The sequence below is a fragment of the Hippocampus bargibanti genome, linkage group LG04 (genome assembly GCF_051943395.1).
Source record: "Hippocampus bargibanti isolate YZ-2025 linkage group LG04, ASM5194339v1, whole genome shotgun sequence".
NCBI classification, from domain to species: Eukaryota; Metazoa; Chordata; class Actinopteri; order Syngnathiformes; family Syngnathidae; genus Hippocampus; species Hippocampus bargibanti.
This window is the reverse complement of record NC_142737.1, coordinates 28,224,777-28,346,672: the sequence shown is the minus strand read 5'-3', so window position 1 is coordinate 28,346,672 and position 121,896 is coordinate 28,224,777. Positions and strand designations below refer to the sequence as shown.

General features: G+C 41.3%; 6 protein-coding genes and 1 long non-coding RNA gene across 15 annotated transcripts in view; 4 read left to right on the top strand and 3 right to left on the bottom strand.

The window, feature by feature from the left end:
- Positions 1 to 1,208: 1,208 nt before the first annotated feature.
- zfr (zinc finger RNA binding protein) lies at positions 1,209 to 33,580 on the top strand. 3 transcript variants are annotated; one of them, XM_088995010.1, is made up of 20 exons: positions 1,209 to 1,316; positions 1,466 to 1,547; positions 5,912 to 6,194; positions 7,428 to 7,569; positions 7,914 to 8,132; positions 8,488 to 8,723; positions 10,266 to 10,472; positions 11,782 to 12,085; positions 13,310 to 13,491; positions 14,981 to 15,100; positions 17,541 to 17,686; positions 20,751 to 20,916; positions 23,220 to 23,437; positions 23,627 to 23,777; positions 24,456 to 24,597; positions 26,535 to 26,632; positions 27,326 to 27,421; positions 29,666 to 29,777; positions 31,324 to 31,421; positions 32,612 to 33,580. In XM_088995010.1, the coding sequence occupies exons 1-20, from the start codon at positions 1,280 to 1,282 to the stop codon at positions 32,792 to 32,794; spliced, it is 3,222 nt and encodes a 1,073-aa protein (XP_088851136.1). In that variant the 5' UTR covers positions 1,209 to 1,279; the 3' UTR covers positions 32,795 to 33,580. The 3 variants fall into 3 exon arrangements, 2 of the variants coding, with proteins under 2 accessions (XP_088851136.1, XP_088851135.1); XM_088995009.1 differs by having other exon boundaries at positions 23,217 to 23,437; XR_016114768.1 differs by lacking the exons at positions 26,535 to 26,632; positions 31,324 to 31,421; positions 32,612 to 33,580 and having other exon boundaries at positions 23,217 to 23,437; positions 29,666 to 29,709.
- Positions 33,581 to 35,122: 1,542 nt separating this feature from the next.
- Positions 35,123 to 55,847, bottom strand: fam151b (family with sequence similarity 151 member B). Of its 5 annotated transcripts, XM_088995003.1 has the most exons (7): positions 55,772 to 55,847; positions 55,487 to 55,671; positions 54,827 to 54,986; positions 54,524 to 54,741; positions 54,338 to 54,370; positions 52,896 to 53,031; positions 35,123 to 35,505 (listed from the first exon to the last, which is right to left on the bottom strand). In XM_088995003.1, exons 2-7 carry the CDS (start codon positions 55,602 to 55,604, stop codon positions 35,328 to 35,330), a joined length of 843 nt encoding a protein of 280 aa, XP_088851129.1. In that variant the 5' UTR covers positions 55,605 to 55,671; positions 55,772 to 55,847; the 3' UTR covers positions 35,123 to 35,327. The 5 variants fall into 5 exon arrangements, with proteins under 5 accessions (XP_088851129.1, XP_088851130.1, XP_088851133.1 ...); XM_088995007.1 differs by lacking the exons at positions 35,123 to 35,505; positions 55,772 to 55,847 and adding an exon at positions 35,515 to 35,749 and having other exon boundaries at positions 55,487 to 55,756; XM_088995006.1 differs by lacking the exons at positions 35,123 to 35,505; positions 55,772 to 55,847 and adding an exon at positions 44,270 to 47,337 and having other exon boundaries at positions 55,487 to 55,754.
- ankrd34bb (ankyrin repeat domain 34Bb) lies at positions 36,922 to 43,984 on the top strand. Its single transcript, XM_088995002.1, has 3 exons — positions 36,922 to 37,807; positions 41,756 to 42,041; positions 42,118 to 43,984. Exons 2-3 carry the CDS (start codon positions 41,839 to 41,841, stop codon positions 43,439 to 43,441), a joined length of 1,527 nt encoding a protein of 508 aa, XP_088851128.1. The 5' UTR covers positions 36,922 to 37,807; positions 41,756 to 41,838; the 3' UTR covers positions 43,442 to 43,984.
- Positions 55,848 to 58,450: 2,603 nt separating the features above from the next.
- Positions 58,451 to 59,041, top strand: LOC148899619 (perforin-1-like). The gene has a single exon (XM_088995001.1). The coding sequence runs from the start codon at positions 58,475 to 58,477 to the stop codon at positions 58,871 to 58,873; it is 399 nt and encodes a 132-aa protein (XP_088851127.1). The 5' UTR covers positions 58,451 to 58,474; the 3' UTR covers positions 58,874 to 59,041.
- Positions 59,042 to 62,042: 3,001 nt separating this feature from the next.
- On the bottom strand, positions 62,043 to 87,178 carry LOC148899618 (uncharacterized). The gene is made up of 11 exons (XM_088995000.1): positions 87,160 to 87,178; positions 75,401 to 75,537; positions 70,999 to 71,184; positions 68,123 to 68,297; positions 67,715 to 67,894; positions 66,669 to 66,791; positions 65,804 to 65,928; positions 65,703 to 65,733; positions 65,527 to 65,629; positions 65,066 to 65,153; positions 62,043 to 64,991 (listed from the first exon to the last, which is right to left on the bottom strand). The coding sequence occupies exons 2-11, from the start codon at positions 75,533 to 75,535 to the stop codon at positions 63,015 to 63,017; spliced, it is 3,123 nt and encodes a 1,040-aa protein (XP_088851126.1). The 5' UTR covers positions 75,536 to 75,537; positions 87,160 to 87,178; the 3' UTR covers positions 62,043 to 63,014.
- A 3,477-nt stretch (positions 87,179 to 90,655) lies between these two features.
- Positions 90,656 to 108,045, top strand: LOC148899617 (uncharacterized). Its single transcript, XR_016114871.1, has 3 exons — positions 90,656 to 90,737; positions 106,292 to 106,397; positions 107,821 to 108,045. It is a non-coding gene; the product is annotated as an uncharacterized LOC148899617 (long non-coding RNA).
- Positions 108,046 to 115,027: 6,982 nt separating this feature from the next.
- Positions 115,028 to 121,896, bottom strand: part of gcnt4a (glucosaminyl (N-acetyl) transferase 4a) — a 12,583-nt gene continuing 5,714 nt past the window's right edge. Inside the window, exons 2-3 of one of the 3 annotated variants that reach the window (XM_088994998.1) lie at positions 117,032 to 117,084; positions 115,032 to 116,536 (exon numbers count right to left, since the gene is read on the bottom strand). In XM_088994998.1, coding sequence (XP_088851124.1) covers positions 115,246 to 116,535 — 1,290 coding nt within the window. In that variant the 5' untranslated portion in view covers position 116,536; positions 117,032 to 117,084 and the 3' untranslated portion in view covers positions 115,032 to 115,245. Of the gene's footprint in view, positions 116,537 to 117,031; positions 117,085 to 120,994; positions 121,418 to 121,896 lie in introns of those variants that run through there. The other 2 variants (XM_088994999.1, XR_016114767.1) reach the window with 2 other exon arrangements.

Below are 121,896 nucleotides of genomic sequence, written 5' to 3'. Positions count from 1 at the left end.
GTGTTAATAATTTAATAATTTCACACGTGCCACTTTTCAGTATTGTATTTGTATTAAAAAAAAAACGTTTTGATGTAACCATGTATCTGAGCAGTGTTGGACATAAACCATCAGTCCCAAAAAACACTATCAATGGGGGAAACATTTGTAAAATTAGAAAAACTGAAAATTAAGAAAAAGACTGATCACATTCCCGTGTGTGTGTGCGCGTGTGCATGCGTGTGTACGTGCGCGCGCGTGTGCGTGTGCGCGTGTGTACGTGTTAAGATCTGCGACACACATAGAACGTGTGTGTTTGCAAATATTTGGCCAAATATAAGGCCGAATTTTCTAAATTAATTCTGCCACATTTTCATGTTTGTCACTGATTTTGTTGAGGTCACTAACGGCACTTTCCTGATAGTGTTCCCTAAAACCAATATCAATGTGTACATGAAGCTGGGAGGCTTTTTTTCTTTTCTGTTCTTTATTTTTTTATCAAATGGCAGGCAAGCAAAACTAGTAAAAGAAACAAACAACACTGAAAACAACACAGAACAAAGTCAATCAAAACACTGGCTTTGAATAGCCCGTGGAGCTTCTTGAAGTAAATCAGAGGTGCGTCTCAACATTTTTTTCTGCATAGTCAACATTTTGTAAACAGTTGGCAACATACATTAAGTGATACATAATCGTGTAACAGATAATACCTAATCGCCCAGGAAATAAGAGTTCCTGACAGATAACCATTATACAAAAGAAAAAGAAAAAGAGGAGAAAAGTCAAAAGAGAAGAAAGAAGAGAGATAAAAAGAGCGGGGGGATTGCCAGGGGTTTTAACATTTCATCGAGTCTGCTCAACATTGTGAAATTGACAGAAAGGAGAGAAAGTGGGGACACCAGATGATTTGGCAAGCACAAAATCATATGCCATATTTCATCAACAAATCATGTGTTTTTATAGCGTTTGGATCGGCAGATGGCTGAATTATTTTCTGATATACTAGTTTCATTTCATTTTGAAATATTACAAATAGGGGTTTCCTACCACAAAACTTGGATTATGAATGTGATGTTTGGCAAGAAAACGAATAAATTAATAATAAAATAGTTATCGTTGATCTTGTTGTAATATCCAAACTGCATGTCTTTGTAGTGAAATGTACTCTGTTCGGTATGAGTGTCTGTCCGTCCGCTCGACTATGTTGGCTTCCGCGCAGGCGCTAAAACGCCATTTCCGTGTGCGACATGTAATATACATACGCTGACCTGCTCGATCGTCGATAGAACGTACGAAACCAATGATTCCTATATGTCCTGTTGTATCCTTCACCTATGGTACGTGTCACGACAGCATTTGTGTTTTCTGCTAGCGACGCTGTATCCACAGCATCGACATAACAAGTTCATTCTTCGTCGGAGCTCTCCGTGTAGCTTTTTGCTAGCAGTTAGCTTAGCGTAACCCTGTGTATGTCTGTCGTCCGCAGTGCCCAGCCGGCTTGGTGAAGATGCCAAAATGGCTACCGGCAATTACTTTGGATTCACTCATGGCGCTGCCGCACAGTATAGGTAAGGTGATCGCCTCTCTTTGGGTGCTCTTATCATCGAGGAGGTCGTCGCACACTGCGTGTGACGATCTATTTTACTCTATAGCTGAAAGCTTTCTGCTGCTGCCATTGTTCATGCCGGGGGGAGGTGAGAGTATCCCCCGGCTCCAGTCGGATGTGAACAGGCATTCAGAGGAATTCGTCCAGTGCACGAACGATACACGGATGGTCGGCATATTGTTTCCCGTTGCGGGTTGTGACAATTTATACAACTAGGCGATGTACACTACCAGATTTTCAATATGAAGAGCTGTGACAACAAAGCTGGGCAACCAGGTTAAACAATGCTACTTTCAACCCAAAGTAAACGATCAACATGCGACATGACACTTCTGTGAAAACGACATTTCCAGACTTACCTGAAACCAAAGGTCATTAAGGAGTGAGTAAGTTTTCATCTCACAAACCATTTCCATAGCTATGAATGTAATCCTAGTTTGCTGTCACGACACCTATGAAAAATGTGCACCATTTTGAAATTTTAATAATAATACATTTCATTTTAAGCGCCTTTCAAAGCTCTCAAGGACAAGCATAGGTACTATAATAAACAACATACAATCCCAAATAGAATACAATAAATATAATACAATTATTAATAGAAACAAGAGAAAGAGCTACACAGAAAATGCGATTTTAAATAGGCGGGTTTTGATATGGGATTTGACGGTGGGAAGACTGTCGCTGTTACGAATGTTGGGAGGAAGTGAGTTCCAGAATACAGTAGCTACATGCATCCTCATCAAAGGTCCATCATCACAAAGGTAAAGAAAATATAATATATTAGCAATTCAGTTTAATTCATTGGTACAGCGTCATATTTTGTGTATTACAGGATATCAGGTTGTAGTAAGCTTTGATCCATCAGAGAAACTTTGATTGACTTCAACATCTATGAATCCGGGCACCTCCAAACAATAAAATGTCAATACAAGTGGTCATTTTAGTAGTATTTAGTTAGCACAGTGAATTTTCCAAATTACTCTCAGATGATTGCATTACCATCTTAATTTAAAAAGGCTTGGTAAGTTGGTTCCAGAGAAGAGAGAAATGTTTATTTGTTACATGTATTTTTGCAAATCAAACCTCTGAAGATGGAGGACACTGATTCACGGTGGCTACGCCTTGAAGGGAAAAGCCGAAAGGAAAAGAAGAAGATTTTTGCATTTTTAGATATTTTCATTGTCTTAATGCACTCTTCTTGTATAGTTTTTGGCTCCACTTTTTAAACTGTACTAAATATTTTCAGGTAAACAATTAACCGCCACAGCCATCAACTTCAATTTGATTTGCTCCATTATGAACGTGTCCGTATCCCTGGCACTTCCTGCAAAGTTGAATGTAGTAATAACTTACATGTTTTTAATATTAATTTGTCCATACATTTAAGAATTCAAGCTGTAAGATAATTATGGATATTTTGCGGAAGCAGACAGATCCCGACTACAATTAGTGATTAGGTGAAAATTAGTTGTATTCCTATCATCCCAGCCCATAGTGACAAAATATTTCATTTGTTGTTTTGTTTTGCACAATTTCTGAAGCCAGCTTGCGAAATCATGATTGTACTGTCGTAAAAGTTTGGCCAAAACAAACATGTGAATCAAACCTCTGAAGATGGAGGACACTGATTCGCTGTGGCGACCCCTTGAACGGAAAAGCTGAAAGAAGAAGAAGAGTGACGAACGGATTTAATTTAAAACAGATTGTTATCTTACAGACAGTGTATTGTAGTGACGCCTCTGACGAAGGCGGAAGTAGACACCGAAACATTTCAGGTATTTGAACACCGACAATACACTGTCTGTAAGATAAGAATCTGTTTTAAATTAGATATCAAGTAGACAGGACGAAGTTAATACAACTATAACTGACTAACGGAGTTGAGGGTGGGAGTCACGTTTGTTCTTCCTAAGGAATAAGAAATGTTGGGTTGTTTATCACCTTATAACACTGAATTTATCATTGGTTTATTCTTCAGACACACCTTTTGTTGTATTCATGTTGTTTTTAAAACAAGGTTCTCTGTCAGGGATCAAAAACGGCGTCTATGTGCATACAATGTCATATTTGGTTATGGATTGTTCATTCAACTCTTGGCAAAGAGTACAGTTTTGTCACTTGATAAAACGGTGACACAGGGTCAAGTCAATGTTATTTATTTATCACTTAATCCCAAAACACTCTCAAAAGGACTTTACAAGCTCACAGTTGACAAATATTAACGACATCCCACGATCTTAAACCCCTGAAGGGAAAGGGGTAAAACAAAAAACTAACAAAGAAAACCTCAAAATTAGAAACTTTGATGAAAGATTGCCTATTCCGGGATGGCCAGGATGCCGAATGGGCAACATTTTAGACATAGTGGTGCTTTCCAACTGTTAGTTACAATAATGTAAAGTCCATGTAATAAGATGAACCACTGCAGAAAGAGGTTGGCTCTCCTCAAACACTGACAAATTTTAATGAAGAAATCTTTAGAGCCAGGGTGTCAAACTAATTTTTTTGCCGCGGGCCATATTGTAGTTACGGTTTCCCCTCCACGTCTTGCATATAGAGCGCTCAATAAATTAATGAACTATTTTTTTATATGTGAAGTCAAAGATAATGACTGTTACTGTGGTTTACCTGGGACAATTTGAAATTTTGGTTTGGACTATAGCAAGCATCATGGATTTTTTTAAAGTTCGATTTGCTTTCACAGGCCTAATGAAATGATGTGGTGGGCCAGATTTGGCCCCCGGCCCCTGCCTATGACACAATTATTTTAGAGTAATGCTTCCATCTGGGTGGTCCACCTCAGATCTTTTACAGGTAGCCAGTGCGGAGTCCGAGCTGCAACACCCAATAAGGTTATCTTCACTGTAGCCCACTCTACAAGGAGGGGCAAGGACAAACTGAAGACGCGGCACATGTATAAGCATGTATCAGTTCAACTAAATGCACAGTATACAAATCAGTCGAGGCTCCTTAGTTCTTGATCTTCTTCTTTTCCTTTCGGATTTTCCCTTCAAGGGTTTGCCACAGCGAAACAGTGTCCTCCGTCTTCAGAGGTATGATTCACATGTTTGTTTTGGCTAAGCTTTTATCTCGAATGCCCTTCCTGACACAACCCTCTGTATTTATCCGGGCTTGGGACCGGCATAAGATGAAACTGGTGTGTGTCCCCTTGTGGCTACAGAACAAGCAATGAACTTAAGAAAGATGATGTTCAGTAAAAGGCTCCCAAACACAAAATGGTCATCGACACCGCAACGTACAAAAAAGCAAAACTATACTCATCATTTGATGATAATGCATTTGCCTCCTTGATCCATCTTTGGAGTTTATCGGTTCCTGATGTCATGACTTTCCCTTTTTCCCAGTCCATAATATGATTACATCACCTGCAGTGGTCCGTTCTGTTTGATTTCTTGTGCTAATTTCGTCTTCGAGAGTAATGTCCTGTCATTTATTTTTTCTTTTTATTCTGTATGATGTCCGTTTTTTGTGGGTGCAGAATGTTGATTTCTGTGGAATTTCATTGATTATTTTGCATTTCTTGCCCAGTGTTGTGGTGTCTTTTGGCTGCACATATTGTGGTCACTGTGATTAGTTGGTAAGTAATTGAGAGTATACCTCGCCTACTGTGCAGACTGCTGAGCAAGGCTGCGGCCCTTTTGTGGCCCTCATGAAGATAGGTGGATTTCTGATATGGTTTCCTCCAGTATGCCTTTGATGCTTTTCATGATGTGTTGAATCGGTACTTTAATTTGTCTGACATCTGGAATTGTTATTTTCTGAATTTGTTTTTTCTTTTCTTTTGGGGGGGGGGGGGGGGGGGTTTGTCTGTCTTAATGTTTTCCTTTGCTGGTGGCCCATTTGGTGTATTGGCACAGTGTGGGAGCCTGTTGTATTTGGTTTACTTTCTCCTGTTTATCCTGTTCTGATGTTGGCTCGTCAAATGGCCTGACTACTGAGCATTTGTATGCCATGGGATGTGCTGACGTACAGAGGAGGTACTGTCAGTATGTGCGGACCTCTAGTAGATTGTGATTTTTATGCTGCAGTCTTCGGTGTGGTGAATGTGTAGGCCCAGAAATGCTATTGTCCGAGGTTTCTTCTTGATGCACCGTTTGAATGTACCCAGTACTGTCTATATCGTTCGACAGATGGATTACATTTCCTGGCTTGATTTCCAATATGTCATCAATGTAGGCTCTAAATGTCTCGTTTTCATGAGATGTCTTTATTGTAGATGAGAAATAATACAACTCTTATGTTTAAGATGCCATAAAATGCAACATCCTACTAAGCACTGCACTTGTGTTTTTTTCCTGCCAGTCAACAGCCTGCTGCCGGGGTAGCATACACCCATCCCACCACGGTGGCCAGTTACACAGTTCATCAAGCACCTGTGGCCGCTCACACTGTGGCAGCAGCCTACGCTCCCACAGCAGCGACCGTGGCCGTTGCTCGGCCTGCACCTGTCGCAGTGGCTGCTGCGGCTACTGCCGCAGCATATGGAGGTTACCAGCCAACCCATGCTACAGCTGATTATGGCTACACTCAGCGGCAGCCTGAAGTTCCTCCACCACCACCACCAGTCACCTCACAAAACTACCAGGTAGTTTTCAGGTTCTCGGAATGATCTTTTTTTTCATCAAATCATTCATTGGGGATGAAAAGGAGCACCGTAATAACCGGATTATCGTAATAACCGGGTATCGTACTAAACGGTACTAATTATACATAAAAAGACTAGAAATGTGCAAGGGAAATGAAAATAGTATCGTAATAAGCGGTACTATCGATATAACCGATATCGATATAACGAGACTTTACTGTAATACATTTAATTTATAAGCGGCTTTCAAAACTCAATGTAACTTAACCGTCACAGGTTAAGTTTTTTTCCTGTGGGTGAGCAGCGGCAGCCACACGTGCCAGCCAGTGACGTGAGGTTCATGGCTGGTGAGGCACTGACGTCATCAATGACGTCACCGCTCGTCTCTACTTAGTATTTGAACGGTAAATTCAGCGATTTTGAAAAAAATCCTAAAACGGTGAAGTTAAATGGACAAGAACTTTAAAGTACAAATCACTAAATACATCTAGCTGTTTAATTTATTATTTCATTTGATATTTCCATGACAGCTTTCCATGATGACAGGTGAGGCACTGCCTCACCTGCCTCCACTGACTGCACGTCACTGGTGCCAGCATTCACTCAACCCGGGAGTAACTCACATAGATAGCCAGCGAATATATAGCTAATAGCTAGCGAATAGATAGCTAATAGCTAGCGAATAGATAGCGAATAGACAGCTAATAGCTCGCGAATAGACAGCTAATAGCTAGCGAATATATAGCTAATAGATACAGTAGCTAGCTAAATAGCTAGATAGCCAGCTAGGTTTTGAGTCGTTCACTTCTGCCATGAAAACATGGCAGTCACTTCCCACATATAATGCAGAAAAAGAAAAGTGCATATCAAGTTAAATGTGTGTATCTTCTGAACATTTGTAATCAAAATAAAATAAATGGACAACAAAAATATAATTGTCAATGTAGGATAACAAAGTACAAAAACATTACAGCTATGAATGAAAAGCAATGTGCATGTAAAGTTAATTTTTCTTTTCTCCCAATGAAAGGTCAAGTGAGAGTTACGTCAGGGTCAATCCAACCGTAACTCATTTTCTTTAGTCAAATGAAAGAATGAATGTGGTGATTATTTTCTGTTGTTCAGGTTTTATTCTTTAGGTTAGAATGCACTGCTGTGTGGGGACGTTTGTATTGAAGAGTGCCGGATTCCTTAGATAAACAGGAATGTGGCTGACATTGGTTACATTTTCAGGACTCCTACTCATATGTCCGGTCCACCGCTTCTGCAGTGGCATACGACAGCAAACAGTACTACCAGCAGCCAACTGCAACTGCAGTGGTGGCGGCTGCTGCTCAGCCACAACCGACTGTCGCAGAGTCCTACTATCAAACAGGTGTGAAGAAATGCTCTTGAATAATCAATACGTTGTTAGCTGTCAGTAGGTTCATTGAACTTGATTACAAAATAGATTCCATATCACTGTTATCTCATTTTATTCTGCTATTGAACATCGCTTAATTATTCAACCTCATAATTGATTGTAAAGTAAATTGCTTTGTGTAATTTACTTGTCTTTTTCTACATGACATCATCAAAACGTGAGTATGTAACGTTGTAACCAACCCGAACATTTATAATGTTGCACCTTAGGCATGATGAACACATCTGATATACAAATGTTAGACGTTTCAATCGGCATGATAATCAGGCCAATATCTACTTTTTTTGATTTACCAGCCCCCAAAACAGGTTATACTCAGGGGGTGACATCATACACCCAGACCCAGCAAACTCGTCAGGTGACTGTGATAAAGCCAGCTGCACCCAGTCCTGCTACGTCTTCTTTCTCCATCTACCCTGTGACCTCCACTGTCCAGCCTGTAGCTGCTGCCGCTTCTGTGGTCCCGTCATATTCCCAGAGTCCAACTTACAGCACAAATGCTGTCACCTACTCTGGTAAGTGTCGGTTTCCGGGCATTTGTTATGCCACATCACAAGAAGGTAGCTGCTGCGATGCTGTAAACGCAATTTTGTTAATAGCTCAGAAAGACAAAGACATTAGTTAAGATCACAATTCATCAACATTTACAGTTTGTAATAGGTTATTTCAATGTTGCAGCGTTTTTACAGTTCCATTTTAGTGGGATAAATGCACATCTCGTGCCATTTCGATGAAAGAGTTTGGCACTCTATCAGGCTTTCTACTGTGTTCAGTGCACCCCTCCCTTTCCTAATCCAAGAAAAGACATCCATCAACGAAATTATGGAATGATCGCAATGAAACCTTGCAAAATATGTGTTTATTTTGTAGGAACCTCATATACAGGCTATGAAGCAGCGGTGTATTCAGCAGCATCAAGTTATTACCAGCAGCAGCAACAACAGAAACAGGCGGCTGCAGCTGTGGCAGCATCTGCAGCGTGGACTGGAAACACTTTTACAAAGAACTCTCCCTTTCAGAATAAGCAACTACGGCCAAAACAGCCACCAAAACCTCCCCAAATTCACTATTGTGACGTTTGTAAGATCAGCTGTGCCGGCCCGCAGGTGAGTTGTAAAAGTGAATTAGCAAAAAGGTATTTTGCATACTTCTGAAGTCTGATATGGAGACAGTGGTTACATTTCTGGCGTTTACGCAGCGCTGCAAACTGCATTTCATCCCATTTGTTCATTTGTTTTCATTTTAATTGTAATACAAGGATCTATGTATCCCTGTCTAGTGATTATCTTTGTGTTTATTCCATTTGGGCAGGAGTCGGGAACCATGTTGACGAAGAGAGCCATAAAAGCAAAATGTTTGGGGCTGTTTTTCAGTGGGAGCCGTACATATATTTAATTTAAATAATCTATTTTGTGATGCCTATTTTGTAGTAGAGTGGTTAACATGTTGACTTCACAGTGCAGAGGTTGTGAGTTCAAATTCCGCTATGGCCTTCCTGTGTGGAGTTTGCATGCTCTCCTTGGGCCTGCGTAGGTTTTGTCTGGGTACTGCAATTTCCTCCCACATGCCAAAAACATGCATGGGAGGCTGATTGAACACTCAAATTTGTCCCCAGGTGTGAGTGTGAGAGCGGCTGGTTGTTTGTCTTTATATGCTCTGCTGTGTCCCCCGCCCAGTGCCCGAAGACGGCTGGGATGGGCTCCAGCAGCCCGCCCGACCCTTGAGAGGATAAAGCGGTCCGGAATTAATTCAACAAAATGTCCGTTTAATAGGCCTGTGAATGTATGCTTTAAATTAATTTTGTAATAATATTCACCATTAATGTGAATAGTTTTCAATTACTCATGATTGCTAAAAATCCAGCAAAAGTAGAGTCCGCTTTCCAATTCCATACGCGGAGTTTCTGCTCAGTAGCTTCCTTTCTGCTCTCTCACAGGATATTTTGATGGGAACGTAGCATGTGGCGTGTGACAGTGCCACTTTACATTTGACTATTTCATCAACGGTATTTTCTCATTGCAAATTTGACACAACGCAAAACCATTTCAAGGCGAATCTATCTGTCCATTTTCTGTCCATTTGTCCTGAAGTGTCTTTTTTTTCCATGGAAGGATTAGCTTTGAGCGAGTGGACCGATTTAACTTTTTCCACGGCAATAGGCAACAGAGGCCAATATTATCCAATCAAAATAGCTCCTGGAGCCAACTGCAGCCGTGAATAGTAAATGATCAGTGAAAAACTGACCAATGAATGGATTAGAGAATATTTTGTTTTATTAGCAATCTATACAGTATATGGCTCGCGAGCCATTGGTTCCTGACCCCTGCCGTGCAATCGGCTACATTTGCCATATTTTCTGACGTCACAGATCAAAATAGCAATTGAATACCGATTTGTTTGTCCATTTTCTGCACTATTTGAGGCAATTTTTTGTTTTGAATTTTATATCAAACATTTTGAATATGATTAATCAATTAAGTAACAAATCAAAAGATAAAATGTTTATTGGAGAAAAATCAGTTGTAATAAAAATGAAAATTTTCCAGCCAACCCCCAGCAAACCCCTAATTGGAACGCCTCTACAAAACTGTTTGCTCAATCAGCATGTGGTTAAAAATAGTCTTAAGTGAATACTTTTCGCATTTCAGACCTACAAAGAGCATCTGGAAGGCCAAAAACACAAGAAGAAGGAAGCAGCACTAAAGGTTTCACAGAACAGTAACAGCAGCAGCGGTAGTGGTGGTGGGTCATTGGCTCGAAGTTCTCAGAACCAACTCCGCTGCGAACTTTGTGACGTTTCCTGCACCGGTGCAGATGCTTATGCTGCCCATATTCGAGGAGCCAAACATCAGAAGGTACGGAAATCGTTATATCATTGCATTACATCCCTATGTCAATACTTATCATCAGGGATGTATTTGGGCCGCGGCCTTGTGCCATGTATGCATTTTGACAGCCACTGGCTCAACTTTGGAACTCCACTGCGCCAGCAACGGCGCAAGTCTATTACGATTAGCGCATATTTCTACATGATCTGAGCCACATATGACATACGTCTGTTAAAATAACCAAAGACACAAATTAATTTCAGCAGTAATTGACAGCTGTTCATTTTCCTTCAGCGGTTTTAACTTTCGTCGTCTGCCATCTTGCCATACCGATATAATCACCTTGCATTTGTTTTCGTGCATTCCAAAGTCGTGGTAGATTATATCTCAGGCTTTTCCGTAATGAAATATTCATTTATCCATGATGTATCATTATTATGGAGTGTTAGAACATGAATAAAACTCTATAAAAGACATTAAAAACAGGCAGCAAATAAACATTCTCGTTTTTTAAGAAACAAACGAATAGGTCTGCAGAGTTCAGTGACAATTTGTTGCAGCAAACTGCTGTTAATTATTCATATTTAGTGGATAATGGGAATGATTTCAGAGCTGTTGGCGCACATTGGAAGAAATATTGTGCTAGGTCTGTTCTCTTTGTCTCTTCCGTAATACCGTCGCACATGAAAATAGCACAGGATTGATTGTGAAGTAACTAAAGAAAATAGAAAATGTTTATTTTATGTATGAATAAATTCTTTGTCTTGAATTAAAGTTGTTGATATACTAGAAAAAAAATATATTTTAGTCAAACAATGGTTTTGCGTTTGCAATTTAGAAATATCATGCTCCAATGAATGTATTTTGATTTATTTTAATCCGTTTTGTATACTTTGGCAATATAGTTAAATCGGGCCCACAAATAGTATTAGAATTTTGCCCCCTTTTTTAATTGTACAGATGCATCCCTGTGTCATGCATTATAAGTGCCTTGCATGCTGGGTCAGAGAGGACAGTAATTTCATCTGTGCTGTATGTCATGCATATTCACATATTTGACAATAAAGCTGACTTTGACTTGACTTTGATTTTATGCAACACAGATGTTTGTTTTTGTGTGGATAGAACATGGGTGAGTTTTGTTTAGTGATAAAATGCTGTTTACCATATTATTGCTTTTTTTTTAAACTTTTTTTAAAACTAGAGAAGACTGTTGGTTTATTTTGTTTTTGGGGATTGAGATAATTACATTGATTGAAGCAGCCAACTAGTCCAAACTGGTTTGATGTTGTCTTGCTGAAATGAGTTTTTCTGAGCTTATTTTTATTTCTTAAAGGTTTTGAAGCTTCATACCAAACTTGGAAAGCCCATTCCCTCGACTGAACCCAGCATGGCGACTCAGACTTTGTCTTCAAGCACATCGGCCACAAGCAAAACCATCACTTCAACCTTGAACAGCTCCTCTGCCAGCAGTTCTGTTGGTGTGGCTGCCTCATTGTCCAGTACTCCCTACCTAAAACCTGTTAACCTGGTCAGCAGTAGCTCAAGTGGTGTCAAGAATCAATTAGCGAGCAGTTTGCCTGCTGCCAATTCTACCATACCGGGAAAGAAAGTCAACACACCTAAGATTAATTTTGTTGGTGAGTTAAAAACGAAAAAAGATAATGATGGCTGATGAAATTTTTCCATGCGAATGTAAACCCACTGCTTCCACCGCTCAACAAAATAGGGTCATACAAAAAAGGACCTGGACCTGTATACAGTACCTGAACAGGCACACAGCAATATATACTGTCCACTCTCCTTTTCGATGTCAGGACTACCGCACGCACACACAATGCCAAGGCTGTTGTACATGTATTTGTTAATTTTATGCAACAAAATCTAAGAATTTCAGTTCAAAAATTGACATGATGAACTACTACACTTTGAAGTGTTCAATATCATCAAATTTTGTAACTGTATTTTCCGCACCGGAGTTTAAGGCGCACCCCAAATGTAGGGTGTATTTTCAAACCTTATCAATTTATAAGGCACACCTTCAATGAATGAGAGAAGTTTTCCAGATATAATATATGATTATATATTTCTCAAAATATAAGGCGCACCACATTACAAGGTGATAAAGTAGAGCCTGGTATTACGGACTACTTCTACAGCAGGGGTGTCAAAGTAATTTTTTGCCGCGGGCCACATAATAGTTACGGTTTCCTCTAGGGGGGCCGTTATGAATTTGGGGAAGCCAGTAGAATATTTCATCCCCTTCAAATATTACATAGAGCACACAACAAATTAATGAATGACTAGTTTTCAAATGTGAAGTCACAACATAATGACTGTTTACGTGGGACAATTTCAAATTTTGGTTCGGACCTCAGCAAGCATCATGCCACTTAACATGCTTGATTTGCTTTCGCGGGCCGAATAAAATGATGTGGCGGGCCTGATTTGGCCCCCGGGCCTTGACTTTGACACCTGTGGTCTATAGGGAGAAATAGAGTCGTGGCTACTGATAGTAGTTTCGAGACCTGTTATAGCTCAGTACTGTATTACTTCATATACAAGGCGCACCTTTGTATGAGGCGCAGCATCTTATAAAGAAAATGAAGGCTTTTGGGAGCGCCTTCTACACCGGAAAATACGGTAATAAAAAAATGGGAAAGGGGGAATATCGAAAGATCAGTTTATTTTGAGTGTTACAAATGACGATGACCACTAATTTCGTCAAATAGTTTGTATAATCTAAAGCTCGTATAAGCAGGTACTTAAAACCACAGAGTCAGACTTGGTTACATAAGATTTGTAACTTCCAAGATTCGTGTGGTGTATGACTTTAAAATCTTATTTACATGTTTTCAATGCAGGTGGGAGTAAATTGCAAACCACGACGAAGCCTGAAGATTGCAAAGGGGAAACCCCCAAGATGGCAATGTCCTCCTCAAGCACTGTTGATGTCAAAACAGAGATTTCTGAATCTCTCTCTGCATCAACCCTGGCTGCACTGCAGAGTGATGTCCAACCTGTTGGCCATGACTATGTTGAAGAGGTTAGTTTTGTTGCAACTCTGCATGCCCAGTTAAGGCCACATTTAATCTGGAAAGATGTCCTAAAAATCTGGGGTTTTACAAATACTTAAAGGACAAACGACGTCTCCGGACAAGTTGTGTCCATAATTTGTAAAATCGCTTCAAATGACTTCCACTGAGCGTATTTTACAAAGATTCCACCGCATATAGCTATATTTTACGTTTTAAGACTGGCGCTGAATATTCCGGAAGTCTTGTTTTTGAGTCCTCACCCTACGTCACTGAAGGAACGCCCCTGACTGAGAAAGGACATATCTTGCATCACCTCAATGCATTTTGCGTTACTTTGTTTGGTCTGAAAACTTCGTGTTGATCCGTGTTGATGGCGAAATTAGAAGGAAAACACATAAATAACGCAATTTTCTGTGACACTTCACATTAGTCTTGATCCGTCAAAATGACCCAGAAGACCTTCTTTAATTGATTGCAAACATTTATACTTTCCTCTTCAGAACTATTTGAATCATATTCATAACTGGATGTGTAACAAGAAAGCATATTCTCCGAATCTGAAGCCATTGTTTTGATTCTCGAGCAAAGCAAGACGTGTTGGCATGACGTCACGAACTGGGGGCGGGACTTTCTGAAACTGCCCAATTCGCAGCTCAATTTTTTTTACAGATTTTGGACACTTTAAGTCATTTTTATTGGTGTTTTGCATTTGACTAAAAATATCAGCCTGCGTGTTTTGGGTATTTTAGATGCTATAAAACGTTTTTCTGATGTCAGTTAGGAAACAAAAAAGTGATGTCGGTTGTCTTTTAATTAAATATTTTTTTCTGTCCTATATTAAATTGTAGTTGGTCAATTTCAATTACCAAAATCATTTCCATTTGCTAAATTCTAGAATGATTCAACTCAACTGGATTTGTAGGTCACTTCACAACATCCACTGCTGATTACAATGTGGAGCAAAATTCATTCACAGCAAAGACAGTAGAAAGCACACAAAAGTGAATTTAAAAATAGTCTCATGCTGAGTCAAAAGCCAAAGAATACAAATTTAATTTAAGATGACTTTTAATGATGTGCTTGCCAAACCTGCAGTGGGAGGTTATTCCAAAGAGAGGCACGGGCAGCGACAAAGGCTTGATCCCTCTCTGAGTCTTTGCTTAGTTCTCTGTACCTCTATCAGTGTCTGGTTTGCAGACCTCACGCACCAAACAGGTGTGTAAGGTCACTTAAACTTTCCAAAGAAAAATAGGATCTTAAAAAAAAACCTAAAATATATAGGTATACCAGACTAGGAGTTATGTGCTCCCACTTAAGAGTTACGAGTCAGGAGACGAACAACAACATTCTGCACCAGCTGGAGGAGGATTGGCGGACTCCAAACTGAAGTACAAGAACAGTGTTTTCATTAAATGGCAGGAGGGAGAAAGGTGTGCCTTTTTATATTGTGTATGTAAACGTCTGGTCTCAACTTGAATATTTGAAACTGATTTGCAGGTCCGAAATGATGAAGGCAAAGTGATCCGCTTCCATTGCAAGCTCTGTGAATGTAGTTTCAATGATCCCAATGCGAAAGAAATGCACCTGAAAGGACGTAGACATCGCCTGCAATACAAGGTTTGTTTCTTCACCTTAAATTTTCATCCTTAAACCCTATAATTGTGGAAATAACATATTTATACTTAAGATCTAAGTGTGTGCTAGTTGAACTCATTACTTGGGTAAAAGAAATGTAGGTGAACGCCTTTCCTGTGTTTGGTTATATTTTGGGGACAACTTCTTTTCCTTTCGGCTTATCCCTTCAGGGGTCGCCAAAGCGAATCGATGTCCTTCATCTATCCCGGTTTTGTGCATCCTCTTCTCTCACACCAGCGACCTTCATGTCCTCTTTGACCACATCCATAAACCTCCTCTTCGGTCTTCCTCTCGGTGTCCTGCCTGGCAGTCAAAGGCTCAGCATCCTTCTCCCGATATAGTCTCTGTGTCTCCTCTGGACATGTCCAAACCATCTCAGTTGGCCTCCCTGACTTTCTCTCCAAAGCCTCTAATATGAGTTGTCCCTCTAATGTACTCTGATCCTATCCAACTTGGTCACTCCCAAAGAAAACCTCAACATCTTCAGGTCTGCTACCTCCAGCTCTGCTTCCTGTCTTTTCGTCAGTGTCACTGTCTCCAGTCCAAACATCATGGCTGGTCTCATCACTGTTTTATACACTTTTCCTTTCATCCTAGCTGAAACCCTTCTATCACAAATCACACCTGACATTTTTCTCCAGCCGCTCCAGCCTGTCTGGACACGCTCCGTTACCTCTTTTCCACACTCTCCATTACTCTGGACTGTTGACCCCAAGTACTTAAAATCCTCCACCTTCTTTATCTCTTCTCGCTGTAGCATCACTCTTGCACTTGGATCCCTCTCATTCACACATATATTCCGTCTTGCAGGGCATATCTCCACATCTTTAGTTTCTCCGCCACCTGTTCCCTGTTCTCACTACAGATCACAATGTCATCTGCAAACATCATGGTCCAAGGAGATTCTTGTCTAACACCATCGGTCAGCCTGTCCATCACCATAGCAAATAAGAAGGGTCTCAGAACGGACCCCTGGTGGAGTCCCACCTCCACCTTGAATTCCACAGTCACACCGACAGCACACCTCACACCTGTTTTACAGTCATGAAACATGTCTTGCACCGCTCTGACATACTTTTCTGTCACTCTAGACTTCCTCATGCAATACCACAGCTCTTCTATGGGCACCCTGTCGTACGCTTTCTCCAGATCTACAAAGACACAATGCAATTCCTTCTGACCTTCTCTGTACTTTTCTATCAGCATTCAACGATTCTCATATTTTTGGCTTGAGCTATTCCACATCATTTTTCAATACATCTGCTAGTATTACTGACGCCGGTTTTGCTTACTTCTTTCGAAAATGTTGTTTACTTCTTTTGAATTTAACAGCCTTGCTCGAATACACCTCCTTCACTCGCTTCCTTGTTGCTTATCAAAAGCCCCGTAACCAAGCAACTAAAATAGGAAAAAAGACAGGACAGACCATATGTACTCAAACAGTGTTAAAATGTCCTAACAAAATGGTAAACTGCTGTAAAAGGGTTTCCACAGATTATTAAACAGCATTACAAGTAATTACAGGGATTTTGTGAAAATTAAAATTTATTAAACCTGTTACCTAGAAACATTAAAAATTCAATGCAATTGATGGAAACATCTTGGGGAAGCGTGAGTGTGAGACGAGGCTGGAGGGCAGAAGCCTGTCTCTTACGTGAATAAGTTTACACCTTTTCCCTTAAAATACATCAACGGCCATCAAAACGACTGGGTCGATCCCCGTGGGTGACCTACTGTCAAGCGCTGCCGATGAGAAAGCAGGCACTCGCAGGCGGCCTCTCTGGCAGTAGATTTTTTTTTTCTTTCTCCAGTTTGGTTAGACCTTTTCTACAGTGCCTTGTTAGGGTCATCTCGCAACGTGGAAGAAAAGCAAAATACATCCGAAGGCAAGCATTGTTTGAAACCTTGTTGCATGAAGTCCATCTGACACTCAATGTGAAGCTAAAAAGCAACTTTTTATAAAGAATTTTATTTCACATTTGTCATTTGAATCTGAGGACCTTTCCCACTCATATTGTTTGCCCATTCATTCTTGACTTTGCTCAGAACACTCCCAGTTTATCAGCAATCTGGCATGCCATGCAATGGGAAATTGATGTGTGCAAAGGAACGCACAGTCATTAATTTGTCATCGCTATAGTTCCAAACATAGCGCTTACATGGCATTCACAATTTTAATGATGATTGTAGGGACATTGTTTTGGCAAATCTTGTAGTTGTTGTGAAAGCACTATATAAACAAAAATCTTGTTTCCCCTATCACAACATTGAAACGGACCATCGAAGGTACACTTTCAATGTCCCCAGGAATATTGATGAAGTTAACATTTCACATTCTGTTCTTTATGAAGTTACAAATTATATTTATGGTCCTTAATGATGCTAATATACCGCTTGTTGTTGTCTTTGTACAAACTTTCAGAAAAAAGTGAACCCAGAGCTACAGGTGGAGGTTAAGCCTAGCATAAGAGCAAGGAAAATTCAAGAAGAAAAGATGAGAAAGCAGATGCAAAAAGAGGAATACTGGCGAAGACGAGAGGAAGAGGAACATTGGAGAATGGAAATGCGGTATGCTTGCTATGATTTCTTCTCTTGAATAGCAAAAATACAGAGCGGACAGTTATACAGTGAGACCTCAACTTACAAACTTAATTGGTTCCCAGACAGAGTGTGTAAGGCGAAAAGTGTGTATCTCGAAAAAGAAATTCCCATAGGAAACCATTAACCCGTTCCCGGGTTTCCATAAAATATACTTTTCAACTAAATAAGCCTTAAAACTACACACAACCTACCTTATCCTATGTGTAATAAACGTGCTATTGTATTGTAATGAAAGAAATACACTGGACTGTATAATAAAGTCAATTTATTTACAATTATGATGGTCATTGATGGCTCTTAATTGACACCTGTTGCTTTCTGACTTGTAAGGTCTTACGAAACTGAGGCATCACATTATCATTCATCATGTTGATGATTCTTACAGCCTTTTCTGAATGGAACTGTTCAATAAAAGCCTGCACATCAACTGTTGAATGGCCTGCTTCTGCTTGTCCTCTTGAAGGCAAATCAAATTCTCTGTGTTGATGACCTCATTATGGTCAGCAACAAGCTCCTCGATGTCATCTGCATTCACTTCGAGTCCCGTAGGTGCTGGCAGAGATTTTATGACAACAAAAGGCGTGAGTCCGATGATTCCACGGACGCGGAATAAAACGCGACAAAAGAAGGCGGGCGGGGCGAATAAAATGGCACACTCGCATCTAACAATCACCTCGTGCAAAGCAAACACTTGGAGCACAAGCAAACATTTGGAGCACAAGACGTAGCAATGCACTTTCGTCGTAATCATGTCACTGGTGAGGTGACAGTGGCTCATTGAATTGAAATGAAATTGCAGAACAACAATGAAATGAAGTGTCGCGAACATAGGCCACGCCCGAGCTGTCAACTCGCATGTGACAATTTAGCGTGACTATTGACACGCTGTTCCGGTGTGTGTGAAAACACTAGCTCTGATTGGCTTACCATGACACATGACTCTACCGTTTAGCCAATCACAATCACTTCTATCGCAACTTGACAGAGGGGTGCGTTCAAGTGTAGCAACACAAAAACGTTGGTAAGTGTTTGTCACCGCTCATTCAGTTAGACAATGCTTTCCAAACAGCCTAGAGTCTTAAGAAATCGTGCGCTATTCTCGAACCTGAACGCACCCCAAGTCTTGGTTGACAAATAAACAGAGCAGAGTAGACGTGTACGGCTGGTACTTTCTTCAATTTATTCATAGTAACGCACCACATTTGAACTAAGGCTGAACACGAGCCTGTGGTGTTTATTTTCCGGTCCCATAATAGTAAAATTATCAGCAAAAAGCACCAAGTAGGCGATCGACGTGTGCATTCAATGAGAAGGGGTATGGAAAGTAGTGCCGCCGGCCGTGGTGGGTGTGTATTATGAAAATAGTACGTATTATAAGGCTTAATTTTCATAAATTTGACGTTCGTATGATGAAAAGTTCGTATTATAAGGCGTTCGTAAGTTGAGGTCTCACTGTAGTTGCATTACGTTCATCCTGTCTACTTGATATCTAATTTAAAACAGATTATTTTCTTACAGACAGTGTATTGTAGGTGTTCAAATACCTGACATGTTTCGGCGTATACTTCCGCCTTCGTCAGACACTCTGACATTGTTTGACTTAAAGGACAACCGACACCATTTTTTGGTTTCCTAACTGACATCAGAAAAGCATTTTATAGCATCTGAAATACAGAAAACACCCAGACTGATATTTTTAGTCAAATACAAAACACCAATAAAAGTGACTTATATTGTCCAAAATCTGCCGCAAATCAGCTCGAAACTGGAGATTTTCAGAAAGTCCCCCCCCCAGTTCATCACGTCACGCCAAGTCGTCTTGCCTTTCTCAAGAAACAAAACAATGGGCTCACGGAGTTCAGATTCGTAGATGATTTCTTGTTACTCATCCAGTTATGAATATGATTCAAATAGTTCTGAAGAGGAAAGCATCAATGTTTGCAATCGATTAAAGGAGTCCTCCCATATCAATTCGAGCCGTCAGTGACAGCAATGTAGCATCCCAGAAAATGCACAAGATGTCACCCAAGCTCCGTTGGAAAGGGGCCGATTTGATTGCTGGGAATTTGTGGCAGCGAATATCAAATAGTAGTCTTGGTGCAACACACAACGTTTCACCATCGCATTATTTGTTTTCCTTCTAATTTTGCCATCAACATGGATCAACACGAAGTTTTCAGACCAAACAAAGTACCGCAAAATGCATTGTGTTTTGCTTTCTCGGTCAGGGGCTTTCCAAATGTGACGTCACGTAGGGGATCGTCATCAACTCAAAAACAAGACTTCCTGAATATTCAGCGTGAGTCTTAAAACGTAAAGTATAGCTATATGCGGTGGAATCTTTGTAAAATACGCTCAGTAGAAGTCATTTGAAGTAATTATACAAATTATGGACACGACTTGTCCGGAGGCCTCGGTTGTCCTTTAAACATACATTCCATACAAAATATAGCACTGAAGCAACTTACGAACAAATTCACCTTACGATCGACCGCTCGGAACATATCTCATTCGTAAGGTGGGGAGCGTCTGTCTATTTCTTTTCCTTTCGGCTTTTCCCTTCAGGGGTCGCCGCAGCGAATCAGTGTCCTCCTAACCCGGTTTTGTGCATCCTCTTCTCTCACACCAGCTACCTTCATGTCCTCTTTGACAACATCCATAAACCTCCTCTTTGGTCTTCCTCTCGGTCTTCTTTCTGCCTGGCAGTTCAAGGCTCAACATCCTGTATACAGTAAAAATGACCAATGTCTGCCTGTTGAGGAGCCCCCAAACTATTTCAGTTCAAGGCCCAAATTAATAACAGGGTTGCTTTCCGGAAGGAAATCTTAAGGCAATACAGATGTATTAAATATCTCTCTCTTCAGACTGTGATTACGGCTAAGGTTCAGATGGCACTTCATTCAGTCGGTATGCCAGCAAAATGTACACTGACAATCCAAAACCCAAACACACTTCAGATCGGTTGTGTGTTGCTACTTTGGAAAGGCTGTGAAAAGACAAGGGTAGAAGTTCACCTGCAACTTATTTTCAGGCGATATGAAGAGGACATGTACTGGCGACGTATGGAGGAAGAACAACACCATTGGGATGAGCGCCGTTGTGGACCTGATGGGGTGTATGCACAGGGTCCACCTGGCCCTCCTGGTCTACTTGGAGTCCGACCTGGTCTCCCAGGTTTGCAGCCACAGGGTCCTCTGGTAAGGTCACGTGCATTTCCCTTTTCGATAAATAAACTCCCCGGCCGTCATTTACTGCAATGTCACGAGCTGAATCCCAAATGGCCTGCAGGTCGCCATTGGTCATGTAGCGCACTTGCCTTCCCTGGGTAACCAAAGAATAAATATCAAAAGAATTAAACTTTTATTTGCTTTAGTCATTTATTTATGTCCCGGCATGTCACTTTTTAAACTACTTCTCGTGCAGCGGTGCTAAAATAAATATAAGGTTGCAAAAACATGTATAAAAATAGATATTGAAATGGGTTGGCAATGAATTTGATTCACAATTTTTTTTTGCACGAGTCTTGCGTCCCGTTTGTACTGCTTCAGCACTGTACTTTACATGTCATGTTAACCCTTGTGACACGTGCGCATTTTGACAGCCACTGGCGCAACTTTGTAACTCCTAAGTCTTTTACGATTGGTTTATATTGCTCCATGTTCTGTGCCACATCTGATATACTTCTGTTGTGATAGCTAAAGAAATACATTTAGTTAAACAGCAATTGAAAACTTTGTTTTTTTCAGAGGTTTTAACTTTTGTTGTCTGCCGTCTTGTTTTACTGATATCTAGCCATAATCAACCTGCATTTGTTTCGATAATCGAATATTTATTTACCCATGGTGCACCGCAGTATTTACATCGAACATGGCGGTAGGTTGCAATATGGAGCGTGCGAACAGGAGTAAAACTCTAAAAGACATTAAAAACAGGCAGCATACAAACATCTCCTCGTTTTTTAACAATCAAATAAGTCTGTGGAGGGTAATGACTATTCGTTGCAGCAAACTGCCGTTAATAATTCGAATTTAGTGGATCGTGGGAATGATTCACTGATGATTGCGTAATTTTGCACCCTCGTGTGCCATTTGCTTTTTGGCGTAGTAAGTGGGTCGGATCACCCCCTGCCTTCTTACTCGCTGTGTTTTCTTTTATTTGTGAATAAACATCCTGCTTGGGTAGTATACGTCTCTGCCACCTGCTTTGGGATCACAAACATTCCACTACTTTCCGACGAGTCAGCTGCCGTCACTCTCACTCGGAACGTGACAGCTACGGATGACTCGGCTACAGGATGTTCTTTTCTCTTAAAATATCTATCCAATGACACTTGCTCTCACTCCCACAGCAACATCACTAGATTTCACAGCCTCCTTATTCTTTAATATCGTACTGATTGTAGATTTATGTTAAGCAGATTCCTTACTCACAGACAGTGTATTGTCGGTGTTCAAATACCTGACATGTTTCGGCGACTACTTCCGCCTTCGTCAGAGTGTCACGGATGTTGCTGTGACGCGCCATTTTCAGCTGGTGTTGCTATGAGGGCGTGACCTACCTGTCAGAACTGACAGGCAAGCGGACGAAGGCGGAAGTAGTCGCCGAAACATGTCAGGTATTTGAACACCGACAATACACTGTCTGTGAGTAAGGAATCTGCTTAACATTAGTTATCAAGTAGACAGGATGAATTTAGTACAATGATTGTAGATTTCTCCATGCTGTATTCCCTCTCCAGATCAGACACTCGCACACCTCCTTCATATTTTGCAATTCATAAATGCAATAGTTGTACGCACTACTTTTGTTTTGTCACTTTAAGCAGCACTTACTTTCTTTGGAGGCATGATTAGGGGCTAAAACTCTTCGTACACCTATATTAAACGCTAGAGCAAAATTCATTTGCAATGCGTTCACAGCACTGGGTCAGTTTTCTTTTGATCTGAGAGTGTGCAACCAGAATACAGTTGCACAGCTTAGAGGAAATTGGTGATTGAATGAAATATACCTTTTGTTGTTTTGCCTGGCCACACAAACTTTGCTTGTCTCAAAGCAAAAGGCAATTAGCTAGCAATGTCAAGCAATAGACTCCAGAGTCATACATAAATCTGTAAGTGATGGGCTGTACATGACAATGTATCGTGATGTACAGTTTCCACTGTTAAACAGTCTGGGTGGGGTCTCCGTTGTGATATTTCACGCTTCACCACGTGCCACAGATTTTTAATATGCGAGAGTTCCGGACTGCATGCTGGCCAGTGTAGTACCCACCTTGTTTTACCACAGAGTTTATGTGCATGCCTGATAATATTGTTGATTTGACATGCAGAATTGCATTTTTAAAATCTGATCGTTTTTACTCCACATGATCAGTGGAAAACTATATGATTGGTCTCGCTTGGAACTTGGAGCTTTGCGTTTCGCCATCAAACACATAATTGCTCTTGACTAAATTTTAAGAGATACATTTTATTGAACTCAAGATCTCTGTCCTCAGCAGCCCCTACGCCGACCCGACTCGTCAGATGACCGCTATGTCATGATCAAGCATGCTTCAATCTACCCCTCGGAGGAGGAACTGCAGTCTATCCAGAAGATTGTGTCAATCACAGAGCGTGCCCTCAAACTGGTTTCAGACATAATAACAGATGAAGACAAGGTCAAGGAAGAAGACAAAGAAAAGAAAGAACCACCAAAAGATAGGTGTGACATAGACAGGTATGCAAGCAAGTCAATTTTCAAATTGTATCCAAATTTACAGTGGGTTCAATGAACATTCCCAATTTACTTTGTAGGAAATATTTTTATCTGTAGGAAATATTTAGTACATTATTTGATTTGAATTCTGAGGAAAGTTGTCATTATTATTACTGTTTGATGTACAATCTTTGTTTCATATCAATATAGATCCCTGAAAGGTGTGATGAGGGTGGGAGTCTTGGCAAAAGGTTTGCTTCTTCGTGGCGACAAGAATGTCAACTTAGTCCTGCTCTGCTCAGAGAAGCCCACCAAGAGTCTCCTTACACGAATTGTGGAGCTGCTCCCTAAACAGCTAACAGTACTGTATTTTTAATTCCTGTTTCGTTTTATTAACAGACCACTGTAAGCCTTTCAGAGACAGTGGTTTCTACAGTGGGACAGCTTTTCGCGTTCTCAGGTTCCAGGGTGCAAAAAGGGTTATTAATTAATGTATAAGGCGCACCCAAAAGTCTTCATTTTCTTCAAAAGATGACCCTGTGCCTTATACACAGGTGCGCCTTATACGTGAAGTAATTAATATTCAGCCACAACAGATTTCGCGACTACTGTCAGTAGCCCCCGACTCCATTACCCCCCCCCCCCCCCCACCCTTTCTGTAGAAGTAGTGCGTGAAAATGCGCCATTCATTGGAGGTGCGCCTTATACACCGGAAAATACTGTAATTGGTGTCTGCTCCTCAACATCTTCAACCAAAATAATAAATTTGTTTTACCCGGAAAGTTTGAGCAACTAAAACATTTTTTGGGGCTGCTGCAACAATAATGCTGCTTTGTGACAAATTGAAGGTATTTAGTGCCCAAGTTACTTCAATCTGACTGTTTATGGGGGTACAATACATAATTGCATCATACAGTTGGTTTAAAAAATTGTTACCAAATGGGTAGCAAGTGCACGTACATGTGGTCAAAAATAACAGCCTAAAATAACATGCCTGCTTGCTGTTTTGATTCCTTTACATGTACTTGTATCTTTCCAGATAATAGCACCCGAAAAATATGATGTTCAAGGGTCTCTCGAAGAAGCAGCCATCATTCTTACATCCTGTACAGAGCCAAAGATGCAAGTGACCATCACTTTGACCTCACCTGTCATCAGAGAGGAAAATGACCGGGATGGAGGTCTGCCAAGCCATAACAACTTTTGTTATTCCTCCTGATATTCTTTGCTATTTCCAGAAGAAATCATTTCCAGTATGTTCATTTACACTGAGAGCTCTGTGCTGCTGGCATGCCACAAAAATATTTTGGGCCTTAAAGAAGCAACCTGGCAACTTGTACTTTCATGTCAGAACCATCTGGCTTCTCAAGTAAAAAATATATAGGCTATTTCTTTCAGGCTTTACTTCTACAAATATTTGTAAAACCGCAAATGGTTCAAATGATTTTTTTGAAGATATTCAAAGTATGCTGGGGGGCTAAATAGATTTTTCTTCCCCTTTGACTTGTACTCTATTGCAATTGCTGGAGAGAGATTACTTTTGGGATATAAAGCAAAAGAGGGTGCCAGCAGTATTACTCTTGAGTCTTTCTGCTCTTTAACTCTTCTCAGATGCTATCCTTTCAAGCAAAGCATGATCAGTGTTTGCATTGTGATAAATAGTTATACCCTGGAGAAATTTTGTTTCCTGTGTTGTCAGGGATTCTGGCTGTATTTTAATCATAATACATTTGAAATTTAAATGTAGGATTTTTTAAAAAATATAATTTGTTTTTGTACAGGACTCAGCAATAACAAACGTTTGTTTTTTTAATTGTAAGATATAGTCCATTGTGTCAAGCAAAGTGTCTTTATTTGTTTATTTGTTTTTTGTTTTGTTTTTTAACCAAGCATTGAAATCATCATTTGGCTCACGGCAGATCAGAATCCCCTCCACCGCAAATGAGAAGGAGAAACTCTATTTTCCACAGGAAACAAATTGTATTCTTGTGTTCTGGTGACCAGCTCACCATGCTGTCTCTTGATTCAAAGTGCTCCCCTGAGTAGATATGACATGTTTTGGATTCAAAATGTGTCTCAACACATGTAAGAGATACCTCCAGCAATGCCTGATTCACACAACGTCTTAGCACCTTAGCCATGAACTCTAATCCTGAGAAGTAGATGAAGAAATTATTTTCTTAGGGGAGTATTATTGAGGCTAAGGTATGAAGGCTTTGGTAGACTGGTTGGTTGGACCTGCGCACAGCCATTGACAGCCATTGTCTGTTGATGTCTTAATCCAGCCCAGTGATGCCTGCAGGTATGCATGCAGTGATATCCTAACCTCTTGATTGCTGGCATTGTTTTTCTCTCCTTCAGCACTCATCGCTGCTTCATTTTGGTCATTTTTCATAGTATTCATATGTTTAGCAAAATGACGTGATTTTTTTTTTTTGGGGGGGGGGGGGGGGGGGGGGGGGGGGGGGGGGGGGCTTGTTTTTGACCAAAGTAAAAAGAAAAAATTGCATTGATATTTCCCATCAGAGCTTTAAGTAGGGCCAACCAGTCCCGGAAGGATTTTTGACCAAGGTTTTCCCATACCCCTAAAATGTTGCCACACCTACCATTGCCATGCTACTTTTTATCAGGTCACTGTCTTGGCCTTTACTTTTGTCTTGACTGTACAACACCTTTTAATGGTCATCCAGATACGCCATCTTTCACTATGTTGAACTGAGGGTCTACTTGTTCTCTTGATCATTGAAGAAAAGTAAAACTTCACCAACTCTAATTACCTGATAAAATGGTAATGGCTGCAAATAGCGTCAGCCCAAAGTAGCGTGAACTCAGTTACTCGACTATGGTGGTTTCAAAATAAAGCAATCTACAATATTGAGTCCCTCCCAAAAATAAAAAATAAACTTTACATCCAGTCTCAGAGTGAAGTTACCCAGTCAATCAGATTGTTAATGGAGATGTTGTTCATAGGATTAATGTTGAAGAGGAAAAAAATGTCGGCTGCTTTGTAAAGAATCGTTGGTATGTGTGGCAATATATTTGTTATTTGCCAGCCTTGCTGACCTGGTCAAACACCCATTCCTCATCAACATTTTTGACACTTCAAATCCATTTTTAGATGTAACTACGGGTTTGGTGAAAGACCCAGCGGACGTCTTGGACAGGCAAAAAAGCCTTGACGCTCTGGCTGCTCTGCGCCACGCTAAGTGGTTCCAGGTTCGGAACATCATTTTACTTCATTATTGTAGCCTTATGAGATGCATTATTTGTTTAATTTGTTTTTATTCGTACACCTTTGATTCTTCTATTTGTGAGGAAAATATCCACTTAAAGAATTTGATTCGTGACCATTTTCTGTCCTAAATATAAATGCTGTCTAAAAATTGGCATCCCAGTTTCAATTGTAATTGCAAAGGATTCCATAAGGCTGCACTGTAATTTGCACCAAATTGTGCAGAGTTGATCTTTTATTCGATGTATGTACAAAATGGGGATTGAGAGACGTAGGAAGGCCTGATTAATTTCCTGTGATGCCACTTGCCGTGCTATATCACAGGTACATTATTCCAGACTTCCTGTGGTCCTTCAGTCTCCATTCTCTTTCAGATGAACTTTTGTATTTTGAGATACATGTCTGTGGGTTTCCTTGATCAACCTTTGGGTCAGGGTTTAGAAGATGACAAGGAAAGTCAGCCTTTCTTGTGCATCTTGCAAACTTTGAACACTTACTAACTGTTGAGGTCCAAGACTACTGGCAATGGCAGCTGATTGCAAGTTTTGATGGCTCATTAATGCCTTAAACCATACTCAAGCTTCCATTATGCACAGTAGTTGTTGGACCGCAAAGAATGAATTCTGCAACCCTGTCTTGATTTGCCATATGAATGTGTCACCTTATTATATCACAAGGCTAGAGCAAATGGATTGCAGTCGTGCGTGATTATCATTCGGATACTCCGAGACCTCTGTCAGCGAGCTCCAACCTGGTCTTCCTTCCCAGGATGGGTGAGTGTCTCCCCTTCTTCGCGTGCTGATTTCGATGACAAAACGATGTAAATCATAAAAATACTACACTGGTCTTGTCTATAGCTGTGACTAATTGGACATTTTTAAGTTTGTGGAAATTCTCTTTGGATGTACAGTAAAGTCTCGTTATATCGATATTCAAGGGAGTCCCAAAAAATATCGATATAACCGGGACTATCGATATATCCGATCCTGTTTGCATGTAATTTTCTCCGTGCGTGCATAGAAATAGTATCGATATAACCGGGACTATCGATATGTCCGATATCGATATAACGAGACTTTACTGTAATTATTTTCTCAATTTCTGCCCCACGCTTCAACCCACAATCCATTTTTTTATTTTCAAGTAGTAGTGAAACATATACATAAGAAACCACCAGATGCTATATTTCATACACATAGGAAATATACATGATGTGATTATATGCTCTTAGCTATTTAGCTATCTAGCTATGGCATTTTTTTTCTGTCTTTGTGGAGGAGGGGTCTGAGCTTGTTGATCAGAGCCTGATTGGTAAACGGGTAGATGCAAGTAGCTTGTGCATCCCACAGTCCATTGGTTCATGTCACCCCAAATTGAACAGCCAGCTTGGTACCAAAGATTTCCTTGCACCCACCTCACCGCCCCACAGCCATGCTGCCTTGGTCCGGCCTTTAGGGCCGGCCGGCCATAATATGAAAGTGGAGCTTGAAGGAAGTAGGCACTGTGGGAGGATGGGCCAGCCATGGTGGAACCTGGAGACATGAATTCACATTTGGTCATTATTATTATTTTTTTTTTAGATTTTGGATTGGATTGGATTGGATTGGATATGCCTTTATTAGTCTCACAGTGGAGAAATTTACATTTCACAGCAGCAAAGTGATGAAAGGAATGAAAGTAGAAAAACAAAATACATGAGCTGCTGGAAAGGCAGCCACTCTCTCGGCGCCGTCTTTAAGTCAAAAAAAAAAACAAAAAACAAATAACAAATAATATGACAGCATAGAGACACTATGACAAAACAAAGACACATAGAGACATTCATTCTTCAGGACTTGCTGTACCCTCTTTGTGATGACATGAAGCAGTTCTAGATGAAAGAGGAGGGATCAAAGCGTCTTTCCACCAGTGGATCAGGGACATCATGGTGGAATGTGCACGTCAACTACAAGCTAAATGTTGAAAGCAAACACGCAGCTGTAGCATCCATTGATGAAAAGAGATTGTCTCACATCTCCTGTTCCACATAAATCTGCTTCAATTCCAAGCCGCAACAGCTCCACATACGCATCGGCGCTTTGCGCTGACGCTCCTTTCTTCTTATCGCGGGTTCCTCAAGCCATGCATCCATCCAGCCGCAGACTGTCCAACAGCACTGACCTTTCGCTAAACAAAGCGGGGCTGTGAAGATGCTGCCCATTACAGGCGCAAAAAAAGCACAATGGCCCCAGTGATGTCCAGCGATGACAGTGGAATGGCACCGACATTCCTCCCATTCAAAAACAGTACTGGCATATTCATGCTGCCGAAAAGGCGCAACCGCTCAGCACAGTCTCCTCCTTGATGAATGTCGTGGTCAAAAATGCTGAAAAACAATCTGTATCCGTTCCACACGATGCACAACAACACAAAGTGACAAAAGAAAACACAAAACAAGACAAAAACAACCAAAAAAAGCAAGGCTCATAAGAGCACTTGCTGAGGCTGCCTACTCGGGCGCCATCTTGGACTTCTTTTTCACATGTATTTTTATAGACACATAGCTGCCCCTTGGAATTTCCCCAATGTGTGGTGCAATTAAAGGCGTTCTTATCTTGTCTTCTGAATAATGTGAGAAGTTGTTCTGTAGCTTGGGTATTTTCTCAGTCACCTTCTTGGACTTGATTTGGGATTGCTGCACATAAAATAAAATGCAAAAATGATTTTGCCAGTTCGCGCCATCTGAGATGGAGGAGAGAGGCGGAATTTAGTTGCCATGTTTTCAAACATCACTTTGTACTTCACACATCATATATGATGGCCACATATTAACAATTGCTGTTAAATCAATAATTTCTATAATTGAATCAAGTTTATAAGGCCTCAGTCTGATCCCACCGTAGTATAGCAGTTATCAGTTCGAAAATACAATTATTATCATTATTATTTTCTTTCTTCCTAGTTCCCTCTTTGGACCTTGTCTGTTATTAAATTAAATGTTGGGTATCTAAAACTGTAAGCTCTTCTCCCCCTTTTAGGCCATGGAGCTGCTCGTGGAAAAGGCCATCAGTAGCGCCTCTGTACCGCTTAGCCCTGGCGATGCATTGAGGCGCGTCTTTGAATGTGTTTCATCTGGGATTTTACTTTCTGGTAAGATTACAAGATTTTATTTCTTTTAATTTCCTCGTCTCACCCCTCGGGGGCTGTCCGTCCCTTATTTAGCTCGGGTCCTTTACCAGAAGCCAGAAAGCTTGAGGGTTTATTCTTGTTCTCAATGTGTGATGTTGATCCTTTAGAGCAGTGGTCGGGAACCTACGGCTCGCGAGCCATATATTGCTCTTTTGATGATTGCATCTTGCTCGCCGATAATACTAAATACTTATTCTCGCCTTTTCGCTGTTCATTTTTTGTTTGGGCGGCAGTTGGTGGAAAGCGCAATTTTGATTTGATGATTCTGGCCGTCGTTGAAACAGGTAAACACCCCTTTTAAATAAGCCCGACGATTAAAAAAAAAAAGAAGATGAATAATATCGGACACGTCAGGTTGAATAAACCATAGGATTCGCCTTTGTTGATAGAAAACGTTCTGATTGCAATGAAACAATACCATTGATGAAACAGGCGAATGTCACGAGCACTTTGACAAGGCCCATGCTAACGTTAGCATCAATTTACTTCTGCGAGAGACAGCAGAAAGCAAGTGTGCAAGCTAATGAGCTGTGTGCAGGCTAGCTAGCGGTACCTTCGCCTATTGACCTGGCAAGTTGACTTTCATTCCTAGCGTTTGGCTGGATTTTTACCAATCATGAGGAACGGAAAACCATTCATGTTAATGGTGAGTAGTATCACAGTTTAAATAAGTTTAAATAATACATCAGGCAGCGCACCGACGTGATTTTTGTTTTTTGGGGTGAGATAAAGCACCTATAAGGATCTTAAAGATCCATCTTAAAGATCAGAGTATTGTCATCAAATGGTGAGTATAGTTTTGTGTTTGGGAGCCTTTTACTGAGCGAGTTGCTTGTTCTGTAGCCACAAAGGGACACAAGTCTTCCTGTGCCGTTCCCAAGCCCGGATAAATACAGAGGGTTGTGTCAGGAAGGGCATCCCACGTAAAAGCTTGGCCAAAACAAACATGCGGATCGAACCTCTGAGGATGGAGGACACTGATTTGCTGTGGCGACCGCTTGAAGGGAAAAGCCGAAAGGAAAACAACAACAACATTCTGACATTTTGTTGAAAAGTGGCCGCGCGTGCGCGTTTGCGTGCGTGCGGCTCTCACTGAAAAACATTTCTAAATATTTTACTTTTATGGCTCTCTTAGTCAAAAAGGTTCCCGGCCCCTGCTTTAGAGAGTGAGGCCCCTTCAGTGTGGACATCCTTGCCCCTCTAAGTCACAATCCGACTACATTTCTCAAGCATGAATGACATATCTATGTCACTGCTGTAGATCCTGGTTGTGTGGATCAGGGAGTCTATGTCCCTTTATGTCATTCATGTGAGGAGGTGACTGATCGTAACTCCATTTCTGAGGTGGTATCCGTAGCCTGTCTCGTTCCATCATTGTTTAACTTGTAGGGAAAAATATCTTCAAATAAATGGGTTCCCTCGAGGTCCAGCTTTTAACTTTCATCCAAAATTTTAGTATGTTACATTGATAAAGAGGCATGATTCTCTGATGTATTTATTTCAACAGGTGGGCCTGGACTGATGGATCCCTGTGAAAAGAGTGCTGTTGACACCCTGACAGCAATTGGAGAGCAGGAGAGAGAGGACATAACCCTGAGTGCCCAAGTACAAACTCTTAATTCTTCTTCTGTATATTTTTGACGTTGCAAAATGGCATGTGTAAAATGCTTGCATTTAGGGCTAAACTATGAATCGACTTCAAACCAAGAATGTAGTCCATTCTTGACTTTGTACATTCACACACACACCCACGCAATGACAAGATGTTTTAATTTTATTGAGTTTTCCCCAGAATATTCTCATTTTAAATTTGATGGGGCAAGGTGTACCACTTTGAACACCTTATTGAGCAAATAATCATCTACGGTCCGTAAAATCAAGATTCACGGAATCTGACAAAATATTTGCCGGCAAACAGCAAGGTTACAAATGAATCAAAACGCAATCCCGGAAGATGACATAAATTTACGGTACGCAGGGAAAATACCTCGGAGCGGATACACTCGCGCATCGAAGGAAGAGTCCAGGTACGGTGGCGAGTTGAGTCAATCATCCGGCGGGGTGATCGCGAACCGTATAAATGCCCCGTGTCCGTGATCAGAGAATTGACAGCAGGTGGAGAATGGCCGGAAGAGGCAGCCCCCACCCCCCGCGCTGTCAACTCGCAAGTGACAGGAGCAAAGAGATTGTTTCGGTGTTTGAACAAATCGCTTTTCGAATAGGGTCCTGGAACGAATTATGGTCGAGAACCGAGGTATCACTGTATTTGAATCATATTCATAACTGGCTGAGTAACAAGAAAGCATATTCTCCAAATCTGAACTCTCTGAAGCCATTGTTTTGATTCTGGAGCAAGGCAGTGTGTGACCAATAGTGACGTCGCAAACAGGGTGGCGGGACTTTTTGAATCTGCCCACTTCCAAGCTCATTTTGTGGCAGTTTTGGGACACTAAGGCATTTTTATCGGTGTTTTGCATTGGACTAAAAATACCAGCCTGCGTGTTTTGGGTATTTTAGATGCTATAAAAAGTTTTTCTGATGTCAGTTAGGAAACAAAAAATGCTGTTGGTTGTCCTCTAATGCTTATAATGCTTATCGTAATTCATGCATGGACACCGATGGCCAGTTCACTAATGCGGATTGCGTGCAGTCATTTTTGTTGAAGCGCAACTGTTGAAACTTCTGTCAGAATAACAAACAGGAGGGATGACATGTTAAACCATACTCAAATGTTAATTTAATTCCATGATGATTTCAACTGAAGTCCCAAATGGGTGCATGTGTCTTCTCTACAGTTTGCACTGAGGCTGTTGGCATTCCGTCACATTCATAAAGTTTTGGACATGGACCCCCTCCCACAGACGAACCCTCGTTTCGCTGTCAACAGCAGCCGCAAGCGTCGCCACGAGAACAGCGACGGGGCAGATAGCTTTGAGGGCGAAGGCAAAAAGGATAAAAAGGATTACGATACTTTGTAAGTGTCAGTTGAAACCGCTTTGAAGACAAAAGCTGTATTCACCTGTTTCAATTAAGTCCACCATCACCTCGGCGTCGTCGCTTCCCTCCAAACGTTTTCTTGTAGTTTTTTTGGTGATTAAGCGTTAGATGCGGCAGTGTATTTGCAGCCTCACTTGTAATAGAGAAACAAAAAAGTGTTTGTGTATTGGTTTTAGTTGTAGCTTCCGGCTTGCGTTCAATCTGTACGAGTTTTTTTTAACCATAAAACGCTAAATTATTACATTTTGTGATATTGTCAAGTGTCGGTGACATTGGCTTCCTTCACTATCCGTTGTTACTTTCCTCTCGCTTTTGGTGTGGTGAAAATATTTGGTTGACTCGATTGTGGAGTAGGAGGCAAGCAGTCGTCAATGCCTTCAATCAGCATTATGGTTTTGTTCCAAGATGTGATTTTTATTTTTTTGCTTACTGTGTCGCATTAATCTGGCCACTTAACGCATCTAAAATGCGGGAATGCGGGAATTGCTTGTATAATCTTAAATTGATGGAAAAAGGCTTTTAAATGTGGAAAGCATGGTTCTAATCTTAGTGCATCCTACATTGGAATTTGATTTTGTGTTTACCTTGAGGAAGTTGATCTTGCCGCCCTTTCGTCTTGGCTCGGTGCTACGCTCAATACTGGAAGTAACACAACCGCTGCTGAGGAAGGGAAAGATGCTCACATCTGTTTGACATGTTATGAACACTTGATGACATGCTCCCTGCCGTGTAATTCCCGTAGCACAATAAACTCATTTCCAGATCAATGTGTGCTTATTTTTAGAGGGACGGGGATGCTCGGTCAATTATTTTGTCGAACCAGTTTATGTGGAATTCACAACCAAATGATTCTGGATGAAGATAAAAAGTGAATGAAGGACGGTGGTTTATTTTAACTCCAGAAACGTCATCGTCTTGCGTCTCCCCCCTGCCAGGTTACTTTTACCTACAGGGCTGTGAAAACGTATTTACCCCATTCCTGATGTCTCTGTGTATTTATCACACACAAAGTTTGGAGTTTAATAGCACACTGAGACGACCCAAGGAAATACAAAATGCAGTTTGACATGCAGCATCAAATTTGGATCTGACCTCTCGGTGAATAGCTGCCCTGTGCCCTGCAACACTTGTCTGGTGTTGTGATGCCAATTGTTTGATTTTGAATATATTGCAAGAAGGTATACGTGCAGTCATATAAGCATACATATTTGAAACGGACTATTCTTTTAATGCATCTCAAGAATAGACATACCAGTAACCATTCTCTCGAAAATGGATTCTCCCTTCCGGAGCGGGGGGCAGGGGGTCCAACTGCAACTATTCTGAAGTTAAATGTCACTTTTTTTTTCAGATCACTTTTCAATAACTTTATTATTTAATTTCTCTTAAAGGACAACCGACGTCTCCGGACAAGTTGTGTCCATAATTTGTAAAAAAATGACTTCTACTGAGCGTATTTTACAAAGATTCCACCGCATATAGCTATATTTTACGTTTTAAGACTCGCGCTGAATACTCTGGAAGTCTTGTTTTTGAGTTGGTGACGAGTCAGTACGTGACGTCACTGAAGGAACGCCCCTGACCGAAAAAAGGACACATTATAGCGGTCCTTCCGTCACGTCAATGTATTTTGCTGTACTTGTTTGGTCTGAAAACCTCGTGTTGCACCAAAAAGCCGCCAGAAGAGGGCGACCAAGCTCCATGTAAGGAATTTATCATCCTGTGGAAACGGAGGTGGCCACAGGAGGTCGCCATTTTGTGCCTCTTTTCTGGTGATCGTTTCTCCCCATTGTTGCCTCAAAATGGCATGGAATAAATTCTTTAATCGATTGCAAACATTTATGCTTTCCTCTTCAGAACTATTTGAATCATATTCATAACTGGATGTGTAACAAGAAAGCATATTCTACGAATCTGAAGCCATTCTTTTTATTCTCCATCAATGCAAGACGTCTTGGCGTGACGTCACGAACTGGGGGAGGGACTTTCTGAAAATGCCCAATTTGCAGCTCAATTTTTTGCAGATTTTGGACACTTTAAGTCATTTTTATTGGTGTTTTGCATTTGAATAAAAATATCATACTGCGTATTGTTGGTATTTTAGATACTATAAAACATTTTTCTGATGTCAGTTAGGAAACAAAAAAGTGATGTCGGTTGTCCTTCAATGTCACTTTTAGTAACCACCAATAATATTTTCTGCAGAGATTGAGAGTTTTATTTTAAACCTTTTTAAGACTGAAAAAAATGAACATTTAAAGGTATCTAATAAAAAACAAGTATGCTGCAGCTCAACAGAACCCACCCACCAACTCGATAATATTGAAAGGGACAGGCTGTGGGTTTATATTCAAATTTATAGCAATGACAATTTGAGAAAAGGTGTCTTGAAACAAAAACAGGACATGCGGAAAGATTAAACCTTACATAATCAAATTACAGACTTTTTGAAGCTTTAAATTGGGACATGAAACATTTTCTGTTAATTAAGGCATTTATAATTATTGATGTGGGCTAGAACACCATCCATCCATCTTCTGCCGCTAATCCGGGGTCGGGTTGCGGGGGCAGCAGCTTCAGTAGGGAAGCCCAGACTTCCCTCTCTCCACCCACTTCTTTCAGCTCGTCCTGGCAGATCCCGAGGCGTTCCCAGGCCAGCCGGGAGACAGTCCTGGTTCGTCCCTGGGGTCTCCTGGGGCCAGACAAAGTATGAATCAAAAGATCCCTTATGAAGAAAAAGATAAATGCCCGGATGCGGGTCACTGGGGCCTCTATTTGAAGCCAGGCCTGGATATGGGGATCGTTGGCGAGCGCCTGGTGGCCGGACCTACACCCATGGGGCCCGGTCGGTCTCAGCCCGAAGAGGAAACATGGGTCCCCCTTCTCGAGGGCTCACCACCCATTGGAGGGGCCAGAGGTGTCGGGTGCATTGTGAGCTGTGCGGCAGACAAAGGTTAGAACACCTTCAAGGCAAAAACAAGTTAAAAAAAATCTGATTCTTGTCTGATTCAGAATGATATTAGGGATTTACTAACCGTACCTTTTCATTGATTTTGATTACGTATGCACACGTGACATTAAACCGGTCTAGACAGTTAAGCCCATTTGTTATCCAATGAACAACAACCCAAAGAATAACGTCAAATCTACCAACAGAGTTGCTGGGAAAAGTAAACAAGATTTTACAGTGTGAGTGCAGACCTCAAATGAATGAAATCCAGCGGTGTGATGATGAACACAGTATGTCAGCAAATGTCTGCTGGCTTCAATGGATAGAAGCAACACTGTCCACACACGTTTACAAAGTGATAAACTGATCATGGCGTAAAGACAATAATGAGCTCAAAAGGCAGCAGTGGATGGCTTCCTGAGAATCATTCAGGTGCTTTTGAACAAGGCCCCCCTCTCCTCTTTTCTTTATTGTTGCTTTGATTCATGACAAAAAGTTAGCGGATACCAGGGCAGACAACTCTGAAAAGTTGCCTGCCCGGCCATAAAGTTGCCTGTCCCGTTTTTCACAACTTGAAACACAATAAGACGACTAATCGCAAAAAAACCCATTGTTGCAAAGTATTAAGTATTAATTCAAGTATTATAATGATTTTGCTCCAGTTGTTGTTTGTTTGTCCATATACTGTTTGGCATGTTGCACAATGCAATCTTTGCGTTATGCTTTTATTAATAAAAGTAATTTAATTTCTTAGCGTCTTTCAAAACTCTAAGGACACTTTACAGTCACGGGATAATGTACGTTTACGTTTTGTAGCATCATAAATTTTGTTCACTTCTTTTGAATCTTCTGGGGCTGAGGTTCTGTGCATCGACCTCGGAAAATGATATTCAAATGCACGACCTTATAACGCTCAGGAAAGTCCGGAAGCAGGCTTCTGATTGGCTGCCATGCCAAGTATGCAAATTGCCAAATGATCTGAAACTTCCAAACCTCATGAAGAGTTCAAAATCGGACTAATTTTTTCAGATTTCGAAATCTTCGTTCAAACGTTTGTTTTATTGACAAAAGCAAATGTTTAATTTGAAAAAAAAATGTTTTTTTTTTTTTTTTTTTTTTTTTTTTTTTTTTTTTCAAAAAAGTTGTCGGCCACCCGGATGGAGATGTTTTGTGAGTTGTATGCCCTACGTAAAAGTTGCACGCACCGGGCATCTGGGCAGATGTTATTTCAGACACTGCTTTAGGTTGTAATACAGTAAAGTCTCGTTATATCGATATCGGATATATCGATAGTCCCGGTTATATCGATACTATTCCTATGCACGCACGGAGAAAATTACATGCAAACAGGGTCGGATATATCGATAGTCCCGGTTATATCGATATTTTTTCGGACTCCCTTGAATATCGATATAACGAGACTTTACGTATAAGATAAGACCAGATCAGACCAGATAAGCTTTATCTGTATCACAATGGAGACATTCTCAATTCACAGCAGCAAAGTTATGAAAGGAAGAGGAAAAAAAAGTAGATGAATCATGAATTATAGGATAACCCCCTCATTGTCAAGTCTGGATTAAACATTTTAATAAGGTATTATAAAATAAAAGATATTTTTCAAGATATTCCTTTTCTCATTTTTAACATGGGCATTTTTAACAGTCACGGTTGACGTGCTCTGCAAGTCTTGACTGAAACAAATCAGTTTGCAGCCTTGAACTTTCCTGTGACGTGAGAGGTGCCTTTTGTTTTACCTCCCAATCGTCAGTGTGAACAGCTGGAGATGGAGAGAAGTGAGTGCGCACATGCTTTACCAAAGACCAATTTCATGACTGTGTTTTGCTCACACTGCTATGTGCTGTCATTGGCTGCACGCCTCCCACTCTGTGACATATATTACGCTTGGCTGCCTCCTTTCATCGGTTGCTCCAATGCCCCAGTGGCTGCTTATCTTGCTGGATTCTCCTGAGATCTGATGCTGATAACAACCTCAACCAGTCAGAGGGAATCTGCAGTGATCGCGAACATGATGTTCATTAAGGTACGGTAGGTCCAAAGAACTTGAGGACGATTGTGTGTTACATCTATGTTGTATTTATTGTCAGTGATCACTTCATACAAGTGTATCCACTTTTTCTGCCATGAATCATCAGTGCGGATATTTCTCATCACATACGAGTGAGTAAGCCACATCATTTTACATGCTTTGCACTGCAGGTCTTTAAGAATAGACAAGGAAACTATTTATATTTGTTTCCTTAAGTGATAAAAAGTTTGGGAATGACATTTCACGATTGCCTTCCTCGATCATTAGGTATGCTGTTTGAGTCATGGGTGGATCAAGGCCTGGCGAGCCCCTTCAATGAAACGGATGGGGGCATGAATGTCATCTTACACACACGCACACACACACGCACACACGCACGCACACACGCGCACACACACACACACACACACACACACACACACACACACACACACACACACACACACACACACACACACACACACACACACACAAAAGCAGCCTGTTGGGATTCTATCGACCAGTAAAAGGCTTTGTTTTATGAGGAGATAAAATGTCATTCACAGAACCTCGCATGGGAAGGTGTATTTTTATGACAGTTTGGTAAATTTGATGAAATATTTGATGTCATGAAATATTTAATATCTTTCAAGAACCACAACAATAATTTAATTATCAATAATAGTGTCACTTCATTTCCAAAATCTGTAATTTGATTGATTTATACATGGAGACAGTTTTAAAGAATAACTTTAAAGGTATGGGTCATATTGCGGTTGACGCAATTGTCTCTCACATGTGATCAACTCCAGCGATCATGTTTTGTATGGATGACAATTTCACTTGTGTGTCTGATTGCCTGGTGACCAATTCAGGGCATGGGCAGCTTTTAGTCAGAGTCCAGTGGTGGGCCGTCAGGGCCAGCAAGGCCTTCTCTGCTGGGCTAAGATAATCAGACATCATTATCATAATTATAATAAAAGTCAATTTACATATGCACGCACGGAGAAAAACATGCAAACAGGGTCGGATAAAAAAATATTTTTTCGGAAATATCTAACGAGACTTTATATATATAATTATTCTACATACTGTTTTCTTGATGTTATATCCATTTGGTTATGCTCCTTTCAGTGTTGTAGTTTTAGGTCAGAGTTTTTAATCCAATCAGAATTCAGCTAGTTTGTGTCGCCAGGCTGTATGAAATCTGACCGACGCCTTCAGAATCAACTGTGAGGGCGTCTGTGCGCTGTACATGAACGGGCACATGTAGTTGATATACAGTTGCGATAGCCAATCAGATCACGAGTTGGCACAGTAAGGCCAGCTAGAGGGCCTCGCGTTGAACATGACGTACGCGTCCTGTGATTGGATACTCACTTTACCTCAGCCCGGAAACCCGGAAACTTTAGCAGAAAAAACAAGTATATCTACTCGCTTTTTTAACCCACAATGGCTGAAGGAGAGGACAACTCGCTGTCGCATGTAGGTAAGCCTATTCTCAAGAACAAATGAAAAAGATTTGTTTACTTTTATTTTCAACAAATAGTTTGTTTTGTGAACGCCTTGTTGTTTTTCTTATATTTAACTGACATTTTGTAATTCAGCGTAAAGTCTTGTTAAAGATTGCATATTCTTGGTGGACTTCATAAAACTTTGTGGACAAATGATTTTAAATTTCCTTTTATTTTTAAGTGTTTGCAGTATCGCGTATAGTGACGAGTTCTAATTGCTGATGCAGATTTATTGATGTGTAATTGCTCCGGAAAATAGCCTGTGTTGTAGACGATTGAGGTGATGCCACGCCCAGTACTGCGTGCGTGTGCTTTTGTAAATGATATCTCCAGCCGTTGTGTCATAAATTATGGTACAGTAAAGTCTCGTTATATCGATACGCAAGGGAATCCGATAAAATATCGATATAACCGGGACTATCGATATATCCGATCCTGTGGGGGGGGGGGGGGTGCGTAAATGCGGCATCTTTGTTATGGCATGTAATTTCATCATTGGGTTCATGGATTGCGTATCTAACATGTTTTTTGTACAGTAGTGAAGTGAAAAATAAAGTTGTGCATAAAATAAAAACGTCTTTACACTTTTTAACGACTATTTCCTTTCAAAAATGCAACCAACCAATGCTAAATCGTCAAGTTCTATTCACACGAAGTCACGAACGCCAGCATGTACAATCATATGAAAAACAGTGATTGTTGCAAACAATAAAGATATCTGGATGCAACACAATTAAATACTGTACATGGATGAAAAACTGCAACGTTTACATAACTTACGTGACGTTCGAGAGTGGCTGAATAGAATGCCGGCGCGCAGCTGTGACGTTACAACAGCTTTTTGACTGACTCAAGAAACACAAAAAGTGATGTTGGTTGCCCTTTAATGCACAGTATGGAATGTACAGTCATTTTCAAAATCATGACGCTTCAGCAGACAACACAACAAACATTGTTGCAAAAAACGCTTGCATTCATGTAACAGTACATGTACATAACACTGCAATTAGTATGTATGTAAGCTATTTAAAAAAGTCATCAATCTTCTTCTGCTTCCCATTTTTATATTTTAATATGAACACTTCCATCTTGTTTAACGTTTCTAAAAAACCGGATGCATTTTCTACGGATTCAAAGAAAGATCGCGTGTCCGCAACCCCTTGCAACGCTTTTGTTGAAGTTGCAAAAGGTGTGCATTCAGTCGCTACTTCTTCATCGTCATCAGCATCATCATCATCACGGGAATCTACTGTGGCATACTTGGCTTTGACCTCCGCTGCGATATCCGCATCTGATGAGCTTGGGAATGTCGCAATGTCTTTGTCGACTGCGACATACGATGCAATGTCGGCGACTTTTAGCTTTTCAGCCAACACTGCAAGAGGAATGTTGTCGTCATCCTCTTCGTTAGCTGCAGATGTTTCCTCACTGCACCCTGGATTTTCAAATTTGCAGTGACGGAAGCAGTTCTTGATGGTGTTTTCGGACACCGTGCTCCACGCTTTGGAAATTGCTCTGATGGCATCCAAAACAGTCCATTGTTGAAGACACACGAGCAGCCGTCTGATACACACGAGCTGCCGTCTGAAAATGGCGTCTGCTCGGGAGAGCTGCCATGTAACAAGACACGTGACCAAGTTGACCAATGGCGCGACGGATATATCGATGTAAACAACAAAAATGGCCGGCGGGAGATGAAAAGGAGCACCGTAATAACCGGATTATCGTAACAACCGGGTATCGTATTAAACGGTACTAATTATACATAAAAAGACTAGAAATGTGCAAGGGAAATGAAAATAATATCGTAATAAGCGGTACTATCGTTATAACCGATATCGATATAACGAGACTTTACTGTATTACGAGGGATATTTGTTCAAGTCGGACTAAGCAGGACTTCACTGAAGGCCTAGGTGTGAAATGCACGGACCGCCACTGTCAGAGTCAGACGTTGGCGAGGATACTTAATGCACAACCACACAACTAACCAATCATCCATTCATTTATCTTATCCTCACAATTCCTAGGAGCCTATCACACCTGGTCTTATGGTAGCAAGCGAGGGACACCCTGAACCGGTTGCTAGCCAATCGCAGGGCACATAAGGACAAACAACCATCCACGTTCGCACGCACAACTTTGGAAAATTTTGAGTGTTCAATCTGCATGTCGTGCATCTAATTGAAATGTGAGGGGCAACTGGAGTACCCGCAGAAAACCCACACAGGTCTGCGAACATGAAAATTCCACACAGGTAAGCCCCAGCTGGAATTCAACCTGTACCTCTGCACTGAGATTGACGTGCGAAAACACTGGTCCACCCGTAACCAATCATTTGGTTCTTATTTCAGGATGTAGTGAATACAAGATTAAAGTAACTACAAGTAACTTGTTACCCAGAAGATATAAAATGGAAAAAACCTTATAGCTCTTCCCCCCCCCCCAGATTTCCCTGTGCTGTGCGCACCTGTGGATGAGTGAGCGACCTGTTATTCAAGATGCAGACTGGAAATTTTAGGCAACAGGACAATGGATGAGTCAACACGGATCCGAACAGATTGCAATTCTCTGCTGAAGGCCGTCTATCTGAGTCGCCTTCGTCTCACTCGGCTCCTTCTGGAGGGAGGGGCTTACGTCAACGAGAGCAATGAAAATGGCGAGACGCCACTCATGGTGGCTTGCAGGACACGTCACTCCGATTCACAAAGTGTGCCCAGACACAAAATGGTCCAGTAAGTACTTGTTATCCGTGAAGTCCTTATTCTAAATGCACGCATTCTTGTTTAACGTTGTCTTTGAAAACAACAGATACCTCCTGGAAAACGGTGCCGATCCGAACATTCAAGATAAGAGTGGAAAAACGGCTTTGATGCATGCGTGCCTTGGACAGGATGAAACGGAAATTGTGTCCCTCCTGCTGGGAAGCGGTGCTGATGCAACTCTGGAGGACCACTCCGGCTTGTCCGCTCTCGCTTACGCCGTTAATTCAGGTGACAGGGGCATCCTCAAAATCCTCCTGGATGCGTGTAAAGCAAAAGGAAAGGAGGTCATCATCATCGCAACCAGCAAGCTACCATCAGGCCATCAGACAACAAAGCAGTACCTAAATGTCCCTCCGCCCTCTGAGCTGGACGAGCAACCACATTGCGCAGCGACCCGCCCTTCCCCGTTTGATATCCGACGACGAGGTCCTCAACCTAATCCACTAAGTGTTGTCAATGTGGACAAGCGTCTTCATCTCAAGAGATTACACTCCCAGCAATGGGTGAAAAATCAGCCTCGTCTTCTTCCGAAGGGCCACGCATCGTTGCTGGCAGAGGAGCAAGCACTGTTGCCACCGGAGGACGTCTCATCTTTAAGAGGCCTCCATCATCGGCCTCCGGCTGTATCCCGCCATCATAGCATGGAGATGAAGGATGGACTCCTGACAGCACTGGACACCTCGTCTGGGAATGACAACAAAGAACGAGGTGTCAGAGGCATGTTCTATGACAGCGCTGCAAGCGCACAGCATTCCACTTCGCACCCTAACTTGCATCAAGAAAACAATCTCCTGTTCCCCCATGAATCCGATCCCGCCGATAAAGATATATCTGACGGTCTGCGCCAGTTCAGTATTTCCAGTCTGCAAAACATTATTCATCGCCGAAACATCGGTGTGGACCATTACAGTTCAGATTCTCAGTTACTTCAGTTTAGCAACAAAGACAAAAGCTCACACCAACTGACAAAGGGTCCACCTGACAGGTCCAAGCTGACAAACAGCAGGTCATCCACTCTTTCAGGATCTAGAGAGTCTCTGGACAGTTCTGTCCAAAGACGAATCGCCACCGGTCTCGAACGAAGAGGCTCGGGGGCTCTTCTCCAGGATCACACTTTCTCCACTCGGTCAGGCTACCTCCCCCCTCTGACCCCGCACGCCCCCGTTCCAGATAGCGGCGGCAACTCTGTGACTCTGTGTCCACTAACTGCAACTAGCAAGGCACTCAATATTCTTTCCAAAGGATCGAAGCCTGTTCCGGCCCGTGCGCCCATTATCCCTCAGGTCATGAAAGCGAGTCCAATCCTTTGGAGGCGCCACTCCATTCAGAGTGAGCAGATAACGCGGCGGTCCAACTTTGAAGAAAAGTAGAACCACTGAGCTGTTTTTAGTTTGGTTTTGCAATTGCTCTGATTGGTCTTTCACTTTTCTCTAAGCTTCGGTATTCCTGGTTTTTCACCCATCCGCAGCTCTCTGGCTGGCATTTTGGCCATCTCCACGGGCCAAACCCTGCCTCAAACTGACCTTTTGTTCAAAGCCTGTCATTGTTTCACTAATCAATGCAATTGCACGCACCCGGTCAACAAAGGGCACCCGTGACCTGTCACTCAAATGTCACATTGATTTTGTTGACATAAATATGGGCGGGTTCCAACAAAGAGTAACGTCATCTTGCGTCGTGGTCCAGATGTAAATACGGACATGGAAGCGAATGGAATGTGCCAGATGAGAAAGAAAAAAGGTTGTGTGGAAAAGAAGCACAAAATGACACACATTTTTTGTTGATGTCAACGGATCACAGGTTTGATGTAGTTATTGCAAGCTCAAAGTATAAGCAACTAATTACTGTAAAGCAGACTTTTGTCTTTTTGTTAATGTTGCTGAGCTAAACAAAACACCCACCCGATAACCTCATAAACTGTCCACGGTACCTGTGTGCAATGTTTGAAACTGCTTTTGTATTGTGTCAGATCGTTAGACAATTGTGGCTGGTTAGTGTATAGTGATATGTACACTAACATTTTTTGCTCTTTGAGCTCCTGATTACTTTATTTATGTGTGTGTGTGTGTGTGTGGGGGGGTGTTCTCGTTTGTGCGACCCGGTGGGGACATAAACCTGACTGCATGCAGACCGGTGGGGACTCATTTACCCGTGGGGACCTAAAATGACGTCCCCATATAATAATAATAATAATACATTTGATTTATAAGCAAAACTGTCAAGGTCAGTTTACAGTCACTGGATCAGTTTTTCCGTAGGTGAGCAGCGGCAGCCACACGCGCCAGCGTTCACTCAACCCACAGAAAAAAATTAGCAAGACGGGCGCGGTTGAGGTATATTTTTCATGTTTGAAATTGGGTTCTCACGGGTCAAATCCTTTCCACACCTCGTCCCCACCATGTGGAAAAAAAGTGTAGGTGTGTGTGCGTGTGTGGCTGGATGGGTGGATGTACATATTCTATGTACGTACTCTATGTACGTACTGTATGTATGGATGTACGTATGTATAGATGTACGTATGTATGGATGTACGTGTGTGTATGGTAATGCCCCTCAGTATGTACAAATATATACTTGTATTCTTTTCTGACTGGAAAATAATTTTGAGCGATTGCATGTCATGCCTGATTTGATTAATCCTGCCTTCTCAAGGAAGGCCTGTGAACTGTCATACTAGTTATTCACACATCTTGAAAGACTGCCAAAATATTAGTTTTCTCATTTTAATAAGACATACTAATATTTGTCTTTCCAGTGGAAACATTTAAATATTTATCAGCTAATCTTTATGCATAACAGTATATACCACTCAGACAAAAAGTGTATTTGAAAAAAAGAACTGAATGTGTACACCACAGTGCATTGTTGTTTTTCAAAGGCATTGGCATTCGATTGACAAAAATAACTATTGTTCAAGAAGGATGATAAAACTTTCAATTACAGTAAAATATTCAAAGTTACAACTCCCATTTCCACAGTTGAGTTTTGTTTTACCATGGCAACCCAACAATTCACAAGACAAGTCTTATATGGTCATAAAACAGTCAAGTGTGTATACATCAGAATGTGATGTAATGCTGTACAGTTCAGAAATGAATGTTGAAGGTCGAGTATGTGTGTTGCCACTGGCAACCTGCTTTCCAACAATACTTGAATGATGCGAGCTTACTGAAGGGCAATTTGGATAAAAAGCTTTTCCAAAGCGAAAAGCTCTTCTACAATAATGCCAAAGCTGGATCGCAAAACATGTACACGATTGCAGTTATTAACAAGTACGGCAAGTACTCCTTTCTATAATCTGTGCAAAACCTGGAGATCGTGATATACATTTATTTCTCTTTCATCTAGAACTACTTCATGTCACAAAGAGGGTACAGCAAGAGCTGAAGGATGAATGACTGTCTTTATGTTGTCATATTTGTTATTTGGTTGTTTTTTTTACTACAAGATGGTGACGCGAGAGTGACTGCCTTTCCAGCAACTCCTGTATTTTGTTTTTGTACTTCTTTCTTTCCTTTTCTCTTTGTTTCATAACTTTGCTTCTATATTATTTACGGTCGAGTGAACGCTGGCACGAATGGCTGCCGCTGCTCACCCGCACAAAAAACAAATTTCTTATCCCGTGACTGTAAAGTGTCCTTGAGAGTTTTGAAAGGCGCTTGAAATTAAATGTATTATTATAGATATTATTATTATTATTTAAGTCATATCATCGAGCACACATACAAATTAAAATGCTGATGACTAGAATAATGCAAACAAATCAGTAGCTTTACCACATCACTTTGTTTCATTCTTCGGGCAGTAGGCAAGGGACAACCTGAACTTGTTGCTAATCAATCGCAAGACAAACACAGACAAATCACCATTCGCACTCACACTCTGACCGAGGGACAATGGGACAATTTAGAGTGTTCCATTGACCTGCCATGCATGTTTTTGGAAATTGGGGGTGAATTGGATTACCTGCACAAAACCCACACAGGCAAAGAAAGAACAATTAAGACATTCAAGGCATACTAATCAGTCGGCCACCGTTGTTGCTTGATCAAGACCCCCCCACCCCACCCAAAAAAAAAAAATATATTGATACTATTGGATCAAAAGAGTCAATGTGTGACTCACGTGTCCACAAACAAGAAGAAAGGAGAGTTGTGTTTTGAAGAGGCAACTGCACTGTTTGAATTTGTTAATTTCATTAAATCTATTTTCAATTTGTGTCAGCGACAAACAAAACATGTTAAGGTTTGTTCTTCTCAACACTCGTTTAAAAAAATAAAAACAAAATGGATGCTTTCAAAGTCACACCCAATTGGTTGACTGCCAAAGGTCCTCCAATTCAATATTTATATTTCTAAACAATGTAATGTATGATAATAAATGTTGGGTTTTGACATGACACATGTTAAGTAAAAAAAAAATACTGAGAAATTATAACAAAATATTATTGTTATTAGTGGTCTTAATTATTTTGTGAAAACAGGTGTATTATTCCTCCAATAATTCGGATACGTCAAAAAGGCCATCTTCATATCATTTTTAATAAAAACAAACTTTATTCACAGTCACTGTTAAAAGAGGGACCTTCAATTAAGTGGCAAAACAGAAACCTTTTTAGTTGATGTCTGTGAAGTATAATTTTTCAAGCAGGTCATCAAGAAAGTAGCCAAGTCATCTGTTTATATTGAAACATTGTTTGTAAATTAATACATACATGAGAAATAAAAGTATTACAGTACACATCCAAAGGTTATAGTATCGGTACACATTTTCATCCTGATTAAATGGTGAGTATAAATAGTTTTGCTTTGTTTGAATGCTGCTTTGCCGATGACCATTTTGTGTTTGGGCATCTTCATCTTTATTAAGTTCATAGAGTTGCTTGTACTGTAGCCACAAGGGGACATAAGCCATTGTCTTCTTGTGCCGGTCCCAAGCCCGGACAAATACAGAGGCTTGTGTCAGGAAGGGCATCCGACGTAAAAGCTTGGCCAAAACAAACATGCCAATCATACCGCTGAAGATGGAGGATAGTGATTCGCTGTGGCGACCCCTTGAAGGGAAAAGCCGAAAGGAAAACAAGACCCATTTTCATCTTGATTATTGATTGCTGCTATTTCATCTATCTCAAGTCTTTATCAGCTCTGTTCTGAGTGATTCTGGTAGATCATAGCAGATCCTGTTGACATCAAAACCTGTTCTGTAAGGCAGCAGGTCCTCTACTTTTAATTTATCGTTTGGCCCAGTCCACACTGTTAGAGAATACCTGCACACAACAAAAATGCATCATCATTTTGGAGACTCATTTTTCCAACTTTTGAAACTTGAAATTTCACTTGAAATTCCTCAAAAATGATGGAAGCGGGCTTCCCCACTGTTGCTCAAGTACAGTAAAGTCTTGTTATATGGATATCGGTTATATTGATAGTACTGCTTATTACGATACTATTTCTATGAACGCAAGGAGAAAATTTACATGCCGCAGGGTCGGATATATCGATAGTCCGGTTATATCGATATTTTTTCCGACTCCCGAGAATATCGATATAACGAGACTTTACTGTAATTAAGAGGGCCCAGTTATTTTACCTTTAAAAAGTCATGGTGTTTACAACAATCAGTTTTATTAATAATTTCAAAAATAAAATAAAGGCCCCAAAAGCAAAGAGGGTTGTTTTTTCGGGGCAAATATTGGAATTTGTGTGTGTGTTTTTTTTAATAGATTTGTAGTTTACTTGCTTTATTCGTTTATTTGCATGAATGTGTCCCAGCATGGAACTTTTTAACCTACTTCTCGTGCAGCAGTCTCAAAAACATGTATAAAAATGGATTACATGTCCTTTTCATATGGCCTGAAATTAAGCTGCAGGCGATATGAAGACACTCCACTGTTCTTTTAACAACTGATCTGAAATCTCTTACTTCAGATCAGCTTATAAATGAAATGTATTATTATTATTATTATTATTATTATTATTATTATTATTATTATTGAATCAAACCACTAAATTAAAAAAAAACATCATTTAGTGAAGTACAGATTTATCAGATTAAATTAGCCTTTATTAATTTCACAGTGGAGAAATGTGCATTTCATTGACATTTCCTTCAGGATCATTCCATGAATGACATGCTGAGTAATAAGTACACATTTCTAACAGTAAGCAAAGATCTTTGTGAGTATTTTCATGATTTACATGTTAAGCGCTTTGTTACAGCTTCGGCTGTTGTTAAAGCGTGATATAAATCAATATGTATTGTATTGTATTGTATTGTATTGTATTGTATTGTATTGTATTTAAATGACTTGCTTTCTGACAAACACAAAACTGCGGGCACATTATTCTAATATCAGGGTAAATCTGTGTAAGGTCTCAGTCGTGCAGGAGTTGTCCATCGATGAAAAGGTTTCTCATCTGTGCTCCTTTGAAGGTGTCGGATGCTGACTCTCTGTGTCTTTGTGTTGTCAAATTATTTATTTCGTTTTTTTTTTTTTTGTATTTTGACTTGGCGCCGCGAGAGTGGCTGCCTTTCAGCAGCTCCTGTATTTTGTTTTTCTACTTCTATCTTTCCTTTCCTGTTCCTTTCATAACTTTGCTACAGTGAAATGTAAATTTCTCCACTATGAGACGAATAAAGGTACATCCAATCCAAGACACTTTCATATGAGTTGGATTCCTGCGCCACTTCACTGGTCAAAACTAAGCCATTTCTGCACCGTGACTGATTGAATGAATCATCTCATCCTCTTATCTACATTCAGTGTTTCTACTTTGTATGGCACTACTCACATAAATCACAATAGGGGAGCGTGGTTTGAGCCACCTACACAGTCTGTAGGCCAAATAACACATTCCATTGCTGTTCCACATGTTCAATCGTTGGGTATAGTGTATTTGCCCATTTTATTTCAACACCAAAGAGGTAATATCAGTTTACAACATTGCATTGCAAAGGTGACATTTTCATCGGCATACATCAGGAATTTGAATGACCGAATGAATCATTTTTGCAGAGTGGAACGATCATGGCACACAATTTCAAGAGTATTGCAATTTGATTCTTTTTACAGCAGAATCAGTTGATTCATTTCTGGTACTTTGTTTTTGGGCACTGTCCCTACTTTTTTTTATCTTAGTCTCTGGACAAGTTTTATGTATTTTAGATGATACCCGGGAGAGGCCACGCCATGTATCTATGGCCTGCCAAAAATACATAAAGAAGGGTATTTACACACTATATTAGCTCCTTTGGTTGGTAACACAAAACATCACGTAGAGCAGAGGTCCCCAACCCCCGGGCCGCGGACCGGTACCGTGGGTCATTTGGTACGAGGCCGCGCAGAAAGAATAAATAATTTACATAATTTTCGTTTTATGATTATCTCATGTTTTATTTTGAAAAATGAAAAATTACCAAATTACATCCATCTATGACCGGGGTCGGGAACCTATGGCTCGCGAGCCAAATATGGCTCTTTTGATGATTGCATATGGCTCACCGATAAAACTAAATACATAGTCATTTTTTTCGCCGTTCATTTCCTGTTGAGGCTGCAGTTGGCGGAAAGCGCAATTTTGATTGGATGCCACTGACCTAGGTTGGTGGCGAGCGCAATTTTGATTGGATGACACTGGCCGTCATGTTGAAACAGGTAAACACCCCTTTAAATGAGCCTGACGTGTACACTTCAGCTTGAATGCACCGGAGCATTCGCTTTTGAGGAGAGAAAATGTTCTGATTCTAATTTGCAATGAAACAGTTCCATCGATGAAACAGTCCAATGTCAGTGACATTTTAACAAGCCCCATCTTAACGATAGCATCAATATACTTCTGCGAGAAGTATATTGCAGATAGCAAGTGTGGAAGCTTATGAGCCGTGTGCAGGCTAGCTAGCAGTAACTTTGCCTATAGACCCGATCGTTTGGCTGGATATTTACCAATCACGAGGAACGGAATACCATTCATGTTAGCGGTGAGTACTATCACAAAGTTATTTTAAATAATACATTCTGACATTTTGTTGGAAAGTGGCCGCGCGCGCGTGTTTGCATGTGTGTGTGTGTGTGCGCGCGACCGCGTGTGGCTCTCACTGAAAAACATCTCTAAATATTTTACTTTTATGGGTCTCTTAGTCAAAAAGGTTCCCGACCCGTGGTCTATGACTTACTCTTGACGCATGTCAGAACGCTTGTCTAGGTCACGTGATACATGCCGCTAAATTTAGCCCACCGTAAGCTAGCAAATTGAGTAAAAAAAAAAACCAAACGTCTTTGGAAAGTTTCTTTTCAAAGGGGAAAATGCCCAGTGAGGAGACGGAAGAAGAGCCTACGAAAAAAAAGGCTGTCTTTAACAGACAATACCAGGAGTCCCATTTAAAATTTGGATTTATTGCGACAGATGATTCCCACGCACCAGGGGAGTAAATGCAGAGAAACAAGCTCAGGAGTCCCACTGTTTCAGTTGTAGTGAGTTGTATTTTTCATGCGCTTTGTACTTGTTTTTGTGGTGTATCTTATTTTGAAGGCACATTTAAACATTACCATGGTGACCATAGAGCGTTAAGGGGCAGAGACGATGTTACATATGGTGTTGGCGCGATGTTACCAGGACTCTGCTAATAAAGTTGTATAAAAATGCACAATTGATTCACGTTTATTATATTAAAAAAAAAAGAAAAAACTGTTTCCATGACTCTCGTATCATTTTATTTTGTTGTATTTATCCACCGCTCCCCGAAAATATTGTCTGACATTAAACCGGTCCGTGGCGCAAAAAAGGTTGGGGACCACTGACTTAGAGAACACCACAGGGTTTGTAGAGAGTAGACCTCAAAGACCTCAAATTGGAGCCTGAGGAAACATTGGCATCTTATGATGTGACTTCTCTCTTGACATCTGTCCCAACCCCACCGGCAGTCTCAGTGGTGAGGACGAGACTGCTCGAGGATTCCTCTCTGCATGATTCCTCTCTGTTTTTCATTTGGCAGCCTATCTTTTGGAGATGCTAATTTTTGTCTTAAAGTATTTATCAGTTTGAAATAGGTCGGAATTTTGTGTTGCCATAGGACACTTTGTAGTTCTTCAGAAACGCCTGCAATGTGGGATTCTGCGACTCCTCTCCCTTCTGTATCTTCAGGATTTTAGGGTTCTTTCCATATTCTTTTCTTTTGACATTTGTTAAAAAAACACTGAGGGTAACCACAGTTTGTGAGTGGTCTCCTGACATGTTTTTACTCCTTTTCTTTACCTTCAACGCTTGTTGGTACAGTAAAGTCTCGTTATATCGATATCGGATATATCGATAGTCCCGGTTATATCAATATTTTTTCGGACTCCCTTGAATATCGATATAACGAGACTTTACTGTATTTGTTCAGCCAATGCTGGAGGGTTCTGATAACTCCTAGTTTGTGTTGTAGTAGGTGATTAGATTCAAAAAGCAGGTATTGGTCCATATGTGTGGCCTTCCTAAAGACTTCTGTTTTTAGCTCTCTGTCTGTCTCTCTTTTCTATAATTACTTTGCAGTCCAAAAAGGGTATTTGGTTCTCTTTAATTTCCATAAAACATCATGAGACAGAACAAAATAAGTAATCAGATTAGCTTCAGGGAGTAGTCCACTGCTGCCCTCAACCTTAGACCAGGGACCTATTAAAGCAGAGGTCTGGCCCCGCCACTTGTGTACATTAGGGAAATACAGTGTCTCGCAAAAGTATTCGGTTTGTCTGATTGTTGTCCTATGGACAGACTCTCCCACCTCAGCTGTAGATCTCTGCAGTTCATCCAGAATGATCATGGGCCTCTTGGCGGCATCTCTGATAAGTTTTCTCCTGTATATAAAGTATATAGGGCCAGAGCTACCAGTACAGCTTTAGGTCGCTGATGAAGCTTTTCGGATGAGGAGCAAAACGTCAGACACTTTCAAAGAAGTACAGATGACGGCTGAAGAAACCTTTTCATCGAACTCTCACATGCTCACGGCAGTTTACTAAACCATCCCAATCCCAATAACAGCCAATCAGAGGGCCGGAGAGGAGTGAGGGGGGTTCTCGAGCCTTGCCCAGCTTCGGGCAGTCGGAGGTGGACACCATGAACAGGTTACCAGCCAATCACAGGGCACTCAAATACAAACAAAACAGTGTGATATTCCCCCTCATGGTCAAAACTAAAGATTGCAGGTAGGACTTTAACTACTCGCAAATAACAGCAGAAAGTAAATGGCTAAGGCTAAATGTGTCCAAGTCTAGTGAAAAAGACAATACAATACATTATAGTACGACATTTTCTTTCATCTTTTGGTCTGCCTCAGTAATGTAATGAATTTTTAATGAAAATAGGGGATAAAAAAATCCCATGACTGTAAAGTGTCCTTGAGAGTTTTGAAAGGCGCTTAGAAATTAAATGTATTATTATTATTATATTATTATTATTATTATTATTTATCAGTATTTTTTAGATTTGATGAAAAATCAATGAGATTAATTAATTACAGACCCAATTAATTTTATCACATTTTTTGATAGCCTGACAGCACTCATTATGTACAGGTGCAAATATGGGAAACATCTACAGAAATGAAGCAATTTCATCTCTGACACAGGGACAATCATGTCAAGCAGCTAGCATTAGCACACCCTGAGGTGTGTGTTCGATGTAATACAATACCCGTCTAGTATGTCAATATATTGTCAAGTCTACTGATGGATGATGGAAGCATTAGCAAGTAATTCACAATCATTTGAAATGAAGCGCATTGTGAATAATGTCGGATTTAATAAACATGACAACAACTGATAATGAAGTGTGCGTGAGAGCCAGTCACCTGTTCGACTGTTGCAGCAGCCATGTGAGCTCAGAGACAGACTGGGCCAAAAGGGCTGCTCGTACTGGGAAAGTGACAAGGTGTTCCAGGCTTTGACATATGTCCTGCATCTCATGCACCATTTCCCAACTGTAACCTGAAAAAGATTATGTTATACAAGGGATGCCGTTAACCACCTTTTAAAAAATCAATTATCGCATCGATTATCACACCACTTTACACTCACACTTGATCACAAATGTTTAAAGGACAACCGACGTCACTTTTTTGTTTCCTAACTGACATCAGAAAAACGTTTTATAGCATCTAAAATACCCAAAACGCAGTATGATATTTTTATTCAAATGCAAAACACCAATAAAAATGACTTAAAGTGTGGAAAATCTGCAAAAAAATTCAGCTGCGAATTGGGCATTTTCAGAAAGTCCCGCCCCCAGTTCGTGACGTCACGGCAAGACGTCTTGCATTGCTGGAGAATCAAAACAATGGCTTCAGATTCGGAGAATATGCTTTCTTGTTACACATCCAGTTATGAATATGATTCAAATGGTTCTGAAGAGGAAAGCATACATGTTTGTAATCGATTAAAGAATTTAGAATTTAAAGAATTTATTCCGTGCCATTTTGAGGCAACATTGGCGGGAAATGGATCACCAAAAAAGAGGCAGAAAGTGGCGTCCAAGCTCCTGTGAGGAGTTAATCAGCCCGTTTCCACAGGCTGATAAATTCCTTCCATGGAGCTTGGTCGCCCTCTTCTGGTGGCTTTTTGGTGCAACACGAGGTTTTCAGACCAAACAAGTACAGCAAAATACATTGACGTGATGGAAGGACTGCTACAATGTGTCTTTTTTTCGGTCAGGGGCGTTCCTTCAGGGACGTCACGTACGGACTCGTCACCAACTCAAAAACAAGACTTCCTGAATATTCAGCGCGAGTCTTAAAAGGTAAAATATAGCTACATGCGGTGGAATCTTTGTAAAATACGCTCAGTAGAAGTCATTTGAAGCCATTTTACAAATTATGGACACAACTTGTCCGGAATTGTCCTTTAATGATGTATATAACAACCAATGCAAAGTTAACTTAGTTAAACTTCCGCATGCACAGAGACAAGTCTAACCGGTAACAACAATTTGGTGTTTACATATCTTCACGTGATGGCGTTAAGAGGTGGACTACATCATAAAATGCCCATTGAAGTCTCAGGTTCAAAACTCACGACCCACAATTGAGACAAATAGATAGATGTTGAATTCTTAAATTTAATTACACCCCGCCCTAGTTTTCTTTTAATTAATTTGACCTTTTTTTTAACTAATGCCAACCTTTTATTTTTGTGAGGTCATTTTGCCATGTCATTTTTTTGTCTCTGAAGCCTAATCAAAACTGTTCAAGTGCATACTTGTTCAATACTCCCCCAAAAAAACACGAAAATGACTTGCCTTTGACTGCTTGTGAGAAAGTGCAAGACAATACTGCAAGAGAGGCATCACATTGAAACATCAACAAATGTTGCTCTGGCTGTCCTCTGAAACCCTTTTTTAAAAGTTCAGGACAGGGTACATTTCGTGTGGGAGCGAAAGAGCATTGTCGTTCTCCTCCCATGTCACCCTCAAATGTACCCTCACCTGGATTAGCAATCCCTGCAGTCCACTTTGTGGTCCAGCCAAGGGAGAGTACAATGTTAGTGGGAAGAGTTTTTACAGCAGCCAGGAATGCTTGAGGCTCCAATGGTTTTGTCTGACTTCCAGGTCCTGGAAGGACATCAGCATTGATCCACACGGGAGAGGTCATTTGAATCAGCGCTTCCTTCAGCAGGGCCACAGATATAGACATCGCCTCCAGGCTGTTCGGAAGCACCAAAATGGGTTATCAATAGCAACATGTCAGATTTCACCAATGTGAAAGAACATTATCTTATTACGTTTCACCTCTTGAAGTCGAGTTTGATTCCCTTGTCATGCAACTTGACACATTCAAGCCATTCCTTCAATGTTATGTCACTGTCAGTGTCAGGAGGGTGGCCCATGATTGGCTCCTTAGGGTCATGGCCCCTTACGATTATGTCAGCCTCAATCATATGAGTGGCACCTTTGAGAACAAGGAGGTTGACAAAATAAAATTAAAAACAATATATATGTCTGTGTGTGTGAGAGAGAGACAGAGAGAGAGCGAGAGAGAGCGAGAGAAAGACAAAGACAAAGACAAACACAAAGAGAGAGAGAGAGAGAGAGAGAGAGAGAGAGAGAGAGAGAGAGAGAGAGAGAGAGAGAGAGAGAGAGAGAGAGAGAGAGAGAGAGAGAGAGAGAGAGAGAGAGAGAGAGAGAGAGAGAGAGAGAGAGAGAGAGAGAGAGAGAGAGAAAATCAACTTGCATTTCAGGTATTATTCGAATTTCTATTAAATCGTACATTTTATAGAGCTAATATGTCTTGTGTTTTCACTGTTTTCAGACACCAAATGTAGGGTGGATTGATTATAAAATGGACGTTTGAGGTGTTAAAGCAGTTACTCTGGGACATTGATTCCAACCTTATGATACAAAAGGCGAGTTTACTGTAATTCGTAAACTGAAAGCAAGCAAACGTCTCACCTTGAAGAGCCTCGGCCAGTTTGCTCCTGCTGTTCACTGCGTGTGACCATCTCACTTCAGCAGCGTCTTCCTTTGGTATTTGACTCTGAAAATACTCCACTAGCTGCTCGCACATCATTTGACATCAAATTGTACCATTAAATTAAATTCTCAGTGTTTAGGACGAAACCACTAGCTATGCAGGACTGACACGAGACATCAAAAATAAGGACATACATAAAGACAGTATTTCGTTAATACAAATGAAGGTGCTGCATAAGTTTCACTGGTAGAATAATAACTTACTGTGATATCATTTTTGCGGGTTTAATCTCTAATAATAAGCGCCCAACATCATGCGCCCCCCTTCGCACTCTCGAATGATTCAGTCCTACCGGAAAACGGAAATAGCTAAGAGACATCGAAGCGACTGAAAATCTCTATACGCCTTGTTTATTTTGTGTTTCTTTCGTGACATGCGTCACTCCGCATGTGCGGACACGAAGAGCGTTTTTGCCCAGTTTTATTTGTTTACACATATTTGATTTGTATCAATCTCCTTATTCTTATTTGGACGAGGGTGACAAAATCTTAGTAATATGTACACAATTGTATAATTTTTTTGGGAAAGATGCGAGCATAAGAGGTGTACAGCCTACCAGAAAAAGATTGATGAACAAGCGAAAAACATGGACAGGAGTTTCATTGTTATTTTTTGAGAAAGAGCATGGCTTGTATTCAATAATAAAATGTGATCTCAATCACTTTTAGTATGGGTAAATCTTATTCATAATTTTGAGATGTATTTCCTTAATTTTGAGGGAGTTGGAATAAATAGATCTTTACTTGTAAGTTGTGATGAATATTGTTTTTACTTCGTTTTGTTAGGAAATATAATTTTGGAACATATAGATGTGTGCACGTATAATTGATCCTAAGTCGATAAGGCAATTGTCATCCATCATTTGTGGCGAAGACCATATGTTCCCTTCAAACCAATCCTCGAAAAACAAAATTATTTCTGTGTAATATGTACCCATATTAGGGCGGCACAGTGTCAACTTGTTCACACGTCTGCCCCACAGTGAAGAGGTCGAGGGTTCGATTCTGGTTCCAGCCTCCCTTCCACACACATGCACACACACAGTCCACTTTTCTATTTTCTTAAATTCCATGTCCATGGCCCGGTTATGTCATGTGAAATGCTGAGAACGTCGCAGGTTGTGCTTTCTGGGAGTTTTGGAACAGTGTTATCATACCGATACGAGGCCTGCTGGCATTTAAAAAGCTCAAAGTTCTGACGGAGGTGAGAAACAAGACACCAAGAACACAGGTAAGCTGAAGGAAAGCACCTTCTCATACTGCCTACTTTTACCACTGTAACTATTGCTGTGTACCGGTACTACTTTGACTAGTGTGATTCATCTTCTTTGTGAAATAATGTATCTTGGGCCAGCCCGGTGAACCAGTGGTAAGTGTGTCAACCTCACCCAAGCTCCAGGATCCATGTGTGAAGTTTGCATATTCTCCCCATGCCTGTGTGGGTTTTGTCCGGATACGCAGGTTTCCTCCCTTAAACATGCATGGCATTGAACACTTCAGATTGTTTAGATGGATAAGTGTGAGCGCAGATGGTTGTTGGCTGGCAATCGGTTCACGGTGTACACCACCACCAAGACAGCTGGGATAGTCTCCAGCATGATTTCGATGAGGAGAAAGCAGATCAGAAAATGGATGGGATGGATGTATCTCAATAAAAAAAATTAATTGGAGAAATCAAAATCTCAAATTATATATGTATAATCTGCGCACTGAACCAAGCTTGGATAAATACAGAGGGTAGTGTCAGCGAGGGCATCCGACGTAAAAGCTAGGCCAAAACAAACATGTGAATCAAACCTCTGAATATGGAGGACACTGACTCGCTGTGGCGAGCCTGGAAGGGAAAAGCCAAAAGGAAAAGAAGAAGTCACCGAATTGAGTATTTAATCTAACCGTCAATGTGATTTGGAAATGTTCTTTTGATTATTGAGAAACGTTTCAAAGGTTTACGATTTTCTGTAGAGAGGTGTTGGTCACCGTACACCATTTCGGAGTTATTTTGCAGTTTAATTTTCAGTCAATGTGCAAAATAAATTAGTTGATATACATGCAAAAGAGTATCATTTTGACATTTTCATGTTGTGCTTTTTACACATGAATTATTAATGCACTAGTTGATGAGAAGGTTTCTTCAGCCGTCATCTGTACTTCTTTGAAGGTGTCGGACGTTTCGCTTCTTATCCAAGAGGCTTCGTCAGTGAACTAAAATGTGCTGGTAGCTTTGGCCCAATATATATCCCTACTGTCCAGACGTGGCGGTGCCAGATTCTGCTATGATTGGTGCCTGCTCTCAGGTTGGGGGGAGCAGAGGACTACTCCCTGCGGCTACACGGATTATTTCTATTGTCCTGACTGATTCCTTATATTGTCCTGCCTGAGTATGGAGTCTACGACTGGCCTGATTGCCCTATTTGCTCTGGTATCACCTCATCAGCATAACTAAGCCTATGTTGCCTAAGATGTCGGTTGTACTAACGATCCAAATTGAACCTCACCCCACCATGGCGATTTAGTGAAGAAGTTTTATGAAAATCACTTCTTTTACTCCCTTTCAAACCATCTATTTACTTTCGCAAAGATTTTAACCTCATTGTCGTCAAATGAGTGACCAATCATAGCAGAGTCTGGCACCGCCACGTCTGGACAGTAGGGGTATACATAGGGCCAAAACTACCGGCAAATTTCAGTTCGCTCACAAAGCCTCTTGGATAAGAAGCGAAACGTCCGACACCTTCAAAGAAGTGCAGATGACGGCTAAAGAAACCTTCTCATCGATGGACCACTCCTGTACGACCGAGAGCTTACACAGACAAAATGCACTAGTTAACACTTTAAAAAGGAAATATGAACTGACTCCTCCTCTCTTTCCTGCCACTAATATGTGACCCTCCATTCACCTTCACAGCCATGGCCTCAAGTCTGTCCCTCCTTCTTCTGGTGCTTTGTGCTCTGCCTGTATCTCAGGCCCAGCTCAAGGTGGTTCACTTGCATGCCAGTGGCCTCCCCGCTGACATTTTTGGGATCACAGATGGCTACGTCAAGGTGTTTTGTGGCTCCGCCGCTCTGGGCAGAACAGCGGTTCGTAAGGACACTGTTAACCCTTGGTGGGAGGAGGAGTTCTCCTATTTCAAGGCCCAGGAGGGTGACGTCTTGAGGCTTGAGGTTTATGACAGTGATTTGGTCTTTGATGACCATCTGGGAGTGTGCCAGAGACAGATCCGACCTGGGACCCATTATCATGACTGCTTCCTGAAGAAAGGTGGCACCCTTCATTACTCCTACACCCTTGAGCAAGATAAGCATTGAATCCGACAGATGGAATTCTTTTCCACAGAGGACTTCAGAAGAAAGGGCGGTGGGGATACTTGACTGTGGTCATTCATAAACCCGTGTTTACCAATGAACACAGCATATTTTGGGGTTTTCTGCGGTTGTCAATTCTGTCAAACCGAAATAAACTGGTTCAACAATCAATGACAATGACTTATCACACCATTTGATTGGGCAAACAAGACGACAGTGACAATAGCACACAATGAGCATTTCCTTCTTTGCAAAGTTGAATGAACTCAGAAATAACACTGAGAGCTTGATATCCTATTTCCGTGCTTGCAGTGTGATTTTACAGCTCCAACTTGTTGCTCCCTGCGTGCACTATAGTCGAGCTACTTTATCAGATGTGACAAATTACCAATGTGAATTACATTCAAATGACGTTTGGTTTGAAATGAGATTGATTTCAATTGAACAAATGATCATTTATTAATCCGCAATATCAAGGCATGCTATCACTGTTCTGATAAAAGGACATCAGGACTCGAAAGTACAAAAGCGCACTCTTAAAATAACACAGAGATAAACAATAAACCATGCTGACACTCACACCTAGGAACAATTTAGAGTGCCTACATGCATGTTTTTTGGAATGTGGGAGGACGCAGGGAAAATGTACGCAGGCACAGGGAGAACTTTTCAAATAACTACTGTTTTTCATTTGTTCTTATATCTTATGTCCGCGTGTGGTCTAGAAGAATTCCATGTAGATGTTGAATCGTTGTTTACACACCGATGTTCATTAAAATTTGACCCTCTAAATTCCCACTCCCAAAAAGACACCAATGTGAAAAGTTCAATTGAAACATTTAGATTACAGTCCAAACAAATACAGTAATGATTTTCTCTTTTCTTTCTTTTCTTGAACGCCAGGCCTGCTCACAGTCGTCAATACTTCTGTCATAGTGTCACTCAAATCTCAATTTCCATCTCGATATAATAATTGCAACCAGTGATGTGCAGTCAGGGGAGACAGGTGAGGCTGTGCCTCACCTGTCATCATGGAAATATCAAATGACAAAATAAATTAAACAGTTATATTTATTTACATGTTTGGATTTTTTTTTTTCAAAATCGCTGAATTTTCACATTTACCGTTCAAATACTAAGTGGAGACGAGCGGGGAGGGATCAGCCGGCTGAGCTTCACCATGGATTGCGCAATCACTATGCTAACTGTGCTGGCTTGCTCTGCAGTGAGACCGCATTGCTGTCCCTCTGCATATCGCTATAAAGTGTTCAAAAGCTTTTAGTATATGAACTAAATTTGTACAGTTTAGCTGGTGTATATAATGTACAGTCACTGTACATTATAAACACTGTAATACAGTGTTTATTTTATTTTTATCAAAACTGTGCATAGGTGAGGCACACAGTTCTCCTGCCTCATGACAGGGGGCGCTGGTGATTACAGAGATTCTTCTTGCGACTACTCGGCTGCAGAATAATAGAATTCGTGACAGCAAGCAAGAGTAAACAGTTCGCAAGTTAAGTGCAACCATCCAGTCATTTTTTCGTGTTGCTTGGCTTTATTTCCAAAATGGTGGATTACATATCTAAATTGAAAGGATTTTCTAAACTGGACTTTCAATCGAAGCAGGAGATAAGAATTAAAGGAAGACCAACACCGGACTGTATAGCTCACAAACGGTGAGGGATGAATGTAAATCTCTTGGACAGCTTCTCAGCTTTTTGGCCAAGAAGGATCTCATTGAAACTATTCCTGAAGCGACAAAGTTGCTCCAGCTCGTGCTCACTGTTCCAGCTACTACAGCATCAGTGGAGCGGTCATTCTCAGCACAAAAGACTAAAAACATAGAGTCGGAACAGGAGTGATCAATGACGACTTTCTTCACTGGCAGTGATCTCCATTGAGACAGAGAGACTTGGACTTCATTTATAAGTAAAGGTAACAGGATAATAACGTTTTTTTAAATTATTTTTTATGCTACAGTTTGTATTGTATCGTGTATACAGTATATAAAGAATGCTGACATGACATTTTAAACAAAACACGCTAACTGTTGCTCATCAAATGGTGAATAAGCTACTCTGTGGCGTTCATATGTTTGTAAATCTGACTATGATGACGTCAGTGCTCACCAGCCATGAACCTCACCGCAAGTCACTGATTGCAACACATCACAATAGTACGTACGCTGAAATTTGACGAAGATGATAGGGTGCCGTCTTTGGAACCTCAATGATATTGTGGAAAATAACAATTAAAAACCACCATCCAATCCTGCCCAAGATAAAAAGAATCCCAATTGATCTCACAGTGACCCCAACCAATTTGCTGAACGGTGTAAATGTGTCTGAAACTGTATATTGTGGTAGACACTGTGTCAGCGAAACAAAACAATGAAGAAACAATCTGATGCTTTGTTATGCTTGTTCGACTAGTGATGCCTGGCTATAGAACAAAGGAGCATGCGCAAGTCAGTCGTGTGAGGCACACGTCAATTGCCTTCTCCCTCCGACTAAGACGACAGTCCGAAGTTGTATCATTTACCGAAACTGCTTACACATATTTCCGTGCCCAAGTGGATGCTGAACATTTTTAAATCACATGTGGCCTGTAGCCTCGTAGTTTGGCATTCGATGCAACAAACGTGATAGTTGATATTTCCCGTACATTCTCGTTCACGTGTACAGTACATTGAAAGTTATGTAGGTTTTATCGTTGGGAGTTATTTTGAGTATTTCTCATGTTTTTTTTTGTGTATTGTTTTTATTATCACTTTAAAATTTTGTGAAACACTGTGGTTTTACTTGTGAAAAGTGCTATATAAATAAATCTTACTTGACACAGATAGATTAAGGTCTCTCAGGCTAAAGTTCCACCAAAACAATTCATATCGTTACAAAATGATTTTTTATTCTAATTCTTACAATAATACTAATACTAATAATACTACTAATACTACTACTACTACTACTACTACTACTAATAATAATAATAATAATAATAATGATAATACACTTCATTTATAAGCGCCTTTCAAAACTCTCAGGGTCACTTTCCAGTCACAGGATAACATTTTCTGCGGGTGAGCAGCTATTCTTGAAAATCCAGAAAATTTGCGTAATACAGTACATTTTATTTCAGAAAAAAATACTATGCATCAGAGAAAAAGAAATTTATTCATACGGGCCTTTATTCATTACTCGTATTTTGTTGGTTTTATCCCATTAAAACAATTCACTGACTAAACATATACGTACTATTCGCAACCAAAATGGCAAGTTGTTCAGATTTTAAAAATCATCGCTGATGCATTTATGCACATTTACTGGTCTGGCTTATTTTACTTGTTTTGTTGGATTTGTTGAATAGTAAACATAGAGTGTACTGTATATTGAGTTTGATTCATCACTGTGGCCCAAAAGTAAGGAAGACCTTTTGGGTATAAAAATAACAATTATTTCTTACAACTACATTAGAAAACATTGACACATATTTTTTTTCAGAAATAAAATTGGGGGCTTCAGACAAAATTCACCATTAAAACAGACATGTTAGAAATATTAGATGGGGGGGGGGGGAGAAAAAAACGGAAACATTGGTCATGTAACACCTGAGTGCATCTAGTCTAAGTCTTTATCGTCCATGATTGTTGTTGTTGTTTTCTTGTCAGTCTTTTCATTTTTCTCCATGTCACCATGATCCACCTTTTGGTCTCTTTTTTTAATTACTTTCTTTGCGCTTTGTCTTATATTTATTCAGTTGTCCGATCAATAAGGCTGTCATCAATCATTTTAGGTGTTCCCTCAATCTGGTCTTCAACTTTCTGCTGATAAGAAGCTTTCTGGTGTATCATCAGTGAACAAAATATGCATTTTGGTTTTATTATCCAGAGCTGTGATGCAAGCTCCCATGAGGTCTTAGCTTGTTTCCGATTATTATTTTTGCTTTAGTTTTATTACTGTATCACTGATGTTACTGGAATTTCTTCTCGTGTCGGCACAGAGTCATCACCTAGAACTCAGTCTTCATTAATGACAGTATGTACAATTCCTGAGCCTGGAGCTTCCTGTTTTTTTTTTGTTCTTTTTTTTCTCCTTTCACCTGTGGTCTTCCATTGATAGCCATGCAAACTTCAAATCTTTCTCTACCCTATTTGAGAATTTGTGCAAACTCGTTTAGATCTTGGTCGAGTGCTGATGGAGGCAGTCTTTCTTCTTTTCCTCAGGACTTTGGTTTCTATTGCAGGATTGGCAACCTTTTCCTCTTCTGTTGTCTTTGGATCCATTTTTTCTCGTGCAGGATCGTTCAAGCTTCCCCCCATCTCAGGAGCATCTCCGGCTGCAATCTCCCGTTCACTTGTCTTGCATTTCCCTTTTTGAACTTTTTCTTGTTCCACAACGCAGTCTTTTAATTGTGTAGTTTCCACTTGGAGATCAAAATCCTTCTCCTCAAGGCTCCCTTTCTGATCAGAGATCTGTTGATTATCCTGAATAATTGCATTGGGTTCTTCAGCTTTTCCCTCCTGACCCATCACTTGAACTTGTGTTCCCTTGTTGCACTCTTCCATAAGCTCGTCTTCCCGCTCAGTGTCAGCACCCACGGGTAAATTTGCACCATTTTTCCCTGCTGTGGTTTCCTTGTTTGTCTTCTCCTCGTTCTCATCTTCATTATCAGCAGATGTTTGAGCTTGGACTCTGTTGTCAACTAAAACCACATCAACGGCTTTCAGATCCAGTGTCTTTGACACCATTTCTACACTGTGGTGTTGTGCTGCAGCAAGTTCAGTTTCCTCCTCAAGTGGGGGGACGGGATTCTTAGCTTGAATGACATCATCTGAAGCCGCCATACACGCTGAATCGTCTTCCATTGTCGTCACCATCTCTTTGATGCTTTTCGTTGCTGTTTGTTTGCCAAACTCTGGGCTTTTTGTGACAGCCGTAGACTCTTCTTCCATCAGATTGTCACATGATTGATTGAATTCCTTGGAAGGAATGTCACATTTTTCTTCTGCGTGATGATTTTTGCTTGTGCTTGTACACCGACATCTCGTTTCAGCCTTCTTCCTTCCACTCCTAAGAACTCTTATTTCAATGACTGGCACGTCTTCCGATTCATTAATATTTTCCTCATTTAGATTTTCGGCAATCTCGTCTTTTGGTTTCACAGTATCTGTATCTGAAGTTGATTCTTGTATCCTGTTTTCCTCCGTTTCATGCTTTTCCGGCTTGAGTTCCTCCCCGAGGGAACTGGACTCATCCATTTCCTCTCTTGCTTCCATGGTCTCCTCCCTTTCTAATCCAGCACACTCTCCAGCATCTGTGGTTTTTACCACTTCCCTCACACAAAGTTGATGAGGTGTCGTTTTGAAATCCACAAGGATCACTGAGGCTTTCTGGAGCTTGGGAAGTTCAGTGCCCTCTTCCTGAGATGATTGTGTTTTCGATGTGACAGTCTGGTCTTCACTTGCCACGTCTTTTTCTCTAGCAATAGCAACTGTGTTCACATCTCGTGGCAAATGATCTGACCCTTTCCCATTATCGCCTGACATACTTAATGGCTTTTTCATTCCTTTGTTGTTTACATCTTCCTGCTCTTCCCGCCTCTCTTCTGGGTTTGCTTCAGGCATTGATTTAATTTCTTCCTTCCGTGATTTTAGAGCATCACATTTTCCCAGAGAATTTACTTCCTCGACTGGTCTTTCTATTTTGGTTTCATGAATTACCTTTTCAGGTATGACTTCACCATATGGGTTCATTTCTTCAAGACTGCAGTCGCATCTTCCTCGCGAGGGCAAAACCATTGACTCATGTTGTTCTTCATCATATCTCTTACAAAAACTCTCTTTTCCCTCAAGTGTTTCATCAATAGCCATATGATATTCTTCTCCGGCTGGGTCTTCTTGCTGAGAATCCTCTTGAAATACGATTTCTGACACAGTTCCGATTGTCATTTGAGAATCACAGCAGGTATCCATCTCAGTCTCTGTGCCTTGATGCTCCTCTGCAGCAAATGCCGGTGGGCCCTCAAGTTCTTGTGGAGTAGTGGTTATCTCCACCAATTCTTCAATGGAACTGGCAACTTCTTCTTTCATCTTTTCTAAAGTATGGGGACTAAATATTTCCTAAAACATACAGATTCACGATTAGGTCATGGTAAAAAAAATAAATACATGTTTTTACGTAACTACGCACACACCTCAGTCACCACCACATCAGACAAAGAAGAACTCCCTTCTTTCCGAGAAACATGTTTCTTTGGTGTTTCTGCTTCAATACCTTCAACTCTAACAGACACAAGAGTGTTACTTTTTAGATTGAAACATGACATTTCTTTCTGGTGACCAGTTAATCACACACAGCTCCGTATTCCTTGTTGGTAAGTTGACAGACCACTCTATACCACAGTGGGCGTTCTGGTGTAACCGACGGGGTTTCATTTGATATGGGCATAGCAGATCAGACAGTTTGGTGACTGACAGTCATCTAAAAATGCTCACTGGCCACGAAAATAGAGCCCATTGCGACAGCTGAAGAACACACTGACTGCAATTGAAATCTATGCAATCTGTATGAACCTCAGCTGTGTGTACTACCACTTTACCAAATAGCACCTAAGAAATATTTTTACATGTATTTTGTCCAGCAGTCTGTAGTTACCTGACAACTTTTTTTGTTTGGCTTTCTGCAATCTTATCAGATGTCCTCGCTTTCTTTTGGCCATTGCTTGTAGTCTGAGTTGCAACAGGCTTGTCAGTAGTGTCTGTATAGATCATCACATTAGTTCAACACATAAACATTTGCACAACACGTGGAAACATTTTATATGAGCTTACCTCTAGTAGTGCTAGACACCAACACTTCTTCCTACGGGTATAAATCATAGGTGTCTTTCTGATTGAACCACAAACAGAAATAAAATTCAAAAGAAACATACCACAATTTCAATTCTATATGCCATAGATTCTGCTTCTTTTATCTGCTCAGTGGCCATTGGCTCGTTGGCCACTCCCTTTTTTGTCTCTCTCGTGACCTTTTGTGGTGTTGCAGTAACCAAGGAATCTAAAAAAAACACAATACAATACAAAAAAGTGGTAATTATAATAAACATAAAAACACTAGGTAAATAATTAATCAAGAACAATAACACTTTATATGTATCAAACAATGCTGACAAATAAAGAATAGGACAATAAGGCACTCCAGTGTCCATTGCAAACAAATGAATACAAGATCAATTAGGAATACACTTTAGTATTGGTCAATGATGACTTATAAAAGTTGAAAGAGAGCAAGCGTCTGATGTGAGAGCATTTATCACGAAAGGGATTGTGAAAAAACTTTTTAGAGATAAGGAGCTTCGGAACTGCGTAGCTGAAACTATGCACCAAAGATGATCAATGAGTAGGAAGTTAAGTTAGGAGTAGGGAGGAAGTACTAGAGCACAGCATACATCATAGACATTATAGGAACCAATGTGGGTTGGGGACTGGGTTTTCTCAATGATTGTCATCGTGGAGGGTGGTTATTGTTGTGTTTTGACCATCTACTGTCATTGGAATGTTGGTATGTATGCTGTTGATGATGACACCCAGACAGCAATAAAGCTCCCAACCGAGAGTGAAAAACAAAATTGGTGAAGACAGATTGTAAATTATAATAAGATCAGAAGATTAGCATAGTATGCATATGGGTCAGAGGATGGGTACTTTGGTTTTATTGCAGACAAAGAATTAACGATGAGAAGTACTATAACAGAACACTACTGTACACCAGACCCTGTGGAGGCTGTTAGTTCTTACCCTTCAAATCTATGGTCTGAACCTTCTTGCTTATGTTGAACCTTTGGTTTGATCCACCCACACCCTCCACCTCCCAAAGTAGGTCTGCGTCTCCAGGGTACTGACACAGGTACTTTGCACATACTGCGAACACAAGTGACAATGCATTAACAATGTGAATTGAAACAAATGAAAATCATTGTTATCAAAGTAGAGAATTGTATAGGTTTGAAAAAAAATCTGATGCATCACATTTTACTTTCTACACCAAAAAAAAAGCAACACTTGAGACTTTCCACTATGGACTGACCAGAAAAATATTGATTCATGTTAGCATGCAACAGAGAAGCAATGATGAGGGTATGCCGTAAGTTGGTTTGACGCTCAGCCTTAAGGTTAATTTTTATTTCTATGATTGAGAGTCACAGTACGTAAAAGCCAAATGGATATTAGAGGAAGTAAGATTGACAAAATGTGTCGAGGACTTAGGATGCGATTCGAGGCATGGGACATGTGATTCGAGGCATGGGCCGCTTTCGCTTGTGGCCACGCCCAAACCCTCCGAACGCACGTGGCTCCACCCGATGCCTCGCAAGACGAGACCCCTATCCAGCATATTTTTTATGTGTTCCTCCTCCAACACACTTAATTCAAATGATCTGGATCATTATCTAGCTTTTCAGATCTGACTGATACTCACACGCCCTGCGAGAGTGAGGAGAACCAGCTGAACACAGCAGTGCATGCTTGGAAAGAGGGATAGAAGGTGAATGTGTGTGCCCTATCCATCAATGCCCTCGATGTCTGTGGTTCAAGAATTGTGTGGACTTTCAGAAAACGCTCATCATCCTTATCAAAGCCACAGATTTAATGCGGGCATGCCTGGACATTGGTGAGATCATGAAAAAAAGACCTAAGCACACATTAAATACAGGGTTTGCCATACATTCGCATAACACCTCATTCTTACTGATGAAAAATTGTGTTCCCTTCAATCATTTAAACTGCTTTTCCCTCTCTCATCTATGTAACCTCGAAAAAAAATTGGGTATGAAAGACAGACATACTTTTGTACATGGCTCTGGTGAGTGGATACCTCAATCCCACACAGCCATCTTGAAAACTCAGCACAAAGTCCTCTAGCATGTGAAGGCCAAAGCCATTACCCCGGTGACATTTTCTTACAAACAGAGAGTCCATGACAGGAAGTAGATATCTTCTTGTTGAAAAATTATGATGTAAACTTCCTAAAATGGAATAAAGCAAAATGTAAATATGTATAAACATGTTTGACTTGCATATATAATTTCAATTTGACGTTTTTTTCCCGACTTGTGCAATGAGAATGTTAAATTAATTAAATGTACGTATATGATGACAATAGTTGGAAGCTGCAGCACTTTTTTAAAAATTTGAACTTTGGTGAGCGACAATCAGTGTAAAAAACAGTTCATTCACAACACAATGAAGATCACCTGAGAGTTGTACTGAGTAGAAGCCAACAGCCTCTCCGTTACTCCAGACAATCTTTGCATAATCCTTCTCACCATGGCAGAGGAAGGGATATTCCTCTTCAGAGTTCATCTCCCTGACTCTGTAGATCACCCGATTCAAAACATACAATACTATTCTCTCTCCAAAGGTCTCCACCTAGAAGACAGACATAATCATCAACTTTATAGGACTCAGAGTGGCCCTGAGATAATTGCTGAAAATGGTAAAATATTTTCTCAACGTAGCCTTACTGTGTTGAAATTTTGTGACAATTTAAAATATGAATCACAGTTGCATATGGCCATGTTGTTAATTACATCTCATGCACAGACGTTTTTACACTAACGATAATCCAATTTTCATTTTGAAGCGAGAGCACTCGACAGCTGCCGCAGAGACATAAATATAAAGTATATACTATATTGGTGGACACTTTGCCCAATTTTGCCACTCTGTCATCTGCCCTGTCGTGAACGCTCTGAAGTGAAAGTCTGAAGGGGAAAGTTCTGGAGTAGAAGAGGGATTACGGAGCAGTTCCCATTCCATCTCGTTGATTGTCAGGACCGTTTGGACTCTTGTGTGAGGCTATTAGTCTCGCAGTGGAGAAATTTACATTTCACAGCAGCAATGTTATGAAAGGAAGATGAAAGGAATGAAAGTAGAAAAACAAAATACAGTGAGACCTCAACTTACAAACACCTTATCTTACAAACTTCAAATTTCTGAAAATCCGGCTGGCGGAGTGATCATTCGGCGGAAGCACACGACCGAACAGCACGAGAGGTTAAGTTACCAACAGTCCTTATGGAAGGTGACTCTCATAAGCCATCAACGACCATCAAAAAGGTAAATAAAACTTTATTTTACAGCACAGTTGATTTCTTTACAGTCCTAATGTAATGTGCCTCTCTTTCCAAACAGCAATTCCGTTTGACCTTTGACCTCCAACACCATTCCATCAAGCCATCAATGACCATCACAAATCTAAATAAAGTGACTTTATGATACAATGCAGTGTATTTCTTTCATTACAATACAATAGCACATTTATTATACATAGAATAAGGTATGTTGTGTGTAGTTTTAAGGCTTATTTAGTTGAAAAGTATATTTTATGGAAACCCGGGAACGGATTATTCCCATTTTAATGGTTTCCTATGGGATTTTTTTTTTTTTTCGGATACACACTTTTCGCCTTACACACTCTGTCTGGGAACCAATTAAGTTCGTAAGTTGAGGTCTCACTGTACATTAGCTGCTGGAAAGGCTGCCACTCTCGCGGCGCCATCTTGAAGTCAAACGAACTCCAAAATAATAATATGACAACACAAAGACAGAGAGTCATTCATTCTTAAGCACTTTCTGTACCCTCTTTGTGACATGAAGCTGTTCTAGATGAAAGAGGAGAGGATCAAAGTGTCCTTTTCACCAGTGGATCACGGACGTCATGGTGGAATGTGCACGTCTGCTACAAGCTAAATGTAGAAAGCACACACGAAGCTGTAGCATCCATTGACAAAAAGAGACTGTCTCACATCTCCTGTCCCACATAAATCCGCTTCGATTCCAAGCTGTGACAGTTCCACATATGCACTCTGCGCTGACTTTCTTCTCATCGCGGGCTCCTCAAGCCATGCACACATCCAGCTGCAGACTGTCCAACAACGCCGACCATTCCGCTGGACAAAGCGGAGCTGTGAAAATGCTGCCCACGACAGGTGCAAAAAAAGCACAATCGCCCCTGTGGTGTCCAGTGATTACAGTCAAATGGTACCTACATTGCTCCCATTCAAAACAGTACTGGCATATTCGTGCTGCCGAAAAGGCGCAACCGCTCAGCAGTCTTTTCAGCAATGCTGAAAAACAATCCATATCCGTTCCACATGACGCACAACAACACAAAGCGACAAAAGAAACACAAAAACAAGACAAAAACAACATAAAAAGCAAGGCTCATGAGAGCACTTGCTGATGGCTGCCTCCTCGGGGGACTTCATGATACAAAAGGACTCCAGAATGATGACCCTTTTGTTTGTTCAGTATTTCTTTCATGACATACCTCACCACCTCTTCCCCGAAGTGACTTCCCCAATCTGGTATCAAAGGTGGTTCACCTGAGCTTCTGGCCAATCAGGTCCTAGCGGCAATTGGCCATTCCCAGGTGGTTCCAATCACCTTCTCAGAGACAATTAGTGGTCGCCCGACTCTACTGTTTTGAATGTGGAGAAATGTGCACCTTTCTCCCATCCAAATGCAGAACACACGAAATTATTTAACATTTATTTTGGCATCATGACAAAGTAATATAAGTTAGAAAGTAAGTATGGTCTTATCAAAGATTCCACAAGTGATGAGTAAGAAAGTCGAGCCTTTCTGTGTGACCTTGGAGTTGGGGACCACTGAATTAAATGAGTCACAATCACGACCCCCTTAGTCCTCTGTCCTAGAAGCAGGTTGGAAGAGATTCAGAGGAATGCTACCACTGAGACGGAACCAGGTTGTTTTACGGTAGAGCCCCAAAGGACACATGCTCGATGCGGTTGCCAATCACATTACAATGGAGGCAGATGCTGTGGAGAGCACAGCAATAAGAAGAAACTACTGGTAGGCTGTTTCTTTCTGGTAAAAAAAGAAAGAGATTAACTATAGGAACACGCAAAAAGTAAAGGCAAACCAGGACGTCTGGATATATTTAAAGACACTATCAGCCAAGAAATATTTCAAACTCACAGTGCCAACTTAAAGTCAAAAGTAAATAACCCCTGACATCCACAAACACAAGGAGCTGCAATCACCGCATCTTGTACTGTGACCTTATATGAAGAGTACACAAATGATGTAGAGAGTTTGCGTTTACCTCAACAACTCCATCTCGAGCAAGGTCAGATGTCTTGAGAATATCATCGACAGTCCACCACCGGTCCAACAGATACAGAGCAGCAGCAGTAAGCGGGTCATCAGGGGAAAAGAGGGCCAAAATCCTCTTTTTGTCACAGGAACCATACAGAGGAACATAGCCTACCCTGGAAATGTCTAAACTGACCTGTAGATAGAAATGAGAATTTGTTATTAATATGTAACAAATATACAAACAATTTCCCAACATTATGACCATAATCGAACGAGACTCCATGCGGAACATGTAGAGTAAACGTATGCATTTTCATCTATTTGTTGATTTCTTTTTTCCGATCCTCTGCATTCCCTGTTCACAAAGACATCTGATTCTGTGTGAAGGACAAATCTGTATGACTTTGGTACCGTTTTGTGGCATCTTAGTGTCAATTAACAATAGTCAGTTTCGTTGTGGACTGATTTTTAGACAAAAAATGTTGAGTTTTGAGATGAGTTTTAAAGATGGGCAGCGAGGGTGTCCCCTCTGAGCTTAGTTATTGGCCTATCTAATCAGGTCTTGTCCGCAGACCCGAGGTTCCAGGCAAGTGCATAAGGGTGAAGGAGCTTATAGTGGTAAAGTGGCGAGGCCATTTAAAGATGTGAAACCATATTAAATAATTTTTAAAAGAACAAAAGAACTACTGGTGACATCATCGACGGCTCAGCCTGCGGCCAGAGCTACCGGTAGTCATTCAGGCTTTGAGTAATGTAAGGAAAGAGATGCCCATTTCACGCTAAGATCAGAGCATTGTCGTCAAATGGTGAGTATAGTTTTTGCTTTTTTGAATATTGCCGTGCCGATTACCATTTTGTGTTTGGGAGCCTTTTACTGAGCGAGTTGCTTGTTCTGTAGCCACAAAGGGACATGTCTTCTTGTGCCGGTCCCAAGCCCGGATAAATACAGAGGGTTGTGTCAGGAAGGGCATCGGACGTAAAAGCTTGGCCAAAACAAACATACAGATCAAACCTCTAAAGATGGAGGACACTGATTTGCTGTGGCGACCCCTTGAAGGGAAAAGCCGAAAGGAAAAGAAGATTCAGAGCTTTGAGTAAAAACAGCCAGTCCACTGTGTGCCTCATAACTTTCCTTATGTCAATCTCCATTTATTGTAAATTCATTCATTCATTCATATTCCAGACTGCTTTCTCCTCACAAGGGTCACAGGGGATGGTGGAGCCTTTCCCAGCAATCTTTGGGCACTAGGTGCGGGGGCACCTTGAACTGGTTGCCAGCCAATCGCATGGCACACAGAGACAAACAACCATTCGTGCTCACACTCACACCTAAGGACAATTTCGAGTGTCCAATCAGCCTGTCGTTCATGTTTTTGGAAACCGGACGACACGGAGGAAACCAATGCGGGGGCAGGGAGAACATGCAAACACACAGGGAGGCCGGAGTGGGACTCAAACTCACGACCTATGCACCATGAAGCTGGCGTGCTAACCACTCGACTACTGGGCCGCCTTAATTATAAATAGACCATATAATTTTAATGAGAATAATATTTCACAATATCATTAAAAGCAAGACGGAATATATGTGTGTGAATAAGAGGGAGAAGAGATAACGAAGGTGCAAGATTTTAAGTACAGTACTTGGGTTCAACTGTCCAGAGCAATGGAGAGTGTGGAAAAGAGATGAAGAAGCGTGTCCAGGCAGGCTGGAACGACTGGAGAAAAACGTCTGGTGTGATGTGTGATAGAAAGGTTTCAGCTAGGATGAAAGGAAAGGTGTATAAAACGGTGGTGAGACCAGCCATGATGGATGGACTGGAGTAAGTGCCACTGATGACAAGAAAGGAAGCAGAGCTGGAGGTAGCAGAGATGAAGATGTTGAGGTTGTCTTTGGGACTGACCAGGTTGGATAGGATCATTAATTAGTATATCAGAGGGACAACTCATTCTCGAGGCTTTGGAGAGGTCAGACTGAGATGGTTTGGACATGTCCAGAGGAGAGAGAGTGACTATATCGGAAGAAGGATTCTGAGCCTTAAACTGTCAGGCAGTCGACTGAGGGGAAGACCAAAGAGGAGGTTTTTGGATGTTGTCAAAGAAGACATGAAGGTAGCTGGTATGAGAGAAGAGGATGCACAAAACCGGGTTAGATGGAGGACACGGATTCGCTGTGGCGACCCCTGAAGAAAAAGCCGAAAGGAAAAGAAGAAGATCATTAAAATATTAGCAGCAGTGACGTGCAGTCAGGGGAGGCAGGTGAGGCTGTGCCTCACCTGTCATCATGGAAATATCAAATGACAAAATAAATTAAACAGTTATATTTATTTTGTGATTTGTACTTTAACATTCTTTTCCATTTAACTTCACCATTTTTGGATTTTTTTTCAAAATCGCTGAATTTTCACATTTACCGTTCAAATACTAAGTGGAGACGAGCGGTGAGGCAGCAGCCGGCTGAGCCTCACCACGGATTGCGCAATCACTATGCTAACTGTGCTGGCTTGCTCTGCAGTGAGAACGCATTGCTGTCCCTCTGCATATCACTATTAAAGTGTTCAAAAGCTTTTAGTGTATGAACTACATTTCTACAGTTTAGCTGGTGTATATAATGTAGAGTACCTGTACATTTTAAACACTGTACTAAAGTGTCTATTTTATTTTATTTTTATCAAAACTGTGTGCATAGGTGAGGCACACAGTTCTCCTGCCTCATGACAGGGGGCGCTGGTGATTAGAGATTGTTATTGCGACTCCTCGGCTGCAGAATAATAAAATTAGTGACAGCAAGCTACAGTAAACAGCAAGTTAAGTGCAACCATACATTCGTTTTTTCGTGTTGCTTGGCCTTATTTTCAGAATGGTGGATTACACATCTAAATTGAAATAATTTTCTAAACTGGACTGTCAATCGAAGCAGGAGATAAGAATTAAAGGAAGACCAACACCGGACTGTATAGCTCACAAACGGTGAGGGATGAATGTAAATCTCCTGGACAGCTTCTCAGCTTTTTGGCCAAGAAGGATTTCATTGAAACATTCCTGAAGTGACAAAGTTGCTCCAGCTCGTGCTCACTGTTCCAGCTACTCCATCATCAGTGGAGTGGTCATTCTCAGCACAAAAGACTGAAAACATATAGTCGGAACAGTACTGATCAAGGACGACTTTCTTCACTGGCAGTGATCTCCATTTTTTAAATTATTTTTTATGCTACAGTTTGTATTGTATAGTGTATACAGTATATAAAGAATGCTGAAATGACATTTTAAATAAAGCACGTTAACTGTTGCCAATCAAATGGTGAATAAGCTACTCTGTGGAGTTCATCGTCGTCGGCCTTCATCGGTCATGGCTGACCATGGATGACTGTCCCGGTGGACAGTGTGCCTGGGCGGTGTATTATGGAGAGCAACTTGTCGCCTATGCAGCTTGCTCCCCCTCTCCACCACGCTGACTGGACCAAAGGAACAGCTGAGCTGATACAATTTTGGGGTCAGTATGGTCACAGGAGCTGCCGGAAAGGGAGCGGAGTTCGCCACCAGACCGCCTTAGGTGCGCCATTACCGGATTGATTTCGGGTTTACTCCCATAGGAGCTGCCGGAAATGTGGCGGATCTCGCCACCAGACCGCCTTTGAGGCTCCGGAGAGTCGTGGATGGCGGGGTCGTCTTTACACCCCGTGTAGGTCTATAGGACCTACCCTCTGTGTCTGTGGAGTTCATATGTTTGTAAATCTGACTGTGATGACGGCAGTGCCTCACCAGCCATGAACCTCACCGCACGTCACTGCTTAACAGATAAAATCAATTAGATTTTAAGTATTAGATATTAACATTGCTTGTGTTGTCCAACTGAGCAGAATGCACAATTCTTTGTACTAAAACATAATACACTGCAATAAGTATCCCACAGTAATGTATGTTATATATATATATATATATATATATATAAACGTTAAATATCTGGAATTTCTGACACATTATGCTGAAATGGGAGACTTCCATAGGCTGCTTTGCTATGTGATTTTTGTCAGATTTTTACCCATTTGTTTATATTTCGGAAATTAAATCTTCCATCCTCTATCTGAAAATGGGCATGGACGTACAAATTGTCATCAGCTGTTACCACTCTGTTGTAAGTTAAAACGAAAAAAGAACAATAAAAACAAAGAACATGTTACATGAAAAAAACCACAGTTAAAAAAATGTAATTCAAAAATAAAAAGTATCAAACTGTGACACCAAAGTACCACAACAAATCATATGTTTGTTTTGATATTTTTATAACCTAATCACTTCCTTTCTAGGAATAACCAGAAAAGAAATAATAAAGAACAAAAAATAAAGAATTTGTTACTTGACGATTTGCATTACAGAACAGAGAGGTGAGCAACTTGTGGCTGTATAACCTTGGTGGAGTTGGCGTGAATAAGTTGTTCGGCAGAATCTGTTCTGCTGTGAAGGAGGTTGCTCAGGTATTTGTGTGCTGATGCTTCAAGCTCGGCCTGGCTGGCATTTGCCAGGAAATCCACAGGAAACTTCATATCTAGATGACAAAAAGCTCTCATCAATTGGGACACATATGGTTCAAAAGCTCTTACCAAAATAATCACATATGGGTCTGAGGTACTGTACATTAAATGTAAAGCGTAAGCACTTAAATCAAGATACAGTTTTGGGGAAGGACAATAATGGATTGTGACTTATAGGAATAACCAGAATATAAAAAATAAATAATAAAAATAATAAAAACAAAGAAAAATGTTTGTTCTGTAGCCCCAAAGGGTCCCAAGCCCGGATAATTGCAGAGGGTTGTGTCAGGAAAGGCATCCAACGTAAAAGCTTGGCCAAAACAAACATGTGAATCAAACCTCTGAAGATGGGGGACACTGATTTGCTGTGGTGACTGTCCGGTTAAAACTTCGTTTGTCTCTCCTGGTTCGCGCATTGTCTGGAGTTCACTTGATAAAAATATCAGCAAGTACAATAGATGGTGGACAAACATCTACTTTATTCTAATGAGGCAGAGAAAGCACTTCTCCTCTCGGTGGGACGAAGACATGAGCACAAAAAAAGCAAGAGAAGGCAAGAGCAAGAACGAGCTCCCGCTCCAAGTTTTTAAACATACAGAGTGGCGATCTGTTGTCCAATCAGTTGCGAACAAGTCGACCTTTCCCGTCCAATCGGTTACGAGCAATTCAGTGTTGGGCGGGTCTTAGATTGAAGTTGGAGCCGCTGCTTTTTTCCTTCCACGGCTATTGTACTAATAAGACTGATAGTTTTATTTAACTAAATTAGACTGAAATTAAACGTGCACAATTCATAATATATACTAAGCTAAACATGAAAAAACATATGTTTACTTAATATAAACATGAAATAACGTAATATGTTTACTAATGTGCATAAACACTCTATCATTCCCTCCTGTTGTACATTTAAACATCAGTTCATACATTTCCAAAAGATTTCATGCATGCACGTCATACTAATTGCACAGGGAACCATTCTAATCTCATCTATCCAACGTCTAATATTATTTAACTTACCATGGAGAAGGCGAAAAACCTCTATCACAATTTTGCTGCTGTGATATATAACCTCTCCATTTTTGAGGGTTTTTAATGAGGAAAACTCCTTCTCGGCTCTCCGTTTTCTTTTTTTGCTTTTGTTCTTTGGAGCAACCACTCTCTGGCCATGGTGTACTATCCCTAGCTACAACACTGGGTCCCCTTCACGCATTTGTTGATACAAAACCTTTGCGTAATTCACCTGGGAATTAGTTATCATATTCATTAGCATTGTTCTTAAGCATGGAATAATACAACCAATGACTAAGAAAATAAGTACAATCACAATTGCGAATGGGATAAACAGTCTGAGCAAAGTCTTATACCAAGAGCCCCCAAAGAGCCCGTCAAAGATCCACGGTTGATCAGGCCGGTGATCTTTGGCCATGGCATCTCTGAGATCCCTGACAACAGACAGAGCATCAGTCATGTTTATGGAATTCGCTTCTTCGGGTATGTACGTACAACAAGTATCACCCACCATAGCACAGACGCCCCCTTGTGGCGCGGTCAAAAGGTCCAAAACCATTCTATTTTGCAGCACCATTTGTCTAATTGCTGCAATTTCAGTGTTTTGCATTTCATCTACTTCCAAACTGGCGTTTACAAACACTTGAAACCTGTAGTCAATTGTTTCAATTCGTAGCATGTTTTTAGCTACTCCAATTTGTGGAAAAAGAGCTAACATTACCTTACTTCCCGTGCTATGGTGTTTGAATTGTTCTGGAACATCAGTTCCCCAGATCGAATCGTGGGGCTTAAACGACACTCTTCTTTTCACATGATGGTGTGCTGGACGACTGGTAATGATGAAAGTATTGTCAGTTACAGTAACAGGTGCGCACATACCGTAGGCTTTCGGAGGAATAAAAGAATATACTTTCCAACCACATAACCACCAAAGATGTGAAGATACAGGTAAAATGGTGACATTGGTGTTTAACGGTAGCACGTATAAACATCTATTCTCATCTATAAAACCTAGATTTTGACCTGTACCGTACATTGCAACGCATACTGGTAATCGCAATCCGCTCTCGGTCATAACCTGATTTTCAGTTTCCAAAATGGTATCCAAACTTGGAACAATCTCTCCTCTCGAAGCATTGCGAAGAACTGGAAAATGTTGATCAGGTTTATGCGAAGATATTAACATATACGCAGCTCGAGCCATTTTATCTCCAAATACCTTTGAATGCACTCTTTGTTGCGTTACAGAATGTGGCATAAAAGAACAAACAAAGCAATTACTTTTCCTATTTTGTTTAGCAATTAATGTAGCATAACGATACCACGTGTTTGATAACAACGGATTCCAGTCATGTTTTTCTCCTGCAAATGGTTGATATAATGCGTCCATGACATCTGAATTTTGGGCTTTTTTGTCAGGTGTTTCCATCCAGGCTGTCGGTTTGATATGCGGTTTGCGCTGGAAAGGCGATGTCACGACTGGTGTTGTCAAAGATGACAACATGCATATAGTTACAGGAAAACCAGTGTGGTGTTCACGAAAATCAGGACAGAGTCTCAAGTCCATGCATCCCGCAACCTTGTGGGTTACGATAACGAGTTGGATATCTGTCATTGTGCCAGTTCCAGTTCCTAACCAGTTCCCTTGAGTTATCTTTCTGACAATTCGTTTTGCTTCTTGGGCACAGCTATTTTGAACCCATTTTGTTTTGGGCTCAGAATGGACCACAACTGAGTCCCAACCAGTGGTCCAAGTCTTCCCTGACTTGATACGAGCGTACCAAGGACCATGAGGGTAATCACTTCCCGTTTGTCGTGCTTCGTTCCTGAGGATGTTAAGAGGAAATGAGATGATTCCTGCATCTTGTAGTGGCAAGCAGGCTACAGGATGTGCCATGCTAGGGCACTTTTCTGTCATCGTTGGTTGCAATGGTGGAGTTTGGCAGGCTGATGGAATGGGAGGCTTTACGTGCGTCATCTGGATTGCCTCCACTAATTCATACAGCAAGATGATGTGGACCAAACCCATGGCTATTGAGTGGTTTGGCTCCGTCTCACTTCCACCTGCTCCGGATCTGGTTGGTGAACGATTTTGCAGTGGCTTTGATGCACCCAGGTGGACCTCTCGGCGATTTTGATGGCAGTTGGCGTTGTTATCAGCACGGTGAATGGCCCCTCCGACTTTGGTGCAGACCTTGATCAGCGCCTTCGGGGAGCCCAGCAGCCTCTCTGTTCCTGCAAAGGGAACACAGGACTGCGGCAGTACACGTGCTGTGGACCTCTTTGTTGTTGTACAACATTTCACACAACCATTTTGCCAACAAAGCGCCTGGATCTGATTCATTCTTTTAGAATAAAATGCAACTGGTTTCAGCTTTTGTCCATGCTTTTGTAACAGGACTGAAGTCATGTATTTGTCTTTGCAGTCAACTGTTTGAACAAAAGGTTTGTCATAGTCAGGTAAAGCTAAGACGCTAATGTTTGCTATCAAATTTTTTAATTCTGTAAATGCTTTACTGCCCTCTTCGGTCCACTGAATAGAGTCTTTCAGTGCCATTTCGTCTTGGTATATAAGTGTCAATAATGGTTGGGTAACTTGTGCATAATGCGGAATCCAAGTTCTGCAATAATTGCACAGTCCCAAAAACGTCATCATCTGTTTTTTCGTCTTAGGTCGAGGAACCTGCAAAATTGTCTGTTTTCTCTTAGTTGTCAACTCTCTTCCCTTTCTTGACAAAAGATGTCCTAAGAAAACTACTTCTTGTTGACAGAACTGCAATTTATCCAAAGAAGCTTTGTTACCTGTATTCGCTAAATACTGGAACAAAGCTATTGATACAGTCTTGTTCTCATCTTCAGTCGGTGAAGCAATTAAGATGTCGTCAACATACAAAAGAATCTGAGAAGATTCAGGATGTTTAAAATCAGCAATACACGAAGACATTTCCTGTGAAAAAATTGTAGGACTATCTGTAAACCCTTGTGGTAATCTTGTATATGTATATTTTTTCCCATTAAATGTAAATCCGAACCAATGACGTGAATTTTTGTGTAATGGAATGGAGAAAAAGGCATTGCTCAAATCAATCACTGTAAACCATTTTTTGTCAGGTTTTAAACTGTTCAATAATGTGTGCGGGTCTGGCACACACGGAGCACGTGATTGTATGGATTTATTTACCTGTCGTAAATCATGCACCATTCTCCAAACTCCAGATTCCACTTTTTTAACAGGAAATATCGGTGTATTACATTCACAAGTTGGGTCTTCAATCAAAATACCAGCTTTCACCATATCCCGTATTACAGGGGTGATGCCAATAATAGCGTCCTGTTTTAATGGATATTGTTTAAGTCTTGGTCGATAAGTCGTTTTAGGCAATACTTCAACTGGTTTCGCTGTTTTAAGTAAGCCCACATCAGTTTTTCCCGATGACCAAAGGGTGGCAGGGACGTCTGGAAAGTCCTCCGCCCCTAAAGTGGCCATCAGTCATAATTCTAGTGAATCGACCTTTACTGGGTCCCCCATAGCGTCAACTACGAAGGACTCCAGAAAATTCACTTTTTTTGGGTTTATACCCTTCTTCTGTTGGTATTAAAGCTATTTGCAATTTTTGTAACAGGTCTCTCCCCAACAAATTTATAGGACACTCTCCACTCAAGACCATAGTGACCTTGTATGGACTTAGTCCCTCATCTAAAATTTTTATTGGTTTAGAAATCGGTAACAATGTCACTTTCCCATCTGCAGATACCACAGAAATTTGTTGTCGACTCGGAGTGACACCTGGAATGGTGTCTCTTAACACTGATCTGCATGCACCACTATCGCAAAGAAATTTGACATCCTTTTTCCCGATTTTTAGCCAATAATAAGGTTTTTCGTTTTCCGGTAAGGTTAAGGCAAACACATTAGTCAAATCCAAGATTTCAACTGGTTTTATTGATTCCCATTCCTCACTGTTGTGACTGTTGTCATCAGTGTTGAAATGGGGTTCCTCACGTCAATCTGAATGTTTTGTTTTATGTCCTTCACCATATCGCGTATTATATGGTGGAGGTCTGTAAGATTTCCCATGTTTCCTTTTCGGTATAGGTTTCTTTTTGCAGTGGCGAGCCATATGCCCTACACTGCCACAACTGTAGCATCGATCATTGTGCGGCATCCGTCTCTTCATCCGATCCTGGTATAACACGTTCTCCATTATGTTACCCATGGTAGATGCCATCACATGTTCCATCGGCGAATCTGCACCATTTCCCCACTTTTTTCTCACCACTTCTTGGGCGTGTATTGCCCATTCCATGAGATCAACCAACCTTCCAGTCCGGTGTTGGACATAATGTTTGCGAATGAAATCTCCAATTTCCGGCGTCAAATTCTGCAAAAATGTTTGCTTGAATTGGTTGACATATATGGAATTCTCATCAGCAGATTCAGGAATACAGCAGTGGTTTCGAAAAACATTTTCCAAGCGTCCCCGAAAAATGTTAATATCTTCCCCACGTAACTGTCTACAATTCTGAATTAAGCCAAAGTTTGGTGTTTTCTTCCATAATGTTCGGATGTTTTCACAAACCAATCTTCGTTGGGTTGACGCTTCCTCGTACGTCATATTTGTTCCCATCGATGTTTTCCCAGTGAAGTCACCTTTCACCCGATTCCAATGGTGTCCCAAGCATCTCCTGAAAACCTTAAGTGTTTCTTGTCCATTCAACTGATAAGAAGCACATAATTCCTCAAAATTCTCAGTCCAACTTTCTGCATTTTCAACAACATCACCTAGTCCTTTACACGCCTCTGCAACATCACTGTCGCCCCATGGCCGATAAACCAAGATAGTTTGATCATGTATGCTTGAAGAATTAGGATTTGCTACCTGAATCAGTGGCAAAGCGTCACAGTCGCTTCCATTATTCATTTCAATTCCATTCAACTCTTCAAACGGATACAATTGTCCAGAACAATTTGCTTTGCTCCTCGTACGCGAAGAGACACAATCAGCGGCAATCTGATTTGCCATCTCAGGTTGTAATCCTCGTATTCCTCCAGTAGGGGTCATAAGCGCTCCATTCTGCTGGTCTGCCCAACAGACATTTGGAGTCATCACCTGGGGGGCCCACGCAGGGGGGCCCACCCGCCCCACAGGGGTTGAACAAATGGCGTCCTCCCCCTTCTTCAGCTCCGCGGAGGAGGAGGGGGGTCGTGGCGCCTCGACGGGGCAGCCCCCCGCCTCTCCCCCTCGCCTCCCGTGGGGGAGCCCTGGGGATTGAAACAATGGCTGCTCTCCATTTCCTACCAACTTTTCATTGGGACGTGCAACAGACGAAGCCACAGTTTCATCGTCAGAGCTCACTTTGGAAGACATTGCAACTATCGCTTTCTCCTCTTTTTTCATCCGTTTGGCTTCCATTTCTCTCTCTCTGATTTTTGCTTGCGCAATCCAAGCTTCGCAGGCAATTATCTCGGCACGTATCTTTCCAAGAGATTTTTTCATCGCGGATGCTTCCTGAAGTTTCAACAGAAACAAAACTTCCTTCAGAGGCTGGAGTTGTAAAGAACCAGAGAACGTACTACAGTCCATCCATTTCTTGCAATAAAGTTCGCTACCTGGGAACTTTTTGGACATAAACTCTACGTCCCTATGAATTGGGGTCTTTTTAGAAAAAATAGCACCCATTTTCACGATTGCAACAACAAATTCCTTCTTTAGCTATCACAAGAAAGGAAGCACACCTCGCGATGTTGATTCAAACCCAAGAACAAAGGGCGTGATTCGCGCCAATCCTCAGCCAGGATGCGCGTTCACGCACACACACAAGGAATGCTCTTACGCACACACACACACACACCAACACACACACCAACGGCTCAAATGACTTCGCCCCCACCCTTTCTTCTCTCCGAGACAAAGAACTTTCTCTGAGCCACGATGCTAGCATAGACAAACCAAGTTAAAAATGTATTTTTGATCTTATTTCTTTCCTCTCGACTCAGTACAATAGCAGCTGCCCTAAAACACTTCCGCTCTACAGACTAAAAGCGGTCCACCACACAAACTGAATCCCAGCTATCACCACCTTGTGAACAATATTCTTTCGCTGGAAAACTTCCGATTCACATTTCGGCGTGTGGATATTGCGTGCACCTTAATATGCACTCCTCCACCGGCACACGTATTCTCATTTGGCCACCTTGCCTAACGAAAATCGCTTCACACCGGTCCGTACGTGAGTCAAGTGGAAAAGAGACTCTCTGGCCAGGAGGTCTCACAATGCATTCAAACAATGTCTGCTAGCTAGCGCGCTACTTACTTAGTGAACTTTTGAATGCTGCCGTGTAGTCCTTCAGCCAGAACGCGAGGAGCACAACTGCCACCAGAAAGTTGTGATTCCTTCTGTCTCTCGCGTGGAGGATTTTCCGCGAACAGGCTTCAGTGAAGAACGAAAAAAAACTTCGTTTCTTCCGTAGGTCGTCCCAATCAAAGCGCAGATTTGACGCGCATCTCAATGCGGGCCTCCCGTCGAAAAAATCATAAAACGGGTCAATCGCCAAGAGCTTCTTTAGCTCCCGTCTCGCTTTGACTGGTCACCCAGGTTGTGGTCCTCGAGCAAAGACTGGTTGACTTGGCACGGGTTTCTTGGCACCAATTAATGTCCGGTTAAAACTTCGTTTGTCTCTCCTGGTTCGCGCATTGTCTGGAGTTCACTTGATAAAAATATCAGCAAGTACAATAGATGGTGGACAAACATCTACTTTATTCTAATGAGGCAGAGAAAGCACTTCTCCTCTCGGTGGGACGAAGACATGAGCACAAAAAAAGCAAGAGAAGGCAAGAGCAAGAACGAGCTCCCGCTCCAAGTTTTTAAACATACAGAGTGGCGATCTGTTGTCCAATCAGTTGCGAACAAGTCGACCTTTCCCGTCCAATCGGTTACGAGCAATTCAGTGTTGGGCGGGTCTTAGATTGAAGTTGGAGCCGCTGCTTTTTTCCTTCCACGGCTATTGTACTAATAAGACTGATAGTTTTATTTAACTAAATTAGACTGAAATTAAACGTGCACAATTCATAATATATACTAAGCTAAACATGAAAAAAACATATGTTTACTTAATATAAACATGAAATAACGTAATATGTTTACTAATGTGCATAAACACTCTATCAGTGACCCATGAAGGGAAAAGCCGAAATGAAAAGAAGATCATTTAACCCATTTGCAGTCCACTTTTCTCTGTCTTCTGTTAAAGGACAACCGACACCATTTTTTTGTTTCCTAACTGACTTCAGAAAAACGTTTTATAGCATCTAAAATACCCTGATATTTTTAGTCAAATGCAAAACACCAATAAAAATGACCCAAAGTGTCCCAAAACTACTTCAAAATCTTCTTTTCCTTTCGGCTTTTCCCTTCAAGGGGTCGCCACAGCAAATTAGTGTCCCCCATCTTTAGAGGTTTGATCCGCATGTTTGTTTTGGCCAAGCTTTTACGTCGGATGCCCTTCCTGACACAACCCTCTGTATTTATCCGGGCTAGGGACCGGCACAAGAAGACATATGTCCCTTTGTGGCTACAGAACAAGCAACTCGCTACTTCAAAATGACCCTGAAAATGGCGAGTTTCAGAAGGTCCCGCTCCCTTGTTCGTGACATCACGCCAGGACGCCTTGCCTTGCTCTAAAATCAAAACAATGGCTTCATATTTGCAGAAGATGCTTTCTTGTTACTCATCCAGTTATGAATATGATTCAAATAGTTTTGAAGATGAAAGCATAAATGTTTGCAATCGATTAAAGAAGTCCTTCCGAATCAATTCGAGCCGTCAGGACTCCAATGTAGCGTCCCAGAAAATGCACAAGATGGCACCCAAGCTCTGTTGGAAATGGGCTGATTTGTCTGCTGGGAATTTGTGTCAACTAGTATTAAATAGTAGTCTTGGTGCAACACACAACGATTCACCATCGTGTTATTTATGTGTTTTCCTTCTAATTTCGCCATCAACACGGATCAACACAATGTTTTCAGATCAAACAAAGTACCCAAAATGCATTGTGTGTTACTTTCTTGGTCAGGGGCGTTCCAGACGTTACGTCACGTCTGGAATCGTCACCAACTCGAAAACAAAACTTCCTGAATATTCAGCGCGGGTCTCAAAACGTAAAATATAGCTATATGCGGTGGAATCTTTGTAAAATACATTTCATTTGAAGTGATTTTACAAATTATGGACACAACTTGTCCGGAGGCGTCCTGTCCTTTAAACTTCCACCTATGCATCACATCCATCCATCCATTTTCTGATACGCTTTATCCTCTCAACGGTATGCGGGACGTGCTGGTTGCCAGTGGCTATTCAACTGCAATGCACACACAAACAATCATCCTCTCTTAAACTCACACCAAGGGACAATTTTGATTGTTCAATCAGCCCGCCATTATACCTGTCAACGTGGGCTCATAGCTACCCTTACAAATGACGCCGGACATTATTTGAAGTGATTAAAAAAAAACGCTACCACAGGCGGGAATGCAGACAGCTTACCGAGCATGTTATGCTTTTATCGATCCTCCCGTACACAGCGATTAAAAAAAGATACGATTGAGAATTACTTTTGCTGCTTTCCCGTGACAATAGTTGTGATCGGCAGCAGCATTGTCGTTGACTACCAGCAGTTGAGACAAACTAGATTTAAGCCCAAATGGTCTTTGTAAGATCGGTTGACATTTTTTTCCCCTGTATAAAAGTTGGAGTACGCCGCATATTATTTGAAATGCTAAAAAGATCTATAATATACGGGGAGAACATGTACGTCGACAGGCATGTCAGAATCAGAAATCCTTTAATAGTCCCACAATGGGTGACATTTATGTGAAAACCGATCAGACACAAGGAGAGGTCGATGCACTGACAACTCGACTGATTTAAGTAAATGATGTCTGTCTGTAATTGTATGAATAACTTCTAATAAAATTACTCAATGTTGTTGTTTTCCTTTCGGCTTTTCCCTTCAAGGGTTCGCCACAGCAAATCAGTGTCCTCCATCTTCTGTGACGACGCTCAAGTGCAAAAAAGGCAGGACTCGAGCGACGGGGTTTGGCAAAGGGGAAGGACCCGAAATACACGATGTGACAGGCTTGGAAGGAGCAAGAGTCTTTACTGAAACATGCATCAAAAATAACAAACAGGGAAGAGTGGAGGAACTGAACAATGGCAGACCTGGTAACACGGTAGTGGTGACGGCGACATCCAAAAATACTTCGACGGAGAACGGTAGTGAGCGATAGGCAGATATAGACAGAAGGCACAATCAGTGAATGACAATCAGCTGTGGGAACCCAGGTGAATGATGATTGGAGGGGCCGTCTCCCAGGATTGGCGGAGGAGGTGACAGGAGGGGCGGGGCGCGCCCAGGATGGCTACGAGATGTGACATCTTCAGAGGTTCGATCCGCATGTTTTTTTTGGCCAAGCTTTTACGTCGGATGCCCTTCCTGCGCAAAGTAATTCATCACGTACTGTACATCCATACAACCAGGATGATGAATGTAATAGTGCTACCTATCACCATGTTTTTTTTCCAATTTAAAAACTTTAGATAGACCAATATGGACGCCTCCAGGGTACGAGTCTCAGACTGAACCAAAAGCTTCCTGGTCAAGTGCTGGTGGCCCTAATCTATGACACCAATATAAACGTATTTGCCTTCTTCCGAGGGCAATGTTGATGAATGTTGATTCCTGATACAGTAAAGTCTCGTTATATCGATATTCTCGGGAGTCTGAAAAAATATCGATATAACCGGACTATCGATATATCTGATCCTGCGGCATGTAAATTTTCTCCTTGCGTTCATAGAAATAGTATCGTAATAAGCAGTACTATCGATATAACCGATATCGATATAACGAGACTTTACTGTAATTAAACGACAACCATAATTTGTAAAATGGCTTCAAATGACTTGAAATGAAATGAGCGTATTTTAATAAGATTCCACCGCATATAGCTATATTTTACGTTTTAAGACTCACGCTGAATGTTCAGGAAGTCTTGTTTTTGAGTTGGTGACGAGCCTGTACGTGACGTCACTAAAGGAACGCCCCTGACCGAAAAAAGACACATTGTAGCATTGCTGTACTTGTTTGGTCTGAAAACCTCGCGTTGCACCAAAAAGCCACCAGAAGAGGGCGACCAAGCTCCATGGAAGGAATTTATCAGCCTGTGGAAACGGGCTGATTAAGTCTTTGCAGGAAAATAATTTTTGTTCCTTAAGTCACATCAGAAAAATGTTTCATAACATCTAAAATACCCAAAAATCTAAAATTTTTATTCAAATACAAAACACCAATAAAAATGACTTAAAGTGTCCAAAATCTGCAAAAAATTGAGCTGCGAATTGGGCATTTTCAGAAAGTCCCGCCCCCAGTTCGTGACGTCACGACAAGACATCTTTCATTGCTTGTGAATCAAAACAATGGCTTCAGATTCGGAGAATATGCTTTCTTGTTACACATCCAGTTATGAATATGATTCAAATAGTTCTGAAGAGGAAAGTATACATGTTTGCAATCGATTAAATAATTTATTTGGGCCATTTTGAGGCAACATTGGGGGAAAATCTCTCACCCAAAAAAAAGAGGCACAACATGGCGACCTCCAGTGGCCACCTCCAGTTCCACATGCTGATAAAGTCCTTATATGGTGCTTGGACGCCCTCTTCTGGCCTTCTGGCGGCTTTTGGGTGCAGCATGAGGACTCGTCACCAACTCAAAAACAAGACTTCCTGAATATTCAGCGCGAGTCTTAAAACATAAAATATAGCTATATGCGGTGGAATCTTTGTAAAATACGCTCAGTAGAAGTCATTTGAAGCCATTTTACAAATTATGGACACAACTTGTCGGTTGTCCTTTAAGCTTGACCATCGTAATTGTCCCCATACCTACTTACACACACCCAAGTTATAATTGCCAATCATCCATTTAAAACAAATAAATAGGCCATATCAACATAATTAAACACAAATTAAATAATATTCCTTCTCATAATAATAGCAATAATCGCAATTGTTAAACAAAGTATTTACATTGAACTCATTGAATATGTACATAGTCATGACTTGAACTCGATAAATAAAACTCAAACTTACATTTTCTTTCAGCTTTTCCTTTCATGGGTAGCCACAGCGAATCAGTGTCTTCTATCTAACCCTGTTTTGTGCATCTTCTTCTCTCAAACCAGCTACCTTCATGTCCTCTTTGACAACATCCATAAACCTCCTCTTGGGCCTTCCTTTTGGTCTCCTGCCTGGCAGTTCAGGGCTCAGCATCCTTCTCCCAATATATTCACACTCTCTCCTCGGCACATGTCCATACCATCTCAGTCTGGCCACTCTGACTTTTTCTCCAAAACCTCAAACATGAGTTGTCCCTCCGATATACTCATTCCTGATCCTGTCGAACCTCGTCTCTCCCAAAGAAAATCTCAACAAACTCTGATACCTCCTCCCGCTCTGTTTCCTGTCTTTACTTCAATGGCACTGTCTCCAGTCCAAACATCATGGCTGGTCTCGCCATAGTTTTATACACTTTTCCTTTCATCTCGCTGAAACACTTCTATCACACATCACACCTGACATTTTTCTCCAGCCATTCCAGCCCGCCTGGACACACTTGTTGGGGCCTATTACTTGTAAATAATTTCATGTGAGTGAATTTCTGAGATTTCCATATCACTGGCATCATTCAGGAATTCTCCAAGTGTCCAATTTCAGTAACTGCAGTAAAATAATTACTATTACAACCACAAAACAGCAACCCATTTTCAATCGTTTTTATTGGTCAAAATTTTTAAATTAATGTATTTGTACATAATAAATAAACAGCGTTTCAGGAAAACGAATGAATGAATGAATGAATGAATGAATGAACCCCCCACGAAAAAACAACAACAACAAAAAACGTGGATAGACAAATATGGACGCCAGTGCAATTCTCCCTTCCATTTGATTATTTTTAACATTCCAGCTCGCCGAGGCACGCACAGTGAATAGTGCAGGTTGAGAAATACACTCCTGGGACAAAAAAATCAAGAACTAACGTAGGGAAAGTGGTTCTGTTCACGAGGCAATCGTGTATATTGTACTGTAATTACGGAGGAACACAAAGTTCTCGCGAATAGAAAGGGGAATGAGATGCACGCGAGATGCAGTGGGTGTGTGCTCACGATGTCGCTGAGCAGCAAATGAAAAATTAATCAACTGCAGAGAACAACATACCTCACTGAGAACAAAACCACATTTAATTAATGAAAACATTTAAACCGTGTTTTAAATTAAACGTGCCCCGTTTTATTTGTTTTGACAGTGGGAAAGCCGACGCTGACATTAATCAACAAATGAATAAAAAGTCGACATACTAACTGGGTCATGAGATTAAAACTTGGTTTTCAGAACAAAATACTATTAGCCTTCAATATGAACGGATATTTGTCAAACAGAACCAGCTGCATGTCTGTTCGAAAACATTGTTCCCGGAGTCTAAGAAACAGAAGATGGGTCGGCAGTAATGCAAAGTATAAACTATACCGTAATGAGGCTGCGAAATCGTCCACAGAGCCAGACAGGCACACAAAAGTATCGGGTTTGTAATTTATACTACTTTTACCGCATTTATCGGGCGGTACGGTAGCTGTCTCGTGTAACTTGACTGACAGCTCACAAAACACAAAAATTCAGACACACAGCTTACCGTCAAGCGCCCTCCGTCTTTTAATTGTCACATAACCGAAACCGTCCAGCAGATTTAAAAGGTTTAGAAGGATCGAGCTGCTGTGGATAGGACAAAATGTGCATGCCACACTCGGGTCACCAATCCGTGGTACTCTTATGTAACACCACTTTAATCCCCTCTAGTCATGCTGATTCGACAGTCACATTGCGTATACAATACATGTATAGTATACGTCTTGTTCGTCTATGGTTTTACTGTCATTAAAGAGATCTTAATGTCACACTGTATGGTCCAATTGAATATACACATTATCAAATCATTTGAAATAATTACTTAATATTACATTATATTAGAATAGATAAACCTTTATTAGCATAGTAATGAAAGGAGGAGGGAAGGAAAAGAAGAATAAACAGAATACAGGAGCTGATGTAAAGGCGGGCACTCTTGTATATGTGTAAATGCTGTTGATACAGATTTTTCTGAAGCTGCTATTCCATGGTTAACCAGCAGACTGTGCTTTATTTTATTTGACATTCATTACGTTGATGTGTTGTCATCTCCGGTGCAGGTTTTGGTCCCGAAACTACTCGCTTCTGGAAACACTTTGTCAAATACTATGTTCAATGTAAAATCACTTCTCCGTTCATATTTCATTACAAAGACATGCTGTTTGGATATTACAACAAGACCAACGACAAATATTGTATTATTAATTTATTAGTTTTTCTTGCCAAACATCATATTCATGAATCTAAATTTTGTGGGAGGAAACCCTATTTGTAATATTTCAAAATGAAATGAAACTATATCAGAAAACATTTCAACCATCTGCCGACCCAAACGCTATCAAAACACATGATTTGTTGATGAAATATGGCATAGGATGTGCTTGCCGATTTTTCTGGTGTTCCCCCCTCTCTTTTTTGTCAATTTCACTATTTTGTGCAGGCTCAATGAAATGTCAACACCCCTGGCACCCCCCCCCCCCCCGCTCTCTCATTCTCTTCTATTTTTTTCTTCTCTCTTTTTTCTTTTTGTATAATGATTATCTGTCAGGTACTCTTATTTCCTGTGCAATCAGGTTCTGTCTTTTACGCGATTATGTCACCTAATGTATATGTTGCCAACTATTTACAAAATATTAAGTATGCAGAAAGATTTGCTGAGACACACCTCTGATTTACATCTAGAAGCTCCACGAGCTATTCAAAACCAACGGTTTTGTTTACTTGTGTTGTGTTTTGTTTGCAGTGTTGTTTGTTTGTTTCTATTACTTTGTATGTTTGCAATCCATTTGAATAAAAAAGAAAAAAAATCCGGTGCAGGTTTTACTTTCCACCCCCCCCCCTCCCCTCTTTTGTTTTGGTTTCGTTTTACTCAGAAGAAGGTGAGAACGGACATGCTTTGTTGCTGGACTGTTTGAAACAAAAAGTCGAAGATCAAATTTTGGAGCGGCAAGTAGGCAAAATTGTTTGTGGGATTTTATTGCGTAAATTATATTTAATTGATGTAAGGTGATGTAAGTGTTTATGTGAAATTAATCGCTATATTTAAATGCTTGTTTCTACGGTTTCTATGCTTGTTTCTATGCTTTGTTCAGCGGTGGTGTCGTTGGTGATTTATGATGCAAGTTGAAGGAAATAAATAGTACATTTAGTTAGCCACTGCAATACAGTTAGCAGCCACTGTATTATGTGCTGTAACGAAAAAAGAAAGAAAAAGCAAGAGCCCAATAAAAAACGGACATTTAGAATGACCTCTTCTTCTTTTCCTTTCGGCTTTTCCCTTCGAGCGGTCGCTACAGCAAATCAGTGTCCTCCATCTTTAGAGGTTTGATCCGCATGCTTGTTTTGGCCAAGCTTTTACGTCGATGGCCTTCCTGACACAACCCTCAGTATTTATCCGGGCTTGGGACCGGCACAATCATGCTAATATGTATGCTGGGACTGATCCCCAGTTAGATAAGATGACGCCATCAGCCCCCGAGGCGCAGTATCAAGAAATGATTGGGAAAAGACAACAGAATGACATCAAGGCACCTGTGGTGACGTTGGGAGACAGAATGATTATGGATTGGATTGGATTGGATTGGATTTGCCTTTATTAGTCTCACAGTGGAGAAATTTACATTTCACAGCAGCAAAGTGATGAAAGGAATGAAAGTAGAAAAACGAAATACATGAGCTGCTGGAAAAGCAGCCACTCTCGTGGCGCCGTCTTGAAGTCAAAAGAACAAAAAAAACTAAATAACAAATAATATGACAGCATAGAGACAATATGACAAAACAAAGACATAGAGAGACATTCATTCTTCAGGACTTGCTGTACCCTCTTTGTGATGACATGAAGCAGTTCTAGATGAACGAGGAGAGGATCAAAGCGTCTTTCCACCAGTGGATCAGATTATGGCCATTGTTGGTTGAAGTTTAACAGAGTCAGTGGATCTGCTGGAGTGCAGGGTGGTGTGGTGAAATGAGGGTGTTCAGTGATCATCCGGGCTGAGGGGTTTTGGATTGGTTGGAGTTTATGGAGAATTTTTTTGATTGACATCGAAAAGAAGTGAGTTACGATAGTCCATCCGGGAGGTGACAAGACTGTGGATAAAAGGATAGCAGCGGTATGAGGGGTTAGAGAGGGACGGAGACGATTGATATTACGGAGGTGGAAATATACAGACTGAGTTATATTATTTATATGGCATTTGAAAGATAGTGAGCTATCGAGAATGACACCTAGGCTCTTGACCTGAAAAAGGGAGGGGACACGGTTGAACTGTCAATGGTGAGAGAGAAACTGTTTGCTTTGTGTAGGATTGGGACGACAGGCAGGAAAAGGGAAATGGCAGACTGTGAGGATAGATATGACTTCAAGGACAACCGACGTCACTTTTATGTTTCCTGACATCAGAAAAACGTTTTATAGCATCTAATACCCAAAACACGCCGTATGATATTTTTATTCAAATGCAAAACACCAATAAAAATGACTTAAAGTGTCTAAAAAGTACTTCAATTCGAAACCGGAAGTGGCCAGTTTCAGATGGTCCCGCCCCCATGTTCGTGGTGTCACGGCAAGACGTCTTTGTCACGGTTTGCGAGGTGGTGATGGCGGGTGCGGATCCCAAAAAGCAGGCAGGAGGGAGCAGGAGGTTGTTTGACAAATTGTATTAAAATAAAGGTCAGCAGGAACAAAATGTAAAACATCAAAATCATCTGAATGAAAAAAATACAAAGTAGCAAAAGAAGACCAAAAGTAAAAGTCCGCCAAGGTTAAACAAACACATACACAATGCATGCAGCAAACAAGCAGCAAACAAACAATGAACCGGCATCGGATGGTCGTGCCGGGTGTCCTTTTAAGTGTCAATGATTAAACGACCAGCACCTGTGAGGCTGCAGGCAGGGCTGACGTCGCTACCCGCTGGTCGCCAATCTGATCGGGACGACCAGCACCTGTGCAGATGTAGGCGGGGCCGACAGCGCCCCCCGTTGGTCGCCAACCAGATCATGACAGTCTTGCCTTGCTCGAGAATCAAAACAATGGCTTCAGATTCGGAGAATATGCTTTCTTTTTACTCATCCAGTTATGAATGTGATTAAAATAGTTCTGAAGAGGAAAGCATACATGTTTGCAATCGATTAATTTATTCCGCGTCATTTTGAGGGGGGAAATGTAGCACCGAATGGGTGTCATCTGGGGGGCGGGGGGATGTAGCACCAAAAAGAGGCAGAAGAGGGCGACAAAGCTCCATGGAAAGCTCAGTGGAAACGGGCTGATTAATTCCTTGCAATTTTCAAATAGATGATCGGTGCCACACACAAGGATTCACCATCGCGTTATGTGTTTTCCTTCTAATTTCGCCATCAACACGGAACAAAGTAATGCAAAATGCATTGAGGTGATGCAAGGTATGAGGTGATGCAAGGTATTTCTCGCTGACGGGCGTTCCTTCAGTGACGTAGGGTGAGGACTCGTCACCAACTCAAAAACAAGACTACCGGAATATTCAGTGCGAGTTTTAAAACGTAAAATATAGCTACAGTTAAGTCTCGTTATATCGATATCGGTTATATTGATAATACTGCTTATTACGATACTATTTTCATTTCCCGTGCACATTTCTAGTCTTTTTATGTATAATTACTTCCGTTTAGTACGATACCCGGTTATTACGATAATCCGGTTATTACGGTGCTCCTTTTCATCTCCCGCCGGCCATTTTGGATTGGATTGGATTGGATATGCCTTTATTAGTCTCACAGTGGAGAAATTTACATTTCACAGCAGCAAAGTGATGAAAGTAGAAAAACGAAATACGTGAGCTGCTGGAAAAGCAGCCACTCTCGTGGCTCCGTCTTGAAGTCAAAAGAACAAAAAAAAACTAAATAACAAATAATATGACAGCATAGAGACAATATGACAAAACAAAGACATAGAGAGACATTCATTCTTCAGGACTTGCTGTACCCTCTTTGTGATGACATGAAGCAGTTCTAGATGAAAGAGGAGAGGATCAAAGCATCTTTCCACCAGTGGATCAGGGACATCATGGTGGAATGTGCACGTTGACTACAAGCTAAGCATTTGCTTAGCATTTTGCTGTTTATATCGATACATCGGTCGCGCCATTGGTCGACTTGGTCACGTGTCTTGGTTACGTGACCAGCTCCCGCGAGCAGACACCATTTTCATTTGCAGACGGCAGCTCGTGTGTCTTCAACAATGGCGAAACGAAAGAATTGTGATCTCTGAACGAAGCACAGGTCAATCGTGGCTGTTGAGGGGAATCCAACACGGTACTGATGATGATGAGGATGAAGAAGAACCGACTGAATGCACACCTATTGCAACACCGACAAAAGCGTTGCAAGGTGCTGCGGACATGCGATCTTTCTTTGAATCCGTAGAAAAGGCATCCGGTTTTTTAGAAACGTTAAACAAGATGGAAGTGTTTATATTAAAATATAAAAATGGGAAGCAGAAGAAGATTGATGACTTTTTTTTAAATAGCATACATAATTGCAGTGTTATGTACATGTACTGTATATGAATGCAAGCGCTTTTTGCATCAATGTTTGTTGTTTTGTCTGCTGAAGCGTGATCATTTTGAAAATGACTGTACATTCCATACTGTGCATTAAAGGACAACCAACATTTTTGTTTCTTGACTGACATCAGAAAAAGGTTTTATAGCATCTACAATACCCAAAACACGCAGTATGATAAATGCAAAACACCAATAAAAATTACTTCACGTCACGCCAAGACGTCTTGCATTGCTGGAGAATCGATGAGAAGGTTTCTTCAGCCGTCATCTGTACAAAAGTGAAGGTTTCGGACGTTTCGCCTCCTATCCAAGAGGCTTCGTCAGCGAACTAAAGTCTGACTGGTCGTATCGGCCCCATTTATATATCCCTAATGTCCAGACCTGGTGGCGCCGGACACAGCTATGAAAGGGGCCTACTCTCAGGTTGGGGGGGGGCGCGTATGAACGATCCAAATTGAACCTCACACCACCAGACCGGTTTAATGAAGGATTTTGTTGTTTTATAAGAATCGCCTCTTTTACCCCCCTTTCAAACCATCTATGTTCTTTCGCTAAGATTTTAACCTCATTGTCGTCAAATGAGTGGTTAGTAGCTTTTAGGTGCAAATGTACTGCCGATTGAGGCCCACTAGTATTATCCCTGCGATGTTGATAAAGTCTTTTTTTGAGAATTTGTTAAGTCTCCCCAATGTACTGCTCTTTACAATTTTCATTCTTACAATGTATGAAATAAACTACATTACTTTGTTTTTCATTTGGTAGCCTATCTTTTGGATGCACTAATCTTTGCCTTAACGTGTTTATCGGTTTGAAATAAGTAGGAATTTTATGTTGTCAAAGGACTCTTTGTAATTTTTCAGAAACTCCTGCAATGTACGGTACTGCTACTCCTCTCCTTTTAGAATCTTGAGAATTATTGGTTTCGTTCGCTATTCTTTCTTTCTGACCTTTGTTGAATGACCACTGAGGGTACCCACAGTTAGTGAGTGCTCTCCTGATATGTTTTGACTCCTTTTCTCTACCTTCAGTGCTAGTTGGTATTAGTTTAGCCCTATGCTGGAGGGTTCTGATAACTCCTAGTTTATGTTGTAAAGGGTGGTTAGAGTCAAAAAGTAAGTATTGGTCAGTGTGCGTAGCCTTCCTAAAGACTTCTGTTTTTAGCGCTCTGTCCTCTTTTATAATTACTTTACAATCCAAGAAGGCTAGTTGGTTCTCTTGAATGTCCTCACGAGTAAATTTAATATTGAAGTCTACAGAGTTGAGATGATCTGTGAAGGATTGAATTTCTTGTTTCTTAATTATGACAAAAGTATCGTCCACATATCTAAACCAGTGTCTAGGTTTTGTCCCTGGGAAGGATGTGAGGGCCTGTTTCTCCATCTCTTCCATGTAAAGATTAGCCACTATGGGTGAAACTGGTGAGCCCATAGCACAACCATGGATTTGTTTATAAAATTTTTCCCGAAATTGAAAATACGTAGTATTAAGGCAGATTTCTAATAATTGGCAGATGTGATTCGGTTTCAGTTTGGTTCTTTCATGCAGAGAAACATCCGCCAGCAGCCTCGTCCTCACCACTGAGACTGCTGCTGGGGTTGGGACAGATGTAAAGAGAGAAGTCACATCGTATGATGCCAAAGTTTCCTCAGGTTCCAATATGAGGTCTTTGATCCTCTCTACAAACCCTGTGGTGTTCTCTACGTGGTATTCTGTGTTACCAACCAACGGAGCTAAAATAGTTTTTAAATATTTGGCTACATTGTATGTAGAGGAGTCAATGCTACAAACAATGGGTCGGAGGGGGAACCCTTCTTTATGTATTTTTGGCAGGCCATAGATACATGGCGTGGCCTCTCCCGGGTATAATCTAAAATACATCTGTTTGTCTATATGTTTTCCTTTCTCTAGCTTTTTCATAGCTGTGTCCGGCGCCACCAGGTCTGGACATTAGGGATATATAAATGGGGCCGATACGACCAGTCAGACTTTAGTTCGCTGACGAAGCCTCTTGGATAGGAGGCGAAACGTCCGAAACCTTCACTTTTGTACAGATGACGGCTGAAGAAACCTTCTCATCGATGGACCACTCCTGTACGACTGAGAGCTTACACAGACGTATTGCTGGAGAATCCAAACAATGGCTTCAGATTCGGAGAATATGATGTCTTGTTACACATCCATTCATGGATATGATTCAAATACAGAAGAGAAAGAGTTAAGCATACATGTTTACAATCGATTAAAGATTTACTGTACTGTACTGTATACTGTATCCTATGGAGCCTGGGTGCCCTCTACTGGCGGCTTTCAGATGCAACACGGTTCTCAGACAAAACATGCATACATAATGTTCAGTAAGTTGTAAGCGTTGCAGTTTCCCTGTTGCAGTGTTACTGTATGTACATGCCCACTACTGTATATGGATGCAATCGTTTTTGCAACAATATTTAGTTTTCATTCCATACTGAATTAAAGATCCCCCAGTTACGTAACCAGCTTCCGTGTTTATCTTGTCGACGCAAGCACAATAAAAAAACTAGCGATTGGCCGAGACTGTTGATAGCTCACAGCTTTCATTACTACTGGTCGGTCTTTTTAATAACAAAACGTAGCCGTTATCACATCCAGATACAAACAAGAGCTGTTGTTACGTCACAGCTGCGCGCCGGCATTCTATTCAGGCACTCTCTCGTACTGTCACGGAACCAGCTTCCGTGTTTATCCTGTCGACGCGAGCACATTAAAAAAGAACTAGCACCATAGCTTATATACAGTACTGTTGTTTGACACCAATTAAACCATGGATTTAATAGAAGAATTGTGATATCGGAACAACGTACAATCGTGGCTGTGGAGGACTATCTAACAAGCAAATCCTTCATCGCGAAAGAGTTTGATCGTAGATCAAAGAAAAGCCTCAGCACAGCGCCTCGACTTAACCATCTCACTTCAGTGTGGTATGGCAGGCTGTGGGTAATGTTGCTGTCGCTGAGAAGTTTGTCAAACTGACGATGCTTCAGACCTCTGGACCGCATGAAATTTACAGTGTGAACAACCACCTCCATGACGTGATCCATTTTCAGCGACTTGCAACACAATGCCTCCTGGTGCAAAATACAGTGAAATGTCCAGAAACTACCTCCTCCATTAATGGCTTGTACTTTGTCTTTGAACTTTGTCGCGACACCTGCTGTCTTTCCGACCATGGATAGCGCGCCGTCTGTAGCCAGGCTGACAGCGCGGGACAACTCTGTCCAATGCAGGAACGACAGAGTCGAAAATGTTCTCGGCCGTTGTGGTGTCTATCATTGGCACCAACTCAAGAAACTTCAATAACAGTCAATGTCTCATCAACTCCTCGAATAAATATGGCCAGTTGGGCCACGTCTGTGATGTCAGTGCTCTCGTCAATTGCCACGGAAAATGCAATAAATGACTTGACTCACTGTTTCAATTGACTGTCTAAATCTGCCGATAGTTCCGACATCCTCTATTCCTCGTCAGGCTAATATTGGCAAAAGCTTGTCGCTGCTCGGGACATACAAATTCAGCCGCTTTCATCATGCATTGTTTAACAACGTCACCGTCGGAATACGGCTTCGATGCTAATACTATTTCTCTAGCAATTAGGTAGCTGGCTTTTACCGCTGCTTCACTGACTTGTCGGCTACGGATGAAAGTTGACTGCTGTTTGCTGAGATCTTCTTTTCTCTTTTCTCTTCTCAGTTGTCCTTGCAACCCGTCATATTTTTCGCTGTGATCAGTCTTGTACTGGCGTCGAATATTATATTCCTTCAATACCGAAACTTGTTGCAAACACACCAAGCACAAAGGTTTGCCGTGCATCTCTGTAAATAAATAGGACGTGGTCCATTTTTCTTTGAAAATTCTACACTCCTTATCTGTTTTTCTCCGTTTGGATAACGACATTTTGGCTAATGAGAGTGAAGCGCAGAGGTAGAGACCAAGGTTTTAACAACGTCGTAACAAGCAGCAGATGTCGCTTTGACACCGTCTGCTGTTTTGTGTCTGTCTCAGTGATGCGGCGTGTCTTCTACTCTGATGGAACGAGTGCGCCCCTTAGAGGATAAGCCATGAATTGCAACGAATTAAAAATATCAATTCCATGTCTTTTATGCATTTTTTCCATTTTCCACACAGCGAGCAACAAGTGAAACTCTTTAATTCTTGCATGTCGATAATGCCTTTGAATCCTGAAACATGTCTAATTCACATTATATTAACCCAAACTGAGTTTCACTGTACATGATTTGGCAGCTTGGCAAGAGACCCCAGCAAGATCAGAGGAAAAGTGCAATGATAATGAAGGCTCAAAATTAAGATCTCTCAGATAATGCCCACAGCAATGATCAATTTTACATTTTGAGTGACCTACCTGACTGTGTCTTTCTGTTGTCATATTGTTTAATTTTATTTTTTGGTTCTTTTGACTTCAGGATGGCGCCGCGAGAGTGGCTACCTTTACAGCAGCTGTGTATTATATTTTTCTACTTCTTTTCTTTCCTCTACCTTTCATAACTTTGCTCCTGTGAAATGTAGATTTCTCCACAGCGAGACAAATAAAGGCTAATCCAATCCAATTGTAGTTACGGTTTAAACGGTATCCAAGGCAGCATTTTAAAGGTGTAAGGACTTGTCTTTGTTCCTCAAACTTGTCATATTTTGGCCTGTACACGTGCATCAACACCAGGTGTCATGTCCTGACGAGCTGTCACTGTCATTTAAGTGCTTGTTTGTGAGCCTTGAACACATTTTTGTTTTATTGATATTCATCACTAAGAAAATTTGTTCACAAAGGGAGGTTGTCCCAAACATGCACAAAATTTTAAAAACTGTTGATTTGGGGTACCATGGTAGTAGATACTGATCAAATCTGTCAAGACCTACAGAGGCAAATTTCCCCCTCAAATCTGCATCACACTGCAAATCAATTATCTCTAGCTGAATTTTGACCGAAAACTGAAAATTCTTTCTCTAGTTCACCAAATAGCTGAAACCGTTTCTCAAACTCCCGCAGTACTCCTGCAATTTTGTCTTTGTACCGTTTCATGTCCGCATCAGGTCTGGTCACACACACACATCTCTCAGACAGGGGAAATGAGCTGGGATGCCATTTGCCAGTTGCATCTCCCACAAAGTCAGCTTCAACTTAAATGTATGTATGTTGTCAGAAAACTGTGACAACTTTTTTTGCGGCCTTGCAACATTTTGTTCAGATTGTTCAAGTGTTCAGTAATATCAACCAAGAATGCCAAGGTCCCATAGCCATTCCTGAGATTGTAATTCCAACACCGGTTTTCATTTTTTCTCCATGAACTGTCCGATTTCCACTCATAGATCAAAGAAAAGCCTCAGCACAGCGCCTCGACTTAACCATCTCACTTCAGTGTGGTATGGCAGGCTGTGGGTAATGTTGCTGTCGCTGAGAAGTTTGTCAAACTGACGATGCTTCAGACCTCTGGACCGCATGAAATTTACAGTGCGAACAACCACCTCCATGACGTGATCCATTTTCAGCGACTTGCAACACAATGCCTCCTGGTGCAAAATACAGTGAAATGTCCAGAAACTACCTCCTCCATTAATGGCTTGTACTTTGTCTTTGAACTTTGTCGCGACACCTGCTGTCTTTCCGACCATGGATAGCGCGCCGTCTGTAGCCAGGCTGACAGCGCGGGACAACTCTGTCCAATGCAGGAACGACAGAGTCGAAAATGTTCTCGGCCGTTGTGGTGTCTATCATTGGCACCAACTCAAGAAACTTCAATAACAGTCAATGTCTCATCAACTCCTCGAATAAATATGGCCAGTTGGGCCACGTCTGTGATGTCAGTGCTCTCGTCAATTGCCACGGAAAATGCAATAAATGACTTGACTCACTGTTTCAATTGACTGTCTAAATCTGCCGATAGTTCCGACATCCTCTATTCCTCGTCAGGCTAATATTGGCAAAAGCTTGTCGCTGCTCGGGACATACAAATTCAGCCGCTTTCATCATGCATTGTTTAACAACGTCACCGTCGGAATACGGCTTCGATGCTAATACTATTTCTCTAGCAATTAGGTAGCTGGCTTTTACCGCTGCTTCACTGACTTGTCGGCTACGGATGAAAGTTGACTGCTGTTTGCTGAGATCTTCTTTTCTCTTTTCTCTTCTCAGTTGTCCTTGCAACCCGTCATATTTTTCGCTGTGATCAGTCTTGTACTGGCGTCGAATATTATATTCCTTCAATACCGAAACTTGTTGCAAACACACCAAGCACAAAGGTTTGCCGTGCATCTCTGTAAATAAATAGGACGTGGTCCATTTTTCTTTGAAAATTCTACACTCCTTATCTGTTTTTCTCCGTTTGGATAACGACATTTTGGCTAATGAGAGTGAAGCGCAGAGGTAGAGACCAAGGTTTTAACAACGTCGTAACAAGCAGCAGATGTCGCTTTGACACCGTCTGCTGTTTTGTGTCTGTCTCAGTGATGCGGCGTGTCTTCTACTCTGATGGAACGAGTGCGCCCCTTAGAGGATAAGCCATGAATTGCAACGAATTAAAAATATCAATTCCATGTCTTTTATGCATTTTTTCCATTTTCCACACAGCGAGCAACAAGTGAAACTCTTTAATTCTTGCATGTCGATAATGCCTTTGAATCCTGAAACATGTCTAATTCACATTATATTAACCCAAACTGAGTTTCACTGTACATGATTTGGCAGCTTGGCAAGAGACCCCAGCAAGATCAGAGGAAAAGTGCAATGATAATGAAGGCTCAAAATTAAGATCTCTCAGATAATGCCCACAGCAATGATCAATTTTACATTTTGAGTGACCTACCTCAGCTCATGAAAGCCACGTACATTTGGACAGCACTATAAATTGGTCACACTTGCACTTTTTGTCCACGAGAGGGCACACGATAACTGTCCTTTGACCAGACAGCAAACAGGAATCTTGGAATCTTTGTATCTGTGTCTATGTATCTAACTATCTATGTGTCTATGTATCTAGGTATTTATGTATCTATGTATCTACATATGTATATATGTGTAACGAAGTTATGCACTAAGATTATTAAATTATGACGGAAGTGACGCAACGGTGCACAGTGTGGCACCAAGTCTGATAGTTGTCAGAACAACTTGGACGAGATTTATGGTGAGTCGCATTTCTCTAATGGTCTGGATTAACGCGCATTTTCATTACAATATCTCATTTTTTTCCCCCCTTTGTACTGTCTAGTGCAGACATGGGCAAACTACGGCCCGCGGGCCACATACGGCCCGTTAGGCTTTTTAATCAGGCCCGCCGAATTTGCCCAAATTATAATACAAACAGTTTCTAAAACTCATGACAAAAAGTTAGCGAACAACAGGGCAGATAACTGAAAAGTTGCCTGGCCCATTTTTCACAACTTGAAGCACAATGAGACAACTAATTACATTCAAAAACATTGTCACAAAGTATAGTTCTTTTTTTAAATCAAGAATGCACCTACTACAAATGCTACCGTGCTTAATTTACGGTAAATGTACAAGGCTGTAGATTTTGCTGCAGTTGTCAATTGTCATTGTGGTGCACAAAGCAACGTTTGCATTACTTTCTACGAGCCACTAAGCCCCTTTTATAAGTCTCACGTACACTTTACAGTCACGGTTTAATGTAAATTTACGTTTTGTAGCGTCACATATCTTGTTAGCTTCTTTTGAATCTTTCTTCTGGGCTGAGGTTCTGTGCAACTATTTTGGAAAATGATATGCAATTGCACGACTTTATAACGCTTGATAAAGTCCGGAAGAAAGAAGAAGGCTTCTGATTGGCTGCCGTGCCGAGTATGCAAATTTCAACTGTAGGTAGCCTACGTCCGTGTGCTCCGCGACGGTACACGTGTATTGTTTGCGAGTGAAGGCGAGGGCGTCTGTGAGGAGTTTGTTGAGCGCGCGGTCAGGACAAACCTTCTATGATTTGGCGGAATTTAACACAAGTAGGTATCATTGAGCTTGAATATTTCGTTGTGTAATAATATGTTTTGAATGTCGAAAGTGATTCCATTTTTCAATAAATGTTGATTTCTTTAACTTTGCCCCTTCAATGGAAACAGACGCAATCTTGGTAAATCACAATGCACGTTATTTTAATCTATTTCCATTTTCTCCTCCAAGTATCTGCGAAATACTATGTAAACGCCATATTCCTTGAGACAAATTTATTAACGAATCAGGGATATTTTTCACATTTGAAAGACAGTTAATAAATTGGGTTGTAGTGTTCTTACTGTGCTATGAGGTTTATACATACTACATTTAAAGGACAACCGGCACCATGTTTTGTTTTTGTTTCCCACTGACATCAGAAAAACGTTTTATAGCATCTAAAATACCCAAATCAGGCAGGCTGATATTTTTAGTTAAATGAAAAACACCAATAAAAATGACTTCAAAATGAATCCGGAAATGGTCAGTTTCAGAAGGTCCCACCCCCCTCTTCGTGACGTCACGCCAAGACGTCTTGCCTTTGATCGAGAATCAAAACAATGGCTTCAAGTTCGGAGAAGATGTTTTCTTGTTACTCATCCAGTTATGAATATGATTCAAATAGTTCTGAAGAGGAAAGCATAAATGTTTGCAATTGATTCAAGGAGTCCTCCCATATCAATTCGAGCCGCCAATGACAGTAATGTAGCACCCAGAAAATGCAGAAGATGGTGCCCAAGCTCCGTTAGAAATGGGCTGATTTGTCAGCTGGGAATTTGTGTCAGCGAATATCAAATAGTTGTCTTGGTGCAACACACAACGATTCACCATCGCGTTATTTATGCGTTTTCCTTTTAATTTCGCCATCGACACGGATCAACACAAAGTTTTCAGACCAAACAAAGTACCCAAAATGCATGGTGTGTCGCTTTCTCGGTCAGGGGCGGTCCAAATGTGACGTCAAAGGGGATCGTCATCAACTCGAAAACAAGACTTCATGAATATTCAGCGCAAGTCTAAAAACGTAAACTATAGCTATATGCTGTGGAATCTTTGTAAAATACGCTCAGTCGAAGTCATTTGAAGTGATATTATAAATTATGGACATAACTTGTTCAGAGTATTTCCGGCCCAAACACTCCCTCCAAATGCTCCTGGGGCGGGCGTCGGGCGCCGCGGGCGCGGAAGGGGGTCTGCTATGCGTCTTACCCTCTGTCAAATTTTAGGACCCAATGCGGCCCGTGAGTCAAAAAGTTTGCCCACCCCTGGTCTAGTGTTATCTAATTAGTTCCCTGATTCCTTTCGAGTCCAGATTACTTTTTGTGTATTATTTAATTCAAGTTTTGTCGAGTGGAACTTTGAAGCACATTTGCTTCATAGTGCTTTTCTGTTGCGCAGTTAATCACAAGACGAAACCCATGCGACTTCACCCATCCCTTCTGCCATACTGTGTTGCAGGTAATGATTGTTTCATTTCGTTTTTATTGTATAGTATTTAGTTTCTTGTGTCGCGTTTCATTTGGCCGTGAGTGTTCGTGGCAGGTCGTACTGTGCCGCCATTATCCAGCGGACCACGTGTTCCCTCCGACAGTCTCGAATGTGATGCGTTCAGGGGCATCATGTAAATAACAGTGAACTTGTGTTGTATTCCCCTTTTCTGTAAATAACCACTATAAGGATCACGCGTTGTTCATACTGTTTTGTTATCTACAATGTTTTGCATATTCAGAACAACTTGAACGAGATTTATGTTAATCACAAGACGAAACCCATGCGACTTCACCCATCCCTTCTGCCATACTGTGTTGCCGAACTAAAAGAAATAAAAAGACATCCACGCGTCTGGTATTATTAAGACGGCAGCATAGTGGAGCTCAAGACAGTGACACCCGTCACATATGCATCTAAGTCAGGGGTGCTCACACTTTTTCAGCATAGGAGCTACTTTTGAAATGACCAAGTCAAAATGATCAGAATCAGAATCAGAATCATCTTTATTGCCAAGTATGTAGAACATACAAGGAATTTGTTTCCGGTAGAACACGCTGCACTAGTATCGTCGTCAAAAAAAACTGCTAAGTGGCACTATACAGTTCCATTTTGGCTACTGTTGAAGAGTTCAAAGAGTTAATGGCTTGGGGGAAGAAGCTGTTTAAATGTCTGCTGGATTTGGTGCGCATGGATCGGTAGCGCCTGCCTGAGGGGAGTAGTTGGAAAAGGTGGTGGGCAGGGTGCGGAGGGTCCAGTAGGATTTTCCGCGCCCTTGTTCGGATTCTTGCAGTGTGCAAGTCCTCGAGAGTGGGTAGGGCGGTGCCAATGATTTTTTCCGCCGTCCTAACTGTCCGTTGAAGTCGGATTTTGTCCATTTTTGTGGCGGCCCCGAACCAAACGGTGATGGAAGAACACAGGATGGATTCGATGACAGCCGTGTAGAAATGTTGCAGCACCTCCTGTGGTGTGAACCAATCCCTTGCTGCCCAAACATGAACCTGGCGTGTGCACTTCTAGATTATGGGGGACTGCTAATTTTTTTTTTAACCTGAAATTAACTTGCTGCTGTGGTTTTCTTTTGAAAGAACAATAATTTTGCCCAAGGCCTGAATAATATTTTTCTAAATCATCACCTGCACTACATGGTCTGGCAGAAAGACACTTTGCTGCAAATGTAATATTTTTATTTTCATTTTAAATGAATAATGCAGCAACACCAAACTGATCTGTCCCATTACCTTGCATGGCAAGCTCCGCTGTTGATGCAGGACAGGCTTTCTGCTGTTTGCGGGTCTAAGGCAACAGTCAAGCTGTGTAAATAAATACTTATGCATGTTCCCATTTTGTTTCTCTCGACATTTGCAAAGGTCATATATGGCAGAAGTCTTGTTTGTTTGACCTCCTTTGTTACAAAATCCAGAGTGTTTCCGACTTTCCACACAAAGCAATACAGTACTGTACATTTCCACCACTATTCAAAGGTCACTAACATGGTAACATCTGCCCAGAGGTAACCCCTCAGGATCATGAGTACGCCATGTGTCTGTTTTAAAAGCTACTGATGGGTCATTGTCGTTTTCTATGTGATCATTTGAAAATTGAAATCCTTGCAGCGTTTGAATGAAATAAAGTGATCTTAATTGTGTCGTTGCTCCCCAATGGTAAGTGATTAGCGCGTCAGCCTCACAGTACAGAAGTATGGGGTTCACTTCCAGCTCCGGCCTCTCTGTGTGGAGTTTTTGCATGTTCTTCTCGTGCCTGCATGGCATTTTGTCAGTGCACCTCAAAGTGCAAAAAATACAGTATATTTGTGATTTTTTTAATAAGACTCATGAAATGAGGGAAAAGCAAAAATGTGTTTAGAATTAATGAGTTCTGTTCAACACTGTCTTATGTGTGCAGTAAGGCCATTGGTTTCGCAATGGCTTGAGAGGGAAGACTTCTAGCTATAGTAGAAAATAATATTGCTCTTATGAAAAGCAAAACAATATACAGTAAAGTCTCGTTATATCGATATTCAAGGGAGTCCCAAAAAATATCGATATAACCGGGATTATCGATATATCCGACCCTGTTTGCATGTAATTTTCTCCGTGCGTGCATAGAAATAGCATCGATATAACCGGGACTATCGATATATCCGATATCGATATAACGAGACTTTACTGTATATAAAGAAATAACATAATCTCCAGCACATAATGCTATAAATTATTTGAACCTTGGCCAAGCGATCAGTTTGTTTTCTGGGCAAAGCCCTGCAATCTTGCGAGGTGATATGACCTTGACAGTACATACCGTTCGTTGACCTGCTGCATATTGCCCAAGATCTTCTGTCCCAGCAAATGAATCAGCCTTGTGACACACTGAGGATACCTCCTCTTAAGGGAGTTGAGAGCTCCTTCAGGGCCTCAACCTTGGTCATTCATATTTAATGGAAACTTGACATTATCCACTTCAATGCTTCAATACAATGACTATTTGATGAATATTTTTTAGATGGACCACGCCAATTAGGTCCCCGCGGTCATACTCTCCTGCAAGCTCCTTGTTCCCATTATCCTTTGCAATGACAGAGCGCAACTGGCCACTGAGGACAATCAAGGTGCTGTCGTACTTGTCACCCTGTCTACATGCAATCACAAAATATTTTAAGAAGTACGGTTCATCCATCCACATGAATAATTATATTGCCATTTGTATTCTTCAGCATCAACATGATCATGAGAGGAACTAATGCAATTGTTTGCTCACACTCATTATTCCTAATAGAGATTATCTTCAATCTGTTTTGGTACACTTAATCCTGCTAGCATCAAAAGCACAAAGGTGTGTGAGAGAGAGAGAATGTGTGTGTGTGTGTGTGTGTGTGTGTGTGTGTGTGTGTGTGTGTGTGTGTGTGTGTGTGTGTGTGTGTGTGTGTGTGTGTGTGTGTGTGTGTGTGTGTGTGCGTGCGCGTGTGTGTGTGTGTGTGTGTGTGTGTGTGAGTGAGTGAGTGAGAGAGAGAGAGAGAGAGAGTGAGAGAGAGAGAGAGAGAGAGAGAGAGAGAAATGATGGACAAGATCTCCCTGCTTTTTTGGGGGTGAGATTGCACTCAAAACTGGGTTCATGTCAGTTGAAGGGGACAATACACACACGTCTTTCGACTTTCCCACCTTTGGTCTATTTAGAGACATCAACATGTGATAAAAAAACGAGTTGTGGTCCACTCGCCTGACTTGTGTACGGGCGTTGTGTGTGAATGTGGGTGGGAATGGTTTTCTGTCACTTGGTGTGCCTTGCGGCTGCCTGGCAACCAGTTCAGCATTTAGTCCCTCCGCCTCTTGCCCAATATAAGCAGGGGTAGGCTACGTCACCCTTCCGCAACCCCTTCCATTCAAGATAATCCGTGATGGCAATAGATGGAAGACTGAAATCCGTGAGTAAGCCTGAGTGCTCTAAGAAAAATAAAGTGATACATTTGATGTTACTATTACTATTATACTGTCATCGCTGGACAGCTCTGGGGCCATTGTGTTTTTTTGCACCTGTAATGGGCAGCATCTTCACAGCCCCGCTTTGTTCAGCGGAAAGGTCGGTGCTGTTTGTCAGTCTGCGGTTGGATGGACTGGATTGGATTGGATTTGCCTTTATTAGTCTCACAGTGGAGAAATTTACATTTCACAGCAGCAAAGTGATGAAAGGAATGAAAGTAGAAAAACAAAATACATGAGCTGCTGGAAAGGCAGCCACTCTTGCGGCGCCGTCTTGAAGTCAAAAGAACAAAAAAAACTACAAACTAAATAACAAATAATAATAATATACTAATAATATGCGTGTGTGTGTGTGTGTGTGTGTGTGTGTCGCGGCTTGTAATTGAAGTGGATTTATGTGGGACAGCAGATGTGAGACAATGTCGTTTCGTCAATGGATGCTACAGCTTCGTGTTTGCTTTCAACATTTAGCTTGTAGTAGACGTGCAAATTCCACCATGACGTCCCTGATCCACTGCTGAAATGGATGCTTTGATCCTCTCCTCTTTCATCTAGAACTGCTTCATGTCATCACAAAGAGGATACAGCAAGTCCTGAAGAATGGCGGCGTGTGAACATGCAGCGGCTCCCCTCTCCCGGCAAATTGCCGTTTTCATGTTTATTATGTTTGCTAAAGTCATTATAAGTGCCTTGCATGCTGGGTCCGAGAGGACAGTAATTTCATCTGTGCTGTATGTATGTCATGCATATTAGCATATTTGACAATAAAGCTGACTTTGACTTGACTATTTATTAGGACAAAAACAAAAAAAAGCATAGACATATCGGATTTGTTGGGCGAAACTTTGCTCAATTTATACAGACTGTAAAGGACAAAAGGCAAAATAAAGTGGACTCTAGATGGATTGCGGCATTCTTATAAACTTGTTCTAAAATTACCACTGATCATAAGGGAGATACTGGCTCTTTCGTGAAGCTAAATACTAAATTTATTACCTTGGAACGGCTTGATCAAGTTGGAAAAGGGAAAAAAAGCAGCTTGGAACTTTACAAATACCAGACTGCAACGAATGAATGATGGTTATTGTTCATTTTATACCTGCAGAAAATGAGAGTGGAGTGGGGGCACAGGGGAAGACGCGGTGCGGATTCAGATTTCACCTGCCTTCCTTAAGCCATCCCCCATGAATTGAATTTATTGTAAGAGGCAAAAATAGACTGACTCACAGGAAGGCTGGTGGTATCTTGGTTTGCAATGTCGAATGAAATGATTCATTTTGGGATGTCAACGTTCATCTCAGTGTCTTTTAAGTAACAAGTGATGACAAGGGATGAATAAATTCCCAGTACGCTAAAGTGGATGCAACACCTCAATAGACACAACTGTTTGTTTTTTGGTTTTCCAATCACATTCACAATTCATCATTGACATTCATTCTGCCCTGAGGTCAGGTAGCAATGTAACATACTACATGATTAATTCTGTTACTTGCAGTCTCCTGATGAAACCTGGCCCACAAAGCTGGAAGTGTCACGGTTTGCGAGGTGGTGATGGCGGGTTCGGATCCCAAAAAGCAGGCAGGAGGCAGCAGGAGGTTGTTTGACAAATTGTATTAAAATAAAGGTCAGCCGTAACAAAATGTAAAACATCAAAATGATCTGAATGGAAAAAATACAAAGTAGCAAAAGAAAACCAAGTGTAAAAGTCCGCCAAGGTTAAACAAACATGTACACAATGCATGCAGCAAACAAACAATGAATCGGCACCGGATGATCGTGCCAGGTGTCCTTTTAAGTGTCATTGATTATAATGACCAGCACCTGCGAGGCTACCGGCAGGGCTGACGTCGCTACCCGCTGGTCGCCAATCTGATCGGGATGACCAGCACCTGTGCAGGTGCAGGCGGGGCCGACAGCGCCCCCCCGTTGGTCGCCAACCAGATCATGTCAGTACCCCCCCTTCAAGGGGGTGCTTCCAGAAGTCCCAACAGTCTCCCAAAAGGTCCACTCGCCAGGGAACGGTCGGTGGAGAGGGCAACAGCTGCCTCTCCAGCATACGACGGGCGGCGGCCTGATGGGAACGGGACTCGGCCTGGGGTTGACGAAGACGCGGCACGGATCGTCGTGGGCGTGAGTGCGATCCCTCTTGCACGTTCACGCGACGGCACATGGCTCTGCGTGGACGTCGAACTGTCAGGCGCAGAATGGCACCCCGTACGGCTGTATGGGACCAGGTCTCGGCCGGACGCCGACGTGGGCGTGAACTGCCCGGCTCCGGGGGAACGAGACCAGTCCAGAGCCGCTCCGGGATCCAGCGGTGAGAGGGGTCTCGGACTGACGTTGACGCGGACGTTGCACGGCTCGTCGTGGATGAGACTCAATTCGTCATGCACGACGACAGCGTGGCTGGACGTGGGTGTGCAATGCCAGTCACCCAGTTTCACCCTGGACGGCCACCTGGAAGGAGGTCTCGGCCGGACGTTTACGTGGACGTTGCGGCTCGTCGAGTGACGCAATTCAAACTCGACGAGGCTTGCGCTAACGTGGACGTAGCATTGCCAGGCACAGGGTGGAAATGAGACGGGTCCGATGTACCTGCGGGATCCGATGGTAGGCCGATTCATTCTGTCACGGTTTGCGAGGTGGTGATGGCGGGTTCGGATCCCAAAAAGCAGGCAGGAGGCAGCAGGAGGTTGTTTGACAAATTGTATTAAAATAAAGGTCAGCCGTAACAAAATGTAAAACATCAAAATGATCTGAATGGAAAAAATACAAAGTAGCAAAAGAAAACCAAGTGTAAAAGTCCGCCAAGGTTAAACAAACACGTACACAATGCATGCAGCAAACAAACAGCAAACAAACAATGAATCGGCACCGGATGATCGTGCCAGGTGTCCTTTTAAGTGTCATTGATTATAACGACCAGCAACTGCGAGGCTGCCGGCAGGGCTGACGTCGCTACCCGCTGGTCGCCAATCTGATCGGGACGACCAGCACCTGTGCAGGTGCAGGCGGGGCCGACAGCGCCCCCCCGTTGGTCGCCAACCAGATCATGACAGGAAGTCCCCCGAGGAGAAATTTAGTGATGTTAAAAGATGTGACAATCAATCAAGAGGCTCAATTTGGATTTTGTTCTCTACTGGCTCATAAGGAGGAATCAGGCAAATCACCAAAGTAAGAACAGGAAGTGTTTATTGGAACGAACCAAACAAAACAACAAAGAAAATCATGTAGAGCAGGGGTGCTCACACTTTTTCAGCATACGAGCTACTTATAAAAACAACCCAGTCAAAATGATCTACCCACTACAAAAATGCAAAACATAATTATTTTCAAATGTATTAAGGATTCTTTGTATGTATAATGTATGTTGTGTACCTTACATAACTGAATAAGCCAATATTGCACAACACACATCATAACTACATATACATAACATAATAAATAACTATTAACATTTTTTGTAATTACCTAAGTTTACTTTGACGACTTGCACTGAATTGAATCAGCCAGGGATGCATAGTCCGGACAGTAGATGCTGACAGCCAGCCTCAAGCACATTTCCAAATGTTCATCAGTCATGGTGGAACGGTATTTGGACTTAATGATCTTCATGTAGGAAAAGGCTGACTCACATAAATAAGTGGAGCCGAATAATGCCGTCAAGGAGGTAGCACATTTCCTCATGTTGAGCATTTTAGCGCATAATGCTTGTTGGTGGATTATGCAATGGTAATTCAAGACGTCTGGCTGCACTTGGCAATACACATTTTGAAAATGACATTGTGAAGAAAAAGTCCACCTCCCATTTCGTATGAAAGTAACATGTTTTTGCCTTCTTATTTGGTCCAGCTTTCTCACTCATTTTGATCAACATATGTTTTAGCAAAGTCTTAAAATCTGAGGTAATTCGCTGACTAGCTTGTAAATTTTGTTGCGCTTAGCGCCGTTGTTTACGCATGCTAAAGGTCAAAATTTAGTTGTCATCTGAATGGTTGCCCTGTATGTCAATCAAGTGATGGGACGTTTGATAGGCTGACAAATGTTTTATTTTTTTTTTCACTGTCACACTGCGATCGGCCAGTACTACCTCTGCGATCGACCAGTAGATCGCGATCGAAGTATGAGGGGCTTTTATCAGCATTCATATGGGCACCAGTCGTTTGACCATTGTAGTTGCAATTGGAATATATTTATATGTTGAGAATTAATACTGGCATGGCTCAACATGCATATTACACTAACTTTATTTCAACTTCTCTTCTATTTATTTCTTTATTTTTGACCCGTTGGATAGATACATCAAATGCTTCTTTTGTAATTGTGAATATTGCTGTAGTGAAAACTCTAAACAAGATGCACAAAACGGAGTCACATTCAGCCACTTTGCTAAATTATGACAATGTATATTCAGTGTACACACTTACTGTTTTCTTCCATGATTGTTCAAATGAACATCGCAAGAATGTATGAATGATGAGATTTCTGGGCTGACACTTGGCGCTGCATAGGTGTGGGGAGGCTGCTGGAGTAATAATGGTGGCTGCAGCCAAGCTCTTCTTGCCTGGGAGCAAACTGCTGCTGTTAAAATGTTCACCACACCGCATCTTTTGACAGAATTAATACTGTGTGGCCCATCAACCTCATTAGAAAATACACCTGTACAAAAAAACTATTTTTAACACATGCCAGTCCATTTTTATAATACAAACTGTAACAAAGAAAAGGAAAATGTGGAGACAGAGGAAAGAGAGAGGGAGAGAAGTTGCTTTGAATACAAGTGGAAATTGACATTTTTTACGGAAATATGAAATAACAGAAATAATCTAATCCCAGCTCAAGGAATTCAATATCAAGATGCACTGCACCCACACATTTTCAGCTCAGCAAATCTGTTTTTGTAACCTTTTTAAATGTTTGGACACTCCTGATGTAGTTGTTTATGAGATATGTAAAGAAACGGTCCATCCGTCTGTGTACCACTTTTTGAGACTTCCTAACATTATCAGAGGGTGAGCCAGACCCTATTTCAACTGATTTTGGTTGAGAGGCGGGATTCACCTTGAATAGGTCATCAGCCAATCTCAGAGTACATACAGACAAAAAATTATTCACATTCAAATCTGAGGACTATTATAGGACAACCGACATAACTTTTTTGTTTCCTAACTGACATCAGAAAGACGTTTTATAGCATCTAAAATACCCAAAACATGCAGTATGATATTTTTAGTCAAATGTAAAAACACCAATAAAAATGACTGAATGAAGTGTCCAAAATCTGCAAAAAGATGATTTTTTTTTTCTTTGGGGATACACACTTTTCGCCTTACACTCTGTCTGGGAACCAATTAAGTTCGTAAACCAAGGTCTCACTGTACAGCAAAATGCGTTGACGTGATGGAAGGACTGCTAAGATGTGTCCTTTTTTCGGTCAGGGGCGTTCCTTCAATGACGTAACGTGAGGACTCGTCACCAACTAAAAAACAGGACTTCCGGAATATTCAGCGCGAGTCAAATGCAAAACACCAATAAAAATGACTTAAAATGTCCAAAATCTGCAAAAAATTGAGCTGCGAATTGGGCATTTTCAGAAAGTCCCGCCCCCATTTTGTGACGTCACGCCAAGATGTCTTGCATTGCTGGTGAATCAAAACAATGGCTTCAGATTCGGAGAATATGCTTTCTTGTTACACATCCAGTTATGAATATGATTCAAATAGTCCTGATGAGCAAAGCATACATGTTTGCAATCGATTAAAGAATTTATTTGGGCCATTTTGAGGCTACATTGGGGGACAATCTCTCACAAAAAAAAAGAGGCACAAAATGGCGACCAGCTCCGGTGAGGAATTAATCAGCTCGTTTCCACGGCTCTGATACATTCTTTCCATGGAGTTTGCCTCCCTCTGCTGGCGGCTTTTGGGTGGTTTAAACATGGTTTAAAAAAACAGTACAGCAAAATACATTGACGTGATGGAAAGACGCTACAATACGTCTTTTTTACGGTGAGGAGGCGGTCCTTTTCTGACGTCACGTACGGACTCGTCACCAACTCAAAAACAAGACTTGTTTTGCAAGGTGGTGATGGCGGGTGCGGATCCCAAAAAGCAGGCAGGAGGGAGCAGGAGGTTGTTTGACAAATTATATTAAAATAAAGGTCAGCAGGAACAAAATGTAAAACATCAAAATCATCTGAACGGAAAAAATACAAAGTATCAAAAGAAAACCAAGTGTAAAAGTCCGCCAAGGTTAAACAAACACATGCACAGCATGCAACAAACATGCAGCAAACAATGAACCGACCGCCGATGGTCGTGCCGGGTGTCCTTTTAAGTGTCAGTGATTAAAACGACCAGCACCTGCGAGGCTGCAGGCAAGGCTGACGTCGCTACCCGTTGGTCGCCAATCTGATCGGGACGACCAGCACCTGTGCAGGTGCAGGCGGGGCCGACAGCGCCCCCCGTTGGTCGCCAACCAGATGATGACACCTGAATGTTCAGCGCGAGTCTTAAAACGTAAAATATAGCTATATGCGGTGGAATCTTATTAAAATACGCCCAGTAGAAGTCATGTGAAGCCATTTTACAAATTATGCACACAACTTGTCCGGAGACGTCGGTTGTCCTTTAAAACGTAAAATATAGCTATATGAGGTGGAATCTTTGTAAAAAATGTTCAGTAAAAGTCATTTGAAGCCATTTTACAAATTATGGACACAACTTGTCCGGAGACGTCGGTTGTCCTTTATGGCTTCTATGAGCCTAACGTGCATGTGTTAGAATGTGGGAGAAAGGCTTTCTCCCACACCGACAACCCACAGAAACATGGGAACATGTAAACTTACAGCCCAGAATCCTAACCCTAAAAACAGAACTGCATGGTTTTGTTGTTGAATGTGCCTCTTTCACCGTGCAGCCATTAGCCATGTTTTGGTTAAAATCGTCACGTCTGTTTACGAATCCCTGAAAAATGAGGATAACTCGGTTTCAGAAGCAAATAGCGTACATTTTGATAACTTTCACTTGCTGTTGTGTGTGAAGATTGTCTAAGTACAGATTTGATAATTATGCTGAGTAGCAGCATAATGGAGTGGAGGAACTCTTCAAGTAACATACAAAAACATAAAAATAACTGCATTTTCGGATTAATTATCTAGTTTGTTGTCTTTTTTTTTACTCAAATGCAAAATATATTTGTTTTGCATATCTTACCTTCACATATATATATTTTTTCAAAACGTTGACATTTTTGTATGTGATCCTTACAAAAAAGTTTGTGGACATTGCAGTGAAATTTTCATTGCAGAGAAAATCAACGATAATCCAAAATTGAAAAACTGCATATAAAATCTTTGCAAACTCTTCAATATGGCAATTATTTTTTTCTCATTCAGATATCACAATTTGAGGGTATCATCCTGATGATCCTGTGACTGTAAAGTGTCCTTGAGATTTTTGAAAGGCGCTTAGAAATAAAATTTATTATTATTGTTATTACTATTATTATCAGAGTCAGAATCATCTTTATTGCCAAGTATGTAGAACACACAAGGAATTTGTTTCCGGTCGAACACGCTGCACTAGTATCATCATAAAAAATTGCAAAGAGGCACTATACAGTTCAATTTCGGCTACTGTTCAAAGAGTTAATGGCTTGGGGGAAGAAGCTGTTTAAATGTCTGCTGGATTTGGTGCGCATGGATCGGTAGCGCCTGCCTGAGGGGAGTAGCTTATTATTATTATTATTATTATTATTATTATTATTATTATTATTATTATTATTATATGCTCCAATTGCATCTTTTTTATTGCCTAAAGATGTGCAGACATTTTCAATCGAATATTTTCATTTTTGCAATAATTTCTGACAAGACATGACAATGACAAGTATCGGTTTATTTTATAATTACATATGTTAGAAAATCTCAACGTCCTCTTTCCGCCATGCCCTGAAGTTCAGTGCAATTTGTTTTTTATTTTATTTTTTTTCTGCCTCGTAGTGCTGCAGTTCCATCAGCTTCTCCTCCAAACAACTGATCACGACAGGGTCCACTTTTGGGTCAAATTTGTTTGCAAACCAGTGACCATTACTGAGGAGCCAACGGAGTTCTGCAGCTCCAAAGATACAAACACTTCTCAAATGCGTACCCGTGCAGGGTGGATATAAACGTCCTTCAAAGTAATCCCATTTAACAAGTCGTGTCTTACTCTGTAATTCTGTAATGTCTGGTTCTGACCTGGGAATGTGCCCTGGTACTCCTGGCATCCTGACAAGGGTTGCCCAGAAGTGTTCATCTGGTGAGTAAGTGTCTGCTGACCATGCCAGAAAGTCAGTCACCATTTTGTTGCTGCTTATGTACTCGACAAATTGGCGCGACAGGACAAAATATGCACTCCCAACGAACACCATGATATCATGCGGAGGAACATCTTTGGCGATTGTGGTTTTAATGGGACGATTGTGGTCCTCATGCGGCACAATCACATGATGAAAGCTGAAGCGTTGCTTTTTGAGTTTAGAGGGGCGACGCGACTCAAGCATGTTACCGCCCTGCAACTGCCTGAGCTCCCTCACTAGCTCATTGTTGGACTTGAGAGGAAAGTCTTGGCCACAGAGATTGATCACATATTTCCACTTGACATATGACCTCAGCAGGTCAGAGAGGCAGTTGAGATCGGCGTGGAGCCTGCTGACATGGGCATATATAACCGACTCCAGTTTTGAAGCAATGAACACATTAGGCACACAACAGGCAAGGTTCTCCATGGCCTTAATAAATGCCGGAGAAGACTTTTTGTCATAGTGAATGCAGTAAATGTTCTGTGGTGCATAGATGGCACGAAGAAGACGCTCCACCATAGGTGCATTCTTATGTACCACCAAAGAGTAAGCCAGCGGAAAGTTGTGCTCCAGCTCAGAAGTAAGAACGGCATTATAGCCTCTGGTTTTCATAAAAGCTGGACAGTCTGAGGTCAGACTCACGGTACTATCATCATCATCAACGGGAACAAGACTTTGTTTAATCTCAAGAGCTTTGCCGATTTCCACTGGGTCAAGCTCGTAGATAGCAGTGCAGTTGACATCATACGTGTGGCTGTGAATTCCAGATAGCCTGCCGGTAAATCTGTGCGATTCAATGTAGATGCTCTCCCCCATTGTGACTTTGAGGTAGACCAGCTTCAGGAAACACATTGCCACCAGAGTCACAAGAAAGAGGCAGCACATGTGTCTCAATCTACATCTGGAGGAGCCACATTTTACTTTCATTCTAGAAAAAGTAAAAAAAACACACACACAAAGATAAGCGTTTGAAAATGTTGACCTTTCAAGTGCCTATTTGAGTAAACGCCATACAATACATTAAAGGCTAATTCAATATTTCATTATTTGTGAAAGTTTGTATGTACATGTAACCGTACGTCGATATATACAATATAATGGCATTATCCAAACTGCTTATTCTCACAAGAATTGTGGGTGTGCTGAGGCCAGTAGTCGGGTACAACCATACACACTTATAGTCACACCTGGGGACAATTTAGAGTGCACAATTAACCTCTGATGCATGTTTTTGTAATGTGGGAGGAAACCCATGTACCCAGTGAAAACCCATGCAGGCACGAGGACAACATGCAAATTCCAAACAGGAAAGCCAGAGCCCGGATTCCAACAAACCGCGATCTCTGCATTCTCAGGCAGATGCGCACGCACGCACACACACACGCATATCCAGTACACACACTCTCCAAAAGAATAGACTAACCTTGCTCTTTCAAGATGTCTTGGTGAGTGCTGTCCAATTCCTCACTCCGTTACCTTGAATGACACATCAGATTTCTCTAATGACAGCGAAAATAGCAACCTCTTGATAAAACTGGAATGATTTAAAATATGAAATCAAAAATAGAAGTGCTATTCTCTGGGTAGGTCTGATTTACTCGTCTGAGATTTAATTGAAATGGAGAATTCAGCCACTTTCTCACCAATGGAGGCGACAGTTAAAAAATAAGGTTGGCAAGATTCTCACTTTAATCTCAGAATTCTGATTTTAAAGTGAGAATTCACATTTTGAAGTCAGAATTTTGAGATTGGAATCAGGATTCTGAGAATAACAATAGTAATAACAAGATATTTAATTTAAAGGACAACCGACGTCACTTTTTTGTTTCTCAACTGACATCAGAAAAACTTTTTATAGCATCGAAAATACCCAAAACAGGCAGTATGATATTTTTATTCAAACGCAAAACACCAATAAAAATGACTTAAAGTGTCCAAAATCTGCAAAAAATTGAGCTGCGAATTGGGCATTTTCAGGAAGTCTCACCCCCAGTTTGTGACGTCACGCCAAGACGTCTCGCATTGCTGGAGAATCAAAACAATGGCTTCAGATTCGTAGAATATGCTTTCTTGTTACACATCCAGTTATGAATATGATTCAAATAGTTCTGAAGAGGAAAGCATACATGTTTGCAATCGATTAAAGAATTTATTCCGTGCCATTATGAGGCAACATTGAGGGGAAATGTCTCATTGAAAAAGAGGCACAAAATGGCGACCTCCTGTGGCCACCTCCTTTTCCACAGTCAAAAGTCAAAGTCAGCGTTATTGTCAAATGTGAATTTCTCCACTGTGAGACTAAAAAAGGCAAGAGTCCGCAAGAGTGGCTGCCTTTCCAGCAGCTCATGTATTTCGTTTTTCTACTTTCATTCCTTTCATCACTTTGCTGCTGTGAAATGTAAATTTCTCCACTGTGAGACTAATAAAGGCATATCCAATCGAATCCAATCCAATCAAAATATGCTAATATGCATGACATACAGCACAGATGAAATTACTGTCCTCTCGGACCCAGCATGCAAGGCACTTATAATGACTTTAACAAACATGAAAACGCCAATTTGCCGGGAGAGGGGAGCCGCTGCGTGTTCACGCGCCGCCATCTTGGCAAAAACAAAAATAACAAATATGACAACGCAAAGACACAGAGTCATTCATTCTTCTGGACTTGCTGTACCCTCTTTGTGATGACATGAAGCAGTTCTAGTTGAAAGCATCCATGTCAGCAGTGGATCAGGGACGTCATGGTGGAATTTGCACGTCTACTACAAGCTAAATGTTGAAAGCAAACACGAAGCTGTAGCTTCCATTGACGAAAAGACATTGTCTCACATCTCCTGTCCCACATTAATCCGCTTCAATTCCAAGCCGCGACAGTTCCACACAGGCATCGGCGCTCTGCGCTGACGCTCCTTTCTTCTTATCGTGGGCTCCTCAAGCAATGCATCCATCCAACCACAGACTGTCCAACAGCACTGACCTGTCCGCTGAACAAAGCGGGGCTGTGAAGATGCTGCCCATTACAGGCGCAAAAAAGCACAATGGCCCCAGAGCTGTCCAGCGATGGTAGTCAAATGGCTCCGACATTCCTCCCATTCAAAAACAGTACTGGCATATCCATGCTGCCGAAAAGGCGCAACCGCTCAACAGTCTTCTCCTTGATGATTGTCGTGGCCAAACATACTGAAAAACAATCCATATCCGTTCCACACGACGCACAACATAAAGTGACAAAAGAAAACACAATAACAAGACAAAAACAACAACAAAAAGCAAGGCTCATGAGAGCACTTGCTGACGGCTGCCTACTCAGGCGCCATCTTGGAAAATAAAAACACAGGCTGATAAATGCTTGTATAGAGCTTGGACGCCGTCATCTGGCGGCTTTTGGGTGCAACACAAGGTCCCCAGACCAAACAAATACAGCAAAATACATTAACGTGATGGAAGGACCGCTACAATGCGTCTTGTTTTCGGTCAGGGGGGTTCCTTTCGTGACGTCACGTACGGACTCGTCACCAACTCAAAAACAAGACTTCCTGAATATTCGGCGTGAGTCTTAAAACGTGAAATATAGCTATATGCGGTGGAATCTTATTAAAATACGCTCAATAGAAGTCATTTGAAGCCATTTTAGAAATGATGGACACAACTTGTCCGGAGACGTCAGTTGTGCTTTAAAAGTGCCTTTCAAAACTAAGTCAGAACTGTGAGATAAAACTCAGAATCCTGCCAACTTTTTTTTCTTTAATCCTCTTGTGTAAAAATGGCAGGGGGTTGTGATGTGTGACACAAACAAGGAACAAGACACACCTTTCATTCATTTTGGTGTTCAGTTCTTTCGAACAAAGTTTACACTTAACCTTTTAAAATATCAGCAAGTCGAAGACATTAAAACGAAGGATACGCCGTGTTGTCACAGCAGTTTACAATATACCAGTGACGTGCAGTCAGTGGAGGCAGGTGAGGCAGTGCCTCACCTGTCATCATGGAAAGCTGTCATGGAAATATCAAATGAAAAAATAAATTAAACAGATGTATTTAGTGATTTGTACTTTAATGTTCTTGTCCATTTAACTTCACCGTTTTAGCATTTTTTTTCAAAATCGCTGAATTTTCACATTTACCGTTCAAATACTAAGTAGAGACGAGCGGTGACGTCATTGATGATGTCAGTGCCTCACCAGCCATGAACCTCATCGCACGTCACTGCAATATACTGTATATAAGCACTGGTTATTGTAATTTATACCTGTTTTGGAGAGATCTGCTCAAAATGATCCCAGACAGGGGATGTTCTCTTCTTTTTTGTTGTGAACGGTCGATAAAAGTTATGAAAAGTAATGAAAGAAGGAGGAAAACAAAATACAGGAGCTGCTGGAAAAGCAGCCACTCTCAGGGCAACGTCTTGAAGTCAAAAGAACAAAATAACAAATACGATATGACATACAGTAAAGTCTCGTTATATCGATATTCAAGGGAGTCCGAAAAAATATCGATATAACCGGGACTATCGATATATCCGACCCTGTTTGCATGTAATTTTCTCCGTGCGTGCATAGAAATAGTATCGATATAACCGGGACTATCGATATATCCGATATCGATATAACGAGACTTTACTGTAATATGACAACACAAATACAATATGTCAGCACATAGACAGACAAATCATAATGTACCCTCTTTATTACATGAAGCAGTTCGAGATGAAAGAGGAGATGACATAGAAACCCCGCCTCGCGTGGCATTGGGCGTAACCATGTGCGTTCCAAGGCTTTTGGCATGGCCACAAGTGAAATTGACACACTCCCTGAACCGCGCTTCGCAAATTGTTTCACCTGTTTACTCTGCACATGCCTTGGAGCCTCGACACAGCAAGGCACATCGATAAATAATACGGCAAAGCTGTTGAAACAACCATCCAATGGTTATGCAGAACTTCTTAGACCTTTTTATATAAAAAAGAACCAGAACTTTACAGAACTATGACTGTAATCTAACACCAATGCAAGTGATTTCTATACAAACCATTAAACAGCAAAAATGCCAAGTTTGTTTCAAAAAAATATATTGATGACAGTGAACAATATACTATATATAACCCAAGCAATGTAGTGCTGATGCAACCCACAATGGCTGATTCACAGTTACTCGGTCTTCTGCCCTGACCAAATGGTTGGTGTGTAAGAAGCACAGATGACGGCTGAAGAAACCTTTTCATCCATGTCGAAGAAGGCGGACTTGGCAAGTGACAAATTACTCTGGTCATCCAGCATCACATACATTTTCTTCTTCTGTTCAGGGTATCCTTTGGAATACACATTGACCAAGCATATTTTGGGTGACTTTCCATGCAAGCCTTCTCCACAAACTTCAGTGCAGCTGGATGTACTTACAGTGGAGTTCTCAGCCTGCTCCCCGCCATCACCCTTGGAAGTCACAGCCTCCTTTGCCATCCAGGGAGCTGGACCATCATGGAGAGCTGAGAGGTGACGATCACTGTCACACTCTGAACAGCGAACTGCAGTCTTACAGTCTTTGGCTCTATGGTTTGTGGACATATAGCATTTGAAACAAATGAAATGCTTTTTAAGGAAGTTCTTCCTCTCGTCTAGGGTCTTCATTCTGAAACCCCGACACTTCCTGAGAGAGTGTGGCTTGTTGTGAATGGGACAATGTCTTTCCGGGTCTATGGGAGGCTTGTCACCGCTTGAAAAGTTGGAGGCTTCAACCTCAGTTTTATTAGCAGAAATGGGAGTCCTGACCTTCCACTGGCTGGTGGGAGGTTTCTCATCTTTATAGGGACCTGTGTTGGAGCCGGGGAGGGTAAAACTGGGATCAGTCTTCATTTCTGTGTAACTGTTGACAAAGTTAACGAAAAAAGAGAATGGTGGATAAAGGACAAGGTTCTCTCTCTTGTATTGGGTACCCTGAGTAACCCATGTTTCCTGGAGGTTGTATGGAAGTTTCTCAACAATTGAATTGATGCCACGAGATGAGTCCAGGAAACTGAGGCCAGGTAGGTAACCTTCATTCTTTGCAGCTTCCACCTCTAGAAGATCTGCAAGCTCCTGAAGACGTCGGCTATCTTTGAGAGAGATTATAGGCACATTGTCAAGACGTTTGAATAGTGAAGCTTCAATAACTTCGGGAGAACCATAACTCTTTTCCGATCGTTGCCATAGTCTGTCGAGTCCAGCCGCTGAATCGTTTACGTGCACTGCCCTGATCCGCTGGGCATGGTGAAGTGACTCCCCATCAAGCCACCTGGTAAGTAAGTCTAGC

Coding starts and splice junctions, on each gene's coding strand:
- ankrd34bb (XM_088995002.1), top strand. CDS start 41,839: ATGGATGAGTCAACACGGATCCGAACAGATTGCAATTCTCTGCTGAAG. Junction 42,042..42,117: donor CCCAGACACAAAATGGTCCA/GTAAGTACTTGT, acceptor TGAAAACAACAG/ATACCTCCTGGAAAACGGTG.
- LOC148899618 (XM_088995000.1), bottom strand. CDS start 75,535: ATGAAGTTTCCTGTGGATTTCCTGGCAAATGCCAGCCAGGCCGAGCTT. Junction 71,185..75,400: donor TTCACGCCAACTCCACCAAG/GTTATACAGCCA, acceptor TTCTATCTACAG/GTCAGTTTAGACATTTCCAG. Junction 65,630..65,702: donor GGTGTCTAGCACTACTAGAG/GTAAGCTCATAT, acceptor TGATCTATACAG/ACACTACTGACAAGCCTGTT.
- fam151b (XM_088995003.1), bottom strand. CDS start 55,604: ATGATGTGCGAGCAGCTAGTGGAGTATTTTCAGAGTCAAATACCAAAG. Junction 54,742..54,826: donor ATCAAACTCGACTTCAAGAG/GTGAAACGTAAT, acceptor GCTTCCGAACAG/CCTGGAGGCGATGTCTATAT. Junction 54,371..54,523: donor TGCAGGGATTGCTAATCCAG/GTGAGGGTACAT, acceptor CCTCTCTTGCAG/TATTGTCTTGCACTTTCTCA.
- zfr (XM_088995009.1), top strand. CDS start 1,280: ATGATTCCTATATGTCCTGTTGTATCCTTCACCTATG. Junction 1,317..1,465: donor TGTTGTATCCTTCACCTATG/GTACGTGTCACG, acceptor TGTCGTCCGCAG/TGCCCAGCCGGCTTGGTGAA. Junction 12,086..13,309: donor ACCTAAGATTAATTTTGTTG/GTGAGTTAAAAA, acceptor TTTTCAATGCAG/GTGGGAGTAAATTGCAAACC.
- LOC148899619 (XM_088995001.1), top strand. CDS start 58,475: ATGGCCTCAAGTCTGTCCCTCCTTCTTCTGGTGCTTTGTGCTCTGCCT.